Source organism: Sciurus vulgaris, assembly GCF_902686455.1.
Source record: "Sciurus vulgaris genome assembly, chromosome: 9".
NCBI classification, from domain to species: Eukaryota; Metazoa; Chordata; class Mammalia; order Rodentia; family Sciuridae; genus Sciurus; species Sciurus vulgaris.
Window position 1 is genome coordinate 31,585,017 of NC_136469.1, and position 144,179 is coordinate 31,729,195.

The 144,179-nt window shown below is 41.5% G+C and overlaps 4 protein-coding genes across 13 annotated transcripts; 2 read left to right on the plus strand and 2 right to left on the minus strand.

The window, feature by feature from the left end:
- Positions 1 to 226: 226 nt before the first annotated feature.
- TLR2 (toll like receptor 2) lies at positions 227 to 16,612 on the plus strand. Of its 5 annotated transcripts, XM_079153417.1 has the most exons (4): positions 996 to 1,012; positions 4,545 to 4,718; positions 6,289 to 6,413; positions 12,359 to 16,612. In XM_079153417.1, exon 4 carries the CDS (start codon positions 12,375 to 12,377, stop codon positions 14,727 to 14,729), a length of 2,355 nt encoding a protein of 784 aa, XP_079009543.1. In that variant the 5' UTR covers positions 996 to 1,012; positions 4,545 to 4,718; positions 6,289 to 6,413; positions 12,359 to 12,374; the 3' UTR covers positions 14,730 to 16,612. The 5 variants fall into 5 exon arrangements, with proteins under 5 accessions (XP_079009544.1, XP_079009540.1, XP_079009541.1 ...); XM_079153418.1 differs by lacking the exons at positions 996 to 1,012; positions 4,545 to 4,718 and adding an exon at positions 227 to 385; XM_079153415.1 differs by lacking the exon at positions 4,545 to 4,718 and having other exon boundaries at positions 882 to 1,012.
- A 1,940-nt stretch (positions 16,613 to 18,552) lies between these two features.
- On the minus strand, positions 18,553 to 63,435 carry RNF175 (ring finger protein 175). Of its 6 annotated transcripts, XM_079153448.1 has the most exons (10): positions 62,161 to 62,257; positions 58,688 to 58,799; positions 54,057 to 54,094; positions 51,162 to 51,303; positions 40,927 to 41,081; positions 35,960 to 36,067; positions 32,334 to 32,454; positions 26,439 to 26,572; positions 22,707 to 22,808; positions 18,553 to 21,182 (listed from the first exon to the last, which is right to left on the minus strand). In XM_079153448.1, the coding sequence occupies exons 4-10, from the start codon at positions 51,285 to 51,287 to the stop codon at positions 21,062 to 21,064; spliced, it is 867 nt and encodes a 288-aa protein (XP_079009574.1). In that variant the 5' UTR covers positions 51,288 to 51,303; positions 54,057 to 54,094; positions 58,688 to 58,799; positions 62,161 to 62,257; the 3' UTR covers positions 18,553 to 21,061. The 6 variants fall into 6 exon arrangements, with proteins under 6 accessions (XP_079009574.1, XP_079009573.1, XP_079009571.1 ...); XM_079153447.1 differs by lacking the exons at positions 58,688 to 58,799; positions 62,161 to 62,257 and adding an exon at positions 63,405 to 63,435; XM_079153445.1 differs by lacking the exon at positions 58,688 to 58,799 and having other exon boundaries at positions 62,161 to 62,275.
- Positions 62,354 to 66,397, plus strand: LOC306669779 (uncharacterized protein; the record flags this gene model as incomplete). Its single annotated transcript, XM_079153948.1, has 2 exons — positions 62,354 to 63,014; positions 63,492 to 66,397. 2 exons carry the CDS (start codon positions 62,354 to 62,356, stop codon positions 63,563 to 63,565), a joined length of 735 nt encoding a protein of 244 aa, XP_079010074.1. The 3' UTR covers positions 63,566 to 66,397.
- Positions 66,398 to 81,187: 14,790 nt separating this feature from the next.
- Positions 81,188 to 89,679, minus strand: SFRP2 (secreted frizzled related protein 2). The gene is made up of 3 exons (XM_079153101.1): positions 88,842 to 89,679; positions 86,446 to 86,526; positions 81,188 to 82,490 (listed from the first exon to the last, which is right to left on the minus strand). The coding sequence occupies exons 1-3, from the start codon at positions 89,341 to 89,343 to the stop codon at positions 82,186 to 82,188; spliced, it is 888 nt and encodes a 295-aa protein (XP_079009227.1). The 5' UTR covers positions 89,344 to 89,679; the 3' UTR covers positions 81,188 to 82,185.
- Between the last annotated feature and the right edge of the window lie 54,500 nt (positions 89,680 to 144,179).

Here is a 144,179-nt window from a genome sequence, read left to right on the forward strand (position 1 = left end):
GGAAAATAATTGGAAAGACATTTTCTCCAATACCTAAGAAATCATGTGGAAGAGTAGTGGAGATACTGACTTAAGAAAGAAGTCTCTCAGGCAGCTGCAGCTCCTGAATCGCCAGGGGTGGAGACAAATATGCACAATCAGTAAGCGGTATGGCGAATCAGACTTCACAGGATACTGAAGTTCTCCCTATCAATTTAATATTCATGCCTATTGTTTCCCTGATTTCTGAACTGTCACAGATGGGGGTGGATGGAATCTAGGGCTGTCCTTATCCATTTCAGTGGGCACAATGTTGCTGTGCTGACCTGGATGTTAGTTGAACTATTTTAACGCCGGAGGGCACAGATTTCAGCGTGGAGGCAGACCCTTGCAGATAAAGTGGCAGGTAAATAAAGTATTGGAGGGGTTTGGGGTTGAGGCTGAGTGCGGAGAAGCACCTTCACGAGTTTGTATTCTGGCTTCGAAGAATGGAGAAGAATCAGAAATGGGGTTTAAGGAGTGTGTTTCAGGGTGAATGGAGGTTTTGGTTACCCAACCCTTCAAGAAAATACTGGTTGAGCACGCAGCTTTCTCTTTGGTGGCCAAATCAGCCTCTGTACTTGGGGAAATCCCAGGCGGGGCCCTCTAGCATATGGGTTCTCTTTTTCCTGCTCTGCAACCCCACCCTACCAGTGCCCCAGCGCCCTACTCTCATGCCCGCCTGGCACAGGGCAGGGCTTGGGGCAGGATCCGCGGGCTCCGTTGGCTCGCCTGGGGGCTGTGGTCACCGGGTGGAGCTCGTGGGAAAGGTGGCCTCGGCAGGGGGTCTCTGCCACCTGGTGAGCAGAACACTGAAGTCAGGCACCTCCGCTAGCGGCTGCGCGCCCAAAGAGTGGGCGTTCCTGCCGCGGAGTGGGCGTTCCCGCGCCCGGGTAGGAGGGGCGCCGGGCTGCTCGGACCTCCCCTTCACTCACTTCCCAGTGGCGGGCAGCGAGGGCTCCGCGGTTTCGTCCCGGCTCGGCGGGCTCTCCAGGTACTTCAGGCCGTTCCTGCCGGCGCGCGGTCTCTGCACTCCTTCCCGGGTCCGCGGGCAGGGCGGAGGGGACCCAGGGTTCCCACTCGGTGCACCTGTGCCCCCAGCCGGCCGGCTCAGATTGCGGCGTGGAGGGCAGCGGATTCCGGACGCCTGTGCTTCCCGCAACTTGGGTCTCTGTACAGTCTCGCGCCTGAACAGGGAGAGCCGCGACACCAACGAAGGCCAGCCTGCGGGCGGTGCCCGGGAGAAGCAGAGGCCACCCAGAAAGGGAAGCGGGCGAGGCAGAGATACCCCTAGCCACTGCGGAATCTCAGACGCGACCCTGAGCGTTCTGGTGCCCATGACCTCGCTGACTCCCCGGGAGTGATCGCGGGTGGCCTCGGAAGCTACAGTGGGCGGTGATCCTGGTCCTGCCAGTTTTCCGAGGTTCCGTTTTGCCGTTGCGACTGACAGAGTGGCTCCGAGCGAAGGTAACGAGGGCCGGTGAATGCTGTCGCCTAGCTAGTGCGAGTGAACGCCAGCGTCCTCCGGGGGGTGTGTCAGCGGTCGTGGTTACTTAAGATGGGATCTCAGACACCAGGACGCAGCAGTGGGCAAGGTTCCAAGGTTCGTTCCAGGGGGTGGTCCAGGACCCTCCTCTGCTGTTTTAGTCTGCTTTTTAGTCGCTATGACCAAAAGAACGAGCAACAACGTAGAGGAGGAAAGTTTATTTGCTGCTCAAGAGGTGATGCAGAACATCACCGCAGAAGGGTGTGGAGGAGCTCAGGACAGGGCAATCAGGAAGCAGAGAGAACTCCTGCTCACCGGGGACAAAATATAAACCCCAAAAGTACACGCCCAGTGACCTGCTTCAGGTGACCTGCCTCCTCCAGCCACGTGGTATCTGCCTACAGTTAGTCCAGTGCACTGATTAGGTTAAGGCTCTCCTAACCCAATCATTCCACCTCTAAACTTTCTTGCATTGTCTCACACATGAGCTTTGTGGGACACTGCATATGTAAATCATAACACCTCCTAAGAGGGTTTCCCGCCTCAATGCTGTGGGGTGCTTCATGTCCCCTCTGCGTTATTTTATTCTTAGGGTATCTTGAGTTGGGTCTTTGTTTAGAAAGCACCTTAGAACATTTAAACAGTCATTGTTTAAATAAGAATGCTCTGGAGTTCCTCTTACAACTTTCTTCAACTTCTATACATGAAAACAAGCGTTTGCAAGTGTTAGAACTTGCAAACCAGAAAAGTGTTTGGTTGATTTTATTGGTTAAGAAAAGAGAAAGTGTTCTGGCTGTTAACAATTCAATCTGCTGATTCCCCCCAGCCCTTTCTTGTGGAAGGTCTCATCTTTACCAAAGAGCAGCTGATAGGTAGGGTGGCCTGGCTTGAAAGAAGAGTCTATTTTTTAAAAAGGGAACACAAAGATCTTGACTTACTGAAAAATGGCATTCATCAATATTTTAAATTTCTTCCTGTTCCAAGCAAAGAACTTATGAATCTTAAATTTTTTATAACATCCTCATTTTACAAAAGTTGCTAGAAGTTTACAGCATGTTTTGGAAGTTTCTAAGCTATCAGTGATTTTTTTTTTTTTTTTGGTACTATTTTATTTATAAACTAACAGAGGGAAAAATATCTAATGATAAAAATCACCCCCAAATTTACAAGACAAGAAAAGAGACAAGAGAACATAAAGTAGGTGTGACTAGACTGCATAGTACAATCAGTTACATCCCAACAACCCTTTAATTCTATTGAATAAAAGGACCGTATGTTGTAATTATCAGACTAAATGTGAGAATGGACTTAAGAACTACAAGCCAACAGTCATGTCTGTTTATAAGAGACATGTTTTAGAAGGATACTAAAAGGTTTAAAGTGAAAGCATGCAACTAATTACCCGAAGAGAACTATGCTCCTATGGTAATTTCAGATAAAGTAGACATTAAGCCAAAAATTGTTACTAGAAAGAACATTTCACTAGGATAAAAGTTTCACTGAGAAGAGATACAAATTCTGAGTTGATAAGCACCTAACAAGCCATTAAAAAACAGCCAAAGTGACAGAACTAAAAGGAAACAGACAAATCCAGGTATAGTGGGAAGTTTTATTATATCTCTATTGATACAAAAAGCAGACGAAAGGATGAAGAAAATGTGAAAACTGTATGCCAATGGATTGGAAAAGGTGCAAGAAATGGATAAATTTATGCACACATTCATCCTACCTCAAGTGACTAAAGAAGAAAGAGAAAATCTGAACACACCAATATTGAGTAATGAGATTGAATCAGTAAAAAAGCCCTCCATCAAAAAAAAGGCCTAAGATCTGATGACTTCCCTGCTGAATTCTATCAGATACTTAAAGAAGTACTAATACCAGTTCCTTCCAAACTACTCCAAAAAATTGAAGAGGATGTAATTCTTTCAAACTCATTCGAGGAGGCTAGCGTCACCCCACCAAAACCAGACACGGACCAACAAAACAAGAAAACCACCATTCCTCATGAACATAGATACAAAAATTCTCATCCAGATGCTAGCAAACTAAATTCATTACATTAAAAAAGAGAATTCTTTTTAATGATCAAGCGAGATTCATCCCAGGGACTTGAGGATGGTTCAACATATGCAAACCAATAATATAATACATTGCATTAGCAGAAAGAAGACACTAACCATATGATCATTTCCACAGATGCAGAAAAAGCATTTGATAAAAATTCCCTTTATGGTAAAAAAAAAAATGAACAAATTAGAATAGGAGGAGTGGTACCTCAACACAAATAATAAATCATATATGACAAACCACAGGTAATATCATACTAAAATGGGGAATGATTGAAAGTCTTTCCTTAATATCTGGAAGAAGATAAGAATGCCCACCATTCATCACTTCATTCAACATAGTACTAGAAGTCCTAACTAGAGCAGTCAAGAGAAAGAAAGAAAGGTAATCCAAATTACAAAGGAGGAAGTCAAACTTTCTCTGTTTGCAGACAAAATAATCTTATATATAGAAAATCCTAAAGAACCCTAGAAATAATAAATTCAGAAAAGTTGCAGGATATAAAATCAACATGAAAAATTATTAATATTTGCATATGCCAATAGTGAACTATCTGAAAAATCTAGAAAGCAATCCCATTAAAAATAAATATAAAAAAATCTCCAAGAAACATAGTACTATGATTTAGATATTAGGTGTCCCCCCAAAAATCTCTTGTGTTCAAAGGTAAATTATTAGTTTATGAGAGCTGTTACCCATCAGTGGATTAAGGCACTTAATGGATTAGTAATTCGAATGGTAACTGTAGGCAGGTGGTAGGTTGCTGGGGGTGTGCTTTGGCATTATCTTTTGTCCCTGGCTCCTCTCTCTCTTTCCCTCTCTCTCCCCTTCCCTCCCTTCTTCCCTCCTTCCTGGCTCATGAATTGAGGAGCTTTCCTCTGCCATGCTCTTCTGCCTCACCTTAGGTTCAGAGCAATGGGATTGACTGAACGTCTGAAACTGATCCCCAAATAAACTTTTCCTCCTCTAGATTCTTCTCGTCAAGTATTTTGTCATAGCAATGAAAAGCTGGCTGATACAGAAACTGGTACTGAGAAATGATGTCCTTGCTGAGAATAACTTGACCATGTGGTTCAGAAGCCCTTGGAACTTGATTGCAGGAGGAGTTTGGAAAAGTTTGGAAATACAAGCTAGAGAAGCCTTAGTATGTTGTAAGCAGAGCTTAATGGGCAATTCTGACGGGAGCCAAAAGATCAGAATGCCCTTGGAAATACAGCCAGGAAAGATTGTGCGCATTAACTTTCAGAGGGCAATGCGGCCTCAACTGGGAATTGGACTAGAGGCTTTTAATGTTACTTTCTGGAAAAGAATTTGTCTGTATTTTCCTTATGTCTGAGACTTTGTCTGAGGCCACATTTAAAGGTGATGAACTAATTTATGTGACACAGGAAATTTTAAGGCAAAACAGCGTTCAGGCAGTAACATGTGCATTTCTATCATTTTTTAGCCAGGTTTACTGTGATCATTTGAAGCAAAAAACAAAGATTTTTAAAACTTGCAATTTGGCCAGAAAAAAACAGGCCAAGGAAGGTGTGAAGAGATTACCACCACTCAAGAGAAGTACTTTGCATAGAGACAATAGGAAAGATGGATTGAGGGTTGTCCTCAGGAATCAGCAAGACCATACATACCATGGCAGATTCAAGGGTGGAAAAACGAAAACTTGTCTGAGAAGAAAACATGGGGGCACATTGTTCACACAGGGGTGTGTAGGAAATTGTTTCTCACGGGTCAGCTGCCCAGGCACTAAGAGGCTACTGCGACCATGGTCCAAGGGCCCTGGCTGCTGCTCAAGCTGGAGGCAGATGATGGCATCATCCACGTGGTATTGGTTCTGCAGGCATGCAGGATGCTAGTGTTGAGGGGTCATGGAGACTTTCACCAAGATTTTAAAGGAAGGCCTTGGATGCTAGGCAAAGTGTGGCAGGGTTGGAGTCCCTGCAGGCCGCCCCAAAGAAGGTGATGTATGAAGCTGTGAAAAGTCACGCTGAAGCTGGAATAGAGACTGCAATTAAGGGACACCAATATGTGGACCATCTGCCCCGGAAAGCTGGCCTGGCTCTGCTATGTGGGACACAGACGGCAAGGCTTTGGGGTGGGGCTTCCCAAGCCCTTTAGAACACACATCTTGCCACCACGTACCCCAGATGCCAGGCCTGGAGGATAAGACTTACTTGCCTAGATGGGATTTGGTCCCATCCCTTCTTTTTATGCTTCTATTCCTTCATTGTGGAATGGAAATATTTACTCTGTGCCACAATATGTTGGGTATCTGTAACTTGCTTTTATCTTTAAGGGGGGTTCATAGTTTGCCTGTGAATCTAAGATGAGACTCTGGACTTGGACTTTTGGGCAATGATGGAACTGTTAAAACTATGGGGACTCTTGGAGCTGGAATAAATGCATTTTGCATTGTGATATGGACATGAGATTTTGGGGCTAAGAGTGGAATGTTATGGTTTGGATATGAGGTAGATCCAAAAAAATTCATGTGTTAATGCAGGAATATTTAGAGGTGAAATTATGAGATTGTGAGAGTTGTTACCGTGTCAGTGGATTAATCTAGTTGATGGATATATAATTTGAATGGGCTAACTGGGTGGGAACTGTAGGGGTGTGACTGGAGGAAGTAGGTCTCCAGGAGCATGCCTTGGGGGAGTACATTTTGTCTCTGACTCCTTGACTTTTCCCTCCCTCTCCTTCCTGGATGCCAGGTGCTGAACAGCTTTCCTGTGCCATGCCTTTTTGCAATGATGTTCTGCTTCATCTTAGACGCATAGCAATGGAGTCTGCTGATTGTGAACTGAGCCTCTGAAACTGTGAGCCCAGAATATCCTCTGTAAGTTGTTCTCATCTGGTATTTTGATGGATGCACCTAGGAATAATTTTTTAAAACTGAGAAGGAAAAAGATCTCCACAATGAAAGTTATAAAACATAGATGAAATAAGAGGATTGAAAAGGATTCTTCATGAATTAGAAGAATTAATATTGTTAACATGTCCTGATTACCCAAAGTAAGCTGCAGATTTAATGCAATGTGATCCCTATCAAAATACCAACAGCATTCTTCACAGAAATGGAAAAAAAAATCCTAAAATTTTTATGGAACCATGAAAGATCCACAAAAACCAAAGAAATATTTTTTTAAAATTTTTAAAAAAAATTTTGTTGTTGATGGACCTTTTTATTTTATTTTAATTTTTTGTTGTTGTTGTAGATGGACACAATACCTTTATTTGTTTATTTTTATGTGGTGCTGAGGATCGAACCCAGTGCCTCATACATGCTAGGCAAGGCTCTACCACTGGGCCACAACCCCAGCCCAAGCCAAAGAGATCTTGATCAAAAAGAATGAAACTGGAGGTATCATACAGCCTGACTTGGAAGTATACCTCAGAGTTACAGTAACCAAAACAATATGGTATTGGCATAAAAACACACACACAAACTGAAATGGAACCAAATAGGGAATGCAGAAATAAATCCACATAACATCAACTAATTTTTGACAAAAGCACCAAAAACTAACATTCAGGCATAGACTGCCTGTTGAACTAATGGTACTGGGAAAATGGATATCCATATGTGGAGGAATGAAATCTGACCCATCCCCCCATTTAGAAAAATAAGCTCAAAAATGCACTGAAGACTGAATAAGACCCCAAACTGTAAAACTACTAGAAAACATTAAATAAATATTGCTTGACATTGGTATGGGCAAGAATTTTTAAGAATTAAGATAGTAAAAGTAAAAGCAGGGATTACATCAAACTAAAACCTGCAAACTTGGTCTCCTAGAAAAAAAGAGTTCAAAGTGATGACTAGAGGCCAGGAAAGGTTGGGGGGTGGGGCAGAGGGCAGCTGGATACCAGGGACCAAAGGACAGTTGACAGGAAGAATAGGTTCTATTGCTCTGCAGCACCATAGAGTGACTACAGTTTACCATTTATTATTTTTATTTTTATTATTTATTTATTTATTTATTTTTTGGTACTGGGGATTGGACCCAGCGGTGCTTCACCACTGAGCCACATCTCCATCCCTTTTTATGCTTTTTATTTTGAGATAGAATCTTGCCAAGTTGCTTAGGTCCTCACTAAGTTGCTGAGGCTGGCCTTGAACACGGGATTCTCCTGCCTCAGTCTCTCGAGCTGCAGGGATTATAAGCATGCACCACCATGTGTGGCTCTTCTTATGTATTTTATAAAAAACTAGAGGAGAGGAGTTTGTAGGCTCCAAATACTAAGAAATGGTTAATGTTAGATAGATAGAGATGCTAATTACCCTCACTTGATCAATATACATTGCACACATGTATCAAATGTCAACTGTGCCCCAGAAATATGTAAATGGCTTTGTTACAACTAAAAATACATTTTTTAAAAAAGATTCTGTACAACAAAGGAAACAAGAGAGTGAAGAGACAGCCTACAGAATGGGAGAAAATATTTGCAAACTGTGCATATGACAAGGGGTTAATATCCAGAATACATAAGGACTTAAAACAACTCCAAAACAAAACCAAATTATTAAAAAATGGGAAAAAGAATGAGTTGATTTCTCAAAAGATAACATACAAATGACCAACAGATACATGAAAAATTGCTCAGCATCACTGATTGTCAGGGTAATGGAAGTCAAAACCATGGTGAGAGATCATGTCACCCCGGTTAGAAAGGCAGTTATCAAAAGGGCAACAAAAAGCCAGGCACACAATTCCAGAGGCTCAGGAGGCTGAGGCAGGAGGATTGCAAATTCAAGACCAGCCTTGGCAACTTAGTGAGACTTTGTACTGAAATAAAATAAAGAGGGCTGGGGGTGGCTTAGTTGTGGAGGGCCTCTGAGTTCAATCCTCAGAATTACAAAAAAGAAAAATAAAAATGCTGGAGTGGATGTGAGAATGGAAAAACTTATAAACTTATTTTTGTAGAAATGTAAATTAGTACAGCCACTGTACACAACAGTATGGAGATTCCTCAAAATATTAAAAACTTAAGATCTAGCAATCCCACTACTGGGTCTATATCCAAAGAAATTAATTCTGTATATCGGACAGACATCTGCACTTCCATGTTTATTGCAGCACTATTCACCATAGCCAAGATATGAACCAAAGTTCCATTAACAGATGAATAGATAAAGAAAATGGCATATGTACATAATGAAATACTATTTGGCTATATAAAGATGAAATCTTGTCCTTTGTGGCAACATGGATGAACATGGGTGACATTAAGTTAAGAGAAATAAGCCAGGCATAGAAAGGCAGATATTACATGTTATAACTTAATTGTGGAATCTAAAAAAGATGATCTCATAGAAATACAGGGTGGATTAGGTGTTTGCAGAGACTGAGGAGGGTGGGCAGCAGGAGAGGGTGAGGAGGAGAGATTAGTTAGTGGGAATAAAATTACAGTAAGACAGGAGGAATAAGTTCTGTTCAGTAGGGTGACTATAGTTAATTAACAATGTAATACTGTATATTTCAAAATAACTAGAAGAGAGAATTTTGAATATGCTCACCCCAAAGAATGTTGTTTGAAGCAATTAATATCCCAAATATACTGATTTGTTAGTATACATGTGTGGAATATGTTTGCTCGTTAGTGTACACCGTTCCCTGTAAATACATACAATTATGTGTCAGTAGAGAAGAGGAAAAAATATGAACAGCATGATTAATGTAGCTGACTTGATGGACCAGTATAAATATTGTTTCCAACAACTGTTGAAACCACAGAACGTACAACAAACCTAACCCTATCCTGGACCATAGAACAAAGTGCAGTACATTTTAAAGGATTTAAATCATACTTAGTATGTTTTTTCTTGCCATAAAGCAACTAAAGTAGAAAACAATGACAAAGAAACCTAAAAAAGAGAAAAAGAAAAGGAAAATAATCCCACATGTTTGGAAATTACTACCTACATTTCTATATAAACCAGGGGTCATAAAAGAATTAGAGTAGAAATTAGAAAATGTTTTAAAATGAATTTTGAATAAACTACATTAAAAAACATGCAGCAAAACTATTGCTTCAATGAAAATTTCTAACCTTATTAAGTGCATATATTGAAATTGAATAATGTTTTGAAATTGAATAATAGCTTACAGTTAATCACCAAACAAGAAATTAGAAAATGAACAACAAAATAAATCCAGAAAAGGCAAAAGGGAGGAAGTAGTAACAGAACAGTGGAAATTAATGAAATCGAAAGTAGATGATCTGTATAGTCAGAACTGAAAATGCTAATGAAAATGGAAAGACAATCAAGAAAAAAAAAAAAAAAGCAGGCACAAATAACTCATGAAAGAATAAAACAGGACCTCATTTCATTAAATAAAATAAGCTGGAGGCTGTCTCCATACTTTGTGTTCCTGTATGACAAACTGAAAATTAACTTAGTACATCTACAAACCCAAATCTAACTCAGTAGTTTTATTTTGTGGTACCAGGGATTGAATCCAGGGGCGCTTTACCACTGAGCCACATCCACAGCCCTTTCTTATATTTTATTTAGAGATTGGGTCTTGCTCAGTTGCTTAGGGTCTCATTGTGTTGTTGAGGCTGGCTTTGAACTCACGATTCTTCTGCCTCAGCCTCCCAAACCGCTGGGATTATAGGCAACCTTACCGGCTAATAGAGCATTTTTAATAACAAGTAGCTGTGTGTCAGCCACTCACAAACAGCCAAGCTTTAGCCAATCACTGGCAGCTGGATGATTAGACACGCCCATATAAGGCAAATACCTCATCACATCATGTCCATATTAGGAAGAGGCCTAGCTATAGCCACTCCAATCAGATGCTTCCTCTACTTTGTTTCTTTGTTCAGCCTATAAAACCGCTCACAGTACTGCTCATTCTAATCCTACCCTCAACCCTGCTTCCAGGCCCTGCTTGATTCACGAATCATTCTTTGCTTAGATAAATTCTAATTTATCTAAAGTTTTTTTTTTAACACTTTAAATCCTGTAGACTTTACAATAATAAAAACACTGTAAAAAGTTTGAAAATTTAGAAAATAATAGAAATTCCTTGAAAAATACAACTTACCAACACTAAGAGAAAGAAAATCTGAATAGTTCTATAGCTGTTAAATAAATTTACTCTGCTTCACAAAATGAAGCACACAAACAACAACAAAACTACCAGATGGTGACCCCAGTGAATGCAACCAGATGAGAACGTCAACAGAAAGGAATTGACGGGGCAGATTTGTTTCTGCTATCGATGCAAAAATCCTAAACAAAATATTACTAAGTAAAATCCAGTAATATATGAAAAGGACAATACATCTGGACTAACTTGGTTTTGTTTTTTTAAAGTCAATATTGTCTTAATGCTTTAAAATTGATCAGTGCAATCACCACAATTTATTAACGGAACAAAGGGGGGAAATTCTGTTGTCTCAATGGACAACTCAGCAACTTATGGAGAGTGTCTCAAAATAAAAAAATTAAAAAGGTCTGGGGATATAGCTCTGTGGTAGAGTGCCCCAGGGTTCAATCCTAAACTGCAAGGAAATAAAAAAAGTGAAGGAATGTTTGGAAGTGATGGATATGTTTATCACATGTATTGTGGCGATGGTACCATGAGTGTGTACCTGTGTCCAAACTCACCCAATTGTGCACATTAATTATGTGCAGTTTTTTAATACTAATTATACCTCAGTAAAATTGATCAGAAAATGAAAATCCAGAATAAAGATGCATGGTATGACCCATTTATCTAGACAGATGAGGGAATTCAAAGCAATGCTATTGGTGTGGGCATAAAAATTCTGTCTCCAACAGCAATTAAATTCTCAATGGCTGTCAATTGAATAACCCAGGTCCTTATGATGTCTTAGATTCTGTGAAGGTGGAAAGTAAGTTCTTTCCAAAAAAAGTTTTGTCTTTGGGGTTAAATATTTTTTTAAAAAAATGTGTTGAGTTAGTTAAATAAATACAGACAAAGGCACCCAGATGCAAGCAATAGGGGCACTGAAGGAAGCTCGGGAAGGATGTAGGGCCCAGAAGGTGGGCAGAGAGAAAACTTGGATTCCTGGCTGAAAATAAGCCAACAGTTGTGGTGTAAACAGCTTTATTCCTCTGCATTCATTGTAACAACTCACTCAGGCTTGAACGTTGCTTTCTGAACCTCTCTGCAGGAACAGAAGTTTCGGATGGTCGGAGTGTCCCTCCACTCAGCAAGGTACTTTGCTTGGCCTGGGGCTCCCAACATCCATCCTGCCTCCAAAGAGTAGGCACAGGCAGGTGGGGCCCATGAAACCTTTTTCTTTTGATCAGAGCCATGCTATTTCTGGAGCTCCATTCAGTGAATAGTTGTCCATGAGAGTGGTGGTGTGGTTCTGTGAGTTCTTTATGTGCCAAGCGGGCACTGAGGTAGGGAAGAAGCATACTCAAAGAGAAGAGGGTTTCCAGTTCAGGAAAAGGTGATGAAAAGTGCCTACAGTGAAGCCTAGCTCACTTCTTAAACTGCTTGCTTGTTCATGCCTGCAAGGAAATTCATTTGATTGTTCTTTTAACCCATTTTTATTGAGGCCTTCTCCACACTCCTACATGGTTGGGCTTTGAGTCTCTGTGTAGTGTCCAAATACCTGCTTCTTCTGCTGTATGTGTCAGGGAATTCATTTTTCATTCCCATTCATATGTTCCATTTGCCTCTCTGTTATTTCTTGTGTGTGTGTGTGTGTGTGTGTGATGCTTGATAAAGCATTTCTCAAAAATCAGTTGTGTTGTCAAACACAATCACTCACTGGAACCTCTTTTATTTGTAGGTGGAATCACTGGACAATGCCTCGGGCTTTGTGGATGGTGTGGGCCTTGGGGGCCATGATCCTCCTCTCCACAGAAGGTTCTCCAGCTCCGGCTCCTCTGTCTTGTGACCCCACTGGTGTCTGTGATGGCCGCTCCAGGTCTTTCAGCTCCATTCCCTCCGGGCTCACAGCAGCCATGAGAAGCCTTGACCTGTCCGACAACGAGATCACCTACATTGGCCATGCTGATCTGCAGGGGTGTGTCAACCTTCAGGCTTTGATGCTGAAGTCCAATGGGATCAGCACAATTCAGGAAGACGCCTTTTCTTCCCTAAGCCATCTGGAGCATTTGGATTTATCCGATAATCAGTTATCTAATCTGTCATCCTCCTGGTTCAGGCCCCTTTCTTCCTTGAAAAGTTTAAACTTACTGAGAAATCCTTACATAACCCTTGGGGAAACATCTCTTTTTTCTCACCTCACAAATTTGCAAATCCTCAGGGTAGGAAATAGTTACACCTTCACTGAGATTCGGAGAATAGATTTTGCTGGACTCGCCTTTCTGGAGGAACTTGAGATCATTGCATCAGGTCTCCAGAGTTATGAGCCCCAAAGTTTGAAGTCAATTCAGAACATCAGTCATGTGATCCTTCATATGAAGCAGCCTATTTTACTGCTGGAGATTTTTGTAGACCTTTTAAGTTTGGCAGAATATTTGGAACTGAGAGATACAGATTTGGACACGTTCCGCTTTTCAGGGCTATCCATCCGTGAAACCAATCCAGTGATTAAAAAATTCACATTTAGAAATGTGGACATCACTGATCAAAGTTTTAATGAAATTGTGAAACTGTTGAGTTACGCTTCTGGGTTGGTAGAGGTGGAGTTTGATGATTGTACTCTTAATGGAATTGGTGATTTTCCTGAATCTGAGGTAGAGAAAATTAAAATTCCAGATAAAATGGAAACATTCACTATACGGAAGCTGCATATCCCAAAGTTCTACTTATTTTATGATCTGAGAACTGTGTATCCACTCACTGAAAGAATTAAAAGAATCACAGTGGAGAACAGTAAGGTTTTTCTGGTTCCTTGTTTATTTTCACAACATTTAAAATCATTAGAATACTTAGATCTCAGTGAAAATCTGATGGTTGAAGAATACTTGAAAAATTCAGCCTGTGAGGATGGCTGGCCCTCCCTGCAGACCTTAATTTTAAGGCAGAATCATTTGACGTCATTAGAAAAAACTGGAGAGATCTTGCTGACTCTGAAAAACTTGACCAACCTTGACGTCAGTAAGAACAGTTTTCATTCTATGCCTGAAGCTTGTCAGTGGCCCCAAAAGATGAAATACTTGAACTTGTCCAGCACTCGGATACACACTTTAACCAACTGCATTCCCCAGACACTGGAAATTTTAGATGTTAGCAATAATAATCTCAATTCATTTTCTTTAGTTTTGCCTCAACTCAAAGAACTTCATATTTCTAGAAATAAGCTGAAGAGTCTACCAGATGCTTCCTCCTTACCCACATTACTAGTCATGAAAATCAGCAGGAATACAATAAATACTTTCTCTAAGGCGCAACTTGATTCATTTCACAGGCTGAAGGCTCTGGAGGCTGGTGGTAACAACTTCATCTGCTCCTGTGAATTCCTGTCATTCACTCAGCAGCAGCCAGCTCTGGCCCAGGTCCTGGTGGACTGGCCAGATGCCTACCTGTGTGACTCTCCATCCCACGTGCGGGGCCAGCGCATCCTGGACGCCCGGCTCTCCGTCTCCGAGTGCCACAGGGCGGCGCTGGTGTCTGGCGTGTGCTGCGCCCTTTTCCTGCTGATCCTGCTCACTGGGGGCCTGTGCCACCGTTTCCATGGTGTGTGGTACATGAAGATGATGTGGGCCTGGCTGCAGGCAAAAAGGAAGCCCAGGAAAGCGCCCTGCAGGGACATCTGCTATGACGCGTTTGTCTCCTACAGCGAGCGGGACGCCTACTGGGTGGAGGAGCTCATGGTGCGGCAGCTGGAGAACTGGGAGCCCCCCTTCAGGTTGTGTCTTCACAAGCGGGACTTTGTCCCTGGCAAGTGGATCATCGACAACATCATCGACTCCATCGAGAAGAGCCACAAAACCGTGTTTGTGCTTTCTGAGAACTTCGTGAGGAGCGAGTGGTGCAAGTACGAACTGGACTTCTCCCACTTCCGTCTCTTTGATGAGAACAACGACACCGCCATTCTTGTTCTTCTGGAGCCCATTGAGAAAAAGGCCATCCCCCAGCGCTTCTGTAAGCTGCGGAAGATCATGAACACCAAGACCTACTTGGAGTGGCCCCGCGACGAAGCTCAGCAGGAAAGCTTTTGGATGAATTTAAGAACTGCAATAAAATCTTAGGTTCCTGGACCACAGTCCAGTCTCCGCCTCGCTGAGGTCTCTAATTGTTGTAATTAAGTTCATTCTGACCTAACTATATTGCCACTGGAACGTATTGTCATTTGAGGACTTGTTTGCTAAAACTTCGAAATCTGCAAATTTTATCTACAGTGCTGGTTTATAAAAACTGCTACCAGATTAGAAAAAATATTTTTTTTAAAAAAATTCTATACTGTCATCATGATCCGATTCTATTATTGGTATCTGAATGATCCGTGGCAACTGGTTTGGTTCATCAGCAAATAGCATAGAGGCACCAAAGATTTCACACGATTGTCTCAAGTGAGCTGGCTTTCTGTGAAGAGACTCCAGGGTAGCTACAGGGAGCTGCTGCCTCCAGTGCGGCCACACTTGTGAGTTCTGGTTCCAGGGAGGGGCAAAGAGGGTTTAGAAAATAAAGATTCACACAGGCAGATTTTGAAGATGAACAGCTGGGATCAGGTGGAGTGCTGCTCTCTGATGGAGATGCAGAGCTGAAGAGTTAGGACAGCAATCTTCACATATGTCTTATTAACAGGTTAAAGACAATGCAAGCATTATTCTGTGGAAAGTTACAAAAACTAGAACATCTGTGTAACTTTTCTGCAGTTGAAATCCACAGTTGCAAAGTGCCATGTTAGGAACTTCTTGTAGCTCTCATGAAAGTCCATTGTTAAAAGTTACCATAAAGTGGGCAGGAAGGGGAGAAGCAGAGAAGTGGAGCTGGTGAAACATTGTGGTTGTCTAGCATAAGAATTCCTCTGTTCCCAGGAGCTGTGTGCCTGAGATCAGGGTAAGAGCTGATAGGACTCTTGCACAGAGCCTCCTCATGCAGGGCATTGCCACGGCAGCTAAGCATCCTGTGCCCTTGCACAGAAACCTTCCCAGGCACCAGGCATGCCACAGCCATGAGGTCATCGGGGACCCCCAATCTCAGTCACTGCTCTCACAGGGAGCATTTTCTGTTCCATCCACCTCACATCTTTCTGTACAGTTGATCTCAAGAGGAACAAAGAGAAGTCTTTGAGGACACTAGGCCAGACTTGTTGCTATTCCTAGAGAAAGGGCCATGTGTCCCCATTCAATTTTTCAGCATACAGAATATCTGGAGGGTATTTTCATTGTGAACGGGGTCTGACTTCTTGAGTACATAATGGATTTCTCCAGCCATATTTACTTGAAAGTGTGTGTCTAATGCAAGAAACACTAGATTGTGTCTTGCCATTAAAGCAAAACTATTGAGGTAATAAAATACTTAGAGAAAGTTGAAGGAAGTCTCCCACATGGGACCCTGAGCTTCCTCCTGTTAATTTCTAGTCAGCATCTCATAACTCTGGCTCTTCCTTCCCTCACATGCCACATGCTGCCTTTTTTTTTTTTTTTTTCTTTGAAAGTCTTTGTGTTTTTTGTACCAGGGATTGAAACCAGGGGCACTTAATGACTGAGCCATATCAACAGCCTTTATAATTATTTTATTTAGAGACAGGGACTTGATGAGTTGCTTAGGGCCTCACTGCTGAGGCTGGCTTTGAACTTGTGATCCTCCCTTCTCAACCTCCCAAGCTGCTGGGATTACAAATGAGCACCACATCTGTAGAAGCTACACCTGGCTTCTTTGAAAATCTTGTTTCCAATTGGGGGGGTGGGGAAACTTTCCATTTTTTTTTTTTCCTTTTGAAAAATTTTAAACAATCCATGTGAGTGAAATATATTTTTTGAATAAATATATACCTAGAGGTTCTTTATCATGACTCAGAAATAGTTCAGTCAACAATAATTTGAAGATCATTCTGCCATATATTAATTTCTGTAATCAAGATTTAATAACATTAAATTCTGATGAGCATTCTTTGCTAAGAACTCTTTACTGATTTTGTGCAGTTGCTTTTTTGCTGAGAACTATGTTCAAAAGGGAGTGAACCACCTTTGACCCCTGCTCAAATCTCAACCAGAACTAGGTTTATGAGGCTAATTGGGTTCTGGAGTGAGAGAGTAGATGTATAATCCTGGACAAGTAACTTGGCCTGACCCACATGTTTCCTTGTCCTCAAAACAGGGACAGTCACCTCCACCTTCAAGGGTGCCCACGGTACGGGAGGCAGCGACGTGTAATCCACTGAGCGCATGCGCCTGGGTTACTATTCCTTCTGGAAGGGTGGGAAGGGCAGGGTTCCAAGCCTGTGAGAATGGGAACCGTTTTCCGGGTGCAGGGTGGCAAGGACACCTGTTGTGGATGTGAGCTATTGTGATTTTTCAGGAAGTGATACATGTCTTTATGTATTATAGATTGTAAGTGTATATATATATATATATATATATTTTTTTTTAAATCAGTAAAGAGGGATAAAAGGAACCCCGCTGTTCACAAAATTACCCAAAGGAATTAAGTTCATTCAGTGCACATCAGGTGTTAATCTTGGAGAGCTCACACACTGCTTCTCTCTCATACAAAGTCCCAGGAGAGTGTGGAGGAGGAAACACAATCCAGCCTAAGGAAAAACATAGGTAGGTTCAGCAGAAGGAAACCCAACATAGCAGTGAACTTTCTGCGTTACTTTCCTACTGCCTGTATTAAGCACCACATTGATTATTGTGAGAACCAGAGATACATTGACTTGATCTATATATTTAGCTCTAAGAGGAGGGGTGGCACATGCTTGGAATCCCAATGGCATGGAGGCTGAGGCAGGAGGATTGCAAATTTGAGGCCAGCCTCAGTCCTAAGCAACATAATGAGACCCTGCCTTAAAAAAAAAAAAAAAAAAAAAGAATATGAACAGAAATATAAATAGCTTCAAAGTTTATTGATAGGCTTAAGATTTCCTTTAAAAATAATCTTTATTTTTCTCATTACAATGTTGAATATGTTCACGATAGAAATTTTAGAAAAGATTGTCGGGGTCTTCAGGCGTTGGGACCTAGTAGATTGCCGGTGGGTTACGGAAGGTGTGTCCTTGAAGGGGATTTGGGAGTCTGACCCCTCCCTGTCCTCTTTCCTTTTGCTTCCTGCTCACCAGGAGGTGAGTACTTTTCTCTGCTATGTGCTTCCTGCTGTGATTTACTGCCCCATCACAGACCCCAAAGCAATGGGACCAAGTAATGGAAGACTAAAACCTCCAAAACTGTGAGCTAAAATGAACCTTTCCACTTTTTTTAAGTTGCTTATCTCAGATACTCACTGCAATAATGGAATTCTGACTAATTTAGTGATTATCTCACATTTCTGAACTGCAAGGACCATTTTGAATTCCATTGCTTTACTTGCGCAGAGTTTGAAGGGTTCCAGAAGCTACCCCCATGCAGCTGTCCAAAAAGGGCAAGTGGCAAATACATCGGTGATCAGTGTAAGAGCTCCTTTTTTGGAAGAAAAACTAACTTTTAGTGCTTTATTCAAATGTGAGGTCTTTTATTTGTCAATGGACTGTTAAGCTCAAAAAACTTGGTTTATCTCCTTAACCCTTGAATATGCATAGTATAAATATTGAAGCATTGAATTATTGAAATATGTGCTGAGTAAGAAATGAATTATAATTAAATCTAGTAACCTGAACGGTGATGTCCTTGTAATAATGAAGCACTGAACTTTGAAGAAGGAAATTCCCAACAGGTAGAAATCTTCACGTGAGTTATCTTGATTCTTGATGATAAATTTTTTTTTTTTTTTTTTTTTTTTTGGGTAGCAGGAATTGAATCCAAGGGTGCTTAACCACTGAGCCACATCCCCAGCCCTTTTTTGTATTTTATTTAGAGACAGGGTCTCACTGAGTTGCCTAGGGCCTTGATAAGTTTATGAGGATGGCCTCCTGATTCACCCTCCCAAGTCACTGGGATTATAGGCATGCGCCATCATATTACAATTGACACTTAGTAATTGTACATATGTATGGGGTCCAGCATGATATTTCAATATGTGTATATAATGTGCAATGATCAGATCAGCATATAATTGGAATATCCATCACCTCAAATGTTTATTATTTCTTGGCATTAGAGGAATTTAAATCTTCCTTACTATTTTTAAATATACACAAATAAGTGTTGTTAACCATAGTTATCCTACTGTGCTATAGAACACGAGTCATACACCCCTGTACCTGCTAACCATTCTCTCTCCATTCCTTTCTCCTCCACACCCTTCCAGACACTAATCTCTCTGCTTGTAGGAGATCAACTTTTTTTTTTTTTTTTTTTGGTGCTAGGGATTGACCCTAGGGCCTTGCACATGCCAGACAAGCACTCTTCCATCAAGCTATACCCCCAGTTTTAGGAGATCAACTTTTTAGCTTCTCTATATAAGTGAGAACATATGGTATTTGTCTTTTTCTTCCTGACTTACTTTGCTTTTAACATGATATTCTTCAATTCTGTTCATTTTGCTACAAAGGACAGAATTTGATTTTTGTGGCTAAATAGTATTCCATTGTGTGTATGTCTCACTTTTTCTTTATCCATTTATCCATTGATGGATACCTTGGTTGATTCCACATTTTGTCCATTATGAATAGTGCTTCAGTAAACATGGGAGTGCAGTATCTTCAACATACTGATTTTCTTCCCTTTGGCTATATACCCAGTAGTGGGATTGCTGGATCATATGGAAGTTTTATTTCTAGTTTTTTGAGAGGAGACTATCATTTTTAATAGCTGAGTAGTATTCCATTCTATGAGCAGGCAATAATTTAATCAGTTCTATGGCGTTGAAATTTGGGGAAAGGATTAAAATTTTTATGGGAATATTCATACATAATGGTAGAATAGTATAATTCTGCATACACATCAATATAGAACTTTGAATAACACTAAGAACACTGCCAATATTTGGATGAGGAAAATAACAGTTGATGTGTTCCTTCCTCTTTCATGCAAGTGTGATGCATGAGTAGGTGTTCTCAAGTGTCGCAGAGTAGGTGTCTAGTGTTCTGTATGTAGTGTTGACTGTTTAATAAATAACAGTAATGTTAACAATTTTGGGGGTTCAGCCTGTCATTCTTGGGCTAATTCTTTCCGACTGTTGTTCCATGTTCAGTTAATTTTGTTCTCTCCTGTCAAATTGATAGGGAACAAGACATATAAAATTCCCTGCCTTCATGGAGTAGAAGAAAGTAATAAAAGTATGCTGTGATTTCCGGTATGAAAAAAATAACAGTAGGGTACAGAAACAGAATGATGACCTCTGTCTGCTAGGGTTGGATTTGGTGTGTCCCCCAAAAGCTCATGTGTGGAAGACGTGGTCCCCATGCAGTAATGTGCACAGTGGTGCTTTCAGGAAATGACTGGATCATGAAGCCTCTAACTTCATCAGTGGATTATCCACTGGGTGGATTAATAATTTGAATGGACTAGCTGGAGGAGGTAGGCGGGGCATGGTTAGGGGCAGTATGTCACTGCGGGTGTCCCAATCAGGACTGTATCTTATCCCTGGCTCCTTCCTCTCTTTCTCTCTGCTTCCTAATTTCCGTAAGGTGAGTTCCAGGCCATGCCCTTCTACCACGTATTCTGCCTCATCTCGGGCCCATAGCAATGGAGCCAGCCAACCATGGACTGAAACCTCTGAGGCTGTGAGTCACAATAGACCTTAGCTACGCCAGGTTGTTTATGTCAGATATTTTGGTCACAGGAACACATAAGCTAACACAGTGTCCTTGTGTATGTGCACACGTGCGTGTGGGCGAGCACGCAGAGAGTAACACTGAAGCCGAGTGACTCTTTCCCCCGTAGAGCAGCGCTTGGGTGGTTCAGAGCATTTGGCAGCCCCGAGGATCCCAGGGCAGCTGTGGTCCACCGGGGAAGCGTGGCAGCAGGTACGCCAGCTTTGGGAGTCATGCCTTCTGTAAGTGCTCTGTGGGTGCAGAGTTGCCACATGGACAAGCACACAGCAGAGAAGACCGAATCCCTAAGCCACAGGTAACTGAGCAGTTCTAGCTTCTTTGAAGACACTGAACTGATGAGGTGGCACTGACTCTAACTCCATGCTTATGTGACAAGTTCTTTGCAAATGTCTGAAACACTTTACAGGTGAGACTGATATCAACCACAGGCGGGTGTAACCAATGTGTCGCATGCATGGGTTTCTAGAAAACAACTGTAATAGGGAAGATGTGAAAGCACACTTCGTTTGTTCCACCATTAAGCTTCTCTTTAATTCTTTGCACAGAGATAAATTGCTTTAAGGGTAATGCCAAATTTTATTTAGTTTTCTGAACTTTTGGGGTCATCTCTAAAATTAAAAAGGAGTATCAATATTAAATTCAGTACCAAGGATTTTAAAATATTTCAGCCATGCAGTACACTGCTACTGGGGTAAGTCCGCTGCACTATTCCAGTCCTAGTGAATAGTTAATGCCTTGAACTACTCCTATGACCACAGGTTGCCAGGCCACCAAATATCGAAGCCAATCCAGTATTTGTCCATACAAAAAATGTGTGCGTTCCCAGCTGAGACTCTGTTAAGGAGGCTGTTCTATATACAACCAAGTAACAGAAATATTCATAAATATATAATATAATAAGCAAATATAATGAGCATAATGAATGTTTCCTTTCTTGCTAATTCTATGTGCTCAATTAAAAGTTCTTCCTGTGCTGTCATGGTGTTGTGTGCAGACCCAGCTGCTAAGAAGTCTGCGGCAGGAGGATTGCTTGAGCCCAGGGGTTTGGCACCAACTTGGGCAAAATAGTGAGGCAGTGTCTCTTTATTTAATTAATTAATTTCTTTTTTGGTACTGGGGATTGAGCTCCGGAGCACTCCATCACTGAGCCACATTCCCAGCCCTATTTTGTATTAATTTAGAGACAGCATCTCACTGAGTTGCTTAGGGCCTTGCTTTTGCAAGGCTGGCTTTGAACTCGCCATCCTCCTGCCTCAGCCTCTGGAGCTGCTGGGATTATAGGCGTGCACCACTGCGCCCAGCTATCATCACTAATTTTATAACCAAGGTTTGCATATTGCAGTCTTACAAGTTATGAATTGGAAGCTGTTCTGGACTCTCTCCTCATCTACATCAGGGACAGTGGATGGAAAGGAAGGAGGGGACAGGGTCTTGCGCCGTCAGCCCTGAGTTGGCTGCAGCGGCACTGACTTTCAGCTGCAGGCCGGGCCTGTGAGTGGATCAGGTGGCTGCTGAGCTGGTCTCTGTTGCACAGCATGGCCTGAGCTCCAAAGGCCCGGATGCTGCCTCCTGTTCTCATGCCCAACATGGCAGTCTCCACCTTTGCTGTGCCAGGGATGGTGCACTGCTGTCGGCAGCCACCCTGAGACCAGACAGTCAGGGCTGCTGAGGAGGCAGGAGCAAGGAGGCTGCTTCCTTAGCTTGAAAGGGTTAGGCGACAGTTAGTAAGTGTGTCTTGTGGAAAGAGAGTATGCGGCAGAGGCCCTCAGTGCCCTTCTGCATAAGGGGGGACTTGCCATGAGCTGAGTCTGTTTCCTGTCAATGTCATTATCACCAGGGTCTAGCCTAAGAGATTAGGCATGCTAAGGAATCTAAAAAGCTAAAATCCAGGGTGGGGAGAAACCTACTCTTTTCTGGTGGTAATCAAGTTTGGTACACCCTAAAAATATTCCTCTATAGTCTAATTCACATTTGGTGCTTTTAAATTTCCCAGTTTTTCTATTGATAAAGGTGCCCACCTATTCAGCCCAACCATTTAAATATCAGTCCATCTATTCGTCCATCTGTCTGGATTATTCTTCTGTAGAATTTACTTATCTTTTACATTGTCTCATCAGATTTCCATTAAATCCCTTAATGTGGAAAAGATAAACACAAAGAGTAGGATACTGGGGAATATTCCCTCACCAGAATATTAATCATGTAGGCACAGACAAGAAAAGAGATTTTAAATGTTTTGAAATAGGTTGCTAGAGACAACAAAAAGTTTTCTGCTGTAACTCTACAAAGATAATGAAGAGCACATCCCTAGACATTTAAGATACGTGTATAACGCTTTTTAAAAGGATACGGGTTACTGATCATCCTCTTCAAGTCGACTTTCTCTTTGCAGTAAGGGCAGGTCTGCTTCTTACCAACAATACACCAACCTCGGATGCAGAATTCGTGAAAGCTGAAGCCTGTTGTTAGGGAAGCTTCTGGATATTCAGTGGCAACATCTGGCTCAGGGAGATGTGAAAATGATCACCTTTACAGGCCAGTGGTGGAGGACGAGAATGGCTGTCAGTCATGGCTGGATGGTACACAGTGCTTCTGCAGGGCCTTCTCTAGGACAAGGTGACCCCAAGGACGAAGAGCTTGGTGTGGGAGCCACCTTAGCTTTCTGACCCTGAGGAATCTACTCAGGTGCTTGCCTTGCTTGTTCCTGCCTCACTTGATTCTGGTAAGAGTCAGATAAAGGATGTGAGGATGCTTCTTTACAGAGGTGTCTCATGTGAGCCTACTGTATTTCACTACCTTCTTTATTTTCCGTTTCTCATGGGATCACCACAGCATCTCCCAATTCTACTTTGTGTGCCTTACTTGTGGTCTTCTGTGCACCCAGCCTTGTCTTAGACACTTTGGCAAGTTTAAATTATTTGTGGACATAAACTTATAGATATATCTTTTCTTTTCCCCCCTGTTTTGGTGCCAGGGATTGAACGCAGGGCCTCACACGTGCTAGGCATATGCTCTACCACTGAGCCGCACCCCATTTCTAAACTTACATATATTTTTATTGACTTTTAAAGTTTTTCTCAAATTTTTTTAATTACTGATAAGGAGCTAATTATTTTTAATTGAATATAAACTCAATTATCTGAACTTCTCAAACTCTAGCCATTTACAAATTCATCTGCATACATCACCCTTTCCAGAAAGTTGGACCTTTTGCTCTTAAGCTGAGAGTGAACCCTGTGGTTTTGCACAGTGCAGGGACTGATTCCAATGGATCATGACTTTCTGTGTACATACATGTCTCTCTTAGGCCACACCTTACCTGTGGGACTATGACTCACCCATCTCTGTGTCTCCAGCACCTGAAGGTCCGCAAGAAATATTGTCTGAATGAATATCTGAATGGATCATTCAAAATCAATTATTTTTGGAAAAAAAAGCATTTCAAGGTTCCCCACTATTGCAGATTTGAGCAAAATGAGATCCATCCTATTGATTTATTTACTTCTAAAATCACTGTTTCCAGTGTGATTTTCTGAGCCAAGATTACATGGTCTTCTGACCAGGCTGCTACACTCCCATGTTAATAGCAATGATGTAGAAGGTCCCTCCCTAACAAGGGGAGGACCACAGAGGAATAACCCCTTGAGGGTCATGTACACAATTCCTCAATCCTAGATCTCTGTGCAACTCAGAGTTTCCATTACTTTATGTTCTTGAAATTGGGGACATCTTTGCAATATGCTTGGATTAACAAAATGCTTATATTACAACAAAGATTTTAGACCAAAATCCATATAGCTCTTCATTTAAAAGGGATGGAGTAAAGGTCTCATCTTTCAGATGGGTTTGAAGGTCAGGGGTCATAGAGCCAGTACCAAAATATCCACTTCTCTTAACATGCTATTTCATCTTCAAAATCTTCATCCTGAAAAATCTGCTCATGGCAGAACTGGCACAGAGCAATACTTAGATAATCCCTGCTTGTTAATATGACTCACAGTTGCCCACTCCTCACTAATATGACTCATGCTAAAATGGGCCATTAAAAATACTCCCTGTAAGCACATTTAAAGGCGACTACATTTTAGATTACATATACACACATATGTACCACACTCTCTTAGGGCTTTTAAAGGTGGAAAGAGAAAATATTTCCACTTGCAAATGGAAGAAGGGGCTCTGTTCCAACATTTGCAAAGTAAATCATATTTAAAACTAAGGCCAGACTTGGAAAATTTTGACTTAGAATGATAGTTTTTTGGGAAAGGTAGCATACTGAAAAACCACTACAGAATTCCATATGGGATATCTTTGTGTTTCTTCCCTTAAAATTTTAAGGCTTAAATGTGGGAGAAAAGGCTCCTATTACATTTGAGATGCATTTGGACCAGTTTCTGATTCTATTCTCAGGATTGAATAAGTGGAAACCGTCCAAATTAAACAGAATTGAATCACAGGCCCTGCACATCGAAGGCATTAGGTATTAGTGACTGAATTAGGCGGGTGTCAGTGCTAAAGGACAGCTGGTGTAACCATCTCACGATGCCAGAACTTTGATCTGACTGGGTATACAGAGATAATGTTATAAAATTGATACTGTATTATAAAATAAAGATAAATGATGCTTTTTTATTTAGGAACAAATTCAAATATGGACTGTTGGCCAACCCAAACACAACTTAGATATCCATAGTCACATGCTTGGATGGCCCATGCTTCTTTTGGGGGTCTTGATGCCAGTATTTTTCAATGCACTGAGGCCCTTCTCAGGGGTGCCTGGCGTTCCCAGAGAATGCTGGTTTCCAGGTCCAGCTTGCCTGATACCTCCCACATCGAGATTCCTCACTCGGTAGCTGTCTGATGGAGGAGGAAACCATAGGCACAAGAGTCAAATGATTAAAGAGCAAGATGTCACATTTGGTCCTTTCTTTTGCAATCGAAGGTGTCCTGCTGCTTGTGGCATTATTATTTTTAAGACTTCTTCCCAGGAAAGGGCTTGGTTTTCTCCCTTGGCCACCCCTGTGATTCCTGTTTCTACAAGGGTTCCTGGGATTTTCTCTAGGCAAAGCACACTTTAGATTTCTTGATCCATTAAGTTTCAGACAACAGGCTGGGTGTAGTGGCACGCACCTGTAATCCCAGCAGCTCAGGAGGATCGTGAGTTCAAAGCCAGCCTCAGTGACTAAGTGAGGCCCTAAACAACTTTTTTTCAGACCCTGTCTGAAAAAAAATAAAAAATAAAAAATAAAAATAAAAACCGATGGAGATGTGGCTCAATGGTTAAGCAACCCTGGGTTCAATCCATGGTACAAACAAAAAGATTTAAACACTGGTCTCCCCTTGAATAGTCTTGAGTTCTTCCCTTCATCTGACACTTTGCTTGTGTGGTTTTTTTTTTTTGTTTGTTTGTTTGTTTGTTGTTGTTTGGTTTGTTTTGATTTTGGTGCTGGGGATGGAACCCAGGCCTTCATGCATACTAATGGTGCTCTATGCTATACCTCCAACCCCCAACATTTTACTCTTTTTCTCACCCCTTTAACCCCCTTCTTTCCCTGGTCCTTCTTGGCTATGGCTCACTTGGGGCTTCTACCAGCTTCCACAGGCAGCACCCTGCTCAGGACCCTGCAGCCTTTCTGGCCGTGTGGCATTAAGAGTCCTCTTTAAAAAGAAAATTACTGGCCAGGTGTGGTGATGCACATCTGTAATCTAAGTGACCCAGGAGGCTGAGGCCAGAGGATTGCAAGTTCAAGGCCAGCCTCAGCAACTCAGCGAGACTCTGTCAAAATAAAAATAAAAGGGCTAGGGATATAGCTCAGTGGTAAAGCACCCTTGGGTTCAATCCCCAGCACCGTCACCCACCCCCCAAAAAGGAAATTACTGGAGTTCTTTTAATCGGCAGTTCCTTCATCAGCAGAGCTATCAGAAAGTCTCTAAAGACTGGGCTGGAGGACAAAGGTCTGGGATCTGGAGATGGAAGCTAAGCAAGACAGAGGAGACAGAGGAGATGGGGACAGGAGGAGGAGAGGGAGGGAAGACAAAGGCCCGGGGAGGAGGAAGGCTACAGGTCCCTAGGGAAGGATACACGTGATTACATGACAGCTGGTAGGTGTTCTCAATGAGCCCTTCTTCATCAAGCTCCACGATGATCCTCTGCCCACAGACGGCGCAGATGTCATCAGCCAAGCTCCTCGTGGGCATCCCGCTGTCGCTGTAGAACTGGTGGGGGAAAACAGAGCACCGCTGGACAGGAGAGCAGCGGCCACTGGCTACAGGGCAGCCACGCCAGGTGCTGGGACAGGCAGCCCTTGGTGCGTGGCGTCTTCACAGCTTCTAAGTTGTTGAGAACTTGACATCGTTCCCCGAGGGAACCATGCTGCAGAGGAGTGAACGCTGCCAGGTGGAGCCCCGAATCCCAAGTGGGCCCCAAGTGATCATCACCTCTAACCACCCTATGAACCCTGGCATTTTGGGATGCCTTGAAATGAATTGCTTTCATCCAGAGTGGCAGTGCAGAATCCTAAGGGAAGCTTTCAGTTTATCCTTCAATTGGCCCTTCTCTTTATTCTCCTGGAGATTCCCTTGCAGAGATCTGGAGGAAAATCCCAGCACATTTTTCTTTTTTTTCCCTCCCTGATTCCCACATTCTGACTGGGACACACAGACTACTCCCAACTCTAACTTGGAATGCTGTGTCTCCTAGTACTGTGGATGGGAGGTGGTTCTCAGCATTGGCAGCACATTAGCGTTCCTAGGAAGTACTTATTTAAAGAAAGAAAATATTCATTTTATAAAGTTGATTTAAAGAAAACAGCACAAACATAGCACAGACCACCCATGTGCCACACACTCTATTTCCTCTAGTATTATTTCTTTGATTTATTTTAAGGACTTGACCCAGACATTGTGGGGACTGGCGTGTTAGAAACCTGCAGGGAAGGCTAGCGGGCTGGAGACGCTGGTCAGAATTGGTGCTGCTGTCTTGAAGCAGGTTCCTTCTTCTCCAGGAAGCCTCAGGCTTTGCTTTTTAGGCCTTTAATTGATTGGATGAAGTTCGCCCATATTATCAAGGGTAATCTCCTTTGCTTAAGTCAGCTGATGACAGAAGTTAATTATATCCATAGCTTCCCTTCATAGCAACATCTGGACCAGTGTTTAACGAACAACTGAGCACCACAGACCAGGTGAATGGACACATGAAGTTTAACCATCACAACCTCCATGAGGAGCATCAGTTATGTGGAATTATTCCTCCTGGATTTATCTATTCTCCATAAATTTATTTGTTTATTTGGTCACTTATTTATATGAATATGGTCATATGGCTATTTATTTTATACTTGGCTCTGTGGGACTTGGGATCTGGAATGTCCTCCCAAGGCTCATGTGTAGAAGTCTTAGTTCCAATGCAGCAATGTTTAGAGGTAGGACTTTCAGGAAATAATAGGATCATGAGGGTTTTAGCCTCATCAGTGCATTAATCCATTTGATGGATGTTTTAGTCAGTTTTTTTTTTTTTTTTTTTTTTTTTTTTACCTGATGAGAACAATTTCAATGAGGAAGAGTTTCTTTGAGACTCTTGGCTTCAGAGGTTCAGTCCATGACCAGGTAACTTCATAGCTTTGGGACTGAGGCGTGGCAAATCATGATGGAAGAGCAATGGGCGAAAGTGGCTTAGGACATAGAAACTAGGAAGCAAAGGGAGACCTCTGCTCACCAGGGACAAAATTGAATCCCAAAGTCACATCCCCTGTGACTTGCTTCCACCAGTCACACCCTACCTGCCTTTAGTTAATCCATCAGTGAATTGATCCACTGATTAGGGTACAGTTCTCTTAATCTAATCATTTAATCTCTGAAAATTCTTGCATTTGAGCTTTGGGGGATGATTCACATCTAAACCATAACAATGAATTAGTAATTTGAATGCACTATTGGGTGGTGTTGGAAACTGTAGGCAGGATGGGCATAGTTGGAGAAAGTAATTCACTGGAGGTGTGTCCTTGGGGATTATATCTTGTCTGTTGCCCCTTTCCCTCTCTCTCTGTTGCCATGGGCTGAGCAGCTTTCTTCTACACACCTTTCTACCATGGTATTCTGCCTAACTTCAGGCCCAAAGAAATGGAGCCAGCTAACCATGGACTGAAACTTCTGAAACCCTGTGTTAGAATAAACTTGTCCTCCTTTAAGGTGTTTTATTAGGTATTCTTGTCACAGTGATGAAGAGTTCACTAACAGTGTTATAACCCAGCACTGCTACTATTTTGTGGTTCAACTTCCAGCTTTGGCTACAAGGAGCACTTCTGGTTTGCTCCTGTGGCTCTTTGACATCCGCGTCCTTGTGGGGAGTTTTGGTCTTGGTCTTACTTTCTAGTACTACAGGATGCTCCAGGCTCTTGCATATTCCTTGTTCAGATCTATAATGAAGTCATTTCCCCAAGAAGCCCTGGTTCCTTTTATTGTAGAATGGTACTAGAAACCAACACCTGGGTACTAGGTGTGTTACTGGACTGTCATTGCTTCTGGAACCTCTTAGCTGACAGAACAAGGAAATATATCTGTGTGTACCAGCTGTGTATGTACACATACCTATAAATGCTTCTATATGTACGTCCTCTTTAAGCTAAACAGGAATTCACACTAACATCTCTTAATTCATTCTAATTCATTACTATACAGATCATTCTAGCCTCTTCTCTTTGCTTGGCTGGAATCTCTCATTAAGATGGTGAGAAACCTAGCTTCCATTATTAGCCATCCACTTACTGGTTTACTTTCAGAATACATGAATAGTAGTAACAAAATTGTTAATCCATAGCCTTAGGGCAATGGGCAATGACTTTATCAATTAGAGTACAGTGCTTATGCACAATTCCTTTTGCTTTTAGTCTTATAATCTCCATGCATTGCAGTTACTTGGGATATCACATTCTGCCCCCCTTTTCAGTGAGGTAATTTCACTTATTTGTAATGCACGTAGATTCTTTTGTCACACTCTACATTGGGTTTCTCTGACCTCTGATATAATTTTTAAATTTTGCATGCATAAAGGTTCATCTTTTCTGTGACATAGTTTTATGGGTTTTGAAAAATGCATAGTGTCATGTATCCACCATTCTAGTATCAAACAGAAGTTTTCCACTAATATAAAAAAATTCCCTGTGCTTCACCTATTAAACCTTGCTCCTTCCCTAAGGCCCTGGCAACCCCTGATGTGTTTAGCAGTTCTGTGGTTGTGCCTTTTCCAAAATGTCATATAAATGGAATCATACAGCATGGAGCCTTTTTGGACAGGTTCCTCTTCCTCAGCAATATGCATTTAAGATTCATCCCCGTTTTTGGATGGCTTAATAGTTCATTCCTTTTCCTAAGGAGTCTTTTAAAACAAAGCAGATGCACTGGCTTCACTCCCAGAGATTCTGACTTAATTGATCTGTTGTGGGCTCAGGCACTGGTATGGGAAGAGCCCTTGCTCCCCCTTTGCTTCTTTCTTCCCTCAATCCCAGCGCGCGTGCACGTGTGTGCACATACACACATACACACACCATTGGTCTAAGTCATTGGTGGCTGTGCCAATAGCTTGGGGCAGTGACTTTTACAGATCTGGCAAGTGGAATGAAGATGACAGAGGATGACAAGGTGTTGAGGACCAGAGGTGTGAGATCAGGTGAGAAGTCTGCAGAAAGCTGGTGCTTAAACGCTTGGCCGTCTCACCAGGCGAAGTCCTGGAACAGAGCACGCGCGATCCTTCTCGTCCTCTCCTGAACAAGCACAAGAGGCTTTGGGAATTGTCATGGGGGAGTGACTTCTTGCTTTTGCTGGAAATGAGAGTGGAAATGCTCCTCCGGTGCTCACTTTGGACCTGGTAAGAAAGGCAGTCGACCCACAGAGGACACCCGCAGAGGAATTCTGAAGGCCATGAACTGCACCACAGCAGTCGGGTCGCAGACTCCAGAGGAGGGTCTAATTGAGCCTTTGGTGGAGCGGAAGGACGGGTGAAGATGAAGTCGAGGTCATGTCCATTTAGGTTCTGCCCCACAAATGGGAAGAGGACAGTCAAGAAGTCCACTCCTCTCTTGCTATGTACATTAATTTTGTCGCTGCCCGCAGCAACAATCCCACGGATATTTGTTACCGCCTGCAGCAACAATTGCGCGGGTATTTATCGGAGATGGACTGGAAATGAACTACTTCTATTCCTGAGCTGCTTCCTTGCTTGCTTGCTTATTCTCTAGCTTATAGAGGAAGAGAGGCTTGCTTGATTTTAGAGGAAGAGAGGCTTTGAGAGGAAGATAGGCTTTGCTTATAGAGGAAGTTTTAGAGAAAGACAGGCTTCTATGCTTATCAGAGATCTGTTTCTTCTTAGAGTTCTGCTGCTTCTTCTTAGAGGTGCGTCCTGCATCCTGTGAACTAAAGGTTCATACTAGAGGTGCGTGCTAAAGGGGCTGTCTATCTGAGGTGCTTCTTAGTGATGCATCCGCGTACTTCGATCTGTGATCTGCAACCTAGAGGTGTGTTCTCAGTTCTCCGCCCAGTGATCTGCCATCTGCTTTCTGTCTGCTGCCTCCTGCTTGCTGCTTACTGCTGCTGCTTTCTGCTTGCTGCTCCTTCTCTCTGCTAGCTGCTTCTTTTATTTGCTACCTAATGCCCGCTTATATTCCCTCCAGGAGGTGGAGGGTGGGGCCACGCCAGTTGAGATCAGGTGAGGAGCCAGCTGCCCTATCACGGCAAAGGTTAAAATGAGCAGGCACGAGCAGGAGCACTTGGGAACACCTGTGCACGCGTTGTGTGCATGGACTTAATTGAATACGGCCAATGATAAATCACCTGGGTGTGCTTATATTAACCTCCTTACCGCCAATGTGATCAAAACAACTTCTGGCTGGCTGCCAGGCGCCATCTTGGCATAGCCCCCATGGCATAGCCCCCAACAAATTTTTCCATTTTGCATCTGGCTATGTACCCAGAGACATGTAGAGGACACGATGTGGAATACCTGAAACCTGAAGCCCTTTGTTTGGAAGCACATGTGCATGTGCCAGGCACAGATGAATGTTCCTAAGATTTGAACCTGGAACCCATCTAATCAGAAAGTATATCCATTCCAAATTTCAATTTTCAGAGAGTTTGGGAAAAAAACCCACAACTATTTGAGATTTAAAACAAATTCTAGTCACCAACATACAATATACAGTCAGAACACATTTAGCACATTTTTCTATCTTCTATTTCTTCAGATGCTGTGTTATAATAACCAATCTTTATGATAAGTATTACCCTAAGTTATTGTTGAGTGTGAAGTGTTTTATGTAGGATCAAGTGTGGTTTGATTTTCAATGATGGGGATCAAATCCAGGACCTTATGCTTGTTAGGCAAGTGTTCTCCTACTTAGCTATATTCAAGTCTCTCAAATAAGATTTTTATTCGCATTAGGCAGCATATTTTTTCCAGGCAGAGATACAGGGTTTATTTATTTTTTTTTATGACTGATCTTTTTTTCTTTTGTACCAGGACTTGAACCCAGGGTTGCTTAACCACTGAATCACATCCCTAGACCTTCTTTAGCTTTATTTTGAGACAATGTTTCACTAAGTCCTTAGGGCCTCACTAAGTTGCTAAGACTGGTCTCAAATTTGCAATCCTCCTGCCTCAGCCTCCTGAGTTGCAGGAGTTACAGGTGTGCACCACTGCACCTGGCAGGTTGATCGTTTATTAATCCTTTAAATGTTGCCAACTATAGGATGCTAGATATGATGACTCAAATAGCATATTTCAGAAGATGCCTTATTCCCCCACCATTCTGTATATAAAATGTACTTTCCAATTAATTAAAAAAGAATTTTTTGATGCAAGGAGAATCCAGGGAACAATGAGATTAGAATAATCAAAATAGAACCAAAGGAAATTTGGCAGATATGTAAGATGAGATCATTTCTCCTTGTGTCATAAGTGGTTTTAAACAACGAAAGCCATACTTACCCCGATAGTAGAAGCCATGTAATCCGAGCAGATCTCGGCAAAGTCTCTCCCCATTACTCCATAGTAGAGGCCATAGAACAAGGATACAATGCCAAAATCCATGGAATCTCTAGCTTTGATTCTATGGAAAACAGTAAAAGGAAATAATGAAGTGGCCTTGGGGGAACAGAGCAGAGCTGGAGCTTGGAAAATATCTCCTGCCATAGTGTGTAAAATGAGCCCTGTGGATATATACTTTTTTGTTTATTTATTTATTTATTTTTTAAATGAAGGATTTTTAAATTCTCTAAATTCCTTTCCGACTGTACCACTCAGTTTCAATGGACAAAGGAATCCTTGAATAGTCCCCTTTATTCTCAGGTGATATGTTCTGAGATCACCAGCAGATGCATGAAATTGGACCAGTGCTGAACTTTATATGCACTATTTTTTTCCACACACATACTTAAGAGAAAGTTTAATTTATCAATCAGGCACAGTAAGAAGTTAACAATGATAACTGATAATAGAATAAGTGCAACAATCTAGTATAATAAAAGTTTGTGCTTTGAGGTCATTATTAAATAAAAGAAGGATTACTTGAACACAAACGTGGTGATATCATGACAGAAGATCTGGTAACTGAGTTGATTACTAAGTGACTAATGTGAGGGTAGCATATATAGCATGGATACACTACACAAAGGGGTGATTTACATCCTGAGTGGGATGGTACAAGATTTCATTAGGCTACTTAGGACAGTGTGCAATTTAAAATTATTTATTTCAGGAATTTTCCATTTAATATTTAGGATTACAGTAGACTGTAGGTAATTGAAACCAAAGAAGGTAAAACCACAGGTCAAGGGATCCTACCAGAGTTCTTCAGTGTTTCTTAGGTTTTCGGTGTTAGATAAGCCCATTCTAACCAGGAGTCTGAAGGTCGGTTGAATGTAGAAAAGTCTCCATGTCTAGGCCACACACAGCTCAATTACATCAGAATCTCTGGGGATGGGACCTGTCAGCAAGGATTTTTAAAGCTCCTGTACATCAGGTGATGCAAACGGATAGCTAATGTTAAAAAACATTAGAGAGATGCTTTGCACCATGAAACCCAGATTAGAATCGCCTGGGGAAATCTAAAAATATACTGGTGCATGAGTGGCCCATCATGAGGACTCCATCTTAACTGGTCTGGGTGGGGTCTGGACAGTAGTATTTTTCAAGATCCTGCAGGTTACTATCGTACAGGAAGAGTATAGCCCTTAGATTCTAGAGTGCCTTCACATACTTCATATACAAATGTTTTAAATATTATTCTCATGTGAAAACATGCCGACTTAGAGAGAAACATTATTTGCTTCACATGACAGTTGGCCCATAACAAAGCTAGGAATTAAGCTCAGATTTTGAGACCCTTTACTATCTTGCCATTGTTTCTATGCATGAACAACAATGACAAAATTTCCTGCAAGTTGAATTGTATTTCAAATACACTAGGATTCTCTGGGATGATGCCCCTCCTTTTTAAGGGAAAGAGCTCTTTCAACAAGTGAATAATTAGCCTTTATTAATTTAATTGATGAATCTTAATCCTTGCACATTTACTCTGTTAACTTTGTAGGACAATCTCCAGTGCCTGGGTGGCTGGCTGGGACTCACTGACTCAGGAGACAGTGGGGCATGGAGCAGGGTTGGGTGGTCTGTGTCTGGAATCTCTTTTTGATTGCTTTTGTACTCTGTTAATTTAAGGAGAACATGGTAAAGACAGAGAGCTTTGTAGATTAGGAGATGCAGATTTGTGTGTTTGTGTGTGTGTGTGTGTGTGTGTGTGTGTATGTGTGTGTGTGTGATGTGAACCAGGATTTCCAACACAGGCGGTGGTTTATCCTTTCAGGATTTGCCTGGGTGCATTTGTGGATTAGGGCAGTGGAGGGATAAGGACCATCTTCCCTCCACCTGCAGGGCAGTTTGGATTTAAAAGGTCATTGATAAAAAGTATAGTAACAGACCTGTGGCTCATAGAAAAGAATCTTAATACCAGAACAACCATTAGCAGTGAAAAAATAGCTCCCTCCCAGTCTGAAGAGTTCAATTCTTGCTATGCCTTATTGTAGGAGAGTTCACGGATAAGGATCTTAAAAATCTTCTGAAGCTACGGTCTTGGGACAACCTTAGTCCCAAGTGATTTAATGAAAATCTTTAGGAATATTTTTATGTTCACAAAAATAAAGCGTTATAGATATATGCCTTTAAAAAGTGTCTTTCTGAACTGTCTTAAACTATCGTAATAGATCTGGACAATTACTTGCAGTCCTTTTCTTCTACAAATGCTAGGAAGCCCCTTTCAGGAGGTTCCATAAAACACTTGTAAAACCATCTTTAAAAATGGGCTTTTCCGATAGCAATGCAGGGCTGTTTTCCTTTTTTGATTTTATAAGTTGAAGTTTGCTGATTTCTGCTTTAATTTCTGTTATGGTCTCAGATCAGAATAACTTCCATGTGCGAGGCGTTCTGGGGAATTTCATTTGCGCTTCTTTCAGAGCTGTGTGCTATGCAGGTCTCTGCTTCAGAGCACAGGCTGGGCCCACGGCCTCAGCTCTGCGTGTGAGAACATCACAGCACAACCCGGAACTCGGCAAGCCCCTTCCTAACGAAGCACAGATCTGAGTCACAGATGCCATTATCCCAGTTTCCATTATTTCTCGAAAGCTTTTCTCTTCTGTTATTCCTTTACTTCTTTTTCTTTCTAAGTACTCACTTCTTTCTTTTTTCAACTGTTACCAACAAAAGAGATTTCATGATACCAACAACAAAATTCTGGCATATCTCCATTGGAGACCAGTGTTGCCCAGTGGAAATATAGCTACAAACATACACTGCTAATGATATTTCAATTATGGAACCTCATGGCTCCTGGTGGTTCCGCAAGAGTCTATCACCTGGTGACATGGTAGCTGTCTTGTTTGTGTAAATACGCCATGTGAGGGCTGTACGAAGTTGCCTCACAACACTTTTCTCAAAACGTATTCCCATCATTAAAGTGATAGATACATGACTGCAATTTTAAATCTTTGGGTGTCCACATTAAAAAAGTAAAAAGAAATAGGTGAAATTTGTCCCACCTGCATTTAAAGTACTATCATTCCAACATGTATTCAATATGAATTTTTTCATACTGTTTTTGAAATCCAGTGTGTGTTTTACACTTAATGGAGCATTTTATTTCATCTTTAAAAAATGCTTCGTGGTCACATGACTACCATATTGGCCAGGGAAGTTTTAAGGAAGAAGATATGTGGAGGAGGTCTGAACTCCAGAATTTCAGAAGGGAAACTTGTAGTTCAGTCAGGATTACTCTACCACCACCGGAGACCCACATTCTCTAGTAATGTTTTAAATATGTAGATCAAGTATATAGATTATCTTTAAAGATCCTAGTTTAATTTTTTTTTTTTTCTTGTAGAGTGCTCCTTTTCTTGCTGTTCTAGGAATTCTCCTGATAATTAGATGATGTGTGGATATCTACTATAAAAATTCTGTGCATGGAGCATGACAGGGCCAGATGCTTCCAGATGAGAGGACAGAGTCAGGTGACTGTTTCAAGTGTGTTGGAGACAGCTGTGCTCTAAAGTGGAGACACTTACTTGAAAAATAAGTTGAATCCACACATTGTAAACATGATAGCCAAGTAACCCACAACGCCAAATGCATAGCTGAGTTTATAGATTAGAAGAAACCATTTGTAGACCAATCTGTGAAGGAAAAATAGGGAGAAACATGGAACGTGACATATTATAAGTATTTTATCTTTTTCAAACATTGTTACAAATCAATTTTTAGTTTCTAGAATTTGATGTAGTACATACTATACAGACTAAGTATGGAAGTATATACATGTAAATCTATTTGTGTGTGTGTGTGTGTGTGTGTGTACTGAGTTCTAGAATAATCTGCAATTTTAATCTAATAGCAGCAAGTAGATAAATGCTACTATCAGGATCATGTGTTTCTTTGTATAAACATTTTAGTTTCTTATGTCCCTCATTTAAAAAATGAACTTCAGGAAATGATCCTGTGCCTGGGACCCTGGCTTCCCCTCCCCACCCTCTCATGTGGCTAAAGGCTCAGCTTAGAGTGGTTTTGGCAGGAGTGCTTTGAGGCAGGCAAATTATCCTGAGAGAAGTCCAGAGAGGAGAGCTCCCCTCCAGCAGCCCCATCCTCTGGCACGAGCCCTTCCCTTCTTGGCTAGCTCCCCATTGGGGCCCAGGCACCAAAGGCTTAAGCTCTATGATGTCACTGTTGCAAGCTTTCATTGTCATTTTAAAAGATGCTTTGTCTTATCATGTTCCAGTGAGACGGGCCTTTCTGTACCCTTAAGGGTTAATGGGGCTTGCGACCAGCCTGAGAAACGAGTTGTCACCTCCATCACTTCTGCAGTGAAGTGCTTTCTCCTTTTCAAGACACTGACACCTGAGGGCCTCGTGTGCTGGCACGTCCTCCCTGGGTGCTCTCCTGTCCTGCAGGAGTGGCAGGCCATGGTGGACTCTGCAGAGCCAGGCACTTGGCTGCACTGGGTGGGCTTAAGGTGCTGTGAGGTGGGGCAGGCAGGGAGGGCTTTTGGGGTCTGGAGGCCACGGGAACACTTGAACCACAGGTTCTTTTGATTTGCTTGTGTTGTGCAGTTTGGATCACTGCTCAGTGCAGGTGGATCAAGGTGGGGGTTTCCTAAAAGGGGTGATGATGGGGAAGGTCTGAGGGGTCCTCCTGTCTGGTCCCGGCAGCCAGCCGGCACTAGGCTGTGTTCCTTGCACCCACATGTACTGGGCACGCCCTCTTCCTGCCTTGAGGGGCCTCTCTCAAAGTTGTGCTGAAATGCAAGAGGTTCCAGAACTAACAGCTTTTTGAACCGCAAGGTCTGTCTGTGCAGAGTATTTTGTTGATTTAATGAAGCCACCCCCAGCTGCTGGGAGCAGTAGCTTTGCGGTTGAGGCATCTTTGGTTGACCCTGGGCTTGCCCCTCACCGCTTGTGGAGTTTGGTCAACATACGGCATTCTTCCTATGACTGCCTTATTTGTAAAGTAAGGTTGACATACTGCCAGCTCTTGACATCCAAGCGAAGATTATGTGAGATGATGAATTCGTGTTTAAAAGACCTCATATGAACAGAAAATCACAGTATATATACACAATGGAATATTACTCAGCCTTAAAGAAGAATGAAATTATGGCATTTGCCAGTAAATGGATGGAGCTGGAGAATATCATGCTAAGTGAAATAAACCAATCCCAAAAAACCAAAGGCCAAATGTTTTCTCTGATATGCAGATACTAATTCACAATAAGCTAGGTGGGGGGCGGCTAGGGGAGAATAGAGGTACTTTGGATAAGGTAGAGGGGAGTGAAGGGAGGGAAGGGGATTTGGAGGTAGGAAAGATAGTAGAATGAGTTGAACATTAATACCCTATGTGCAGATATGATTACACAACTGATGTGATTCTACATCATGTAAACCAGAATGAGAAATTATACTCCATTTATACATCATGTATTAAAATGCATTCTACTGTCATGTAAGACTAGTTAGAACCTAAATTTTAAAAAACGTTAAAAAAAAAAAAAAAAAAAAAGACCTGGCGAATGCTTGTAATCCCAGTGGCTTGGGAGGCTGAGGCAGGAGGATTGCGAGTTCTAGGCTAGCCTCAGCAACTAAGCGAGGACCTAATCACTTACTGAGACCCTGACTCAAAAGCAAAAATAGAAAGGATTGGAGCTGTGGCTCAGCGGTTAAGCGCCCTGGGTTCTGTCTCTAATAACAACAATAATAAAAAGGCCTAGGACATTAATGCTCAATGTGCTTCATCATTGTTATGGACGTGTTAGATTTTCCACATTCCAGGCTTCATGCTTATTGGAATACAAGTTTCCAAAAATAGTAGAGTCCAGAACTTCCTCTCTACTCAAATGTACACCTCTGAAGCTGTTAAGCAATTGTGTTATTAGAGGCCAAGCAGCATCCAAATGAGAGCTTGACCTCGGGTTACAGCTGATGTGGCCAACCTCAGTTCTTTGTGGCTTGTGTGGCCTGTTTTTTTGAGCCTAAACTTCCTTGCTTGCCAAACAACCCAACTACAACCCAACTAAGTAGAGAGGAAATACACTTCCCCTTCTCTGGTACTCTGTTCCACAGCAGGGGCTTGGTGTGCTCTGGAGGAGGAACAGCTGAGTTTCAAACTCTGTTGGTGCTGGAGACCACTTCTTGGATTTGCCTTTTGCACGAATGTTGATTTGCTTTGCCTGCTTTCCTAACCTGGAAGGAAATCCTCTGCTTCCAAGGGGAAGGCAGCTGAGATCTGAGCCCTAAGATGTGACGCTACGGCCTACTCCCACTTACAGAGAGGGGCTCCTTCATCTTGCTGCTTTTCTGGAATAGGCCCTTGTGAGCCTCTCCCATTTTTGTCTCTTCAATGGTAGCTGGATCTAATGACAGCTCTTGGCTCTCAGATGTTACACTGGTGGGGCAGAGCTGGGCAGGCAGGAAGAAGCTGAGGTGGATGTGCTGTGTGCAGACGGTGTGGCACCTTGGCCATGTGAAATGTCAGCCATGAAGAATGATGAAGCGGCATGTGGTGTTTCTTGTAATGAAGTTGCTCCTCTGCACTGGGTGAGCTGATGTGCCCGGAAACGCTGTGTTTAGCTAGAGTGACCCATTGTACAGCGGGAACACGGGTCTTCTCATTCAAATACAATATAGATCACATTCTGTTCCATGAACATATATAGATGGGTACATCTGGATACATCCAAAGCTCAGAGCACTTTCACAAATCTTAATTAACTTACAGCATATTGTAAGAAGGAGTAAGGTTGCTACGTCTCCATTTTACTGATGGGTGAATGAGGTGGTACAATGGCTGCAAGACCCCGATCTGGCCAGTGTTAGAAGACCTAACACTGCCACAAAGCTCTTCCCAAAGGGGAATTAAAATACTCATCAACCTGAATTGATGCATTTGAATTTCAATTTTTATCCTCATATTTACTTATATGATTTATCTCACTGTATCTTTTTCTCCAAACTGCTATTTTAGAGGATAATAAAACATATCTAAATGGCTAAGTAATCATAAAAGTATTTCACAGAAGCTTATGATTTATTCTCCACAGAAAGTCAGAATTGGACATCATCTTGTTGCAGTTTTATAGACTTTTTCATTTTCTCCTTGTAGTTTCATCTTGGTGATTTGTATCTTGCCCACAGAACAAGAACAAACCTGTAGGTACATTATAAGCTCTTAAGATCTGAGCATGATAAAACAATTCTATCACTCTGAAGAAGGTAACTATGGCAATTAAATGATCTGTATGAGATGGGCACAGTGGCACACACCTGTAATCCCAGTGGCTTAGGGAGGCTGAGGCAGGAGGATTACAAGTTCAAAGCCAGCCTTGGCAACTTAGCAAGGCCCTAAGCAACTCAGTGAGACTCTGTCTCTAAATAAAATATAAAAAGGGCTGGGGATGTGGCTCAGGGGTTAAGTGCCCTGGGTTCAATTCCTGGTACAAAAAAAAAAAAAAAAAAAAAAAAAAAAAAAAAAATCCTTATAAGAGTAATGTTTGCCTCTTAGTTATATATTAGATATTTTCAGGTTGAAGCATAAACTTTCAACTCTTCTCTAGTTGCTGAGCTAAAACTAAACATGCAAAGCGTGCTCTAGAAAATTTTTTAAAAGTTTCACTTCTCTTTCTCCTGGCCTTCATGAGCTAATTTCTGAAGTTATACATTTTACAGACCTGTCTGTATCACCATTAGATAACAAATGTGAATTAACAGTAGTATAGCTAATCTCCAAATAATTTTGATACCAAAAGTAAAAGAAGTTCAGAGAAAGTGTAATGACCCCACCCTTCCTAGGGAAAAGGAAGTCCAATATCGTTGCTGGCTCTTTGCGGTTCCAAAATCCATGGATATTTGTCACCGCCTGCAGCAACAACTTGCACGGGTCTTATGGGTGGTGGAGTGGAAACTGAGGCACTTCTTTCTTTCTCTTTAGTGCACTGCTTTCTTGCTTGTTTATAGAGGATAGAGGAAATGAGGTTTACTTGCTTTGAGAGGAGAGAGAGAGAGACTTTGCTTATCAGAGAGAGAGACTGCTTAAGAGAGAAACTTGCTGTGCCTTAAAGTCCTGCATCCTGTGAACTAAGGGTACGTCCACCCAAGGTGCCCTAGTGATGCGTCTCAGTTCTCCGTTCTGGGATCTGCCTTCCGCAGCTGCCCCTAACTCGCTGCTGTGTTCTTTCTTCTGGCTTTTTTGGTAATGGCTGCTGTTTCTCTGTCTCGCTCCCCCTACGCTTATATCACCTCCAGGAGGCGGAGAGCAGGGCCACGCCTCTCATGCAAAGATTAGGCTAGACGCTCTGAGAACACATGTGCATACATTGTGTGCGTGGACAAGAAAATCACCTGAGTGTGCTTATGTCAATTAACCTCCTCGCTGCTGATGTGATCAGGCGCCATCCTGGCACCGCCAACATGGCACAGCCTCCAACACAATATACCTTTTAAGTTTTAAATAAAGGGGGTTCTGGGGAAGGAATGAATGGAATACATACCGTGGTGTTCTCCCTGAGAGGGGTTTTCGGGTCGCTCTGAAGAGGATATAACTGGTGACAACTGAGAACATTCCCCACATGGATAGAAACCGCCACCAGTAAAGCTTTATCGTGAAATACAAAGGGACGACCCACATCTGCAACAAGGTCACCAGCTGTCAGAGAAACAAATAGAAAATCTCCTTCAGTGACTGAGGATCTGAATGACATCTCCATTATTGCTTTTCTACAGTTGTCTTTTGGTACTGAGGATGGAACCCGGGCCTCTTGCATGCTAAGCACCAGCTCTGCCACCAAGGTAACCCTAACCCCAGCATATCCGTGACACTCAGAATCTGCTGTGGGGGAACTGCGCCATGCAACGGGTTCACCGTTCAACCATGAGCTGCTCCTGGACATGCCAAGCCATGGAGTGAATTGGTGCAACCATCTGACATTCAAATGGGAGACCATTCAGAATACCCATCTTCGGTCACCTCCCTTCATCTCACTATTTCAGGCAAAAGCCATTTGGGGCCTCAACAGTGATATGATTTTGGACATACAGGTCTCATTAGAATTATAAAATTAGGGATACTGATGCCTGTGCCAATCAAAGGAGATCCTGGGCAGGAAACGCAGAGAAGCACGCTGCATTACACAGAGCTCTCATGTGCCCATGTGAAAGTGCACAGCGGTGTCAAAGGAGGAAGTGGCGGTCAGTGACAGAGCAGCTCCAGGACCCGTTCTGCCTGCCGTCCCAGGGTGCTCTGCAGGCTAGCCACCTTGCTTTTGACCACTGGATCTGCATCTCACCAGTTTCCTTTTCTCTCTCTTCTTTAGTTGCTGGAACCTTTTCCAGGCAGCCCAACCTGTGGATTACGCTCTTTTCCTTCTCTGAATAACCCCTTTCTGGCGTTTGTGGACTGTCATTGACCTGAGTTCAAGGAACCTGCAGAGGGTCCTTTAACCTGGCCCCCATCCCAGGCTTAGGAAGCTGATGGGCTGTGTGGGTCACTGACTTGATAAGGTGCCATAGCAATAGTCCTTTTCAGAGAAGGCTAAGACCAGCCAGGCGCCTCTCTTAGGCGAGGCAGGCAGGTTTGGACAATAGCAGTGACCTCTGGTCTTTCATGTGTTACCACATTTAGACTAACTACCAGTTTTTTTTTTTTTTTTCTCAGAAGGAATATAAAGGGAACTGCAAAGAGGTTTTGTCTCCAAGTGTATTAGTTAATTAATTTTTAGTAGTACCCTGCAGTGCTCTGTTGAGGGTTCTGAGTCTGGATCCTAGTTTGGCAGTAAAGAGGCCCAGGACTGGTAAAGGACACCTGCCTGCGATGTGGGAAGGGTGGTTCGCCTTTGAATATCATCCTGAGTATAAAAAAGACCGATGCCATTTTTTTCCTAAAACATCTTAACCTTTGTGGTGAAAGGAGAAGGCTTAGGAGGAAAGTCTGTGTGTATATTTTTGGCTTCTTTAAATAAGGGCTTGACCTTGACTTGTAAGGTCATCAACAGAAACTACTGGACAGGTCTGCAAGATGTGAGCTGAAAAGACAACGTCACGGCCATCTGCTTTCATTGTTAGACAAGATGTTTCCCAGGTTCTTTGTTCTCATTTTGTTGCCCCATCCCTGAAAACTGAAGATCGGGAATCTTCAAATAGCTTTAGTCTTTCAGAGAACACTAAGATTGTTATTAAACATACGCATTTGAACAAATCTGATATGAATATGTGGAGAGTTCAGGGGGGAGAATCCTAAAATCTAATTTTTGTTTTGATTTTGAATTTCAGGAAATATTTTCATGGGAAAGGAAATATTCTTTTACTCTTTTCTGAATTAGTCAGATAATTGCTTTAATTTTCCATCCTATTGGGTGGGTGTGGCCCAAGTTAATGACTGAGTTACACTCTTTATTTATGACACCAAGATAAGTATATTTATACAAGTGGGAGAATTTTTACTCAAGGAAGCAGAATAGTTTTCATGAAGATCTGGAAACACATCTAGATGAGTAGGATTCAAGGTATACTGACCTCACACTCAGCATTAGCAATTCTCTGCTATTGGTAATACAATTTGCAGCCCCTTAGAAAGATCTCATCAGTATTTTTGGTCATTCATTTCATGCAGATGATTACAGAGATAGTTATCTATCTTAAATTATACATTCTCTAACTTTTTAAACTCTATTACTTTTGATATTAAAGGAGATAAGCATGATGAATTTCATCTTTCAAATTGGATCATCTGCCATTTGTATTTTTCATCTAATAACTTGATTCATTTTTATCTTTGCCCCATAAAAATGATGAGTTCTTTGAATAAAAGTTGAGTCAGTTCAATTTAATTCAGCAAAATGACTGTGCTTTTATATTTTATACTTTGGATCATGGGCCAAATTTCATAAGACTATCCATTTCTTCAAATCTATGGAGTTACAACCTATACAATAGTTTGGAGCTACAGTTGGGCTATACTTTTATAAAACAATTTCCCTCCCTGTGGATTGATAAGAATGAACCATTTCTAGAAGATCCCAAATTGCTCTTAGTTGATATCTGGATTTAATTAACAATGAATAACAATGTTCAATGTATAGGCACATTACTTTTTAAAATAGGCTTTGGAGATCAAAATGAAAGCTAAAAATCATTACAATGCATTAAATATGCAAATATTTAATTTCTCAACTATCTTTAAAGTGTATACCCAGCACCATATTTTCTCAACAAGCAAAGGAAAGGGTCAGCAAAGGAAATTTGCATTATGGATTCAATAGTTGTATGACAAGTCATTTTGAAATGAGGGCCATATTTCATAGCAATTGCAATGATTATCAATTTCCAGAGCAGTTAAAACTTCTCATTTTTAATAGTAACTGCCACATATGAAGTGTAGGAATGCTGTGCCTCATAAATAAACACATGAAAATGTGAAATCGAGGCACATACATGCAAAGGAGGAAGCCTGGCATCTGGAACACATTAAAAATGCCAGAGGGGTCACCATCTGGGCATGTGTGTATAAAACACATCTGCATTACTGGCGAAGGGCAGCCTGTGCATCTGGATCATATCACCCACGTTCTCCCCACCCATACATCATACCAGGGGGAATTTCCTGACGAATCAGATGGTGCTCAAAGGTACCATGTTTTTTTCCCTTGTTGCCATGCATGTGCATGTGAAAAGGACCGCAGATCAAGTCAAAATGAAGGTATCTTTCATTTGTCTAATCGTACAGAATGATGAACGCCATGCAATATCAAAAAGGGAAAGGAAGAATTTGTGCAATGCTCATTTCCTCTGCACTGCAAATAGCCAACTATTTGCAACCATTTGTGTGTGTGTGGACGGGGTTCAGGGAGAGCAGGGGGGATGCTCAGGGGTAAGCGGAAAAATATGATGGAAGTACATGACTCCAGGAGACATTGCGGCTATCAGAACAAAGGTAACAGATGAAAGTGTGGACCTAAATTCAGCAAGAAGAACATAAGAAATCTCTGTGCCCTTAGAAATTCAGTTGATCCATACTTCTATCTCCAAACCAATCCCCATAGTTGATTTTGCCATTTAACACTTAAAGAAGATCCTGTAATCTTGTGTACATATATAAGCACATATGTAAGAATGTATATATTTGTGCCTTGTCACATTTAAAAAAGATTTCCTACTGTTTCACGGCTATTAATAGACAGGAAGTTTGATTTAAATAGAGCAATGTTTCAATCTGTGACAAATTATTTGCCTGTGTATTGAGGCAAGTTAATAGTGTGTCTGAAACTGAAATTCTGTGGAGATAATTGTAAGACCTTCTTTTGATTTGAAGAGTAATAGGATTATTTCTTGGCACCTTGCTCCCTGCTTCCTACAAATACGAAAAGTAGGTGCACTTAAGGGAGGGTGGAGAGAGTGGTATTGAAATAAATTTTATTTTTAATTAAATGCTATTAAAAGCATTTGGAAATAATTTAACTTTGAAGCTCTGCCAATGTCTGCACCATATCAAGATTACCAGCTGGAACAAGAAAAATTCAAATATTCAGATGGTTGGTCTACATGGTGCTAAAAATGCAGCTATTTGGAAAAATGCAGGTATTTGGCTGTATCCCAGGCAAAATACAAATTATTCTCCTCCTACTCGCTTTCTATCTGCACTTTTTGGCATCACAAAAGAACAGTTAGTATATTTTTAAACTTTATTTTCTAAGTAAGTCATTTCCTTTGCTTTGGGTATTTATAATAAGCTGCTCTGAATTACATAGCTCCTACAGACCACAGAACATAATCTTTCTGGACAAATTCAGTGATTGCTTTAGAAGGGGGACATATTTGTGAAAAGTTTGTATCTGAAAATGTTCTGAGCTATATGAATTAGTGCCTCTCTTCTTAAGTATGTGGTCTGAATTATGCTTGAAATAATGTGAAAATAATACCTTCAGGTTATAAATAATTTGTACCAGTAGCAATACTGTCAGCATACAGAGATATTCACACGGGTGTGCATTTCTTACCTTTTTTCCTAATTTCCATCCTTGTGTAAATATAAACTCCCACTCTATTGGCAAATAACCTGGCTTCCATTATGTGTCATCTATTTACTTAATTGTTCCATTCCAGTATACACATACAGCTCTGTTAGGACTGCTAAGCCCTTCTCCCTTGGGAAATAACTTTATCAACTAGAGTACAGTGCTTATGTGCAGTTCCCATTGCCTTAAATTTCAGATGGTTCATTTCCAGAGTTACTTAGATCTGTACCCCCACCCTCACTTACCATCCTCTTCATCAAAGTTGTTTCAGACCCTTGTAATGCAGTTAGATTCTTTTGTCACAGTCTGCATTTCTCCCAGAGATTCTCCAACCTCCTGACTGACTTTTTAAATGTCCATACTTTAAGGTCCACTTTTGGCAACATATAGTCTATGGGACTTGACAAATGCATCATGTCTCATTCCACAATTACATTATCAGACAGAATAACTTCACTGCCCTGCTCACACCCCTTCTTCCCTATGAAACACTGGCAACCACGGATCAATTTACTGTATGGTTTTATTTTTCAGAATGTCATATAATTGGAAATGTGCAGTATGTAGCCTTTTCATACTGGTTTGGATTCCTGAGGTTTCTTCATGTCTTTTCATGACCTGACAGCTTCTTTCCTTTTATTGTTGACGAGTATTTCACTGCATGGTTGTACCCTAGTTTCTTGTATATTCAGCTTTTAAAGGACATCTTAGTTGCTTCCGATTTGAGTGACCATGAATAAAGGTGCTGTAAGTATTTGCATGCAGGTTTTTGTGTGCACATACATTCTTCATTTCAATGGGGTAAATATCCACTACAGTGACAGTTGGAACATATGGTAAAACTATGATTAGCTTTGTAGGAGACTATCAAATTTCCTCAAAAATTGCCTTCCTAATTTTTTATTCTCAACAAGAGCTCCTGATGTTCCACATTCTTATTAACATTTGATATTGTCAGGTTCTTGGATTTTAGCCATGTATTTGTATCTCATTGTTTTACTTCGCAATTTCCCATGACATATGCTGATGAGCTTCTTTTCATATACTTACTTGCTATCTGTACATCTTTTTTGATAAGGTGTCTTTTCAGATCTTTTGCCATGTTTTAAATTAGTTGCTTTTTTTAGGTTGAGTTTTAAGTATACTTTGGATATCAACCTGTTATTTAAAATGTTTGATTGCAAATATTTTCTCCCAGTTTGTGGCTTGTTTTTAATTATCAGTATCTTCCACAGAATAGTTTTTAATTTCAATAAAATCCAACTAACCAATTTTCTTTCATGGATTATGCTTTCAATGTCATGTCTAAACACTTGTCACCAAACCCAAGTTCAGCCAGATTTTTTACCTGTCATCTCCTGAAAGTTTTACATTTTACATTGAGATCAAAGATCCATTTTGAGTTAATTTGTGTGAAAAATACTGATTTCATATCAAGATTAATTTTATTTTTTTGCATATGGAAGGTCAATTGTTCCCTCACCATTTGGAAAGACTCTTCTTTGTCTGTGGAAGTATCTCTGATTCTTTGTCATGGAATGAGTTGACCATGTATGGGTCTATCTGTGGGCCCTTCATTTTAGGCCAGCAATCTAATGTCTATTATTTGCCAATACCACACTGATTACTGCTGTACCTGTACAGTAAGTCTGGAAGTTGTTTAGTGTTATTCCTTCCACTTTACTTTTCTTCAGTGCTATATTATCTATTTTGTGTCTTTTACTTTTCTATATAAACTATAGAATCATTTTGCTTTGTTTCATATACACAGACTAGTTTACCAGAATTTTGATTTGGTTCACCTTGAATCTATAGATCAATTTGGGAGGACTTACTAGCTTAACGGTATTGAATCTTCCAATTCATGAATACAGAATATCTTTCCATTTATTTTAGAACTTCTTGGTTTTCTGCATATAGATCCTGTACACATTTTGTTTGAGTTATACTTGAGTATTTCCCTTTTATAGTGTTTTAATACAAATTCCAATTGCTTGTTGCTAGTAAATACGAAATTAGTCGATTTTTGTATATTGATCTTGTGTCTTGTGACTTTGCTATAGTCTCTTCTTAGTTCCAGGAGTTTTTGTTGATTCTTTGGGGTTTTCTATGTAGACAATCATGTAATCTGCAATGAAAGATTTTTTTTTTTCTGCTTCATTCCCAATCTGTATACTTTTTATTTCCTTTTTTTTATTGCACTACCTGTTCCCAGTACAATGTTGAATAGAAGTGGTGAGGAGACAGTCTTCCCTTTGTTTTTCTGTTTGTTTTAGGGGGAAAGCATCTAGTTGTTCACCAGTAAGTATGTTATCGGCAGGTTTTTTGAAGGCATTCTTTATCAAGTTGAGGAAGCTACCCCTATTTACAGTTTGTTGAGAATTTTTATATAAATGAGTGTTGGACCTTGTTCAACACTTTCTCTATGTCTATTGATAAGCAATATGACTTTCTTCTAAAGAATTTCAATATGATTGATTACATACATTGATTTTTAATTGTTGAACTAGCTTTTCATACAGGGGATAAATCTCATTTGGTCAAAGTGTATAATGTTGTTATACATTATTACATTGGATTTGCTCATATTCAGTTGAGGGTTTTTGACTTTATGTTTGTAAGAGATATTGGTTTATACTTTTCCCTTTCTTATAATTTGGTTTTGACAGGAGAGTAATTCTGGCATCAGTGAATGAGTTTGCTTCTAACTCATTCAAGAGAATGTAGAAAACAAGTATTATTTCTTCTTTAAATGTTTAGAAGGATGGCTATAATACTAATTTCTTTAAAAAATTTTAATATATGGTAATTTTATATATTATATAGTGATAACTAATAATTATGAGTATTATTATGCTATATATTAATACATTACTAATAAATTAGCGGGGGCTATAATATCAAATCATGGAAATAAACTTTATTATATGGCCCATCACAGAAAAGAGCCAAAAACTGCATGAATCATAAATGTGTTCAGAGTTCTCGGCAGGGCTGGGAGGTCCCACATAATCTTAGGTGCCAAGAGAAATAATTTAAAAGATGGATGGGCTTTTTAGGCCACATTTGTGGAAATATGTCCACTAAAATCCAGCCCAAAGACACTAAACTGGGTAGTACCTTTGGTCAGGTTTTTAAAAAATACTGTTCATGTGGGGTACAATAAGAAAGCAGTGTCAGGATAAGCTGCCGGTGCTCTGGGAACTGTTTCCAGCTCAAATGGGTGCAGATGTCACTGAGGCTTCCTGAAATGGCTGTGCTCGGATGCCTGGCCCTGGAGGTGAATCTCCAAGAAGGGATGCAAAATGTAAGTTAAAGTCAAGGCTCCATCTTGGGAAAACTTGGCCTCACATACTGGCTCTCAGCTTGAGCAATGAGTATCACAGAGACATGCAGAGGAAAGAGGCTACTCAACTTACTCCTTTGGGACAATGTCAATAATAGATGGGCTCATGGGCAAAGGAGTGGAAAATATTCCAAAGTCTGACCAAGTCTCTAAGCTAATGCAGCAGTGTCCCAGTAGGGCCACCATGAGACCCAAATCTGTCCTTGATTTCTGTGGAAGTACCTCCTGGCTTTGTCAAAGTGCCAGACAACATCATCTCAAGAGAGGCCATGATCACAGTCACTTGGTCATCTCCAGGGTGATCCTTAGGATCACAGAATCCTCTAGGTAGCCACAAAACAGAGGAGCTGTGCAATACTTGGGAGCAAAACAGGGGTGATGGAGGGGGTCTGGGAGGCTGCCAAAAGCAACATCTCTTGGAGACATTCCAGGTGGTACAGCTGGCAAGTGACAAGGGGAAATGACTCACATGCTCCAGAGAACTGTTGTGATCAGGTTCCAAAATGTCAGCCTGGGTCCAGCATAGGCTGAGTCATTAGGATCAGGCCCAATGATAGTCATGTGTCTTCACAGAGGTATTGCCTGCTGGGCACATCTGTCTGTGGTCAGGTGTGAGGCCGGTGTGTGAGGTCTACACTTACCAGTGTAATGACACATCCTTAGAGTTGACACAGGAGCAACTTCTTCAAACACAAGACAAGGACAGAGACCTTTTGTCTGTCCATTCAAATGCCATCAAATAAAGACTGCAGAGGAGTGGTGTGGCACTGTAAGCCAACTGGATCATGTGGCATTGTTTCCTCCCAAGGGTGGGGGTTTCCAAGGCCAAACTCACACCTGTTACCATCGAGGAACTTTTTTCCCATTTCTAATCTAGAGATAATTATCGGTTATAAAGAAAAGAAAGAATATAGCTATGAACTAATTTCTCAGGAATCTGGTTCCTTTTTACATAAGAATTCCAGAAATTGTACCTTAGTTATTTTGCAGATAGGGAAACTATAACGAAGATATATTTAAATAGCTTCTCTTTGATATGAGAATGAATAACTAGCAAGGTTTGATTCTAAGCTCTTTCATTTAAAAATATTAGCCAAGTACAATATGAAGGGTGATTATTTTAATTGACATGACAAAAACAAAATGAAATGAGATTTCTGTTCAATAAAATGTTTAAAATTTCCTAAACTTAAATTTTATACAGTATAGAGAATTATTTTAAACCCTGTACTTCACAGGAAATAATGTTTATCATGGGTAAAAATACACAAAAAATCCTGGTCTCGGCTAAGACTTATTTCACAGGGACGTCTTCTTAATATAGTGATCTGTGTGAGATCCACTGTCATGAAGTGTGTCCTTTGTGAGGTCTCCATTTAGGCCATGCTTGAGTCTATGGTTCTCAAAGAATGGTCCCAGAACCAGCGGCAGCTTCAGCGCCACCTGGGAACTTGTTAGATGTGTAAATTATTGGATCAGAAACTGGGGGTGGACCTAGGAATCTGATTTAACAAGCCCTGCAGGTGATTGTGATGCACCCCAGGATCTGAGAACCACTGCTCTAGACCCTGCAGTGGCAAGGTCTCAAGTCCAAGAAGGACCAGAGCATGACTCAGCCCTGAAGTAGGAAAGTTCCAGTGGTAATGCCGCAGTGGGATGGTTCTGTGACAATGAGATACTTCTTTGTGTTGATGAGGTGTTTGCTGTGGACACATTTCCATGGATATGCGTAAGGACAAGAGACCTGCTAATATTTATTTATGACTACTTATTTATTGCTGATGAAACAACATGAGAGGGCTGGGTCTATAGCTCAGTGGTAGAGTGACTGCCTTGCACGTGTGAAGCACTGGATTCAATCCTCGGCACTGCTTGGAAATAAATGAATAAATAAAGATATTGTGTCCATCTACCACTAAAAAAATATTTTAAAAAAAGGATCAACATGAGACAGCCTCATCAATCTTTCTTTTCCTGAGTCGTTGGCAGAAGGCATTCATACACAAAAGAAAAATTGGTTTCACTCAAAGCAGGCTGTCTCAACTTGCTGCGATTGACGTTTGGGCCAGATAAGTTTTACTCAGGGGAGCTATCCTACATTGTAGGAAGTTGACCAGAATCCTTGGACTCTATCCACCAAATGCCAGTAGCAGTTCCCCTCCTCCACCCTGATCCCCCATCTAAATCATGACCATCGGGAATGTCTCCAGGCACTATCAAATGTCTCTTGGGGGCAAAATTGTTCCTGGTTAAGAACCACTGATTTAAGCCAAAGCAGTCCCTCAGAGTGGTCACAAAGGAGCAATGTGGCAGTGAAAAGACAGTCAGTTGACAAGCTGGGGCAGGCTTCCAGCAGCCAGGGGCGACTCACATTGTAGGACCGGCCATGCCTCTGTCTCCACTGCACCAGCACTACCTGGGCGATGACCAGGGTGCAGAGGAAGATCAGGATCATCTCCACGTGCATGGACTCATGGCCCCGGTGCATCTTGTACATCCTCTCCTGCTGCAGACTGGAACCAGCAAATGAGGTCATCTGAAAAAGCCCTCAACCTTTGCACATTTAGCAAAAGAGAAAATAATAGATTGGGCTCATAGGAAGACGAGGATTTCAAAAGCAGATGGTAAGCTTTGGTTACAATGCCTCTCTCGATTTCTCCCCTTCCCCTTCCCCTTAGGTTTGGGAAAAGGACAGTGGATTCTATCAGCAAAACCAGTTCCTCTCAGCTCTTTGCTTTCCCATGTGATTTTGAGATCAGTTTTTTTTTTTTTTTTTTTTCAAATTAAGTAATGAAGTTGAAAAGCATGATGGGCCCTGGGAAGACAGGTTCTAGTCCCTTATGGGCCACTTCATCGACTCTTATCCTTGGAAAGTCATTTATCCTCAGTTTCCTCATCTGTAAATTTAAGATAATCCCTCTATAGCTCATGGTACTTATGATGTAGGACTGTAAAGCACATGTTATTTATAGCTGCATGAGGAAAAATAAACTTTATTAGGTTGAGTCATATGAAACTGCCATTTTCTGAAAGTCAAAAGCAGTAGAATGTTGGTAATTTCCATCATTTTTTGCTAAAAGGATATTCTGCAGAAGGAGCTGGTGCCTAAATGGGAGCATATTATCCAGGGGGCAACTGAAAGATCCAGAGTGAGCTTGTGTATAAATTATTATACAACTATTATAGGAAGACAGAATAGGGGTAAGCATTTTCTTAGAGTGCACAAACATCCAGCTGATAGCTGGATTTTCAATTTTAAAAATTTTCGAACACTTAATTTTTCACAGTGCTAGAGAAAGTGACTAGAATCATATGGCATCTGGTTTGAAGTCCTAGAACAGAAGTAACTTTGAAGAAAACCTACAGCGGTGGTTCTTGACTTTTACTGTCACTTAAAACCATTAGGGAGTTCTAAACATCCCAGTACCCCGGATCAATCAAGTGATCTTTGCTGGGTGTTATGAGCTGAACTGGGTCCTCCACCTCCAGAACTTATGTGTTAAAGGTTCATCCCTGTGTCACCCTGCCAGTCCAAACTCACCAACGCCTTGATCTTGGGCTTGGAGCCTACAGAACTAAGACAAAATAAATTTCTGTTATTTAAGCCGCCCAATCTGTGCCATATTGTCATGGCAGCCTAGCAGACTAATACAGATGTTCAGGATGGCAACTAGCCATTGGTAATTAATTTTTTAAATTTAAATTTATTTTGAACTGATACATAAGAACATAAAAATGTGGAGAGGAATGGGGAACCATATGATGTTTTGATAGACGTCTGCACAGTGTGATGTTTAAGGCACCAGTGATTTTTAAAGCTTTCCACAGAATTTTAAGGGGCAACCAAGATTGAGAGCCAGCCTCTGGCCTAGAGGAAGAGAGAGGCCCAGATCGAAGGTTAGAGAAAGAGGGAAATTTATGAATAATTCCATTAATAAAGTCCTCTAATTCATAAAGATTCCTATTAATTCCTATTAGTTCATTAAAATTAATCCCATTAATTCATAAACATTCATAAACCTTCTCTCACCAGGAGTGGAGCAGCACCATAGTCACTTAAAAGTGAACCTTTCATTTAGGATTGGTGATAGTGTGCAGTTAGTGTCTCAATCTGAGAACACAGTAAGGGACTATTCTGTGCCAAAAGACTGGTTTTTTTAAAGGCACTTGATAGGTGTGCAGTTGGGTCGCTCCCCTATCAGCATTTCTATGGAGCCTGAAGTAAGGACCCTTCAGAAAAGGGCCCCATGCAAATCCCAGGGGTGCCCCCTGCTGGAGAAGGCGTAGAAATGAACCAGTAAATATTCCTGCTTCACTCCAACTCTTGGACTCTTTGAATGTTACTGCTGGAAGGCATAAATAGGTAGACTGAAAGCCTTTCATTCATCAAGAGAAGAAGCTGGAGTCTAGATCAGGCAATCGACTTGAATAAAATGACATAACTTTTAGTTTCCGTTGAAAGCTGCATTCAGGAGACAGGAATGATTTCTAGAAGCTCACATAAAAAAAGAAAAAATGCATTTGTTCCTCAAAAGAAATGAAAGTGAAAAAAAACGAAAAGGGTGCAAGAGGTTAGTTATGGTTTTTACACACCAGAATCCAAAATAAATATTAATATTCTATGTAATTAATGGACTTCCAATTAGGTCATGTAGATAGAGGAGTGAATTCATCATTGATCTAAAACAGGACTTGCACAGATAGACAACAAAATATGCTTTATGATATTAATTCATTTTTGTGTGTACATGTGTATATGTACATACAAATATACACACATATTAAAAGCACATCAAATGGGTTAACCTATGCAAAAGAACTTTGAGGATCATAAATTAACATGCAAATGTAATAAGTATTTCCTGTTTTGAGTAGGGATACATTCATAATTGATTACTATATTGCAAAAAGGGAAGAAATCATTCCTTTTCTCGCATGTGGTGTTTACAGTGCCCAACAGTCCCAGCACATAAACAAATTCATATGTATCACATGCCTAAAATAAATAGCCCCTCGATATTGCCATATTTTGAAAGAAATGTTAATCCAGCTTTGTGGGACTGCATGGATCACAAAGCAAACACATGAATTCCTTGCAGACTTGGTTTGAAGTACCTTTCTGCTGTAGACACACAGCTGCCTTAGTCCACCTTCTTTATCCCAGGGCATATACAAATGAAATGATGCCTTCATTCAGTTTCTCAAACTGTTAAGATAGGAATCTAATTTATTAATAAAGCAATTATAAAAAATACCAGTCACTTACTTCCACTCATCATCCGCAGAAAGTTTTGTGTGAGAGATCTGAAAAACATTAAAAGCACCCTGGTTAAAAATCTCATTTTTCTCAGCTTTTATTTTATAGCTTATATTTTAAAGCATTATATGAGAAACCCAAACTGTGAAAACCAGCTATATTCCCTAGTACTGGAATAATTTAGGATGAAAATTCTAATAAAATAAAATACATGTTACATTGCACATTGTATCAAAACATCGTATTACCCCGTTAATGTGTACATTTATATTTTATGTATCGGTTCAAAATAAATTTAATTTAAATTTTAAAAAATTACTGAAGGCTAGTTCCCACCTTGGAAATCTGTATTTGTCTGCTAGGCTGCCATGATAATATGGCAGAGACTGGACGGTTTAAATAACATAAATGTATTTTGTTGTAGTTCTGTAGGCTCAAGGATCAAGGATCAAGGCATTAGTGAGTTTGGGCTGGCAGGATGAAGTACTAGGGATGAAGCCTTTAACTTTATCTGGGGGTGTTACAAAACAGAAACAAAACAAACAAATGAATAACAAGAACAAAACACCAGTGATCAAGTCATTGTTGATAAATATTTGGTTCTACTCGTAAGTCGGAGAACAAGATGCAGTTCCACTCCTGCCCTGTGTTCTGGCAGATCACTCACGGTTGTAGAGAGTGGCCTCCCCATAGGTACAGCCACTTTGGTTCCTAGGCTATGATGTATGAATTCAGTATCCGTTAAAAAAAAAAAAAAAATCTGTTTTGTTGATGTCTTAAATAATGCCAGTGAGGGAACATGGCTCCAAGTTCAAGGTTTTAGAGACTGAGCTGACCAAAGGCTTCTGTGTCCTCCTGAAAAATGAGGCATCATTTTGAAGGGGTGACTCTGGCCTTGTGCCCTAGCTGATTGAGCTGGCAGCACCGAGCCATTCCCAGGACAGAGTCCCTCCATGTGCTGCTTTCCTTGGTTACTGCTAACCTACTATATTTGGTTATTTGAAATCCTGGACAGTAGTCACCAGAAAGACACAATCTTACAACTTTCACAGAGAGCACAGACAACCTAGTCCCTAGTCCAGTAGTGTTAAAAGATACTGTTTGAAAGCCCAAATCCCCAAAGATGGCAAAGAAAAGGGAAAGCAAATAAAATACCTGTTAAACGAACCTCATATTAACCAGATTTGTCCCCTATTTTTTCCTTCAAATGGTGTAAGCAATCTGGGAAGAGAGAAAGAAACAAATGCCATCTATGACTCATCTAGGATTTCTCTGATTGGAGCTAAAGGCTCCATGAGAACATCTATGCTTCTGTCAGAGGCATGAAGACAGAACGAGGCTTCAGAGGCTTCAGATGACAGGGTAAGAGTCACAGACAGGCTTAGGACAGACTTGGACAATGCCAGGAAAAGAGGACATAGGTGGTGCTGTGACTGAGGCTGGCAGCTTCTCCGTGGCTCCCTATCCACAGGTGATCCCACAGGTGGGTCTTATTACTCAGATGGAGGTCACAGCAGTGGGGCTCACGTGAGAATTAGTGAGTTAGGACGATGGTGGTGGTGGTGGTGGTGATGGTATTCTTAGAGACAGCTCTTGTCTAGTTATAGTTCCCAGTAGTACAGTATTTTCCCCTTAGGATGGGTTCCAATTTGGGGAAAATATTTTGTGATATATTACTTTTCAAGTCCATTTGAAATCCTATGAGGATTTACGTTGGAAATGAAAAATGACACTCAAGTTCATCTGGAAATATAAGCATATAAGGATAGCCAGGAAAGTTTAGAAGAATAAAGACTAGGGCCTTGGCTTACCAGACTCTGCAATCCAGAATAAAGCCTCGGAAATCAAGTGAAAGCAGAAGATGAGTGAACAGAACACAGAGTCCAGGAACAGACTCAACTGCACATGACAGATAAGTCACTTCAAATCAAAGAAGGAAAATGTACTGTTCAATACACGGCGCTGGGACAACTGGCTAGGCATTTGGGAAAAGACAAAGCTGGATCCGTCTATATCACACTCCTTGTTTCAGAATAAATTTCAGATGGATCAAATATTTAACTGTAAGGAAGAAAATCTTAAGAGCACTAGAAGAAAATATGGGTAAACATTTTTATAATACTGCAGTGGAGAGGCATTTCTAAGTATGATGCAGAGTACAGAAATGATAAAGTAAAAACAATAAACAGATTTTGAGGACATAAAAGTTGAATATGATCATCTCGAAAGACAAACTGGGGAAAACACAACCTATGCAAGAAGAAGAAAGTCAATAAATTAAATATAAAAAGAGCTTTTTACAATATAATAAGAAAAACATTCCAAAGGACAAAGTACTTGAATAAGAAATTTGCAAAAGAAATATAAATAACCAATATATTTATGGAAAGATGTTTAAACTCACTAATAACTATGAATTTAAAAAAAAGCAAGTAAAAACAAGATCTTCTAGTGAAACATGATAAATTTTTATGGTTTAATATAAGGAATCCCCAAAAGCTCCTGTGTTAATGCAGAAATGTTCAGAGGTGAAATGACTGGATTATGAGAGTTGTAACCTAATCAGTGAATCAATAGATTAATAATTTGAATGGAATGCTGGGTGGCAATTGTAGATAGGTAGGGTGCTTGCTAAAAGAAGTAGATCATTGGGGATTATATCTTGTTCCCCTTGCTTCCCTCTCTCTCTCTCTCTCTCTCTCTCTCTCTTTCTTCCTAGTCCCCGTGAGCTGAGCAGCATTCCTCCATATCAAGGCGTCCTGCCTCACCCTGGGCCCAGAGTAATGGAGACTGCTGACCATGAACAGAATCTCTGACACTGAACCAAAATATACTTTTCCTTCTCTAAGTTGTGCTTGTCAGGTATTTTGTTCACAGGGACAAAAATCTAATACAGAAACCACATACATGCATTTACCTCCTTTCCTTCCCCAAACACCACTAGAATGACTGCAAAAGAATAAAAATAACATAAATCAACAAGTACAAGAATAGGTGAAGAGTCTAAGCAATCTCTTTTGGAAACTGGAAAGCGGATGGTCTTGTGGACAGTATCTGCAGAGCAGAGGGCTCTGGCACTTGCTGGCAGCAGGGGGTGCAAAAGAGAGCCAACCATGCCAAGAACTTCAGGAAGGCAGAGGGACAGGGTCCCAGGACTTCTGGAGGTGGGTTCAAGTGGGATTGATAACAAAGTGCATCTGAGAATCAGTTTAAAGTCCCCACACTGGTAGGCATGGGCTCAGAGGTGCCCGGCATGCAAAGAGGGCAGATGGCACCAGAAGTCCTCTGAACAGAGAGAGCCTAGCTCTCTGTGGCACATCATCCCTGATCAGGCTACAGGGTTCTGCCCTGCTTTAGAAGACAAACCCAGAAACACAGAATCATGTGAGTTTCTGTTTATCTTAAGTCTTTTCTGTGTCTTATATTTCAAAAATTTGGTAACTGAGTAGAAATTAGAAATAACAGGGGGATGATACCTCCAAGGGATTTGGGATTGGGGAGGGGAGCTAGCCCCTGCTCTGGAAAATGAGCTGTTGTCTGGGAATAGCTTAGAATTGCCTGGAAATCATGAATCTCACAGTGAATGTGTGGCAGATCCTACCTGCCACTGGTCTCCTGGGAGTCAATGGGGTTTCCAAAATGAAACACTCACCAAGTGCCCAGCACGATGGATGAAAAAAAGCGACATCTTTGTCTTTGCTTTTGAGAAGTCTATAACATTTTAAAAATGATAATGCAGATCCATATTTATTGACATAGAATTCCATGACTCACTGTTATAAGATAATGCAGCCTTCAAAGTAGTTGTACATAGTATGAGCCCATTTATTTAAATGCATAGTTTCATAAAGAGACATCAGAAGACACGCAGAAGACATTACCAAAATGGTACCAGCAATGCTCTATTGGTGGTGATATATATTGAAATATTTACTTTCCTTTTTATGTTTTTCTATGTAAATACATTCTACGTGAACAGTGACGCCTAGACAGAACAGTTCCAAAATGACCTTTTACTCCACCCCCCCTAGTACCTTCTCTTTTCTGATCAGTTGCCAAGTCCTTTCTTCCCAATCTCCATGCCATCATTTGATCTACCTCACCTCTTTCTTTTTATTCAGCCAAATCTCACTTTTGAGCTTACGTGCTTCGTATCTCCTCATGGACGTCCCTCAGATATGTGAATTAATCTGCCTCAAACTGAACACAGTGATTTTCCCCCAAAGTGCACTCCTGATGATGTCTCCAATTTCACTCAGTATTCTCACATCTTGTCTAACAAACAGAAAAACTGGGGCACCATTCTTGTCCTTGTACCCCAACCCATCACCTTTCTGTTGACCCTATCTCTAAATACTACCTCACACACATGTCCACTTCTTTCAGTCCCCTATGGCCTCTACCCATATATATTTTCATTCATTCAACAAATACATATTGGCTGTCTCCTCTGCGCTAGGCACCAGGTTGAGAGGTGGCACGCAATGGTGAGGACAGGTGAGCTTCCTGTTCTCATGAATTCAGCCTGTGTTCTAGAGAAAACAATGGGCGATAAACAAAGAAATTGCCTAATGTAACTTCTGTGAAGAAAATAAACAGAAAGTGTGATAGAAAATAACACAGCAGGCAGAGGGACCGACGTTCTTCAGCTAGGATGACTAGGGAAGGCTTCCTGGGGCCTCAGGGCTGCACACAGTGACATCTCCCTGGGATGTTGCTGCCGTGGTTTGGATGTGAGGTGTCCCCGAGAAACTCATGTATGAGACGGTGAAAGAAGGTTCAGAGGAGAAATAAGTGGGCTGTGAGAATCTTAACCCAATCAGTGAACTAATCCCCTGATGGCATTAACTGACTGGTAATGGAAGTGGTGGGGTGTGGCTGGAGGAGGTGGGCATTGGGGGCGTGGCTTTGGGGTACATATTTTGGGTCTGGTCATTGGAGTCTCTCTGCTTCCTGATCACCATGTGAGCTGCTTCGCTCCTCCATACTCTTCAGCCATGATGTTCCGCCTCCCTTCAAACCCTGAAGAATGGAACCTGCTATCTATGGACTGAGACCTCTGAAACCATGAGGCCCCAAATAAGCTCTTCCTCCTCTATAGTTGTTCTGGTCAGGTGGTTTAGTCACAGCAGCAAAAAAGCTGACTGAACCACTGGCCTTCACTCTTCAAATTGTAAGGGAGACTGCATGAAAGCAAACTAATCCATATTATTACCCTCCTGCGTGAAGTTCTTGTTGTTGACATGACTCTGTTAACAGGGTCCTGTGATTTCTCTCTACTGTCCCTGCACATCTCCTGCTCTAGCCAACCAGAACATTCCTGTCCCCTGGATGCATTTCCTCCAGCCCTAGCTTCTATGTGGGGGCGCCTCACTCCTGCTTATCCTTGGGCCCCACTTCCTCCAGGAAGCCCTTTGGGTTCCGGCCCTCCCATACGTCCATGGCACCCTGAATACTGTTTCCAGACTGTACCTTTGATAATTTATTTACTTATCTGAATCGGCAGGAGGGCAGGCTGGGCCTTCCCCACCACTGAATCCCGATGTCTGGCACGGCACACGCTCAGTGTATTTGTGAAGGTTACCTTGCTGGCACTACCTTTCAATACCTGAGCTGCTATCTCCAGGCTGATTTCCTCACTTTCAACTCTTCCCTCATAAAATCCTTCTGTTAGAAAAACTTTTCTGAAACAAGTGGCAAAGCCAGAACAATGAACTTAGAAACTATTAATGTCCCTGTGCCGTGTGTGTGTGTGTGTGTGTGTGTGTGTGTGTGTGTTGGGGTGGGGGGGAGAGGAGTGCTGTACTCATTGATAAGGAATTCAAGTTACAGGATATGGAACTCAAACAGGTAAAGGCAGATTGAGGCATCCTAAAGTACTAGGTGAAGAGAACATGAAAGACTTGATCCTGTGCAAGCTGCTATAGCCTGCTGTGGACATCCTGGGTTTTCATTTTCATTAGGGTAGAACATTCCAGTCCTATAGATAGCTACCAGGGTCTTTTCCCAAGAATTTCTTTTTTGTTTTCTTTTTGGTGCTAGGGATAGAGCCCTTTTTCCTTCTTCCTTTTCTGAGAACTACTTTATATCTATATCTATATCTGTATCTGTATCTTCTTCTTTTTTCCCCCAATTGCTGGGGATGGAACCCAGGGTCTCAGGCATGCTAGGCAAGTGTTCTTCCCTGAGCTCCACTTCTAGCCCTAGGTGAATTCTTTAAATCACTCAATCCCTTTCTTATAAGACAGCTTGCTATCCTGCCTACACCAATCTAAATTCTTGAAAAATTACTGATATATAATTCCTCTCTCTACTTGTGGAATTTTTGCCTTTAAAACTTGTTTAAAATCTGTAAGACCCCAGAATATATTTCAGCCAGTCTGAAATTTGTTGTCTCTTGAGCTGTGACTCTGATCAGTACAAATAAACTTGTTGTTTCTTAATCAATTTGTGCCTCATTTTCTCTTAAGAAGGTCAAGGTTGCCAACCGACGGACATATTTTACTCCAAGGCAGGGAGCTGATTTTCTCCTTTTGGAGGAAATCAGAGCCTGGAAAGCAGGCCTCAGACAAGTTCCTAAACTCATGTTTTCCATTCTCTTTGAGGAGTCTCAAAGTTACCTAAGGTGTAACAGCTCAGCAGACTGCAGGATGTGTGGCTGAGGAGGGAGGACGGAGAATAGGGAGCTGGTGTCTGAACAGGAAGGTACATTGGGACCTGGGGCACCAGATCATGAGATTGTATGTTACTATTCATTCATTCACCCACTTATTCATTTAATAAATATGTAATTGAGGCCTTGCTATTTATCAGACTAGTTTCTGGGTACAGCAGCTAATAAGATAGAACATGGCCAGCTCTCCTGGAGCTTCCAGGTTGATGAAGGGTCTCAGACAATCAAATGTGCAAGTAGACATCCTTCAGGTAGCATGAAGGGTGGTGAAGGAAAATAAAAGAGAATGAGGTTTAGAGTGATGGAATGTTATTATCTATTGGCGGGTCAGTAATGACCCTGCTTTGCCTTTTATTATCCTTAGCTCTTGTAAAGTCTGGTTGAAACCAGTTCTTCTCAAACTTTAAGTGCACAGTATCATCCTGGGGTCTGGTTAAAATGCAGATTCGGATTCAGTAGGTATAGACTGGGGATTGAGACTGCATTTCTGACAGGTGATACTTTGACTGCTGGTCCCTGGGCCACATTATCTTCCAACATGGAATTATAGGAAAAGCTGTGAGTCCCTTGTGTGGCAGAATTAACGGGGGTGCTCGCTCTCCTAAGCGTTGTGGACGAGGTAGAGATGCCAGCTTTGAGGAAGGGCAAACATCAGCAGCAAAGTTGGCACTTGAGATCCTCTGCCTCTCCTGGGATGCAGAGTTCTCAATTCATAGTCCCTTTGGATGATGCTGGTTTGAAATCAGCAAGAAAGTCATGGAGTTTGTTCAGAGGTTCCCTGATTTTAGAAAAGTAACCCCACACTCACAGTTTGGTACACAAGGCCCTCCATGGCCTGGCTCTTCCCTCGCTGCCGTAAGTCTTCATGAACCCTGGGTTTCTGCCAACATACTGTATGGTTCCTGATTCCCATCTTTTTCTATGGCCAATCCCCCAGCAATTTTTTCCTCCCATTCTCCAAACAATTTAGTACTTCTCTTCCATCCATCTGGAATTCTAATTCCCTCTCAACACCATGTGGCCAGATCCTATTTGTTCTTCAAAGCCAGTTCAAACGACATACCCTCTGCAGCCCTACCCGTGTCTTCCCAGTCAGGAACAATGCCTCACCAATCAGAAATTCTAGAACTCTTTGCCCCAGCCTGTTTTGAGACACTAATGTCTTCCTGTGAGTTAATTTTGTTCTTGTTTTAAGGATGTGAGTTCCTGAACAAAGGCCCACCTCTGGATTGTATATCCCCTTTGTCCACCCCAGCACAGATCCTATATCTGGTCAGAGCCTACGAATTGTCCTATGAATTAAAAATAAAGTAGGAATGGATTTGTAATCACCGGTTGGAGGAAGAAAGGACTAACCTAGTGGTTCTCAAACATCAGCCGCACCCAGAAGCTAATCAGACAAGCTAATTAATGATCAGGATGAAATCCAAAAGTACCTACCAGAAAGCCTAGGGGCAGAGCCCATTAATCTGTCTTTTAAAGAGCCCCAGGGTGATGCTGATGCACACTCAAGTCTGGGAACCCCGGCAGTCCAGTCAAGGCCTGAAGTCCAATCTTCACTCTCTCTCATTTGCCCTCTTTCAATGACCCTTTACTCTAGGTCCCTGGGGGTGAGTCTGGAGCACAGGAATGGATGGGATCATCCTGGAAGCCAAAGGGAGAGGATAGGGGAGAGGGATGGAGAGAAGGAAGGAAAGCAAGCGGGCACCAGGGAGGAGAGGAAGAAAGCGGAGGGGATAGGCAGCCCGGGGTAGCACCTTCCAGAAGGTCATCCATCCCTGTCCAGGGCCGACTCTCACCGGCGGGCGCCGGGGGCTTGGAGACGTGCCCGCGCGCCCCGCCCCGCCCCGTCCCAGCGGCGCCCCGGGACCCTGGCCGCACCTCCCCGGCCGCGCCGGTACCTGCTCGTGCTGCGGAGGCGCCTCCAGCACGGCCGCCTTGCGCGCCGCCATGCCGCCGTGTCCCCGCGCTGCCCCGCGGCGTGCGGCGCACCGAGACCGCCGCGCCCTCGGCCCGGGTGGGGACCCAGTGGGCGGCCCGGCCCCGAGTCGCGCGGGGCGTACGCGGGCGCCGGCGGCCGCCGCCTGGCCCTGGGCTCGCGCAGCGCCTCCTCCGCCGCCGGGCGGCTCACATGGGGCGTCTCAGGAGCCGGGGCGCCCTTTGGGCCTTGCGGCGGAGAAGCTCTCCGGTCAGCCGGGTCTGCAAGGAAACGTCCAGCGACCCGCCCCGGGAGCTTGGCACGAACCAGTGGTTTGGTTATCGGGGGACGCGGCTGGAGGAGGGGTCCGGGACAGGTAGGTAGCAAGAGAAAGTGTTGTAGAGAGAGTGAGAAATAGGAGAGCGGAAGAGGAAGGAGAGGGGGGAGGGGGAGAGAGGAGGGGGGAGGGGGAGAGAGGAGGGGGGAGGGGGACAGGGGAGGGGGAGGGGAGAGAGGAGGGGGAGGGGGACAGAGGAGAGGAGGGAGAGGGAGGAGCAGGAGGCTGGAGAGGGAGAGAAGAGGCCAAGCAAGAGAGAGGGGCGGGGGAGGGGAGGTAGAGAGAAAGGTTTTCGCTGCAGGTCTTCCCCAGAAATGACTTTTAGGAGGCAGGATTTCCCGTGGTTGTCCAAATTCAGAGAATGAATCTCTTCTGCTTCCCCCGCCTGCCTCGTTAAGTTTCTTCAAAGATAATAAAGAGCACACAGACCTCGGTGACCCCCGTGGTGCTCCAGAGCCTGCAGGGCCTCCTGGGGAATGGCTCATAGCTGTCCTTTGCCCTCTTCCTTACACTTAGGCCTAAGCCTGCAGTCAAGGCTGGGGACAAGCTGGAAATATTTAGGTAAGCCTTCGGAAAGACTTGGCTCTTAATGGAGGGAAACAGACAATGAAGGAACACACAGTTAAATCATCTGGTCGACAAAACAAGGCTTTCTCCATTTCAATTTGTGGTGGCTCTTAGTTTTCAGCATCCACAAGGAGCTGCCAGTGAAGGTTAACTGGTCAACAAGCTGCAAGTATCTCTGCTGTTGAGGGACTTACAGTCTAATGGGGTAGAGACAGATAAACATCTAAGGACATATACCGTGGTAAATGAATCAGGTTTCCAGCTCTGTGTGTGCATCAGACTCCCATACAGGACTGTTAAAACTTGGATTGCCCACCCCAGGTTGATGTTGGAGGTCTGGGCTGGAACCTGAGAATATGTGTTTTTTAACAAGCTTCCTGGTGGGATGCTACTGCTGTTGTCCACTTCCAAAGATTACCTTCTAGCGTGATCAGGGTTTTGGGAAGAGTGTTCCAGATGGAGGGAACAGGAGATGCCAAGGCCTCGAGGCTGGAGAAAGCACAGTGAACTGGAAAAACTAAAATAAAAGGACTAGTTGACTGCTAATAGAAAGCTCACTATGTGCCTTGTCTGTTCCAAGCACTTTACATGCATTAACTCATTCAGTTCTCCCAACAACTCCCTAAGGGAGCTGTTGTTAATATCTCCATTTGACACATGGGAACAACTGAAGCAGAGAGGTTCTGAAGTTTGTTCAAGTTTCAACGCTAATAGGCAGTGCCGTGGGAATTTGAATCCAGAGAAGTCTGACTTCATGGTCTGAGCTCTTAATCGCTCAAGAAAGTGACTGTTGGATCCAGAAGGGCTCTGCATATGTTAAACAGATTGGATGGTGGCCTTGGGAGAGTGGGAAGTCCTTACAGAGTTTTAAGCAAGGAAATAACATTATTAGACTTGCCTCAAGGAGGGGGAAGGGGAGACTATGACTGTGACTCAAGACAGAGACCAGTCAGAAAGTCATTGCTGTCGTTCCTCTGAAGATGACCGTGGCCTTGGTGGTGGTATATGAGTGTGTGCAGGGATGGGGTGGAGGAGAGATGGAGAGATATGGATGGAGCCAGGAGATTTAGATGGTAGAATCAATGAGACTTGACTGATCTTCAGTGATGATGCGGGGGCACAGGACTTGAGCGCCATCCCCGAGAAGGGTATGTGCAGATGGCGGCCAATTTGGGGAGAAGAAAGGTAGAGAGTTCATGTGGACAAGCTGCATTCCTACTTCGCTTCTGGTGTACCTTTGTGTGGTGGTAAAATCCAAGGTTTTATCTAGCCCAGGAAGTCCTCACATTTTATCTGTATTCCAATTCAGCCAAAGAAATAATGAAATAAAATATTCCAGGTGGAAATGGCAGTTCCTTTTCCTGTGAAATTCTGGCTCATTAGCACTATAAAAGATCTGTCTTCTTGATAGGAGATACTCTTTCATGGTTGAAGGCTGCCATAAAAACCCACATATGTTACTATAGATACATCCAAACACAAAAGTAGGCATCCATCTTCTGGCTTCAGCTCAACAATCATATCAGACTAAAACTCAAGAAGTCTATTTCCCCCTACCACCAATACGATGGGTTTCTTCTAATCTTTTCCCTTCTCATACCTACTACCTTTTGCAATCAAATTCCAACCAAGCAGAACCAATAGCTCATTTCCCTGTAAGTTAAGTTCTGCTTTATGCAATAGTTCACTGAGTCAAAGTGCTGTGATTTGGTTAAGGTTTCAGCGAGTCCCCAAAAGGGTCATGAGCTGGAAGTTTGGTCTTCAGTGAGGCAGTGTGGAAAGTGGTGGAACCTTTAAGAGGTGGGTAGTGGTTAGGTTCTCTGGGAACCCTGGAAGAGCTTCTAGTTACAAAAAGGAGAGAGTCTGGGCCCTGAATCTCAACATCTGGACACGTTGCATTCCTACCTAGTGTCTGGTCTGCTTTTCTGTGGCAAAGACCAATGTTTTTATCCAGCCCAGGAGGTCCTCAAATTGTTTCTGAATTCTTCCAAGTCAGCCAAATAAGTAATAAAATATTCCAGATGCAATAAAAGTTCCTTTTTCGTAAAATTCTGGTCCTGTCTCACTATTGTGAAGCTGTCCACCATGAGGCCTTCCCCAGAGGCTGAACAGATGGGACTGCTTAATCTTGAATTTTCAGCCTCTAAGACTATGGGCTAAATAGCCACTTTTCTTTATAAAGTACCCAGCCTCAGGTATTTTGTTATAGCAACAGATAATGAACTAATATACAAAGTTAATTAATTTGTAACTTTGCTTCCCAAATCAATTCTAGAATAGATGAACTGTATTCCTTTTGTTTAGTACTAATCTCTTCAGCATATTAGCTGCCACCTGTGCTTCCTTCTGTCGTCTTCTATAGTCCAGAGCTCTGAGGTGATTGCATTAATGTAATGGAAGAAATGGGTAAATGTAGCAGAGGTGTTGGGAAAATGCAGAGGCCAAGAAGAGCTAACCAATTAAATATGGTATATGGTATAGTAATGGACAAATGGATGCATGGAACAGAGTTGAAGATCCCCAGATGGGCATGTGCATTTACGGAAAACAAATTTTTATGAATGAAATGGCTACTTGATAGTGAAAGGATGAGCTTTCCCCTCCCTCTGCCAGTGGTTGGCTTATTCATATGAAAAAAAATTATACCATACCAATTTCAAATAGGAGGCTAGAAAGCAAAAGTTTAAAATGATTGAAAAGAATATGATCTCAAGATAGAAACAGATATGTCAAATGATACTCAAAAAGAACAAGAGTGGGGGATGTAGCTCAGTGGTAAAGCTCTTATCTAGCATATGTGGGACCCTGGGTTTGATCCCTAGTGCTGCAAAACAAACAAACAAACAAACAAAAAACAAGGAAAAAATTAATAACTTAGTTTATGTTAAAACTGAAAATTTCTGTACAACAGAAAGTTACCATTAAAAAGAAGAGAGAGACAAGCCATGCACTACAAGAAAATATTTTCACGTATCTAAATGATGACGGATTAATACTCAGAACAAATATATCCTGCTAGAAATTAATTTTTTAAAAGCATAAGTCAGGGCTGGTAATGTCACTTAGTATTAGAGTGCTTGCCTAGCATGCATAAGGCCATGGGCTCAATCCTCGGCACTGCAAAAATAGAATAAAATAAAAAAGCATAACTCAACAGAAGATGAACAAGGGACATAATCTGATTTGAAGAAGTAAAATTAGGAGATTTTTGTGATTATTTTTGAGTGAATTAATAGTTGCATTTATGTATATGTGCATTAAAGTAGAGAACATTTCTTAGAAATGTGTGTCAGTGATAAACTGTTTATTCCACAGTGACTCAGCCTTCCTGCTCACACCCGCTGCACTTACTTTAGTTTTCTGCTTTTTTTCACTTTCTGGTGCAACCAAACTACTTGGGGCTGATGGTGCCCCCTGATGTTTAGATCTTGCAAATCTAAGATCTTGTTCTACATGACAACTGATTCCCCCCACCCCCAATTTTTCCTTTCCTTTCCTTTCCTTTCCTTTCCTTTCCTTTCCTTTCCGCTCTCTCTCTCTCTCTCTTTCATTTCTTTCTTTCCATATTGACAGACAAAATGTACTTTTGCTTTTCAGCATTAATTAAAATAAGTGGTTCAAAATGTGTCCACCCAGGTGCAGTGCTGGCCACCTTTGGAGTATGGTGGCAGAGGGAGGATCCAGACAAATGACTGGGTGGGGATGGCTCTCCTCTGTAAAGGGGGAGACAAGCAGATTCAGTGTCCGTGGGGACAGGGAGTATCAAACTCAAAACCATCGAGGCAGTGCAAGTATCCAAGCGCTTATCTGATCTTGGAAACTGGTACATAAGAGACTCCCAAAGGTTCTGGACTCTATCCATTCTTGGGGCCAGGGGCAAACTTGCCATTGATGGAATTAATCATCTAAGGGGGCCAGGTCCCACTGAAGTCAGGGCCCAGTGAAGCCAAGTCTCCACCCCACCCCTGCTGCAGACCCCTCTCTGGGCTGGTTGGGTCTTCAGATACAGAATTCGCCTCCAAGTTGGTCTGATCAGCAGTGGTTCTTTCCTGTAGCCCCTCAGGCTACCTGGATAGATATTTCCATCCACCCCTAATTAAATAGTCTATGACTTAAGCCCTAGTTTTCAGCACGGATACTCAACTTTATTTTTATCTCTTTAATTATTGGTATCGTAAACACTGATTTCTACTTTTTTCTTTCTTTTTCAGATAAAATGTACAGGGTTTTGCCATATTATGGTCACATGCTTTTTGTGAGCTGGCCTGTGGCCCTAATTGCCATTTGTAACCTTGCTTCTATGGGAAAATGCATTCTTTCTTCCAAATGCACGTTTGGAACACAATCCGTTTGTAAGCTGGGAACTGTCTGTGTTAACGGTCTCTTGGCCCAGGGCAGCCCTACCACCAAATGACATGTGGTTTAAGGTTCACTTAACAGCCAGTTCATTTAAATAATGTTAGCTAGAGCTCAGCTTTCAGGTTCTTGGGTTTCTGGTTAATTTAGAATAGAGGGGCAGCAGAGTGGCAGTGGTCAGACCACGGCGTGCATGGTGTGCCCCGCTCCCTACGGAGAAATGGCACATTCCTGCCTTTAATGATTTACCCTGCAGGTTTTAGGACTGAGTCTCTTCCGAGGGCAAGCTTTTCATTTCTGTTGAACAATTGATCTTGAGAAAGAAGAACTCCTTTTAAAAAGCAACCATACTTTCAAGCCTGGAAGTTCAGCTCGGGTCATTCTAGTTTATGGAGTGCAGGGGCCCTCTCAGCAGGAGAGAAGACCACATTCAGTCCTTGATGGCGCTTCTCCCTCTCCCCTCCCCTTGATTTCTTTTTGCCAGTGCTTCTTTTAAAAGTTCAAGTCTTTATAAGTTAAAAGCCAGACAGCCCTTACCAGGCATGCCAGTCCCCACTGTCCTAGTTGTAAAAAGAATTCATTTTTATCAAACAGCCGTGTGCCAAGGCATTGGGCTAAACACAAATTATGTGTGATATCATTTAATCCCCAAAGTCGCCCCCAGTGAAGGGTATCACCATGCAATGTACAGAGGAAGACATTTAAATAGAGATTGATTGCTCAATTGAAGAATGTACAGCAGTGCCTGAGGCCGTTCAGCTCCTTAATCTCTAGGTTGCACGCACGCCTGTGTGTGTGTGTGTGTGTGTGTGTGTGTGTGTGTGTGTGAGAGAGAGAGAGAGAGAGAGAGAGAGAGAGATGAGTGAGCACGCTTCACTGGGGAGCCTCTTGGAAACCCCTGGTGTGCTGTCCTGTATTTTTTATTTCTAGTTAAAGCCAAGGATTTGCCAGAATAGTTCTGTACTTCGGATTAATGATCAAGATCATGTTGTATCTCTGTTCCATCAAAGTCCCATTCTTGTGACAGAAAAATGCCAATATTCTCATTTCTCTTGACTTTAGATCTTTGTCCTTCTCAGGGCCTTGGAACAGTTTAGCTATAGAAGCACTAACAAGAGGACACAGTTATCTTTGTCCTCCAGTTGGCACTTTGGGCTTTATTTCTTTATTTCTTCCTACCCATGAAAATAGCTAAAATTTCTTATGGTGCCTATTAATGTCAGGGACTTTACTTGTATTTAATCCTAAAGGCAACATTGTGAGAGATAGGTGTACTCTCATTATTCTCACTTTACAGAGAAGGATGAATAAGGCTTTCTGGACCATCCTCTCTCTGTTTGCAAAGCTCTCTTCCTTTCCTAAGTTGAACTGTGGAGGTTCCCTCCTGCATCCTAGAACCTGCCCAGCTCTGTTCCTTTACCAGGCTTTTTCAGACTCCAGTGACAATATACCTCTCTCAACCCTTTCTCCTCTGGGTGTTTTTGCTTCTGCCTGTATTCCAGACTGCTTGATACTCAAGGTATAAGTATAGTTGTCCCCCCTTATCCTCTAGGGATATGTTTCAAGACCTCGGGTGGATGCTCCAAACCACAGATAATACCAAATCCTATGTACAATCTCTGTAGTACCTCAACAATAGATCTGTTAACTGACATGGCTACTATGGACGTAATGGGGGGAGGGTAGTGTGTACAGTGTGGATACACTGGACCATGGGATGGTTAATATCCCAGGTAGGATGCAGTTTGAGATTTCATCATGCTACTCAGAACAGCCCACAATTACAAACTTATGAAATGTTTACTTCTGGAATTTTCCCCTTTAATATTTTCAGACCACAGTTGACTACAGGTAACTGAAACTAATAGAAGCAAACCATGGCTAAGGGGGTGGGGGTTAACGAATGTCTCTGTCAGTCACCCATTTCAAGCCCCTGGAAAGCAGAAACCCTCTTCCAGTCTTTCATTCCACCACGGCATCTAGCACAATGCCTGCCCTGGGGCTAAATCAATTGAATGGTGCTTCTACCACCCTTTCACTGGCTTGTGGAGGAGGAGTGAGGACAGAGGGTCTCCTCAGCCCATCACCTGCAGTGGGTCCTCCTGGAGGGAGCGGGTAGCTGCACCACGGCCATAGCCTTTCCCAGTCTACCCAGTGTGGAACCACTGAGAACTCTTCACACGTATGACTGCAAATAAGAAGCCTAAAATGTGCCCTTCACCTAATAAAACACAGTTTGGAATAAGTGTATCTTACTTCTTATTTTATGAGCACATACTACTCCTATATATAGCACTTTCTTATTTTATATATTTGTATTTTATAATATTTTATATTCTTATTTCATAATGAGCACATCCTACTGTCATATACCACATGTAATGATATTTTGGTCATCAGTTAACTGCCTGTACAATGGTGGTCCCATAACGTCCCTTACTGACTTCAGAGCTGTCTTAGCTGGTATAAGCACATCCTGTGTTGTTTACAGTGAAATGGCCTTATGATGAATTTCTCAGCACATATTTCTGTTGTGAAATGATTCATGACTGTACTTCTTATTTTGTAAGTATTAATCAGGAAGGGACTTATTTTTCTGGGATGCTCTGAGGTGGTTGGGAAAAGGAAAGCAGAATAAAGGGTGCAGCTCAGGTCACTTACCTTCTGTTTTCTTATCCTTGACTTGAATGGAATATACATTTTTGTGCTCAGCCACAGAACTGCTAAGAAAAAAGTGGCATGAACAGTGTTGGAGACACAGATGCTTTTAAAAAATTATTCTATAAATTACGCAATTAACCTAGCGCATTACACAATAGCTGGAATGGTGTCCATACAGTAATGAAGCACATTTGCATTATTTGGGACTATCAGAGAAAAGAATGTTTGTGGCTAGTTTCACCTTTTCTTTGGAAAGGATTTCAAATACTGCAAGTGACTGAATATTTATAAAAAAATTTTTTGTGCCGAGCATGCTGCCTAATTATGACTTTAAATAATTTTAATATTAAGTATAAAATTACTTATGTATATTTAATTAAATTAATTAATTAATTTAGTTAGTTATTTTGGTACCGGGAGTTGAACCCAGAGGTGTTTAACCATTGAGCCACATCCCCAGCCCTTTTTATATTTTATTTAGAAACAGGGTCTTGCTAAGTTACTTCGGGCCTCACTAAGTTGCTGAGGCTGGCTTTGAATACATGGTCCTCCTGCCTCAGCCTCCTAAGCCACAGGGATTACATGTGGATGCCACCATGCCCAGCCCCGTATATTTAATTTTTAGAGTAAATATTTTGGTGGGTTTCAAACAAAGGAAAACTTTAGAAGCTATCCTGGATATGATGGTGGGTGGGAGATTTAAGGACTAGTGAGGTTTCACAGGGTTGAGACTTCCCTGAAGATTGCATGACTGTCCTTTAAAGTAGCCATAGTTTGGGAAATGACTTTATGTGAGCATCTCAAAGAAATCTTCATCTTGTTCTAAGTGTGTGAGAACACTGTGTGCGCATGCCTCCCCTACCCTCTCTCTGCACTGTTTTAGAGGCAGGGTCTCTGTTTTTTCCCTTTGGTCCATATAGTGTGCATATTCTAAGTATATATTTAAGGAATTATTAGTAATGAACTGAAATAGAAAAATCTCATGTCAGCTGAGGAAAGAATCTCCAAAGAAAATGGTCAGAGCTGGTTGCCTGAGCATGGAAAATTGGATCATTGACTGAACTTGGGGTAGATTAGTTATCTTTGCTCTCTCTGGGGCCTGAGAACCGGGAAGGACACCAACCAGGGAGTAGTAATTACCAATAAGAATGTTCCTAAGTGGAGGTGTCTGTTTGGAGGGTGAAGCTAGGTTTCGTTTAATAAGTCTTCATTTTGTGGCATCCCAGGCCAGACAGGCAGAGTTGCCCACTCTTAGAAGACAGACAGATACTCAGAGTCTGAAATAGGGAGAGATTTGGTGTTTGATGGTGGTTAAACGATAACGTTGCCCAGGAAGTCTCTAATGTGAAAAAGGCAGGTCACAGAGAATAGTTGGTAGTCAAGACAGTGGGATTTACAGTCAAACAAACTTGGTTCTGAGTCTCAGTTACCATCTGCTCGTCTTGGGACTTCTGGCCTTGAACCAGGTGAGGTGGTGCTCACCTGTAATCCTGGTGGCTCTGGAGGCTGAGGTAAGAGGATTGTGAGTTCAAAGTCAGCCTCAGCAACATAGTGAGGCCCTAAGCAACAGGGTCAGAGAGACGCATGCCTGGGTTCAATCCCTGGTACCAAAATGAATGAATAAATAAATAAATAAATAAATAAATAAATAAATAAATAATAGACTTGAGATATAATTCACATACCATATGATTCACCCTTCTCAAGTTTATGATTCTGTGGTTTTTAGTGTATTTACAAACTGGAGCATCCATCACCACTACCTAATTTCAGAACACTTTCATCATCCCCAAAAGAAATCTCATATGTGTTAGCAGTCATACCCTATTTCCCTCTTCCTCTATCTCCTGGTAGTCACTAATCTGCTTTCTGTCTCTGTGGTTTGTCCATTATAGATATTATATATAAATGGAATCCTATAATATGTGACCTTTGTGTCCAGCTTCTTAGCATCATACTTTCAAATTCAACCATGTTTTATTATGCATTAATACTTCGGCCCTTTCTATGGCCAAATAATATTCCATTATGGGAACATACGACATTCTATCTGTGTACTCATCAATTGATGGAAGCTTGGGTTTTGTCCACTTTTAGACTATGATACATTATGCTTCTATGAAAAATTTTATGCAATTTTTTTGACTACATATTTTCAATTCTTTTGAGTGAATATCTGAAAGTGCCTAGATATCAAAACACAGTTCAAGATTCATGTTGGAGATCTAGCTCTGGTAGGCAGGTTTGGGAATGATTTTTTTGATATAACTTTCCTTTTCTGTCCTTACATTGCTGTAAGCTGGTGCACATGTTCTAATCCTCTGTGGAATAAGAATTTAACGGAGCTGGGCTGGGAAATGTGATGGGGACCAGGCAGCACTCAAGACCTCTCCCCTTTCACTTTCAGCAGTGAGTGTTAAGATTTTTAGAAGTTTAAAACACTCAAAATATTATTATGATCTCACCATACCACCCTATATTTTTATTCTGAATGCAAAAAGACTTGTAACTTTTTTAAAAGTAAAAGTAAGTGTACCATAATCTGGTTTCTCCCATGATGCTCTAACAAAATTAAAATTTAAAACATATGCTTTCTTCCCTTTATGTTTTTGAAACCTCTGCTTAGCATGCTAAATAAAGTCCTTTGTCCATCATTGAATTAAACACTATAAGAAAGCCTCCTTTGTGCTATTGGACTTGGGTGACAAGTGTCTGGGACATGGCTGTCATCCCCTCCTCCCCTTCCCTTGGCAGACACCATCAAGACCTTGTCTAACCAGGGTCTGGAGGTGTAGTTCAGTGACAGAGCATATTGCTCTGGGTTCAATCCCCACCATCCCCTACCAAAAAAGACCATGTTTATTCTTGCCTGCAAAATATCTATTTATGCCTTTTGCCCATTTTCTAAGTGCATTGCTTGATTTTTTTTTGGTTGAGTTTTGAGAGGTCTTTGTATACTAGACACAAGTCCTTTGACAGATATATGGTATGCAAATATTCTCTAATCATTTTTTTTTTTTTTTTGTCTTCTTACCAGCAATTTTTCTAGAAAACTCCTAACTTCCTAGCTTTACATTTTGCATTTAAGTTTATGGATCATTTCGAGTTAATATTTATATGTAGTGTGAGGTTTGGTTTTTTAATTTTGTTTTTGCCTATTGAATATCTAATTGCTGCAGCACCATTTGATGAAAAGATTATCCCCACTCCATTGAATTGCTTTCACATCTTTGTCAAAAAATAACTGTTTATATTTGTGTGAGCCCACTTTTGGATTCTCTGTTCTGTTCCATTGGCCTATGTGTCTATTCTTCCATACTGTCTTGATTACTGTAAAGCTATATTATGAGTCTTAACATTGGGAAAAATGATTTATCCCATCATTCTCTTTCAAGATATTTTTGGCTATTCTGTGTTAACTTTTTAGAATAAAGTTGTCCGTGTTTGTAAAAAAGCTTACTGAGATCTTGTTAGCAATTGCATTAAGCCTATAGATTAGTTTGGGAAGATTAACATCTTCATCATGTTGAGTCTTCCAATCTATGAACATAGCATGTCTCTCCAATTATTTGGGTCTTCTTTGCTGTCTCTCACCAGGATTTGCAATTTTTGGTGTATGAGGCCTATACATGCATTGTTAGATTTATACTTAAGTATTTTGTTTTTATTGGAGTACTTGTAATGGTGTGGTGCTTTTTATTTCAGTTTTCACTTGCTAGTTGTTTGTATACTTAATACAATCGCTTTTTTGTGTGAATCTTAATTTCTGGTTACCTTGCTGAACTCACTTCAGTATGGGAGTGGTTTTTTATTTGTTTTTTGTTTTTGTTTTTGTTTTGGTAGCTTCCTTGGAATTGTATGTAGATAAGCATATCTGTAAATAGATAATATTGTATTTCTTTTGATATAATCTGTAGCCATCATTTTCTTATTCTTGTTTTATTTACCTGTCTAGATCTGCTAATATGGTATTGAATAAGAGTGGAAAGAGTTGATATCCTTTTCTTGTTTCTGATCTTAGGGAGAATAAGCTCAGTTCCTTACCATTAAGTGTGATGTTAATTATAGGAGTTTTGGTTGATATTCTTTGAATTCTTTGAAATTCCCTTCCATTTCTTGCATATTGAAGTATTTTATCATTAACTGAGTATTACATTTTGTCAAAAATGTTTGAGTCAATTGATATGATCATATAATTTTTCTTTGGTTGGTTGATATGGTGAGTTACATTAATTAACTTTTAAATATTGAAACAGTTACACATGCTTTCAATAAATCCAGCATGGTTGTAGTATAATATTCTTTTTAATACATTGCTAGATTTAATTTGCTAATATTTTATTGAGGATTTTTGTCATGAGAGATTCATTTTCTTTTTTGTGCTGTCTTTGTTTAAGTATTAGTCTCTTAAAGTAAGTTGGAAAGTATCTTGTCCTTTACTGTTTTTTGGACAAGATGTATAATATGGTATTAATTATTCTATAAATGTTTGATAAAATTCTCCAGTGAAACTTTGGGGCTTGGAGATTTGGATTTTTAATATTTTAAACAGGTGAAAGATATAATTTGAATCAGAGGGTTCTCCCAAAGCCCATGTGTTGCCAGGCTTGATCCCCAGCCTGTGTTGCTTTTGGGAGGTGGTAGAACATTTAGAAGATGGGTCCTAGTGGAAGGAAGTTAGGTCACTGGGAGACATTCCCTTGAAGGGGATACTGAGACTTCAGCCCCTTCTTGTCTCTCTATTTTGCTTTCTGACCACCTTGACGTGAACTGGCCTCCTCTGTCATACAGTCTCACTGAAGCAACAAAGCCGTATGTCTGTGGACTGAAGCTTCAGAAACTATAAGCCAGAATAAAGTTTTCCTCCTTTTAAGTTGATTATCTCGGGCATTTTGTCACAGTTATGGAAAACTGACTTATATGGTGAACTTATTTGTATCTTTAAGAATTAATGGAGCAATCCATGTGCAACAGAATGAAACTAAACCCCTATCTCTCACCCTGCACAAAAATCAACTCACAATGGATCAAGGACCTTGAAATCAGACCAGAGACCTTGCATCTTATAGAAGAAAAAGTAGGTCCACATCTTCAATTTGTTGGCTTAGGATCAGACTTCCTTAACAGGACTCCCATAGCACAAGAAATAAAAGCAAGAATCAATAACTAGGACAGATTCAAACTAAATAGCTTTCTCTCAGCAAAGGAAACTATCAGCAATGCGAAGAGAGAGCCTACAGAGTGGGAGAATATCTTTGCCACTCATACTTCAGATAGAGCACTAATCTCCAGAATATATAAAGAACTGAAAAAACTCTACACGAAGAATACAAATAACCCAATCAACAAATGGGCTAAGGATATGAACAGACACTTCACAGAAGATCTACAAGCAATCAACAAACATATGAAAAAATGTTCACCATCTTTAGTAATAAGAGAAATGCAAATCCAAACTACACTAAGATTCCGTCTCACCCCAATTAGAATGGCGATTATCAAGAATACAAGCAACAATAGGTGTTGGAGAGGATGTGGGGAAAAAGGTACACTCATACATTGCTGGTGGGGCTGCAAATTAATGCAGCCACTCTGGAAAGCAGTGTGGAGATTCCTTAGAAAACTTGGAATGGACCTACTATTTGACCCAGCTATCCCACTCCTCGGCCTATACCCAAACGACTTAAAATCAGCATACTACAGAGATACCTCCACATCAATGTTCATAGCTGCTCAATTCACAATAGCCAGACTGTGGAACCAACCTAGATGTCCTTCAATTGATGAATGGATAAAGAAACTGTGGTGTATATATATATATATACACACAATGGAATATTACTCAGCTATAAAGAATAATAAAATTATGGCATTTGCAGGTAAGTGGATGAAATTGGAGAATATCATGCTAAGTGAGATAAGCCAATCTCAAAAATCCAAAGGACAAATGATCTCACTGATAAGCGGATGATGATACATAATGGGGGGTGGGAGGGGGCAAGAATGGAGGAAAGAGGGAATGTATAGAGGGAAAAGAGGGGTGGGAGGGGTGGGGGGAAGGAAAAAATAAGAGAATGAATCAAACCTCATTACCCTATGTAAAGTATGATTATGCAAATGGTATGCTGTTACTCCATGTATAAACAGAAACAACATGTATCCCATTTGTTTACAATAAAATTTAAAAAAAAAAAGAATTAATGGGGCAGAGGAAGACCATGTTCAGGATGGTCTGAAGAAATGTGAATCTTGGTCACTGTGGTCTTTTCCTTGTGTATGTGTCATTTTAGACCATGAGTTTCTTGAGGGTAGCCATGGTCTTTAGTCATCATTGGACCCCCAGCACCTAGGACAGTGCCTGGCTCACAGTGGAAATGCCTACCAAGTGTAAGGTTGCTGAGTAAGTTGATTCTCTGTACTCTCACTCCTGCAGACTGAAATCCTGGTGCTGCTTAGCAAGCCCAGTGAGAAGAGGGCAGCGCAGAGCACAGCCTGAGTTCTCTTTGGGGTGGGAAAATCTCCTTGGAAGAAGGGAGGAGCAGATAGTCTCTGTGGTCCCTTTTCTTCCCCTTATCAGCCCCTAATTGACCAAACAACCTTAAGCAACCCCATTGTGCTTAGTAGCTGAACTGAGTTGGGAGCTGGTGATGGTGGGAGTAGACCAATGGCAGACTGGTGTTCTTTCCTACTGTGGGTGTATCTTCAGACACAGAAACAAACCTGAGAATCACACTTCAAAACAGGATGGGAAGGAGAGGAGGTGAGAATGCGTTGAGCTTGGGTAAGACTTGCTGAGTAATGATTCTTAATTGTTTAAAGATGAGCAGATTCAGGCTTGTGGGAAACATGGGCTTGCCTGGTCTCTGAGTTTCAAAAGTGACACCAAGGTGCTTGCTACTTTTACTGCAGTTTCTAATGTGCTAAGTTATACAGTTGTACCTTAAGTTATATGGTTTATATGGGTTACATTTGTGTGTAGATGCACATAAGTGCATGAGAAATTGCATGGATTATCAGGTGTATTTCTACTGGGATGGACCCAGTTACTGAAATTAAATTTTCATGTTTTTCTAGCTTGATTATACAATGGAAAAAGTTGATGACTCTATTATTCTGTACTAGAACATCTTGAGTCAGTTAAATCCTTTGATTTGTCTTCCTAACACTATGTGCATTAACTGATGTCTTTATTAACTTAATTTTTAAGCATTTACCTATCTGTATCACTCTCTGAACAGTTATGGACTACGTTTAAAAATATTTTGTTTCATTATGTTTATTTACTGTTTTTTCTGATCTCTATGTTAGTTTGTAATTTGAGAATTTTTAAATAGTACTGAGTATTATAAAAGCTATAGGCCTGATGCTAGATTTATTTGTAGTATTAGAACAGAAGAACAGTATCTTCAGGATGCCAGTTGCACATTCTCATTGTTGCTGTGAATATGTAAAACTGATGATAAATAAGTTTTAAGACTCTGTCTTAATAGAAAATATTCTGGTACAATCCATTGAAAACTTTTCTTGTAAGTACCCTTACCTGATCCTAAACTCAACCTGAACCAAACATTGTATTTTCTATGCAAGTTGACCACTCTCTCCTCTGGGTCATGTACACACTCCCTGTTAACATAGAGTGTTGGGATGATCTGTTTGCAAGTCTTTCTCCTGTATTAGATTATGATTGGATTATACGTTCCTTTTGGAAAAGCTCTAACCCCTATATCACCAGAGCCTAGCACAATTCCTTATTCTAGAATAAGACCAAAGGAAGGCAAGTAATTGTATTGCCCACCTATAATAGCACCTGATTTGTGGATAAGCTCTTAGTGCATATTAATTGAATTAATAAGCCAGAGTCAATGATTGGTGCTTAGTAAACATGTGCTGAGCTAATGAATTCCTCTGTACTGTGCAGCGTGTTTCATAGGCGAAAACCATACTGTTCAAATCCAGATGCAGAGACTCCATAAGGGTTCACTGCCTAGATTTGCTTTTCAAGGTAATCCTGCCCTCCAACTGAAGAACACTGAAAACCTGATAAAAAACAACAATGAAAGTTAAAACATACGAGATTAAAAAATAGAAGGCACTTTTTTGATAAAACATTATTATTATTATTATTTTGGTACCAGGGATTAAACCCAGGGGTGCTTAACCACAAAGCCACATTCCCAGACCTTTTTTTTTGATTTTATTTAGAGACAGGATCTCACTGAGCTGCTTAGGGCCTTGCTAAGTTGCCGAAGCTGGCTTTGGACTCTAGATCCTCCTGCCTCAGCCTCCCGAGCTGCTGAGATTATAGGCATGTTCCACTGTGCCTGGCCAAAACCGATTATTTTTAATCCTGTAAGTTTCAATATACTGTTTTGTGCATGTAGACTGTGCTTTATCTTTTGTGCAGTTAGGAATGTTACTCAAAAACCTCTTATAAATTTATTATTGTAGAACAATATGTAGTTTTCATATTGTTTAACTTTTCTGTTTAGGCTGTTTCCCTATTTGGTGCATTTTAACTTTATTAATAGATCACAAATTATTTTAGTGAATTCAGAAACCTATTATGAGGTCCTATTACTTGCTTTCTTTGTGCAATAATGGATGGGCATTCATGTTTTTATCTGCCTACAAAAAAAATTGATAGTTGAAAAAGTAATTAATAATACAATCACGATTATTTCAAGAATCAATGAGCCATGTTTATTTGAACCATCATGGAAAACAAAACCAGAAAATAAAATAAAAATAAAACAATAACTTACCTGTGCTGCCTCATGCATGCAGTATATTGGCTTGTACTCTTGGCCAAGATGGGAGCAAGAGGTGTGGGGCCTCAGTTGAGAAGTCCACATACCTTGCAAGAAGCAGATGTTGGCGTGGTGCCAGAGCTGCTAACTCCTCAGAACATGACGGTAGGAGGCCTGTCTGGCTGTAACTTGTTCTCCAGGGCTGAAGTTTTTGCATCCTATTATGTAAGCTCATATCATTTGCCTTGTTTGGAGAGGGAGCATTCAGATAGGTCACTTCCAAATGGTTTCTTGCTTTTTGCCCATTGCATGATTTTCCCCTTTCTGATTCCTTATCCTTTTTCATGAAAATGACGTTTTTTGTTGTTGTTTTTTGGTTTTGTGGTGCGGGGATTGAACCCAGAGCCTTGTGCATGTGAGGCAAGTACTCTACCAACTGAGCTATATTCCCAGCTCGTAATTCCTTATCTTTGATAAGGTGAATTCTTGATTTACTGTCCCCTTTCTTTTATCTTTTCTCTTTTTTTCCTACCTTTCCCAGGATCCCTCATTTCCCCTTTCAAATGTTCAACAGGAGCGTTGACCTTCATCCATGAGCTCCTCCCTCTTCTAGTCTGGTGCACAGGAGCTCCATGGGACAGAGTGTGCCCTGCCTTTGTGGAATCAGATAAGAAGCAAGAGTCAAGTGGCAACTCAGACCTGGGACCCCTCCCCAACTGCAGCCTGGGTAGTGAATTAGTTAATTTGGGGTACCAGATAAACTTGAAGTGCTATAGAGACATGATCATGAATGTAGTTAGGAAACTTTGTTTAGGAAACTTTTAAGCTAAATTTAAAAATGCCATCAAGTGAAGACTTCATATAACTTATCAGTTACATGTGGCTATTTTTAAAATTTTCCTTCACTCCCTTACATGAGCTATAACAACAAAATGCTACTAAGTGCTTCCCAGCACTTAGAACAGGGGTGGCACATTGCTCAATAAATATTTGCTCAGTAAATATGTTAAATAGATGAGTGACTTCATGCTTCTATAACCCTCTCAAGTTGAAGGGAAGGCAGAATTTGTCATCTGACAGGTCTGATTTGCAATCCTGGCCCTATCTCTTACAATGCCTAAACTTTCTGAGCCTGTCACCTCATGTGTCTAATAGAATTTCTGTGAAGTCTTCATAGTAAAGTAAGAGTTTGGATGGACTCTGCTATGGTCTGAGTGTGTATGTCCCTCTAAACTTCTATTAAAATCTACTCCCCATGACTTATCATTAGGAGGTGGGGCCTTGAGGATGTCACTAGGCCATAACAGCAGAGCTCTTGTGAATGGGATTAATGCTTTCACAAGAGGCCCCACGGAGTTGTTCACTCCCTTCCACATGTGAGGACAGTGAGAAAGCACCATCTCTGAAACAGAGCCCTTCCCCATGCCCAATCTGCTGGCAACTTGACCTTGAATTTCTCAGCTCCCAGAACTATGAGCAATAAATTTCTGTTGTTTATAAATCATCCAGCCTAAGATATTTTGTTGTAGTAGTCCACAGGGACTAAAGCAAACCTTTTGTGGCTGTCTGTCTGTCTCCTCCTTATCTTAATGCTAGTGTTTGACCGTACTCTCCCAATTCCTTCAGCTGTGACCTTCTTTACATGAGGGGCAGAGCTGACGTAGGGGAGGAATTACCACTTTTTGCCATGGTCATTCTTTTTCATTATAAAAATCTCAGGAAATGAAAAGCTCGAATGTACAGCTCATGGATCTTAAGTTTAGAGTAGCATTGTCCAGTAGCTGCAGCTGAACTGCTGAGAAGGGACAAAAGAAGCCTTCAAGCCTCTGCTTCCCACAGGGTCAGCAGTGGTGAAATGTGTGAGATGTGAGGCACAAGGTGGGAGGGTGGGGGCATGTAGGGGGAGACACTGGAGAAGCAGATAACTTCCAACGAACGGTCCCCCTGAGAAGGAAGTGACCACTCATGCGTGGCCCCCTTCCAGCTCCTTGTACTGAAAAGACAAGACAGAAGACAATAGGTACAACAGGATGTCAAGTTTATATACAAGAATATAATGTTTATCTGAAATATTTACAGTGTTGGTTAAAGCAATATTTTTACAACTTTTTTCAGGTAAACTACTATGTATATTACAGTTAAGCTACAATGGTTTAATCTGCAAAAATTAAGTAAAATAACGTTTTACACACAGCTGAAAGTACTCAAGTCAATAATAAAATTTATTTACTTTGCCCTTTATTTGAAAAGATCATGCTATGAAGAACGGTTAATGTGCTTTTTATAAATGGAAGTTCTGCAGCTGGAATGTGATACATGCAACAGTCTCAAGTTCCCACTGAGGGTGTAAAATGACAAATGAAATGTTATAAGACTTAGATGCCGAGTCTCAGGCTGGAGCCGAGGAAGATGTTGAGATAACAGCCAGCTTTATCTCAACAGAGTGTGAACCACAAGTTTGGGCCACACGGAAAAATGAAGCAGCTCGCATGCTATGGCAACATCTGTGGAAAGTAAAAAAAAATCAACCGACTCCCACCAAATAGGTGGAAACAAACCAGACCCAAGTCACCGTTGTACCTATTCAAAAACTAGCCTTAAACTGAACTATTTTAAAACTTCATAAAGATATCCACAATTTTATTAGTTTGAACATTTCCACATGATTTGGGTGGGTTTTACTTTATGTGAAAACATCTATCCACTGCCGAGGCCTCCCAGGGCCTTGTAACTCAGGTATGCTGGGGATGCAAACGTGCAAAAGGCAGCTGGGGCTGGAGCGCGGGACTGTGCTTGGGAGACCGGAAGTGACATCCCAGAGCGGAGGTGGTCAGCTGAGCCCTGGAGCTGACCAGTCGGGAGCCATGCGGAGACCAGAACTAGCACTGCAGCTTTCGGATGCTGCGCGAGATGCGCTTGAACTCTCTCTGCCCCTTCTGCCACCGCTTCACCGAGGTGATCACCAGCTCCCCGCCCTGTTTCTGTCCCATGACGAGATAGGGCGCATTGATGTCGTTCATCTCCTCACAGGTGCACTGCAAGCTGTCTTTGAGCCACAGCACGGATTTCTTCAGGTCCCTCTCGGACACACCGTTCAGCTTGTAAATGGTCTTGCTCTTGGTCTCCAGGATGATCTTGGTATCTCTGTTGATGTAGGTTATCTCCTTCACTTTTATTTTCAGCGCTGTGAAGATGAGAGGGGCAGAAAGAATCCCATCAGTTACGCTGAGACCATATAGTATAGGTTGGGAGCTTTGGACACTCTATCCAGCTGCCTGTGTGTGCCTAGGCCTGTGGGAGGGAAGAGGAGCTTTCTAGAACTAATGAGACTGTCAGGGGTTGCAGGTAGGGGGTTGGGAGCTGGGGGCAGCAGGTGGCTCCATTTCTAAAGCCTCAAAGCGTTTGCCAGGCACTTTGTTTCAAATCAGCCACCCTTTCAAAATGGGCTTTCTCTTTGCAGGACTCAATTAACTTTTCTTCTGGTTTCCTCGCCCTTGTGTTTGTAAGTAGGTTGCATGTGGTTCCTGCTCTCCCCAACAAATGACTTCCCCTATTGGAAACTTCAGCATGAAAGAAATGCCTGACTCTTAGGTGAAACATGATCCTTCTGTGGCCGTAAACTTTAAACTCAATTTATTATGTCGGAGAGGTTTTTGGACAAACCTGTAAGGAAATTGTATCACACAATCATTGTTTTCTAAAGAACAGATTACAGGGAAGGAGAATTGATCTTGCAGCTGCATTTGATTTGGTAAAGTAACTAGGAGAAAAAATATGCAAGGCTCTTTTTAAGAGCACAACATGTTTAGCCATAAAAGTGTTTTTCTGAAGACCTCATCCTCATATGCTCTCATTTGTCTGTCCAAGGCCAAGGCGTTTACAGATCATATATGTACTGTTTCCAAAATGTATATGTAGACTCATTAGAATGTTAAGACCTAACGTAAGTGGTTTACTATAAAAGACACATTTTATAGTCATGAACAGTATGCCTTGGGAAAGAAAACCCTACAAACATACATGCTGGATTTAAATTTCAAGACTCCATGAAGGCAGGAAAAGAACAGAACTTTAAGGTTGGAAGGGGTCATCCCATTAGAATCTCTTGTTAGTACATGAAAAATCTGAAATTCAAAGTCGTTTAGTGAGCGGCTCCAGGTTGCCCAGTTAGACTGTGTCCCCCTGTAGTCTAGTTCTCAGAACTCTTGTCCCCAAAACTCCTTCCAAAACATCACTGTGTTCTTTTGAGGGAAGGTCAAATTCCCCATCCTGGTTAGAGAGCACTGACACTGATTTGCCCAAGTCCAGTGTGTCCTAAGACCCTTGGTGCCACTGATAGTTGTTCTGTATAGAGGACATGCAGGTGTGACTTCCTGACTTTGATGGGGTTTAATGCATTGTTTAAATTAGTAATAAAGGAAGAGTTTTCTGAGTGTTTCTAACTATTTGAGGGTTTCTCTTTCTTTTTTAAAAATCTCAGGGAATTCGACTGAGTATGGCTTCCCAGCCAATCAGAAATGAGCAGCTCAACCTCGATCAAATCCTGGATGTTGGACATGCCTTTGAAATAGCACTGGGTTCTCAGACTTTGTGTTACTAAAGTCATGGAAATATTACATGTGGCCTCTCTGTAAAGTCGGTGGGGTGCTGGAAGACCCTACCATGAACTGATTACACATTATCTAGGAGCTGGTCTCTAGCAAGGATGGAGTGTGTGCAAGACTTTACCTGGTCAAATAAAACATTCTTGAGCTGGGAGATCAGAAAAATCATCACTTTTAACCAGGAGGAGATTTATTACTCATCTTCCTCTAGCTATATAATAATCAACTTGGCAAACATGTATCATGAGAAAACATTAGGGGTTTCCTCTTTGCATTTTCAGCTGAGACCAAACATAGGGAATTAAAGCTCCAAAATAACTGTTCCTGCCCTGGAAGATGTGACCGGGGATGTAGGCTGTGGTAGGAGGCAGAGGTGATGATACCATCGTGCCTAATGATGATATATTCATATAGATCAGAAGGCAGTTCTGAAGTAAGGAGGTGTTCCATATTTTCCCCATGTTTAAGGAGTGCAGTGGGGAAAAGTTTATGCCTCCCCAGATGATTCAAGTTCAGTAAATCACATTGCTATGCTTGATCCTTCTGCCCTTAACTCCCCAAAGAACAGAGCAATATGGAACACTGCTTGTGAACTAAAGGTACATGATGCCCTTCCTGAAACTCCTCTTCATTATCCCTTAATGGGTCAAAAGGAGAGTGGGGAGATAGGAAACAAAGTTCATGAGGTACCTGCATGTGTGATACCCCAAGTGTGATGACTTCCATGGTGTTTTGAAAGGATTTCTCTAAGGAGACAGACTGCAGGGCACAGACTACAGAACTTGATAGGACATCCTTAGAAGGGGATCTTCTGTTAAGTTCAGTATGTGGAAGCAAGCAAATCGTATGTGTGTGTCCCCTACACTCAACTGTTGTAGACTCCCATGAAAGTCAGGAGAGGGATCTTATATGCAGTGCAAAGGACAAAAGACTGCCAGGAGAAAATGATATTTTATAGAATTTTTAATGTTTTACTAAGTAGTTATCTATCTTGTCTTTAATCAAGTCTTAGCAGCATGGAAACTAAGAACTGTGTTTTGGTAAGGCTCTGGTGGTTCAGAATTACCTGCAACTAACGTGCCTGACCCTTAGAAAGTTTGCAATTTGTAGATGTTTGAATGCAGATGTCTGAAATCCTATCAGCCCCACCACTTGAACTACCTTCTTTCTCTTCTCTTCCTCAATGCTGGGGGCCATGGTTGTTCTGGGACAAGCAAGTTACACACAGGCTACTTCCTGGAAGAGAGAGCTGGAGCTGATGAAGGGCGGTGATTGGATTGTTTTCATAATGAGGCAGCTGGCTGGGTCCGAGGTTTTGGGAATGGCAAGGGAAGCAGAGTGGAAGGCTATCAAAAGCAGGAGCTGGAATGGTATCCCTCAGTCTCAAGAATCTGTTGAATCGGTGGAAGTGCTAATACAGATCTGTTGGAGCCCATTATTGATTGATAGCACAGAGACTTTACCTGTTTACCAGTAAAGTCAGGCTTCTGCCTGAATTCTTTCAGGGGAGCCAGTTCCTCTAACACAAAAGGTGCCTGCTCTTGGAATAGGACTAAAACCTTGGGAGTCTGGGTGAAGTTCTTGGTCACTTCCAACTGATTTTGCACTGCGTCTGTGTCTAGCTGGGCTCCCCGCTCAGCGGGAGTTCTTTGCAGAGACAGCCTCCCACTTTCTTTCCTCTTCTAATACTCTCTTAAGGGGAGTGACTTAGACTTTGTGGAACTTGGGCAACATATCACATATGTTTTTTATTGGCCTTAAGCACCATGTCATCATGGCATCTTTCATGTATCTTGCTAAAGTAAATTTCTAAGCTTTCTTCTTCTCTGCCTCCCCCCCCCAACTATTTGCATAAAAGTGTGGCAAATGTGTCTAGACTTACTCATAAAAACTTTACCAAAATTTTATTTTAAAAAAGGAATTTAAGATGGTAATTGGAGATTGTGCAAAAGCCCATGTTAGGTGTCTTCTCAGGAAGCCATTTTTCTTTTTAAATTTAAGGAACTTCTCCCCCACAAATTATCAATCAATGCCTTGGATATATTCACTAATGGTGGAACATAGAGGAACAAATCACTATGGTTATAAATAAAAGTATTTTTTATTCAATGTCAGGGTAAATGCTTATTTGTGGCCAATTTAATGCCTTGAATATTCTTTGCTGAGGATAATATTTGCATTCCTATCCCTGGAACATAGGCCAAGGGAGGAGAATATGGTTGAGATTATGTTGGTTGGCACAAAAAAGTCAAAGTGTGATTAAAAAATGTACCACCGATCATTGATAATGTCATTTTCAATATTTGGCTATTGCTTAAGGAAATTGAGAATCTCTCACTAAAAAAATGTAATTCAGTACATAATAGTAAAATACCAAGGAAACTAAGAGTAACTTAAAAATGGCTTTAGGAAACACGAGCTATGATTGTATTTTACCCAGTCTTTAGCAGCATCTTAAGGATTGTACTTTTAAGTCTGACTGGTAAATAAAACTTCTGAAGTGAAATCTGTTGCTGCTGGTAGTGTATTACTTACCAAAATCGTTTTTACAAAGCGTTTCCATGATGTCGTTGTCATCCTCAGTTTTACTTTTGCAGGCTTCACATACCTTTGGAGCTAGAAATGTGAAAAACAGTCTTCAGTAAGTTTGCCTTAAAAGGGAACAGCAGGTGGCGTTTGTAAACAACCCAAAGGGCCTATCCAGGCAAGAGCAGCAATTGTCCTAGATGACCCCTGCTTCTGCCTCCTCTATAAAAGTTGGATCACTCATTCCTAAGAAAGCCTCCTTTACTCCTCATTTTTGGTTGGACAATATGAGAATGCACAATATGTTGAATTTAATCAACAATAACTCCCAAATAAAAAGTTGTGGGCAGAGTGTGCACAGGTGTGTGCAACTAGTTAACTTGGACAGGTTGTAGCTTTTCAGCTTGTCCTTCCCACCCCTGGGACAAATTTGGTCTACAAAAGTTATTCCCAAAGTCTAAGAAGAAAGCACCCAAAGAGTCAAAGACCCTTGAGGGACTTGGAAAACATGGTAACCATAAAATACAGTCCAAAGATCTTTCTTAGCTTGAGGACACCAGGGTAGCTCATTCTAGTCAGCACGACTCAGCATCCCAGGGAACCACTGCGTGGTATTTTCAAGCCTGTGCCAGAAGGGGCAGCTAGTGCTGTGCTGTAAGGACCACGTGTTGGGCTGTTTTCCCCCTGGGAAACACACCTCTCTCATTATAACAGCCTGCTCTTCCTGGGTCTGTCTCACATTGTGCTTTCTGCTGTTTGTGCTTGAAGTTAGGCAGCATTTATTTCATAATTATCTGTGAGGTTTCTTGGTGCAGGTTCTTCTTGCCCTTCTTTGTCTGTTTCAAACTCCCCAAAACCAAATCTGTTCCTGAAGCCAGTCAAAGATGAGGCAAACCTGTATGGGGCAGGGGGGGGGGGCGGTCTAACAAACCTAGGAATTTTGTGTTTGCACAATTATCAAAAAGTCTAGAAGGCTCTTCTAAAACAGTTGGATTTCTGGAGAAAAGAGAAAACCTAAAACATTCTCTTTCTCCCATTTATAAATATGCTAATGTTCACTTGAAAGTTTAGGTAAAATTAAATTTTCACTAAGGTGGAATGGAAAGAAAGCTTTATGTGATTTCATAATAGAAGACATTTATCAATCCCCCCCCCCAAAAAAAAAAATCACAAAGAGTGAATTTCAGAGCATAAACTTTTATTTTGAAGTAGGAAAGTAACTTTTTGGAGAAATGTACAGTGTATAATGTTAGTACTGATTGATAGTGGGGGAAAACAAAACCCAAACCAACCCATAAGAAACTAACGCCCCCTCACCCAACCAAAATGAAATATTTCCAATTAGGAGCTCTCAGAATGTATATAAAATGTTACTAACCTGTATTGGTTAATCTATGGTATATGTTGGACAAATGTTTGAAAAATGCCAAACATTTGCAATAAATTAGAAATCTAACCAATAAGATGATTGCAAACTCATGGTGCCTGCCAGGAAAGATTGCTAAACAACTTTGCATTTTCTTTAACTAATGATGTCTGTAGGAAAACAATTAGAGACTGAAAGGGAGACACTGCTGAAGTCCTGAAAGGGATTAGGAAGCCCCCTTTCTATCCCAGGGGGACCTAAATCAGCCCAGACACATTGTATACGTTTTCCTTTCAGGAAGAATATCAAGAGCCCATGAGGTTTTCATTGCTTTGATGGTTTTTGCCCAGGAACTCCCCCTCTGTTTTCTAAAAACTTGGGAAAGTCGTTTGCATGATTTTCTCCAGTTAATTAAAACCACTCCTAAGATAAAAGCTGATAGTGATAGAAAGATGATTCCTGGAGATTCCTTTTATGCCCCCTTTCTCAAACACCTGGGCAATTAAAACCAATACTCAGTTTTCCAAATGCTCCCAGTCAGTCCTGGTTTTCTCTCCAAAACCTAAACTGGCAAAGGACAAAAGGTAGCTTAAAGGGTCATACGTTTGTGCATTTTGGTTATCCTGACTGTATGGGAAATGTTCCTGAGACTAGTATCCTGCCCAGAGGTAAGAACCTGAGGAATAAGGATGGTCAAGGAACCTTGGCTCCCCACCAACCAATTCCTCCACACAAGACCACTCCCAAGGCCCTCAGAAGGGCGCCCTAGTGCTAGCATCTTCAATAAGAATTGTGGATCTATAAAGAAAAGTTGCCTTTGTTTTCTTTCTTTTTCTCTGCCCTTAATTGTAACTGGTATAATTCGCGGGTGGGGATGTCTCAAATCTGATAGTCTTGTTGCAACCTAGGAGGGCAAGGAGAGCGCCTGCCCTTCGCAGGACTGGCACCTCCCGCGGGACAAACCCGGTGGCTGCTGCGGGATCCTACGGGAGGGTCTTAGGCCAGTTGGGAGGAGGATGAATTAAGAGGGAAGGCTTACCTTCCTCAGTGGCCGGCAGGAGGTGGTCGCTACTAGCGAGCGGAATGCAGAGGTCGTTGTCCTGTGGGAAACGATCGCACTCGAGCATGTCGGGCCAGGGGAAGCCGAAGGCAGACATCACCGGAGCGCAGCGGTCCTTCACCTGCACGCAGAGTGAGTGGCACGGTTGAATGGTCTCGTCTAGGTCGTCGAGGCAGACAGGAGCGAAAAGCGAGCAGAGGAACTTCTTGGTGTCCGGGTGGCACTGCTTCATGACCAGCGGGATCCAGGCTCCCGCCTGCTCCAGAACCTCCTTCATGGTCTCATGGCCCAGCAGGTTGGGCAGCCGCATGTTCTGGTACTCGATGCCGTGGCACAGCTGCAGGTTGGCCGGGATGGGTTTGCAATTGCTGCGCTTATAGGAGAAGTCGGGCTGGCCGAAGAGGAAGAGCCCTCGCGCCGAGCCAAGGCAGCAGTGTGAGGCGAGGACCAGCAGCAGCAGCGAACCAGGACCCTGCGGCATCGTGGGCGCGCGACCCCCTCGGGGCGGAGAGAGCTGAGCCGGGGAAGCGCTAGGCAACCGGAGCTCGAGCTCGACCCGGGCCCGCTCGCTCAGCTAGGTGCGGCTCGTGGGCTTGGAAAACCCGCTTCGGTGGTCTGAGCGCGCGAAGCCGGGAACTGGGAAGACCGCGCGGGCGAGGCGCTGCAAGCCCGCGCGCAGCTCCGGGGGGTTCCGACCCGGGGGAGCAGAGTGAGCCGCTGCTGGGGCACAGCCAGAGTTTTCTTGGCCTTTTTTATGCAAATCTGGAGGTGGGGGGAGCAAGGGAGGAGCCAGTGGAGGGTAATCTGAGGAGGGCTGGTCACTATTTTCTTGGTTTGGTTTTCGGTTGAGAATGGCCCTCACGCGCTCGTTGGAAGTAAATTCTGGCGGTGCCCCCTCCCCAGATGCTGCTGCTGCGCGCGCGCTCTACGACTGCAACAACAATCAGACAGGCCTGGCCGCTGCGTCCCGCAGGGAGCGAGCGAGGCGCAGGCTGCGGGAGTTAGGGACCAGCGCGGTGCAAAGCGAGCGGCCTCGCAGCCAGGTCCAGGCCAGAACGCACTCCGCCTCTGGTGCGTCCCTGGCCGGAGTGCATTGTGCCACAACCCGACGTTTCTGTTCGTGCTGTGGCACTGCGCGGCGGACGGCGTCCCAGGGAGCCACCAACCAGCAGCTGCCTGGCTGTTTGTGCTCCAGGACCTGAGCGCCCGAGGTCGCCTCGACGAACTTCGTTTGTTACCAAAACTCTAGCTGAAGTTCTGTAGCCTGGTCTATGCGGCGTGCTTCCCTCTGTCCCTAGAAAAACCATCAGAATTATAAATTAAGCAAAACTTTACATGGAAAACGAAATAATAACACAGTGCTGGATTATTTGTTGAGGCGTCTAAATGATTTTGCCCTTGTAGAAATGCCTCTATAGAGTCTCGTCTGCATCATACAAAATTGCCCACCATTTCTCCTTTTTGGAGGCGAGATTTTCTTCACAAGTAAATGGGATGACTCAATACCGGTCCTAGCACAGACCGGCCCTTACAGCAGGGGGCTCAGGAGAGCTGCAACCTGGGGCTTTCCTGAGCACAATCGGGGAAAAATTTCTGTCCAGCACAAGAGATTGGCAGATTGAGAAAGAGAAGGGATGCAGAGCAAAGAGCCCAGCCAAGAGACCGGGAAGGGCCAGTCGTGACCTTGGCAGTATTGGCTCACTCACATTATAGGTACAGGGCGTACCAAGCTGGGCAGAGGTGAACAAACAGGTCAGCCTCTGCTCACGTGGTTCTAGGGATTTAGAGTCTTTGAGGATTGCAAATTGTAAATTCACAGCTGCAAACCGGGTATAGGGTGCCAGGCAAGGGAAGGGTGTGCGTGTGCGTGTGCGTGTGTGAGTGTCCTATCCCCTCCTTTCCCTCCACCCGCGCCAGTGCAAGCGGCAATCACCTCCCCCGGCCCCTTTCCCTCATCCTCCCTGTGTGAAGGTGCACATTCATAGAGATCATCCCCTGAGAGCGAGGTTCTTTCATATGTAAGATGGGCGCATTGTTATTACTTTCCGGTCACTGAGAACCATCAACAGGCTCAGACCTGCCCCATATCCTCTTTCCGGGAGATGCTTTGGCCTTGGAGTCTCCCCCTGGCTCAGCAGCCGGACACCCTTTGTGGTCTTGCAGCTTAGAGGAGAGGGTTAACGAGTGGCGGAAGCACATTGAGTATTATCTTTTATTCATTCCTGGAAACGCGCCACGCGGTGGGAGCGCACCTTTCGAACTCGGAGAACCGGGATCTTTAAAAGCTCAGCTTTCATCTTTCTCTGGTGACACGGGTGCTCTGCCCCGGAAAGGCTGGGGGCGGCAGTAAATAGTCGCTTTCCCCGATTTTGTCACAGGCCTCTCGGTTCCTAACTTAAAGCACCAACAACCTTAATGGCCCTCTCCCAGACACACACTACTTGAAAATCAACCCCGTAGGAAACGCAAGCACATCCAATCAAACAGCTAGTCAGTGCCTGAGCTCGGAGAGATGCTAGGACTTGGGTGGGGGAACGCGAGGGATGAGAGCCCTCTCGCCTCCACTGCCCCCATCCCCGACGCGCTCCCCTGGGGTACCCTCTGCTCAACAGAGCCCCTTGCTGGGGGCTCAAGAAGTCCGAAGCCGGTCGGTGTGGCACGCCTGGAGTGGTGTGCGTGTGTGTGTGTGTGTGTGGGTGGGTGGGTGGGGGGTGGGGCGGCCCAGGCGCCCGGGCGGCAGGAGGCATTGTTTCGGGAGACCGCGTGGCCCAGTTCGCCGCCAGGGGGCGCCCGGAATCGTGCTGGAGTCACCGGCCCGGAGGTTCGCACTGTCTGACTCCAGCCCGCCTGGTTGCCCAGCCAGCGGCTCCCACGGCATCTGTCACGTCTTCTCCTTGCATCCAAGTCCCTCGGCCTCTACCCAACCCTGCACGGGCTGCGTCTTCCTTCCCCACCTCGTGTCTCGTTCCCCTCCCTTTTGCTCTTTCCTTGTCTACGACCCGCCGAGCGCGCGTCGGTGTGACAGACGCGCCGGCAGGAGCAGCAGATTTCTAGGCAACATGCGAATAACCTCCGGCTGAGGCTGGTACCCGAGGGGGGCCGCTGTCTGTGTAGAAAGCACAGCACCGGGACACTTGGTGGCGTACCTTCCCAGCTCGGGTCCCGGAGTTAGCGCAACCAGTCACCCTGAGCCAGTTGAGATATGTGTACATGTGGTGCTGCACCCCACAGGCATCTTAGATAATAACATGGCCCTCTAGTTCACAGGTTTCCTCTGATCCTTGTAATTCATCCAAAGCAGCCAAAGGCTTTTGTTTGGGACAAAAATAACACAACAAACAAAAACAAACGCCAAACAGAAAACAACCCACCCACCAAAAACCTGCTAACCCTCTTCTCCGCCGGATTAGTGCGATTTAGTGCCTGTTTTAGGAACGGAAATTTTGGGATTCCAAGTACCAAGCCCGCATCTTGCTTAAAGAGGTCTGCCCATGGGTCTCTGGGGATGGGGTTTGATTCCCCCTCAGCCCCCTCCCCCAGCACACAGTGAATAACTTCCTGCCCACTGGTTACAGGTCTAAAGAAAAGCCTCCATCAACTGATGTTCTGGATTTGGTCCTGCTTCTTTGTTTGAGTGTTTTCTGTTGCCAGGACCCCTCAATCACTCCAGAACAATTCAGCCACTTGGTTAAATCTGTGTTGCTGCAAGAGATTCTGGGCAGGTAGGATCCTCGTTCTCAGTCTCAGAGATTCTGTCCTGCTCCAGGGCCCAAGCTTGCATTCCCGAAGTGCTGGGGAATGTGACCCTCCCATACCCACTAGTGGAATAATCTCATGAAAGTGTACAAATGCTTATTTCTTAGGAGTGAAAGCAAGAAGGAGAATAGTATGTATACTATGCTGTTTTCTTAATTCTCATGTTCTAGCATCAGCGACAGAAAGGGAGCTTCAAGTTGGAAACTAGTTTCTTTGCCCCCTAACGTCCAAACCGTGACTTGTTCACGTAGATTGGAAAGTTTGGGGTGTTTATGCTGCATATTAAAATGCACAGTCTCCTGGGAAGCGTTAAGGGATTGCGGCAATTCCCAAACCCAGATTAACTCAGGTACTTGGGGAAAGGCCATGAGCAACGCAGAGTAGGGCAATCCACTGCTAAGAAGCTGCACTAACCGTCTGATCGAGGGCCATCCTGTCTTGTGACATCCTCAATGCCACCCGTCATTATTATCCTTTTGCACATCACTAGCCACGAGGGAACTGAGTGCGGAGAGATTGAACCAGGTCACGTAATAGTTGCTGGCTTCATAGGTATTTTGGTGAAATTATTCCTGGGTCAATTTTGGGGACCCATCCTGATCTATTGGGTGTATTCAACAGCTTTGTGGCTTGGCTTTCACCCACGCGCTGGCCAGTCGGTGGGTGACCTCTCGTGCTCGTGGTCCTGGTGCTGTGCTGGCGCTGATCCTTCCCTCCCCCTCCCCCTCCTCCTCCTCCTCCTCCTGCCGGCTCTGCCTGGGGCCACGTCGCTTTCAAGTTTCCATTCTCAAGAGCATCTCTTCTGGGATTCGAAGCAGCCATCTGGGGGCGCCATTTCCCAAACCAGAGATTGTCCCTCTAATATTGCAAGTCGGCTTCTTTCCTTCTCGCTATCGAGGCTCTCAGATTCTTGACTTTTTTTTTTTTTTTAACAAATTGGGCGCGAGGATGCCTTTTGGGGGGTTGAGGGTCGTTTTCTTTGTCTTCGGCTCTCCCTCCACTGGGCTTCACAGCCAGGACCGATCGCCACTCTTCGGGAAGCTTCCCGAAGCTCGTGCAGGGAGGACAGGTGCCAACGCTCGGTCGCTGCGCATCTCAGGTGCACTCGGACCCCATGGTTCCGACCCAGACCCGGGCTTGCTACCGGCGGCCTCGGCCTCTCGTTTTAAAAAGAGTCAAGTCTGAGGACGGCCAATTTGCCAACTCCTAACCCGAGTCCTGCGCCTATCTTTGTACTTAGGATTCCAAGGGCTCAAAGATCGTTCTGGGAAGACCAACGGAGGGAGCAGGGAGGCCGGGCTCTGCCCTTCCCCGCGGCCCCCTCCCGAGCGGAGCCCGACGCAGGGCTGCTGTCGCCAGAAGGCGCGGCGGAGACGCAGACTGGCTGGCTGGGGAGGGGTGGCGGTTCCTTCGGGGACCAGCGGAAGCCGGCCCCAGGTCTTACCCGCGGGTCCCCTTATCGCGGAGGATCCAGTGCCGAGGGAGGTGTCCTTGCCGGGTCTGTGTGAGCTCATGGTTGGTGTGAAGCAAGCCCCCCAATTCCCGAGCCCTCTTTTTCCCAAGCACTGCGAACTTGCTCATTGAGAAAGACTCTGAAGTCAATGAATGGATAGTTTTGGAGCTCCATAAAAATGATTAAAACCCAGTCTCTCCAATATCATACAAATAATTACTCTAGGATCACTTTCTTGCTCTTCCCCTGGCCACACGGATGATTTAGTGAACTGGGGATGGACCGAGGAAGTTGTTTTGTAATATGCTTCTCTCAGAAAAAGATCGCAGAACATCGTAGAGGCAGCCTGGGATTGGCGCCTTTGGAGGGATCAATTTCCATTTTTTCTATTGTTCCTTCAACGAGAAAATGGCCCTAGAAATTTTGGAAGAAGGGACAGGGCTAGAGCATGGCATGCCTTATTTGCATCCCGGGGCTACTTCTGGTTAAAAAGCAAAACAAAGCAAAATGTCTCCGGTGGCAGTTAGCAATATCCACCTCTGGGAAGGAAATTCCATTCCATTTAACCCCTCCAAATAAAAACTCCTTTTTATTTACAGCCTAAATAAAATTTGCTGGACCATTATTAATTCCTTGGTCTTGGGTTCAAAAATTTGAAGTTCGTGTCAACTGTGTGCACCCAGTTCATTTTGCACTCTTTAATTACTGAAAGATTTATTAACACTTTCTCTTTTCTCTCCCCTGACCCCTTTCCCCCAACTTTCCTTGTCTTTTTCTGGAATCCCAGGAGTTTATTGATCGCTGTTGTGTTGCAACTGCTGATGAGACTCTTGAAATGAAGTATCTCCTAATTGCTCACATTAGGAAATCCAAATGGAAACAGCAAAACCCCAAGCTATTCATAGAGGGCAGTCCACAAACCAGTCTCTGGGAAGAAAGACCTGCTCCATTGTCTGAAGTGAACAGCAGGGGTCACTGGCTAAGCTGGTGCTTCACTCTGGTGGGAATTTATTGCCATCAGATAAGAGCACAAAGTCAATACAATAAAGCCTGTTGGCTCTAAAGCAACAGATGGAATCTGAGTTCCTGCACACATGTACGATATTTCCAGAGACAAATCCCTGAATAAAAAGCCTTTTGTCATTCTTAGTGAACTGACTTTTAGGGATGCTTTTCCATACTCCATGTTTGCCTGCCTGTTTGGATCTTTCTCTATCAAGGTAGATTTTTATGCAGCCCAAAGTAAGACATTTGTCGAATTCATTAAAGTGATTCATCACGTTATGATACATTCAACTTTAGTAATTATGATGTTTTCAACTTTAGTAAGTAACAGGATTCATAGTGGTGGTTAAAACTAAATTAAAAGAGCTTTTTTAATTGTTGTTGATCTAGGGCTAAGAGTATAATCTGTAATTTCAAACTACAGTGTCTAGCATATGCTGATTTAGCAGTTCTGGCTGAAGTCACTGGTACTCACTATTAACAAAGTTTCATTAGTAAGCCCAATGTTTCTTAATAGTTTGTAAATCTCCAGTGATACAAAGGGGAGTGAAATATTACATAGAAATAACATTTCCAAATGTTAAATGGAATTCCTGGTAGGTGGCCAGTTTGTGAAGTGTCTAGTGATCATCTTGGCCATGTTGTGCAAGCTTTGCTGTTTTCCCTTAGTTTCCTTGAAATCTTAATTAACCAAAGAAGTTCATGACAAGTTCTTCCCTAGAAGAAAATAAGGATGGAAAGAACACTTTTATGAGTACAGTTAATTTATTACTCTTTGTAGTAGTTCAGAAACCCTTTCTGTTCGCTTGCCTGCATTAAAGCTTCAAGATGAGCAAGTTTATCTGAGGTTTTTTTACTATCAATTCTTCTGTGGAACAAATGCAGAAAACATGTCTTTAACTCCTTCCTGTTCGGTTGAGGGAGTTGAAACCTTTGACATGTGCTAGTTCTAGTGACATCCTGAGAAGCTGGGAATATAAAAGAGGGAAGGAGAAGAGAGGGCCAGTTTTGCTTGTGCCCAGCTTCAAAATCAGATTTTTTTCATTTTGAATTTTTTTTTTTTGAAAATGATATGTTATTCCCTATGATATTCCTGCTATCTATGGACTTTCAAAGTAGTTACTGGAATGATTTCCATGAGATGCCACTATGTCACCACAGGCAGGGCAAATATTCTGCCCTATTCTTCTTTTATAGATGATATAATTAGCAGCCTAATACCTTAAAGAGGAAATTCCTCAAGATCCTTAGCATTTAATTCTGTCCATCCAATCAAAAGACTATTGAGTGTCTACCTTGCACTGAAGAGTAAAAAAGGGACTTCACCTCTAGGGTTCTTTTATTTTTTTTTGGCTTAGTAGTAAAATCAAAACTTTGCTGTTTTGCATTTAGCTTAAAGATGGCACACACTTCTGATAATAAAGAATTTTTCTGACTGCACATGGATTAAGGGTTAAGATTCTCAAAGTGTGTTATTCCTTTGTCAAGCAAAGGATAACAATTCATTTGTTGGTCATGTTTGAGAACCTTAGCTGTTTTTGAGTAAGTTTTTGTGATAAGTTTATGAGAAAGCAGACAATCAGAAAAACCTTCTGTAAAAGATCTTGAGAGATCTGTTCCTTGTCCTCACATAGGATCAGCTTAAACAAAGAAAGATTATATTTTGTCCAGTTTATAAATTTACTTTGAAAAAAGAATATTCACATCTTAAAAATCCTAAATTGTTTCGAATGTCCCTAACACAAAGAAATGATAAATGTTTAGGGTCATAAATATACCAATTACACTGATCTGATTATTACACATAGTTTACATGTATCAAAATGTCAAACTGTACCGCATATATTTGTGTCAATTAAAAATGAAAATATATTTCAAACCCTAAATTGTAATAAATACATGGGAAAGTTATGGCCCACTAAATAAATGCTGTCTCCTAAGCAATTTTGCATTTCTCCAACAACCACTTGCTGGATAAAAGACAGTAGGGAATAAATGCAAAATTAAATAAATTTGATACAAAAGTTTCCACTCACAATTTCGTTCCCCTCCAAAAAAAATGCTCCCTTTTTGTTTATAAATGCAATACATATTCCATACAAAATATTCAGATAACACGAGAAGATAGTAGAAATATTTTTGATTTCCCTACCCAGATCTACAAAGCAAATAAATATGCATATAATACAAAAAGTAAAAATAGTTATATTCTTTTAACTTAAGAATAAGTGAACATATGAAAGTCTTATATAGATGCAAGCAAATGATAGTACTATTTGTAACAACTTTCTATGTGTCAAAATGAAGACTGAGGTCATAATGAATCACCTTTGAATACAGTGTTTAAGCCATATCCATTTTGGGAGGGTCTGTCCCTTTGTTGAGGTAGCTCTCCCTTTTTTAGCAGTTCACAAGTGTTGCTGTCATTGTAGTGACCAAGCACGTGTATTGTGATTTGGACGGCTTACGGTAAGCAACCCATTCTTCAGATTTCTCCCAATACAGAAGTTTGATCATAATATCGTCTGGCATTTCCACAGGTTAGCCAAAACTCAGTATTTTTCTTATTTTTCTCAATATGATATTCCCCATATCAACTTGGTTAAAAAGAGGAATTTTTGATTTGCAAAGAAAATAAAAAGCCAATAGAGCTTTTCTCTTAACCTCAAAAATGGCGTGGTTAGAATTTGAGAAGGGTTAGTCCTTATTTTTCTGAATCATTTTTCCCATTCATGTATTTCAAGTATCCCTTTGTGCAGAGAAGAATGTACTTGGGGAACCAGAACTTTCTGGTTCCTGGAGAATATAATTGGAAAGCCCCGCTTTGCCTACCATCGGGATGATGGGCAGGGAAGGTAGGGTGAGGTGAGGTTGAGTTTGTCTAGTTATAAATACAGCTTTGAAAAGGGACAACATCAGAATAGATATGACCCAAGACATGGGTGGTGTTCCTTTTATTCACAAAATGTGTGTCCACAGGCCCTCTAATAAGGATCTTCATTGCTGGCATGAAATAGCTGGAAACTATTTTATATGTTGTGTCTATTGACATTCTACTTTTAGAAGTAATTTGGTTAGTGTGGGTTTTTGATTTACAAGATATAATGGATTGTCCTTTATGTCCAGGGATGGTCCTTTTGATCGCCCTTATTAGGATGTGTGCCATCACTTGCTTCCATAGAAGAAAAGAAAGTGTACACTGATTTATGCAGATTACCTTTCCCAATTCTCCTTATAATCACACATTGGTACTCATTTTCAAGGTGGTAGGGTTAGAATGGCATTTGGCCATTGATAGAGGAAGTTGGCTTCTTTACTCAAGAATTGCACATATGAGCTTGGCAAGGTGGCTCACGCCTGTGATCCTAGCAACTCAGGAGGCTAAGGTAGGGAGGATCCTGAGTTCAAAGTTAGCCTCAGTAACTTATCAAGGCCCTAAGCAACTCAGTGATACCCTCTCTCTAAACAAAAATAGAAAAAAAGGGCTAAGGATGTGGTGATGTGGTTCAGTGTTTGAGTGCCCCTGGGTTCAATACCCAGTACCAAAAAAAAACAAACAAACAAAAAAAAAACCAAACAAACAAACAAACAAAAAAACCCCGAAAAAACCATGTATGGCACTGGGCTTTAGTGTGATGCAAATCATGGATCTCATGCAATATAGTATTAGTCAGGATGGGCAATGTTGTACTGCTGTAACAATTACCACCAAACAATAGAAGTGTGCTTTGGGTCAGGAGACCTTCCAGAGCAGTTGTTTTCACAGCTTAGCATACTCAGCTGCTTTATGTTATGATACTACTGTATTGAGATACACTCCCACAATTCCTGGACTAGGAAAGAGAAGACTGGTGAGTCCATCTCTGGAAGTTAAATAATTCCATTTGGAAGTGACACATGCTACTTTTGTTCACATTCTATTGGAAAAATCAGAAGAATGCCACCCCTAACTTCAGAGGGATGGATGAAATCTTGCCTTGTGACTCTTAATGAAAGAAACTGGATATTGGAGACCAGTATCAATGCCTACATATAAATATACACATTTCATCATATCTATTGCTTTGAACAGTGCTTAAGATACTATTGTTGGTTAATAACCATCAAGTAATGAATAAATACTGTCAAGATTTACAGACTGACATTCTTTAAAGGTGGAGCTAGTGAACAAATTGATACTACAAAGAATTACATGAGCCTTTTCCTATGGTTTTAGATCAGAGCAGAATCTATAGGTCATGATCTGATTCCACTGCATTTTTAGTGAGCAATGTTGACCAACATGAAGAAATAAAAACAGGAAGGTCAGATAGATATAAAGCTGTTTCCTAGAACCAAGACACCTAATTTGGTGGACCTATGAAAGTTCTACTTTTCTAATTGGCAATCTTAATGAACTCACATAGGAGTTTCTCATAGGGGTGCTTATAGGAAATAGAGCATTACTAAGTGGACATAGCAAAGGAAATGTGCTTTTAAAACATGTTCATATTATATACGTGAGAAAGAGAGTAGTTATAAAAACATAACTTGGGAGAGTAAAATGCTTTTTAAGAAAGTATTTTCTGAATTAACTTAAAGAAAACTTGAGGCAACTGAAATATGTTGGGATTATAGCTAGGAATACATATTTATGATATATTTGTATAACATTATTCCCAGTCCTCATGGATTGTGTGTAATATTTGTATTTGAGGTGATCCAGCTATGAAAATATGTTCAATGAAAGATGAATTGCCAAAAACTTTGATGAAGACTATAGATTGAGGGAAGAAGGATAAAGGAACCCTCCAAGCTGTTTTGGTGCTCTTATTTTCCATGGAACAAGATAAGGTAAAGGGAGGAAGAATATGCTTCAACATTCTCTGGTAAAGAGACAGAGTCTTCTTGTGAGAAGGGGAAATGAGGAATGCAGATGTTTTCTTAGATTCTCTTCGTCAGCATGGTTGCTATTAAAGAAAGCAAATTCAGTGGTTTAATTAGAGATGAACATATGGGACTTGGAGAGATCAGCATCTCCCAGGCTGATATCTGGGACAGCTGATGGTAAGTATTCACTCGGTTCAAGTCTGACTTTACTGCTTTTGAGCTATGATATTCTGTGCCTAAACTTTCAGCAACTCAGTTTCTTCATAGGTAAAATGGGATAATGACAGCATTGTGCTAGCTTTCTGTTACTATAACAAGTAACAACTTTATAAGTTGAGATAAATCAACTTTAAAAGGGAAAGTTTCATTTTGGCTACAGTTTTGGATATTTCAGTCCACGACTGATCTGTTCCATGGCTTGGGCCTGCAGAGGTGCAGAACATCAATCATAGTGGGAGTCCATGGTAGAGGAAGCCTGTTCCCCTTGTGTCCAGGGAGCAAAAAAGAAAGAAAGTGGAAGAAACTGGGATCCCACTACCTCCCTCAGGTGCACATCCCCAAGACCTAACTTCCTCCCACGAGGCTCCACCTCCTAAAGGTTCCATCATCTCCCAATAATACCACAGGCCGGGAACCAAGTCTTTAACACATGGGCCTGTGGCAAGCAGCTGGTGGGCTATGGAGGAAAACACTTTGGAAGACACAGTAGGTGCTTCATGTCCCTGCTATTTATCATTTTTATTCTGCTAACTAGTCAGTAGTGCCTCCCAGCAGACAACTCCACCCACACAGGCTTCCTCTGGAAATTGATCATATGTATATAATGAGCTGCTAGGAGATTTACTCGTTGCACAAATGAAGGCCCAGATCACTTGTAGTGCTGGAGAGTTATTCGCTTGTTAAGGACTGGGCCAGGAATGAACTCCACACCATCATCTCAGTCAGGGAAAAACAAATTTGACTTACACTTTGTTGCACATTCAAAAAGAAAATTAGGGCCACTAAATTAGAAATAGATCTAATTATTTTAAAAATGTTGTTCCTGTCATTGGAAGTTGAAATGTAAGTCAAAATTATATTACAAAAGAGATGACAAGTAGTTGAAATATTATCCAAGGGAAACAATTTTGGCACTCCAAGAAGAACTCTTGTAATTAATCTTCACTGGTAATCTCTTCAGGGTAACCATTTCTAATTAGGAACATATTTTATCAACCCATCCAGATTCTAAGCCTGGTGATGGCAAGAGTATATTTTTTGGTACCATCATAGCCCCAAGACTGAGGGGCATGCTTTGCATACAGCAAGTGTATAATTAATGTAGTTTGTTACTACTCTGTAATGAGGGCTAAGCATAAAATCATATACTTAAGGCAAACATAGAAGTTTTTTCCTGGAATGGATCCATTTTCTTTTCCAGTCAAAATCCAAGTGGAAAGAGTGAATTGGGTTCTCAGAGCGTGAGCCACAACATCTGGAGTCTGGCCCTCCACCCTGGGCCTTGACCTTCCCCTTCAGAAATGGCAGATAAATAGCTCATAGAAAAATGATTCAAACAGCAAAGGAGTGCAAACCTGTAGAATCCACTAGGGCACTGGATGATTGTTTTGTAGATATGTTCATAGAATCGTTCTTAGGCATAAAGACATTTCCCTCTCTTTGTGTACAGATGACTTACTTTTAAACCCCTCATTCCCCCCTCCCCTGATGCTGACTCCCAACAAGGTTCTCTTAATTATTATCTACTTTCCTAGAAGGATAACATGCTTTTAGGTGTCATCTTATGTGACTAAATCTTTGAATGACTCTTTTTTATTGTGGTAAAATAGGCATAACATAAAATTTACCATTTAAGCCATTTTTAAGTGCACAGTTCAATGGGAACTAAATACTTTTTTATATCAAAATACAATTTATGTTTTAAGGCATTTATGATTCATTAGCAGTTTTACTAAAGGAAAACCTGGGACAGAAAAACAGGGACACTCTTATCATATAATAGATTCTCTCAGCAGCAATTTTTGTAAATAATTTGGTGGAGTAGAAAATAGAATTTATTGCCCCAAATGAAAATCTGAGGTTAGCAATCATCATTATTCTGGCTATTCTCTTCTCTTGACAGAATTGGTTAGAGTTGCTCATAGCTTAGTGCAAATCATGGTTTCTTAAGTTGAGTGATTCTTTAGAACCAAAAAGCATGGAACAGATCTGCTGACTCTAGCCTGGCAGAGGATTCTGGAATACTGTTCTTTTGTGGTAACTGAAGCTATTCGAAGACTATCCCTCTCTATCACCCTGAAAACAGTGCTGGAACACTGCTCTTCTTACCTGGAAAGACACCTCTACTTATTATTATTTTTTTTTCCATTTGGTAGGATCCTATCTTCCTTTCAAGGCTTGCTTTAAGTCCTCATGTCCAAAAAGTGGAAAAAAAAGATGGTAGCAGCAGTTAGAAACTCTGGATCTGAGAAATCAAGGGAACAACCAGAAGGAATCAAGTGCTTGACATGTGATTTTGTTTTAGCTTTCATCTCTAGGTAGCAGAGGCCAAGTATATCTGAGGATGGATGAGACAATTCTTCTATGGAGAAATTGAAGTTCATAGAAGAAAATGGTAGAATCTAATGCTGGAAAGGCCACTGGCGTCCAACTGGTCTGTTCCCCTACTGCAGTGCCCCTGACGTGAAATCCGCATTCTCCTTCAACACACACAGGGGTGGGGCACTCCCTTGAGAGCTATTTCTCAAGCTCAGCCAACTCCCTTCACTCTCTCTTGTGTTCATCAAGCAATTCTCAGGGATAGATGCTCAACTCGTTCATTAGGATTGCTGTAACAAAGTGCCGAGACTTGGTGACTTCCACATCAGAGGGGGACATGTTTCCACTGATAACAGATGCTCTGAATGGAGTCATGCCAGGAGTCACCAGCAAGTCACAAAAATCCTACAGATGTGCTGAGATATGGATTCCTTTAGTCTTTGGGGTAATTGTGGAGGCTGGGGGGCCTCTGGGCCTCAGAGCAGCTGCCTTATTTTACTCCAGTGAGTCTTTATTTTTCTATTTATGTCCTGATGTGAAAAATGCCATGAAGTACAGGTTGAGGACCTGGATATTCCAGGCACTAGAACAGTTATGCTTATCATTCTAGATTAATATATTGTCTTGCAAAGTGGGCATGAACACTCGCCACCACCAGTACCAACGTGAAAGAGGATTTATTGCAGGGAGAACACTGAAAGAAGGGGAATCAAGTAGCAGAGTGTACAGGAACATACTTAGACTGGGCCCAACTGGAGAGGAGGCATAGGGCATCCAGAGGAGGACCCACCCCTGCAATATTCCATACCAGTGCTGCTCCCAGCAGGCTCCATTGACTGATCCTCTCCAGTTCATATGGACATACGGAGATGGAACCAGAATATAAATCTACAACATCCCTAACCACAATACTTAGTTATCATTTTTTAAAAATAGACTTTCTCAGGGAGAGAGTACGGGGTCGATGTACAGTGTTGTGTAACCTCCACATCAGCATCAAACAGTTCCAGACTGACCTTTGAGCAGCACGTGGGACATGTGGACAGAGGACACCTATACCTATATATTCAGTAACAGCTGTCCTGGTGGAGGAATGGGCCTCACTAGGAAGGAGCTCTCTGAGGCCCAGCATCAGGGATCAGCCTGTGATTCCTCAAAGCTAAGTCAGACTTGCTGAATCAGCTTGTTCGTAAGCGACCAAAAGGTGGAAGAAACTCCAAGCTCATCCAGTTTTGTCTCTCCTGATTTATTTCAGGTACATTTCACTGGAGAGAATTTATGATTCAAAATTAGAAATAACCTGTCATAGTAATAGAAAGTCTTTACATAATGCTCACAACCTGAGGGTCTTTTGTATCTGTTTCCTTATATCTCATGCTACTGTATGATAGGTGCTGTTATCTCCATTTTATAAGTCAAGAAGAGAGACACAGAGATATTATGAACTTGCCCGAGGTCACACAGCCAACAGATGCTGCTTGGCTCTGGAGTTTGTGTTCTTAGAACTTGTATCTTTTGGGACAGATTTGACTGTCACAAGTAATGTGAAATGTAAAAGCCCACTGGTGCTTTTGGAGCAGATGTCTTCTTAGAGCTGAATCTATTCACAAGTAGCAAATAAGGTAATACTTAAACTACGTATTTAAACCAGGCAGGATTTAGTTAGGCAGAGGTTAAGAATATTTTGTGATCCCAAGCAGAATTCTACATTTTAGATTATGACTTTACGCAAGTAAACCAAATGTCAAATCATGAAAAAATCTAAATTCTAACATAAGAACAGCAGTAACACTTCTCAGGGGTATAGATGTTTATATGATGCAGCCTCTGAAAAGAAAAAAAAAAACCATCATAAGATCATGTGTTTTATTAGTAAGTACCCATGTCTTTATAGAAAACAAAGCTGGGGCTCAGAAGAGTTGAAAGCCTCAATTAAGATTCACTAGTGTTAGTGGGAGAGTTCCTGGTCCATGTTGGAAGATCCACACTGCTTCAGGCAGCCATGTTTCATTGTCTGGTCTGGGGTCCATTAACACAGTGAAAGTCTACTCTGATCGCCCACATTAATTAGGTTGACTGAATAGTTACCAAAGCTCCACTTGACCATAAATTGTATACACAAAGGTGTGGAACTGTCATAATGCCAGTCAGAAAGACAGAATCAAAGTTAAAAGGAGAGAAATCGAAAGAAAATAACAGAGGACTGAAGTTGCAGGAAACTTCTGACCTCTCTGTCCCCTCTAGAGTGGACACAATTTTCTTCCAGGGGGGAAAAATAATAAGGGAGAAAATATATGAATCGTGATCTCTTCTTTTGTATACACAAAGTAAGTACTCAATCTCCAAATGAACCCCAGTGAAATGAACTTAAATGCATCTCTTTATCCGTGGGGATCATCTTCGGGAAGCTAAAGCAGCATTCGATCAAAGAAGACCAAAAAAGTTCAACGTGAGATATCAGCCTCAGGATGATGCGTGGGCACATCGTTACTTTCGCTACTTCGAATTGAGACGAGCCAGTGAGTTTCCATGCGCGTGAACAGATGATCACGTGGGGATGTCCCAAACATAGGACGGTCTTGGAGGATGTCAAGCTTATCAGTAATGCAGGGAGTTTTCATTGCAACTGAAAGGCAGTCCTATTGGAATAGCTGCCAACTGTGGTGTGATGATTCCTCATTTTCAACTAGCTAGGGGCAGATAATTGCATTTATTTGCAAAAAGCCAACATGGCTCAATGAACTGCTCTTTCTGTTTTGTGTAGACAAATGTTACCATGGCTTATTTATGACCTATGAGCAGGTAATTACACTCTAGATTACTTATATTCAATGAGGCATATTCTTTCATTGTTACTACTATTTCTTTGCTCTTCTCATTTAATGATATCTGCAAACTCTTGGGTGCAATAGGCTCTTATTTAACAGCAGAAGGATTGTCTTGCTTTGACTAACAATGCGTGGCTTGGTTTCACCCATCATAGATTGCTCATGTGGTGGAGCCTGCATCTGGCTTTTCTGTGTCTCATATGTACCCTTCTTTCCAATGTCACTGTTGTCCTTGTGTGGTGGGCACATACATTTTTTTTTTTATTTGAATCTGTTTCAGATCCTGTGTTCCTTCCCACTTTTCACATCACTAGTAATTTTGAAAGGTCAATTGCTAAAACTACTTCTGCTTTCATGAAATGGATATTTCATGGATAAGTTATTTTCATGTTCACTATGAATTGTTTTTCTTTTTTCTTTCTTTCTTTTCTTTTCTTTTTTTTTTTGTACCAGGGGTTAGGCCCAAGGGTGCTTAATCACTGAGCCACATCCCCAGTACTTTTTATTTTTTTATTTTGAGACAGGGTCTCCCTAGGTTGCTTAATCCTCACTAAATTGCTGAGGCTGGCCTTGAACCTCTGGTCCTCCTGCCTCTGCCTCCCAATCTCTGGGATTATGGGCAGGAGCTGCTGCTCCTGGCCATTAGTTGTTTTTCATTTGGCTCAACTTAAGTGAATACCTAGGCTGAAAATTGTCTTTTCTGGGCAAAGTATAGTGGTGAGTACAATCCTTGGCCTTCAAGTGTCTCACACCCAAGAATAAAGAAGAAGACTTCTAAGACTGAGAATAAGGCATAAAGTTCAAACACTGCACTCTTAATTTAAGCCAGAGGAAATTATATCGATGACCTGAAGAAAGGTTGGCATTTAAGGGAAAACTTCACCTGTTACTTCTGCAGCTGTTATAGGGTGGATTTGTGTCCTATCTCATATGGTCTATGATTCATGGATCAGTCTGCTTGATCTCTGGAAGCACAAGGGACATATGTGTAACTACTGATCATTTCCTACTGAAAGCTCACAGGCAAATGGATGACTTGTTGATGAAAAGATCCTCACACAAATAGCAAGCAGATCTTATTCTGATGTAGAGAAAACCTGATGTTCGGGTTATCCTCAAACTATGTTAATTTCTATAAACACTTTATGATATCAAAATATGAGATAAGCCTCACATTGAATGTGATAAAATAGGATAAAATAATAATGAAAAACAAAAATAATAATCTCACAACAGTGAGATTCTTTTAGCAAAGGTATAGAAAGGCCTCTAGAAAAATATGTCAACAGTATTACTTAGGGGAATAAATAGTTAATGATGATCAAAGTTTTATTCAGCATAATAAAGCTAAATAGGACTAAATAGGATTAAAATAGGACTAAGTAGGATTAAAATAGTAATTTAAAATTATATCTCCATGTGAAACTAACTTGACTGTCAGATCCAGAAGATACTCTGAACAACACCTTGCTAATGTTCTTGCATACCTTTGTGTATTTCTGACTTCTTATACCTTTGCCTACTCTTGAGTGCACAAAATACGAGTACAGAAGTGTACTTTCTTTTTTTTTTTTGGAGATAGAGAACTGGTAAGATAGTAGTTTTCATGAGAAAAGTGGTTATTTCAGTTTTGCAAGACTGAGACCCAGTTGCATTCAGAGATGAAACCTCTTACTCAGGATGAGGTATGTTATGTGGTATGTTCTGTGGCTGGCAGGTGGGGAGGATGTCATCAAGAGAAGGAGCAGACACTTTCTTTCCTACAATCTCCTTCCTAAATCTTGTTTTTTTTTTGTTTTTTTTTAAATATGACTGAGTCATATTTTAAACATTGACATTCAACCCTTGTGTTCTTGAGACCCTGGCTGTTGATTAACAGACTACTTAAGGGGTTTTCTGGGTGGCTCTGTTCTTTGCTGTTGTAAAATGACAGCAGCAACAATGGCCACTGAGACACCACTGGGTCCACTGTAACTCAGCAGTAATTTTGTGTGTGTGTGTGTATGTATGTGTGTTTACATCTGTGAGAAACTTGTGGTGCCCCCTGGTGGATTTGGTGAACAGGCACCCCCACTCTGTCATAAGGTGATGACTTGGGGACATTTTCAAAGGGGATAGGCTGCCAAGATCAGGCCTCTCAGAGCATTACCTCACTCTTGAGAAATTTCAGCAAGTTATTAAGCAATTTTATTTTTTTACAAGGAAAATTTCAATTTTCCATTCCTGGGCTGTTTTACACATGTTACTTGGGAACATAATTTTTCATTTAGACCACTGCACTCATGACAGACTGAACTGAGCGACAGCCTGGAATGAAAATACACAGAAAGGTCCAACGAAACATGGCTTCCAGGTCTTCAAAACATATCATTGACACTGACTCCAAGTGAAGTAGGTACTCCCATTAATTTAATATCCAAAAAGATTTGTGTATCATCTTCTAATGACCTTTAGGTGGGTGTTGGAGATTGGGAAGGTGACCCAGGTGGTCATGTGGCATAGAACATTTATGTTCTTCCTTGAGGACCAAGCTGCCTCTGGGCTCCTGGGAGCAGTTTCCAATGGAATGGAGAGCAGAGAGAATCATAATTATGTCTCAGCCCTGGTTCATCACCCAATAGGGACTTGTATTTCTACATATGCCCTTATAAATCTTTTAGCTAAATCAGGGTCTCAAATGTAAAATTCAGTTCCCAAGGGACCTTTTCAATATAAACCAAAGTCTGGTTTAGGTTAGTTTTTTTTTTTTTTTTTTTTTTTACTTTGTGAGATATATTTACTTATGATAATTGCAGATTTAGGACAAAGTCTAGTCTAATTTATTTTATGTGGCACTAAAAAGAAAAACAAAACCTCAAATGCACAAAAGTTAGAAACACACCTCAAATACCTTATGATATACATAGATGAAATCCCATTTAAATTTATAGCTATAAAAATACAACTTAGAAGCTGGTAGCATATTCAGAGGAAGCATGATATTTTGGGGCAATGTTGCCATCATTATTTTGCTTGGTTTTGCTTTCTAACTGAATAATGTGTTTACCTATGAAGGGAGAAAGCAATGGAAATACGGCAACTTGTCCATCTGGTTCTTCTTGTGTCCTTTGACAGTCATGAAACTTGATAATCAGTTAACCAGTTGATTCAATTGGGTTTAGTGCTGGTTAAATCCTGAGTAGGTGGCATTCTGTAATAAATCTCATAAGCAGCTCTATCTAATGTCCTGATTATCCTCAAAGAAGGGATTCTGTCTGCTCAGCACTCTGGGAGCCAAAGGCTCTTAAAATCTGAATTGTCTGATAAATCTGTCAAAATCCAGACAGTGATAAATTGCTCATAAATAAAAAGAGAGGAAATTATTATAGTAATGGTGGCAGGCTGTGATCTTGATAATTCCAGTTCTCTAGCTGCTCTTTTAGCTACAGATCTTTTTTAAAAATATTAAACAGTTGATTCCCAATTTGAACCTCTGAATTTGACTAGCAGAATAAGTTACTGGAAGGTGTTAGCAAAAACTGAGCTGTCTCCAAGAGATCCTTGGGCTCTCTAAAATCTTACAAAGGAATAATAGAAAACCCAGGAACCACCAAATGGCATGCAAACTGAAGAAAAAATGTAGTTTGTATTTTCTAAAGGAAAGGTGACTATGTATATTTATTTAATACTTTCAATTATGAGTTGGCTTATTTGCTGTAAACCTTAGAAGTCATAAGGCTAATAGGAACCTTTCTAGTGACACATATGTCAAACTAAGGGAATAAGGTCACAATTTGCAGAATTCAAGATTTATTGGGATTTGCTGGGATAAATATCTTTCTTATGTTAGAGTCTTTGTAGGGTACAGTGGCTTCTGGCACTCACTCTCTTGGCTTTGTATTCTTTTGTCTGTATCAAATGCTGCAAATGTTCCTTAAACTGGTGGAAACTATTTAAACCTTAAGGCATGTCCCCTCCTCTCAGCACCATGGAAACAATAAAGGTCTATAATCCATTCACCTAATTAGTAAGGGCCTCAGCAGACAAGTTTGTAGTATTAGTGATATGTTTTTATATTTTAGTGCACCACTTATGATGGACGGATTTTTGTTAATTCACTTGGAATTTCTAACTTCTAATTCGATTTAGCTCCAAATTTATTTATTTATTTATTTATTTACGGTTCTGGGGATTGAACCCGGGCCTCGCGCTTGCGAGGCAAGTACTCTACCAACTGAGCTATACTCCCAGCCCTTATTTATTTATTTATTTTAGTATATGCTAGGAACTGTATGCAAAAGGTTATCAAGAATATTTTATATGAAGCTGCTTGCAGTGGCATTCACCTGTAATCCCAGTGGCTCCGGAGGCTGAGGCAGGAGGATCTCAAGTTCAAAGACAGTGTCAGCAATTTAGCAAGGCCCTAAGCAGCTTAGTGATACCCTGCCTCAAAGTAAAAAAGGGCAGGGGATGTGTTTAGTGGTTAAGTGCCCCTGGGTTCAATCCCTGGTACCAAAAACAAAACAAAACAACAACAACAACAACAAAAAAAAAACAACCCAGGTTTTCTATACATGAGTAAGAAGAAACATAAACAAAGAATTAGCATGTGAAACATTTCAAACTCAGGAGTAATCAAATGCATGTTAAAGTGAGGTTTTTTTTTTTTTTTCTTACCACATTATCTAAGATTAAAAGAAAAAATTATTAGCAAGACTCTGACACTTGGGGACAATTTATTGTACTGCTGTTGGAGTGAGTGTCACAAGAGACTTACAAATCAGAATCTCTGGAGCAAGAATCAAAACTGGAAACAGCAGGAAAAACTCCCAGAGGTATTAATGCTTCAGGAAGGAGTTAAAGGGAAGGGATGAATTTAAACAGATGGAGGGTAGAAAGCACAGAGCTTGGTCAAGAGTGGCAAGTCTTTATTATGCTGTGTTTGGAGATTGATTCCTATGGGCACTTGAGCTCCATCTCATTCATTAAAATTTTTGTATAGTATTCCGTTGGATGTATATGTAATAATTTATTTATATATTCTCCTTATGGACAGTTAGATTGCTTCTAAATTTTTGTTATTATGAACCAAGCTACTGTGAATGACTTTGTATACCTTCTTACTTAAGCACATTTGAGAGACGTTTTCCAGGATGAGGGCTGAGGAACAGAATTGCTGAGTCATGGGTTTATCCTAGATGGTCCAGACTGTCCTCCCACATTAGAGATATTTGAGAATTCTTATTTTCCCATATTCTTACACTTTAGTATTGACAAAAGTATATATATATATATATATACATATATATATATTGTTTTTTTACCAATTTGATGGGTGTGAATAATTTGATCTCTTCATTTTCCTGATTACAAGAGAGGTTCATAATAGTTTTTGTGTATTTATGGCCCATTTGATTTGTTCTTGAGCAAGTGGCCTGTTCTCCTATATTTTCTTTCTTTTTTTTGTTTGTGTGTGTGACTGAGAGTCCATCTTCCTTCCTTCCTCCTTCCCTCCCTCCTCCTCCTCCTCTCGTCGTGGTCGTCTTCTTCTTCTTCTTCTCTCTCTCTCTCTCTCTCTCTCTCTCTCTCTCTCTCTCTCTCGGTACTGGTGTTGAACCCAGGGGTGCTCTATCATTGAACTACATCCTCTTCCCTTTTGAAATAGGGTCTCCCTAGTTTTCCAAGACTACCTTGAACTTGCAAACCTCCTGCCTTAGTCTCCAGAGTTGCTGGGATTCCAGGCATGCTGCTACCACTCCCAGCAGTGGTTTTCTTCATTATAGATTTTTATATACTAGAAGACATGTTTTTAAAAATTAATGAAATGAATTGCAAGTATCTTCACTCCCTCTGGTTTTTTTTTTTTCTTAAATATTTTTTAGTTGTCAATGGATCTTTACTTATTTATATGTGGTGCTGAGAATCCAACCCAGTGTAGGTCTTGTTTTTAAAGCTTTACTTTTTATCATATATATATATATATATATATATATATATATATATATATTCAGTTGTTGATGGACTTTTATTTTCTTTATTTATTTAGATGTGGTGCTAAGTATCAAACCCAGTGCCTCACACATGCCGGGCAAGTACTTCACCACTGAGCCACAACTTCAGTCCTAAAGCTTTATTTCAGTCTCTTCTTTCATCCAGAAATAGTTATGATTTAGATGAAATTAACATTGTTTTTCTTTATAGTTTCAGCTTTCTTAAGGAACTCCTTTCTAATATGTGTTTCATATACTATTCTAACATCCTTTCTAGAATTTTTGCTTTGAGATATTTAAATCTTTAATTGACCTGGTTTTTGTGTGTGGTGTGAGGTGGGGGTGTAATATTTTTTTCAACATTACACAAATAATTATTTTTCTCTTTTATTTTTGTGTATTTATCACATGCCAAGCAAATTTATACAGACTTTAGACTTTGGTTTACACAGAGCAAATACTATGGAATTCTCCCAATGGTGAAGTATGTGTGTATATCTCTGTTGTCATGGGAGCTCTGGAAGCAGCTAAAGATGATGGGTATAGACAACGGAGTTTGAATTCCTTTTCTCTTGTTCACAAACAAAGCAAGATAAAAATTGCTAGCCAAATGAATCAATTTGCAAAAGTTGGTACTGAAATGAATATCATTGGATAGAATTTTGAAATAAAAATATGAGCAGTTCATCTCAATTTCAGATGGTTGAAAGGACTGGAATTCAAGGTCCTCCCCTGGGTTCTGAAAATACAAGAATGAAATGAACATGACCATTAGTAACACGAACCCCAAGGACCTAAATAAATTGAACAAAACAAAACAGTACCAGAGAAGTGCGAAGTATGTCTGCATTTGGCACCAACACTTGACTTACTCAATTCCATTCCCAGCCCTGTTTCCCCTTGCCTTCCCTTTAGGGAGGCAAAGAGTTAAACCCTCACTTTTCTTTGACAACTTGTGCCTTTGGTGGCTGTGGCTCAGCCCTGGTAGTGATGCAAGTGGACAACATTCCTTCCCATGCAAAAAGACAAAGCTGCCAGGAGCTTCCTTATCTTCTTCCTTCCTGGAAATTGAATGTGGGATTGAAGTGCAAATGCTATCTTGAAATTCTGAAGACCGAGGCTTGTGGAATTCTGGGTACTCTGGCAGCCCTCGTGTTCCCACAGTTAGACTTTTTGTTGCCAGACACAACATTAACTCATATCTGTTTAAGTCTTTGTGGTTAAGGCTCTTATTTTTTTTTTTAAAGTTCATTTATAGCTAAACAGATGTCGACTTGATACAGCTTTGATACCTCGTTTCTTCATTCATTCCATGTTGGTTATCACTGAAAACATGTATAGCAATTGGTGTGTGTTAGTGAAGTTCATGAGGGTTGAAGAGAGGAAGGGGAAGGAGAAGATGGCATGTGTATCCAGAATTTAATTTATTGTAGGAGAAATAAAATGCAACCACTGTTGGAGTCAATTATGATAAGTACCCCAAGCTTTCATCAGATGATCTTTTACAAGCATGTAGGATTTGCTGTGGTAGTTTGAATATTGCAGGGACATCTTCTTGTATCACTTTGTTCTGACAGCACATCTTATGTACTCTTAAGTCACATCAGGACTATTTTGTACGATAAGATGTTAATGGCATATTTTCAAAAAATCCATAGAAAATTCTTTTTGGAGCTATAAGTAATTCTACTCAAGAGACACAGCAATCAATCCACCTGTTGTAGACACAGAATGGTTTCTCTCTGTCGGTGAGACTTTGAAAGAAACAAGCAACCTACTGTCATTTTGTGCTACCATCCTGTGTGGTCAATGCACCAGAGACAAGAAAGCAGGGTCAGGTGAGCATGCAAATTCCTGGGATCTTACATTTCATCCTGATATCCCTCAATTTCTTGCTTTTACATTTTAGGATCTCAGAAAATGATTGCTCTTTGCTGTGTTCTGAATGTGTCCCCCAATATTCTTATGTTGAAAGTTATTTACCAATGTGACGGTATCAAGGGTGAAGCCTTTAGGTGGTGATTAAGTTTGAGCCTTCATGGGTGGGATTAGGGCTTGAAGGAGTGGATTTGTTCCCATTCATCCTTGCTTCTATGTGAGGACACAGCGTTTGTCTCTCAGAAGGATACAGCAACAAAATGCCATCCTGGAGGCAAAGGACAGCCCTAACTAGACACCAAACCTGCCAGTGCCTTCACCTTGGACTTCCCAGACTCCCTGAAATGTGAAAAATTGTGAAGAGTGGTGAATCAAATCATGGCTTCTGACTCTTTCATGGCTATGTTTGCATTGGGAGCTGCCTGTGCGAAGTGCAGGTCAAAGATGCCCCAGCTGCTATGGTGATGCTGGCCTGAGACAGCTCCTTGCAAAAGTGCAGAACTATTATCAGTAGAGGCCTTGTGTTCAGACACCAATTCCCAGGGATAGAGAATTCTGAGCAAAACAAGATGACCCTAATGTCTCGCTAGTCCTGTGTCCTTCAGATTGTTTGCTTTGCTGAAACTTTCCCACAAAAATCCTTTTGATGAAATCTATATAATAAATGTGCTGAGCTAGCTCTGGAGTCAGTCAAGCCTCACCAGGGCTTGGCTGAACCACCTGGCCCCACCTTTTACTCTCTGTGTGTGTGCGTTTATCTTTTCTTCAACCCCCATCACCTCTTGTCTGGTTTCTGAAGTTAACAGCCCAGGCATGAGTACGTGGCAAGAAATAAATTTCTATTTTTAAGAATCACCTAGTCTGTAGTGTTTGTAGTCCATGAATAGACTAAGACAATGTTTTTGCTTATATATAGTTTTATTTCCTGATTATTATTTGATCTGAGATAATCTGACTTCTTGCATTACTGAAAAGTCCTAGATTTTTATTTATTTATTTATTTTGCTGTATTTGGGGTAGAACTCAGGTCTTGAGCATACTAGGCAAGTGTTTTACCTCTGAGCTTCACCCTCGATCCTGCGAAGATCTAGATTTAAATTCAGCAGTGAACACTATCCAGTTTCTATTTCCCTGAGCCAGATGAACAAATTCTACAGCAAGGATGTGCGCCATGACAGCCATCTTCTCACCAAGTGTCCTTTGGTTCTGGTCAAGTGCAGTAGACAGGGAGCAGAGGGGATGGAGGAAACAAGACAAAGGCATGACCTTGCAGGAGTCCCACCCTTCAGCATCTTTGGCCTAAAGAACCCCCAGGAGGATGGGCTGGGAGACATTTAGCATTCTCAGTTCTCCTCGGATTTCGTCAGTGTTCCTGAGAGCCTATTATCAAGGGTTTTGCAGTGATCCTGCTCTTGGCCCTGAATGTGTGGTTTGTGACTCAGGCTGTCCCATGCTCTATCCCTGGCACTTTTAGTCTGACCAGACTTGGGCTGAGACTGTAGAAGAGGCAATCGAAAGTGTCAGGGTGCAGGCTGAGGTTGGGGGAAGCTTGCCAACTCATTACTATGGTACTGAAATATCTTCCCTTTGAAAAGCCCTCTGACTAAGCTGTCCATGCCATACTTTGCTGAGTTCCTTAACCAAGATTGTTCACCATATGGAAATAGGGTACCTTAGGTCTTTAAACTTTGATCTCTAGCTCATCAAAATGCATTATGGGATCATGTGGTTTTAGCCTGGTTTCTCTTTCCCACTTTTCTGGAATGTCGTCTCTTGATTAAAAAGTTCCATGCTAAGAGATCAAACGTTTTTTGATAACGATTTTTACTCCACGAAAAGCCATTTAAAATGTTTTTGTTTGTTTCAGAGATTTAGTCCTTCTGTGATTACCTCAGTTCAGTTTTCCTTGATATAAACAGAGGGCTTTAAAAAATTCGATGAATCCCAGTGTTGGTTAGCATTTGTATTGGCTCATACTGAGAGTCATATTGACCTCAGAGTGGAAGTTTATCTTTTGAGGTTGTTTTGACTTTGAGAAGGATAGATATTGGAACTTTCCATGGAGAGTATTGCTTGGTTGACTTGTTTTTCTTCTCCATGATGTTAGAAGGAAAATCTCCCTGACCAGAAGGTTCACTTCTCCAACTGCAATGGTGGTCCATTTGCAGTATTGCTGGCTCTATTGAGGAAAGAATCTGAATTCATCCAGGACCAGCTCTAAGATGAGCTTTGATGTTTTGCAGGTGAGGTATCTAAGGTCCCCAAAGAGTCCAAGAGCTTGGTCAAATCACTAGAAAACAATGCTAATGGTGGAAGGGAGATGCAGCAGATGTAGAGGAATTTAGGAAGAATGAGACTAAGGCCTAAGGATTATTAATTTCCAATTCATGTTTAAAAATCTATGTTGCAAAGCTGGCTTATGTTAACTTTTTGAGTGCTTTGATGCTGATCTGTTAGGACTGAGACTGAGGACCAGGATGCACGGTTAAGGGGAAAAAGCTGGTTTTCTACTTGATAGAACTTGGACCCAGAATATCCACCAAAGCCCACATGTTAAAGGCTTGATTCCTAGTCTGTGGTACTGTTGGAAGACAGTGGAACCATTAAGAGGTGGGGCCTAGTGGGAGGAAATTAGATCATTGCTGGTATTCCCTTAAAGGAGATATTGGGATTCTGGTCATTTCTCTCTCTCACTTCCTATCTACCATGAGGTGAGCCCCTTCCTCTGCCATGCATACGCCCCACCATGATATAATTCTCTTTTACAGGCCCCAGTGGCAGCAGGGCCACATGACCACAGACTGAAACCTCTGAAATCATGAGCCAATATAAACCTTTCCTCTTTATAAGTTGATTATCTCAGGTATTTTGTTATAGTAAGGCAAAACTGACTAACATACTGCTCTCTCCCATTTGATAATTGTTTACTATCCCTTGTTTTAAAAATATCTTTATTAAATTATGAAAAAATTATTCTTTCCTCCAGTACTAGAGTCAGATCTCTGTGATGACTTTTTCACAGGCCTTATTCCTTTAGGAATTGCCTTTCTTTACTGAATTCCCTGTCTTTTCTTTCACAACAGATCTTCCCTACTGTTTATAAACATGTTCAAGTTTTCTTTATGTTAAGGTAACCAAGAGTAACATGCCCACCCCACGATCTCTGTTTGCATTCCTCATTATTCTTTTATTCATCCTCAGTTCAGCTTCTTGAAGAAATGGACTACATTTACTTTCTCCACTTCTGCATCACTAATTCACAACTAACCCAGTGCAATGCTGGTCTTGAATGTTTCACTTAGCAGTTCTGTCAAAGGTTGCTGTAATATTTTAATTATTCACTTGAATAGACTCAGTTTGGAGATTTTTTATTTGACTTCTCTATGGCATTTAATAGTTTATCACCCAACTTCTAGGAAGATTTCTTTCCTTCCTTCCTTCCTTCCTTCCTTCCTTCCTTCCTTCCTTCCTTCCTTCCTTCCTTCCTTCCTTCCTTCCTTCCTTCCTTCCTTCCTTCCTCCCTTTTCAGTACTGAGAATTGAGCCCAGAACCTCCTCCACCAGCCTCTTTAGTGGTGGGGTTTCCAGGCTCCTGTGTTGGGACTCTTTGCTTTTCCATTGTTCCCCCCATTGTTTATGGATGGTCCACTCCCAGGGCTTCAGCCTTAGCTCACTGCTGTGCCTGAGTGCTTCCTACATTGCAGATCTATCCCTGGGCCCCAGACGCATGGATGCTCTTTGCTTAAATGTCTCCATGCTGAGAGGTGGGCAATGCTCCAGAGAGAAGGACCTCCATTTCTGGGCGCTGCTTCTCCTCCTATGGAAGTAAAACACCTGTGAGCAGTGAGGTTTTTCTGCTTTACTTCCTCTAGGCAGGATTTCTCAACCTCAGCTTGATGAATTTGTGGGCCACAAAAGTTGTTATTGTTGCTGTTGTTGTCAGGGTCTATGTTGTGCATTGTGGACGTTTGGTTGCATGACTGGCCTCTATCCACTAGATGCCTTTAGAACCTTCTCCCTCCACCTGGATCCCAGGTTGTGCCAAACAGAAATGTCTTCAGACATTGCCAAATATCCCCTAGTGCACCCCACCCTCTGCCCTGTGGAGAAACACTGCCCGAACATGATGTGCTTGCTGTTGCTCTGGGTCTTTGGTGGTGGAGGTGTCTGGCCACCTGAGGAGCCTCTACTTACCTGTAAGATGTGGGTCTTTCCTCATCTCCCTGGCAAAGTCTCCTCTCAGGTCCTCCCCATTCTGTTTCCTAAAGAAATGCCTCTTTTTTTGTGCCTCACTGTCCTCCCACAAGGGCAATGTGCCTGGCCCTGAATAGGTGCTCCAGACATACTAGAATGAATGACTGATCTGGGGAAAGAATGACCTTGGGCTTGACAACAGCACCAATAGCAACAACAGCTAATGTTAGTTGAAAGGGCTTCCCTAGGTATCGCTCTCACTTAATAATCACCAAAAACATGCTAAAAAGTATTTTTTCTATCTTAAAGAAAACTGAGGAAGCTTAAGGACTCATACTTCATGATAAGTATATTATAAATTTTGGGCCTTGGGTTATAACTTGTCCTTACAGACAGATTTTGGGAGATCAGTAAATATTTCAGTGGCATATGAAGTGAATGAGATAATATGTTTTTTATTTATGTGTATAAGCATTTTGGTATTGATAAAAGGGCACTGGAATGGATAATAACTGCCCATGGTCCTTTACCAGCTGATTATTGCCTCACATTGTCTTTCATTTGAATTCTAGGGAACAGTGAGACAGAGTCAATATAGGGTCTTATAAGTCCAGTTGATGCTAATTTCCAATGGGAGAACATTTTGGTGTTTTAAGAATAAAATCTTTTCTCTGTACAATCTTACAAGAAGGTGACTGGCAACCTGAACACACAAACACACACACACATACACACACATATACACACACACACAAAGTGTGGTTCTTAAGCTTTTGTGGTTCACAGAGTCATTTGGGAGACAAAGGCTAATATGGACCCCTTAATCCCACTAGAAGCATGGAGGTCACAGCCTTTACTCCCTCCCTCGAACTTGGAAGTAATGGACAGAAGGAATTCACATGCCCGAGTGCCTATTGTGGGTAAGTTAATAATAGATTCCTGAGATTAAGTAGAGGTGTGAGTACCATATGAACTTGAATGCTATGGGAGACAAATGGACATGCTTTAGCAGAACATTGGCATTGCCAGGCTGCAGCTAGATGTCACCGACTAATCACCCCAGATTTTTTACTTGGAAATGATGATGGCCTGAATTTTGAAAATATAGACATAGGAAAGAGAAGGGAGATTGGAAGTCTGCACTAATCCCCTTTAGAAGAGGCAGTAGAGTTGGGAATTGGGAATTGAGAATAGATCCCTCACAGAGTGGACATTTATTATTGGCTAGTAATACTCTTTGTATTGTCCTGAAAGTTCAAGGAAAGTATTCAACAGTTATATGCTAAATAAAATGGAAATTCCATCTTATTATATGAATGTCCAACCAGAGAAAAGTTTTCCCTGGTCAAGATGTAATACAAAGCTGCTCCCTGCCCTTTCCATTGTATCACAACCTAGCTTGTCAGTCTGAAAGCTGCTCTCCCCGCCCTTTCCGCTGCAGCCATTTCCCCGCCTCCCAACTACTTGTCAATCTGTGAACATCCTAGCTGCTATTGGTTCATCAGTCAGCTTACAAGTATCCTTCTCCGTTATTGGTCCCCTATTAGACCTGCGGAATTCAACTGCTTAAGGGTAGCTACCCCGCCATCTTTTCTCTTGCTTTTCTCTCTCCTGCTCACTTGCTTTCTCTCTCCTCCTTGCTTTTCACACTCTTTCTTGTGTGTGCCCTTTCTCTTTCCCTTTCTTTTCCTCTCATTTTCTCTCTTACCCTGCAGGGAGACACTCTGTTTGCTTAACGAACTCCCTTATATGATTTCCCGTGTCCAGAGTGGTTTTTGTGGGTTTTCTTACACAAGAAACTAGCCTCTATTTCAGGTAGCATTTGCTGGGGTGTTTGGAGACTTATCCTATGATGACACTCAGGGTTGGACCATGTCCTGTCATTTTAAGTCTGACATAAAAAAGATGGTTTCAAAGGGCATGTGGGAAGATATATGGAATTCCTTTAGAATATTCTTGGTGGGGTGCATAAAGACAATTTCTTAATGATGTTTGACCTACTTTTGGTACAAATGCAAAGACTGAAGATAAATGTGGGTGAAAGGAAGCAATACTAACAATAATAATAAGCATGTATGAGGTATCAATCTTTGCATTACTGATCACTGATTGATTTCCTGGTGAGATCTTTATCAAAGGATACCCTCATGGTCCAAAATTATAGCATTGAGAAAATGAATCTCAACAGATGACAGTGGGTGCAGATTTGCTTGGTGTGAATGTGTGTGTATGTTACATGAAGATATTTCACTTAATTCAGCAAGGAACTATTTCTAGTTCTTTTTTTTTTTTTTTTTTGGAACTGGGGTTGAACCCAGGGGCACTTAACTACTCAGTCACATCCCCAGTCCTTTTCGTATTTTATTTAGAGACAGGATCTTGCTGAGTTGCTAAGTGCCTGGCTAAAATGCTGAGGCTGGCTTTGAACTGGTGATCCTCCTGCCTCAGGCTCCTGGGTCACTAGGATTACAGGAGTGTGCCACTGCACCCGGCCACTATTTCTGGTTCTTGAGTCAAAACTAAAATGAAAACTCAAGTGAATTTCTCTTAAGCCAGAGAGCATTTTGTCTTTTCTGACCTTTATATTTATACTTTTGGCCACCCATCAGCAAAGTCAGAGATAAAGTCCATAGATTGGAAACCAGAGTGAATGTGTATACATTTCAGTTTAAAGGATCCTTTTCAGGGGAATTAACACTGCAATGTTGGAACATGTTCTTTCATTCACAGAGCATTTGCAAGATGTATTATGTGTGAGAATAATCACATGTAAATATTTTGTAGAAGTAAAGCAAATTTGCTCCCTGCAGAAGGGACCCATCGGTGGGAACCAACCCAACGAGAAGAGGCTGTTTTCCTTTTCTGAGCATCACCAACAGAGCTGCTTATTCTCTGAGTCTGGAAGAGATCCAGTGGGATTTAGTTTTATGAGGTTTAATGTAAAGGTGTTGTATTTCATGAGATGAAATCATAACACAGTGGGTTGCAAGAATTTTGAGAGATTATTTTTTTCAGAGTGTTGGCAAGCACCATCCTCAGGAGAATTTTGTGTCTAAAAAAGAAATATAGATCTCCTTTCATAGAACTGAAATGATAACTAATCCTTAATCCTCTCTAGACAACCGGGGTTTGACTGGTTAGGCCGATTTGGAATGCACATAGCCCGTTTGACCTTCCCGTTGGACTTTTTTGAATCCATTACTTCCACAGTGTCCTGAAATGTCAGGGTAAATGGACAATGCATTTTGGAGGGCCCCCACTCCTAAGCCATGGTTATGGATCTTTTTAGTTATTTATAGATCATGCTTCACCTTTAGGCTAAATGCATAGTTTGATTCTCTATGAATTTTGACAGTCCAAATGAACATTTGGCCAAGACAAGAGAATGCTATCAAGCTCCGTCTCGGGTTTCTTTCCTCTGCTGCTTTTGTTATGTTTTCAGCTGAGAAATGTTCTATGTCTCTGTTGCAGAGAAAGCTGAGCCATTCCCTAGACTTAGGTTTGTGCTTTTCCACTTTGTTCTGGAACTCACATAACTGTCCTTAGGTTAAACAATTCTCTGCTTTTGTGACCATTTCATCTCTAATTTCCCTGCAATGCCACATCTTGGACCAAGTTTCTTGTGAATAGCAGGAGAGAAACAAGACCCTGTGGGGGAAATCTGGCGCCTTTTCTGATTTCAAAGTGTATGGAAGGGGTTTGTGTTCTCTGTAGCTCAGATTCTTCTTGAAACGTGGTTCAGGCAAGAATGTTTTGGAAGTGCAATTAATTCAGCATGGGAGTCTAGCAAAGCGAATGTATGCCCCATTGTATGTAGCTCTTTTCCCAGGGAGATTTGTTCCTCCTTCGCTTCAGAAATAATAGAAGAAATCTTACGACTTTGAAAAAGTTCTGCAGCAGCGGACATATCATCTCTAATGATAAAAAGATGTGCACATCAGCACAGATGTGTTTGTATCAAATTGTGTGCATGATCTATCTCATGGGGAGATAGATCATGCCATGAGTGAATTCTCATGGCAATCCTGATGAAATTAGTGTTACAGAGGAAGGGAAGGGGGAGTTATGAGTTATGACCATCAAGTAACAAATGTTACATTCCTTATCTTCTGAGATGTTCTCTTGCAAATACTTGTCAGAACAAGCTGTCCTCTGAGAGAGTCTTGGCTTCAGGATGTTGGGAGAGGTCACACTGAGGGAGGTTAAAGAACTAGGGTATAATCAACCAGAGGAACAAGTTTATTTGCAACTGAAGACTATCACTGTTTCCCACACATGCCTGCTCACCTGGGAAGTGTGCAAGATATGGAGAGTCTTCAGACTTACCAAATCAGAATCTCCAGGAAAGGGACTGGGGAAATGGATTTTCTGACAAGCAGACCAGTTGGTTGGTATGATTAGACATGTCTGGGAGTCACTTGCCTTGTCCAATCAGGATGGGCACTGGGGAGTGTGATAAGTTGGGGGTGTGGATGGATGATCAGTAATAGAGTTAAAGGGACTGTTCCTCCTCTGCATTCACTGAGAAGCTGCTGGAAGCAGGTCGTACTCAAGTTTCTCAATGCCCTCTGTGTGGTGACCCCCATCTTCAGGATATTTCTCTCAAAGGTGTTTTAAGAAGGACCTTTGTCTTTCCCAAGAAACTTGCCTGTTTTCTTCTGTGAGAAATTTGGTCACTTCCTATACTCCCTCTTTGCCTCAGTTGCCAGGAAATGTGACATCAGGTTTGAGGCTCCACAACAGTTACCACATCTTCGGTTATGGCTTGTTGGCTTTTCTCTCGCTACCATTGGGTTATCTTCTTTTAAATCCCCATTTTGATGAATTTTATGTTATGTGTTTTATACTTGACTTCCAACCTTTCCACCCCCACATAGTTGCAGGGTATAAATACATTACATTCAACTCCCTGGGAATGGTGGCACATGCTTGTAATCCTAGTGGTTTAAGAGGCTGAGACAGGAGGATTATGAGTTCAAAGCCAGCCTCAGCAATGATGAGGTGCTAAGCAACTCAGTGAGACCCTGTCTCTAAATAAAATACAAAAATAGGGCTGGGGATGTGGCTCAGTGGTCAAGTGCTCCTGAGTTCAATCTCCAGTTACCCCCCAAACCCCCCAAAATTCAACTCAATCTATAGTTGTTGATGAAGGGAAAATAAGGTGACGATTTAAATGGTAACTAAATTAAATCACTTCTATTTGGATTTGGAGTGCAGCGGTACCCATACCACACATCGGCACAGTTTATCCTTGTTCTTGCCAATGACCTTATGCAGGTAAGGGAGAGAACCAAAGAGGCCTAGGTCATTTTTTTTTTTTTTTTTGGATTGAACCCAGGGGTGCTTAACTACTGAGTCACATCCCCAGCCCTTTTTAATATTTTATTTAGAGGCAGGGTCTGGCTGAATTGCTAAATGCCTTGCTAAGTTGCTGAGACTGGCTTTGAACTGGTGACCTCCTGCTTCGGGCTCCTGAGTCGCTGGATTACAGGTGGGGGCCACCATGCCCAGTGGGCTAGGCCTATGGATAGTTGTGAAAGTGCATAATCTGAAGTTAATTAACGTGACTTGCCTCTGTAAATGGTAGTTTTATAGAGGAAGGATCATTACCCCCCTTCATAATGCACAGTTGAATTTGATTAGAGAGATGGTAGGTAGCACTTCCTTTAAACATTTAAACAAAAATATATCAAAGGAACATGTGAACAAGAAACACAAAGTAGATAGAAAGACTTACAATGAAAATCAAGCCCTCCTAATCCCTTCTAATAAGAGCATCTTTCAGAGGCAGTCACTGAAAATTATTCTAGTTCTTACTTCTGTCAGTGGCCACCGTAATAATTCCAGATAGTATGCATATAACATTGTCTTTGAATTTACCTTCATTTGCTCTTTGCTATTCTAAAATTTCATGAGACTGAGTCCAAGCAGTCTCATGAAAAATTTCTGTGCAGTATACCCCATGGCCCTATCCAATCAGAAGACTCACTTTCTTCACGTCTGGGAAAAATTGAACATTATTTCTCTAATAATTTATTATAGTTATCTATTTTCCATTTTCTCTTTTAGGAAATCTATTGGATCATTTTTCCTAGAGTTTTCCTTTTTTTCTACTGTCTAGAAATAATTTATTTTCCTTCCTATTAGTGGAACATTGGCTTATCTAATGCTCTATGAGCAGGGTAACTGGTCCAACTTTTCCATGGACAGACATCCAACCAATTCTTGTTTTCAGTTCCATTTCTCACATGCAGCCCCCTTCTTGATGTCATTTGTAGGTTTCTTCTGGGAAGGTCATTTCCCACCTCTACTGTATCCTGCACTTATTGGGGCCACATCTGTCTCTGCTGTGTCCATCATTGAATTGCGTCTCATCTTTGTCTCTTTCAAAATGTGTTTATGAGTTTATGTCCATGTGGGTTTCTGTACTTTACTAGGGTCTTGGTAGATTAGTCCGAGTAGGTGAGACTATGCTGCAGTAACAAACAAACCTGTAATAATGCTAGAGTAACAAACAAACCCTGTAATATTGGTAGCTTAATACACTAAAAGTATATCTCTGTCTCACACAAAGTTTAATCTGACGTTCCTGACTGGGAACTCTTCTGGTCAGTTCTCCTTGAAGCTATAAGTCCTTCTCTTCCAGTATTGCAGGCAGGGGAGAGATAGAGATAGAGGAAGATAGGGGTAGATTGAGAAAGAATAAGAGGGAGAGATGGAAACAAGTTCATAGAAAGAACTTGAAGTGCATTATATCAAATCTGCCTCCATTTGTTGACTGGACTCTTCAAGAGAAACTGAAAAAGAGAGGAGAACTGGAGACAGGTGTTCCAAAACAGTTTCTGCTACATTTCATTAGTGGGGAAGGCAGATTGGATGTGTTCAATTCATCATCTTGTACTTGAATGACTTATTATCCTTTAAGTTGGTGTTTGGGGTTGGGCATGTAGCTCAGTGGTAGAGTGCTTACTTAGCATGTGTGAGACCTTGGACTTGATCTCCAACACCCCCACCCCAACCAAAAGGACTTGCCTACCCAGTGAGAACCAGAAAGACAATAAGAAGCAGCTGGGGTTGAATCTAGGCGAACCTCTCTAGACTTTTTGCATTTAAAGGCTATTAGTTTCACCAAATCACTCTCCAAATGTATCTTTCATTGCACGCTTCCACACTTTCAATATTATTGCTTTTTCTCTATTTTTGTACTTGGAAAATGTTCACTTCATTGAAGCTTTACTTATGTGTGGGGGAAGATTTCCCCATTTTTGAAACCAATTACGTTTCTTCTTTTTATATTGTTTCTTCATGTAACTTTAATATTTTCCTGTTGGAAATTACCAATTTTAAAAATGAGCTCTTCATATGTTAACCCTTTTGGCTAACTAATTTTATCGTATGCTACAGGCTTGTACAAAAACACCCAGACTTGGTTTGAATGGACCAAGAATCAACAGATACTTCATCTTTTCTCCTTTGCTTTTTTCAGTGATGAAGGAATAAACTATGAACTCACTTTGGAGAACCTAGCTTTTCTTCTCTCTCAAGAGGTCATGGACAAGAGCTTTCAACCATTTTACTTAAAGTTGGAGGAGTGGGTGGAGAGTACAATTTATTGGGAACAGGTGAAGCAATGTTTTAGGAGTGGGAGACAATGATTTGGGGGCAAGTATAGTAACTGGCAGAAAATAAAAGGTGAAGTTGGTTAGATATTAAAAAGATGGGTGGGGCAGGTGGGGGAGGGGTGTGATGGGTTCAATCTTGAGGCTGGGAAAATGGTTACAGAGACTGAGAGTGTATTGTAGATAGAGGCTGGCAGACGTCTGCATAGTCAGACACCTTTAGCTAAAGGCAAACAGGGGCGTCATGATCATTAGAATCATTAGGGAAAAGTAAGACCTGTCAGTCCCTTACACTTCAGTCTTAATGCGTCGATGACTTCGCTGAGAACGCACTTTGATAGGAGGAGGGAACAAATAAACCTAAAGCCCTTGGGACCTGCAGACTAGGAGACGACATTGAGAATGCAGAGGCAGAGAATGGGAGAGGAGGAAGATTCAGACACATTCCCGCCATTTGGTTGGAGGTGACAGTTTGGACAATGGCTTGGGGACCATCAGGGAAGGGCCGAATGGGAAGGACAGGTAATGTGTGGAGGCTGTTAGCTGAGGACGTGTTGGTGCACACACCAAAAGCTAGTGGTTTCTGAGGCAGGTAGGGTGCAGAAACATGGCAGGCAGAACCAGCTGCCATTTGAATTGCCTCTGTGAGCAACAGTATCTCAGCATCGCCTGGAGAGCCTTTGTAGAACAGAAAGTTGGGGCATATATCCACAGTGTGATTGCCTCTGCTCCTGATTCATCCATGTCAAAACTTGCCAACTCTGCAACAAGATATAGCTGATTTATTGTGTCTAGGTTCACAGTGGAGGGTTATATAAAATATCATTCAATAACAGAGAAAGAGCCAAAAATATGACAATAGGGATTAAACGTCAAACCAGATGAATCTTCTGTGAGAATTTCTGGATAATGCAAAATAGCCCACTATCTTTAGTTTGGAAGCATGTTAATTTATTTGGAATTTTTTTACTTGAGAGGTAAGCTCCAATGTTGAGGATCCCGTTAAAAGTGGGTAATGGGGCTGGGGGTATAGCTCAGCGCATGATATGTGCTTAGCAGGTAAAAGATCCTGGACTTGATCCTGAGCATCAAAGAGGAGAAATAAAAAAAGAAAAGAAAATTTAATTCAACAACTAGACTTTATGCAGAGTGACAGGATTTTGTTTTAAACTTTAATGTGGAAGGACAAAGAGTAGTATTTTTCAATTAGTTTCCTGACTTTTAATTTCTGGCAAGAATGTGAATTTCCCAGGGGCCAACTGGACATGAGCAGGGAGTGCAGGCAGGTGTCATTTTTCTGGAATATTCCTAAGAGGGTAAGCTTCAGGTCTGAGGTACAGAAGACCCTTAAGAAAGATTTAAGGTACTTTTTTTGGGGGGGGGGGCACTGGGGATTGAACCCAAAGACACTCAACCACTGAGACACATTCCCAGCCCGTTTTTGTATTTTTTTTAGAAACAGGGTCTCACTGAGTTGCTTAGTGCCTTGCTAAGTTGCCGAGGCTGTTTGAATTTGTGATCCTCCTGCATCAGCCTTCTGAGCCACTGGGGTTACAGGTGTGCACCATTGCACCCAGCAAGAATTAAATCTTATCCACAACCGATGTTCAGAACCATCCTGATATGTATGATTCTGTGACAGTTTCTCCTCCTCTCCTCCAGGGAAGCCTGGTTTAGGGAAGATAGAGAACAGGGCCCCCGGAAGCAAATCACCATTAATGAACATGGAGTTGGAAAGAATGAGTCAGACCAAGTGTGCAAGTGATGTCAGGAGGGCACTGAGGATCCAGGACAGAGAGCAGGAGCCCTCCTTTCCACACCGTGAAGAAGGGTTATGCATGAGAAAGAAGTAAAATAAGGAGCCCTTGACCCTACAACCAAAAGAACCCTCCACTTTTCTGAATGAAGTGAACATTGAAAGAGATGTTTCGTACATCAGCTGGAGAGGGGTGGCATTGATCAGCCGAAGTGGAGGCCACGTGGATAGTCTGAGGCTGGTAGTGTAGAGGGCAGAAGCCTGTGGCCAAGAGCTGGGCCAGGCAGGCAGTGGTGGCACAAGGCCAGGCGGGTCGGACCATTGCTCATCTCTGAACCTGGATAAGAATCCTACCATATCTGCCTTCTTGAAGCCTCTTAGAAACCTCAGAGGTCAGAGGGAATTGATATGCCGGGCTACTGATTCAGCCAACCTAGATATTGAAGTGGTCTTCCAGGACCCTCCAGCTGGTTGGAGACTTGGGAATCCCTAGGTTATGCTGCAAGTTTGAGTGTATGAAGAACTCAAATGTATGAAGAACTTAATGTGGAGCAATCTCCTATTGAGTAGAAAAAAAAGATAAGCTGTCCACCCCCATGCTTTGAGGCATTGCTTGTTTACTGGAGGAAGTTTCTCGGCAAGCGAAATTCTTCATAGAAACCTTGAAATGCTGCAACTGTCAGTTTTATTTGGAAAGAAAAGGCATCAGTGCATATCAGAGACCTCTCCCTTCCCATGAGATAGGTTTCCTAGATGACTGTGAGATCAACACGCCTTCTTCCATCTGTGCCCCCGGGTATCGTAACCCAAAGAGAAACATGAAATGACTTCTTTGTCCAGGAGAATTTCAGTGGCCGAGTTCTCCATGACCCTCTAACCTCCCAATCCCTTTCCTCTATGTCCCCCTTTTCCTCCTGCCTTGTTTTGTGGAGGGATTTCCTTTTGTCTTCTGATTCTGCTTCATTTGGCCAGCTCTCTGCGGGCCTTTGGCACCTGGGAAGGTCTGAATGTGGCCTTTGTGTTTGCTGAAGTGCACTGTGCTCAGCCAGGCAGCGAAGATCACTAAGCCTTTCTATAGCTTCATAACTGCAAATTGCTCAGCCATTTGTCACTTAATCCTCACCAGCCCTTTGTCCCGGAGGCAGCGCAGCTTTGTCATCAACCTTCATTTTCCAGTTGAGAAGGCGACACTATGTGCCTGGTTCAAGGACACAGGTTGAGTTGAGAATCTGTCTGCTGGGGCCCAGGGAGATCCGTAAGTGAAGACAATAGCAGGGAAGCTCAGCGGGGAGAGTGGGTTGAACTGGGGTGGGGCTGAGCTGGGCAGGCTTTGGAAGCAATTCTGAAACCCTAGATTAAACCTGGGAAGGACTTTCTGGTTGGAGACTTCTGGGGGTTCAGAATCATGCTACAAACAGGAGCTCAGATTATTTCTGGGTGACAGCACTTAGAAAGTGATCATTTTAAGTCTGGTGATGTCTGGGTCCCTGGATTATTTCAAGTGGCCTCTCTAGGCAGCAAGGAGTCAATACGAGTCAATATGTGGTCTGCAGCTCCAACTCCAACTCTGCCCTACCGCAGGCTTACCGCCTGTCTTCTGGGTTCTGCTCTTACCCCACCTCCTGAATGAAGGTACCCTTGTTTTCTGCTTTGCTTAGAAAATCTGGACCATCACGCTTTCAGGTGCCCTTTTTTTCCACCTTTCCACGCTTTCTGAGGTGTCCAATTAATCCTACCCACTTTCCTTCTGTGTCCAAGAAAAAGCTCATGTGTCCTTTTGGGGGACAATCCTCCTCTTTGATTGCATTTTGACCTGTGTTCTTATGACCTTCTCACTCTCCCCGGGACCTGCTTCTTCTCTGACATGGAAAATCTCTTTGATAAAACACTAACTCTTAGGCGTGTGTGTGTTCTTGGTTCTCCTGCCCCTTGGTTCAGTTGACCCCGATGCTCTTTCCAGCTGTCTGTTTCCCTCTTTCCTTCATGGCAGACTGTCTGAGCCAGGGGGATCTGCTTCCTCTCTCCCCTTTCTTGCTTCCCATCCTCTACTGACTGTGGTTTGCTTTCACATCACAGTGAATGGGTGCCATTCATTGCTCCTTTCTTAATTTTCGGTCGTCAATGAATTATACTTGGCAGCACCTAGGTTTTTATTTTCTGCCTTCCCATGTGGTTGTTTTGTGACACTCTTGCTATTATAGATTGTCCCATGCCTTTGGAACCTTTTTCTCCTTGGTGTAACACAGGCAGTCCTTCCCCCTGTCTGGGTTTGATTGATCTCTGACTTTTCCACAGGCCCCTCAAGCATAGACTGAGGTGCTTCCTAGTCTTTTTTATGTCCCCCAGAGAACTCACTTATGACCCTCTCTAATGGCCCGAGATCATGGCAGCACAAGGGCCAAGTCTCTTCTTCAGCCTCGAAATGCTCTGCCGTGCTCCAATTTCTGACTTCAGACCTGTCACCGGACATTTCCCAGTTGATGACATGACGGCGACTAAAGCTGAATGTATGTGAAATGGAATTCAGCACGTGCCCTCTGGAACCTGATTCTTCCTCCCCATTTCCCATCCAGTGTGAAATCTCAAGGCCAGCTTTGATCTCTTTCTTCCTGTGTCTTCCTCTGTCCAATTAAATCCTGTCACTGCCCCCATCTCGGTGCGCCTGGGATCTCTTCCGCCCTCTGCCACAGTCCCAGCGCTGCCCCCATCTCTGCCTTCCCCAGCTCCATCACTGCTTAGTGGGCATCACTGCCCCCTCTCTGCAGGCATTTCCCGGTCAATCCAAGCAAAATTTTCTCTGAAGAAATTTTCCTACATTTCCAGTTGCAGAGTGACTGTTACACGGAGCACCGCACTGCCCGGCTCAGAAATCACCAGTAACTTCTTGATTCTGAAATCTGCTCTAAACTTAAGTGTCTCCAGACCCCCTGTCTCTGGACCCGCCTCACAGTTTAAATTACATCGCCCCTCCTGTTGCACAAGACCTATCTCCTTTCAAGTTTAAAATCCCTGACATGCTCCTGCTTCTTTTTCCCATCCTTGCCTTGGTTTATGTCATTTCCTCCTCTTCTGATGCGCTTTCTCTGGTTTCTACTTCCAGTGTTTCAAAACTTTCTATTCTTCATGGTTGAGTCTAGATACTACCTAATGCAAGGGGTCTAGTCCATGAAAGGAAGGAAGACAGTTGGTCTCCCCATACCAGTGGCTATTGCCTCGACCCCCTCACCCCCCCCCGCCCCCCGACGTACACACATGTCCCTCCTGGGTTCTCCTAGAGCAGTGTCTCAGCCTCAGCTGCACAATAGCCACCTGGGAAGATCTTAAAAAATACCCAGGCTGCATCCCAGACCAATTAAATCAAAATCTCCAGGCTGTGACCCAGTTATTAGTAATTTTTAAAGCTTGTCAAGTGATTCCAATATGTGGCCAAGTATTTATGTCTACTAATATGTGACATTTTAGTAGATTGTTTTTAGTGATACTGCATTTTTGTTTTTGTCCAAATCTTGGTTCTTGGTGGAATATATTTTTTTTTTTTGTAAACTCTGTGATGTCTATTACTGTTTCTTATACTCAGCAGACCTTCAGAGAGAACAAAAAGTTTCAAATGTAAGAATGGGAAATACATAAAAGGAGTCAATTTTTAAAAAGGAGGAATGTAAGTCAACTCAGGGGCTATCCCATATTGGAAATGATGAATTGAGAGTCTCTTATGTTAAACAACCTGTTTCAGGTATTTGATAGAATCCATCTGTATACAATTAGTTAGTATGCTAATTAAGTATTTATTAACATCTAGTGAGACCATTCCTTGCTCATGTTACTGTAGCCATTAATACAATGCTGTAGACAACTCAACATGAATGAGTGAGTACCTGTTCTACTACCTGGGTTGTTATCAAGATTAAATGGGTAAAACTTCTGATGAAAATAAAAAGCTTCAAAAAGCATAGTTAACATATTATTTTTAACACAGCTGCATTTTTTTTAAAGAAATGATGCTTAAAGATTCATTCTCCCTTCTGTGAACACCATTGACTATATTAAGTCAAATTAAAAACTAGCATTATCTTGGTCATATATGTTTATTCTGTATACCATGTTTCTGATAATAATCTGTGAATGTTGCAGAGTTTATTTCAGTCTGTGGGAGTGAACTTGAGTTCATTTTTACTTGAATTTTTACTGTAGTCAGGTGAGGTGGTCTTTTTACGGAAAAGCAAAAAAAGGAAGCAAAGAAGAAACACAGTCAATCAATTTTTCTTTTCTGATTCATGAAAGCACAGGATGTCTTGGGGAAGGTCATTTGATGGTCTCTGAAGCCAAGCAGATCTGAGTTCAAAATCTGAATCAGGAGCCAGATGTAGTGGCATGAACCTGAAATCCCCGGGACTTGGGAGGCCAAGGCAGGAGGATCAAGGTCAGCTTGGGCAACAGAGTGAGACTCTGTCTCAAAAACAAAACAAACACAAACAAATCAAAAAACCAGACTCAGTTTACTAACTGGATTGACCCTGGACAAAGTGCTTGGTCTTGCTGAGCCTTACTGTCCTCAGCTGGGAAACAGGGAGTAACAGGTAGGTCTCAATACACAGAGGGGATGAGCCATAGAATATATTAAGATAGCTGCCACTTAGTAGGACCTAATGAAAAGTCCTTTTTCTTTAAGGTACCGTGGTTGTCAGTGATTCTTTGTTTCCCCCGCTGATTTTAGTAGACTTCCTTTTAAGGGTTTTCAGAATAAGCATTTTATCAGTGTGTTTGTGAATAAAAAAAGTTTTTTTCAAATTATTTATTTAAAAAGATTTTTTACAGACTGCATTTTGATTCATTGTACACAAATGGGGTACATCATTTTATTTCTATGGTTGTACACAATGTAGATTCATACCATTCATATAATCATACACATACATAGGGTGATGATGTCTGTCTCATTCCACCACTTTTCATACCCCCTCCCTCTCATTTCCTTCCACATAATCTGAAGTTCCTCCATTCTTCTCTCACTCCCCACCCCATTATATATCATCATCCACTTATCAGGGAAAACATTCGCCTTTGGTTTTTTGGGATTGGCTTTATTTTGAGTCTGAGAGTTTTTCATTCTTCTTGGAAGTATATACAATTTTTCTTTTCTTCTTCTCCTGTAGATTTCATTGAATGTGTGAATTCCTTTGAAGTATCTTTGCTATAAATTCTACCACGATATATAAGTTAAGTCAGGTAGGAGAAATGTAATGGTATAATACAGTTATCCTTGTTAGGAGAGTGTCGGACAGTATATTGATTGACTTCCAAGGGGTTCACATTGCCATTTGAAAAAAATTCTAAACTGATTCACATTTGCAGAAGTTTCTGGAAATTTGGATTGAGTCTGCATGCTTTGGTGGGCTTCTATTTAATTTATTGCCTTGTATATAGATTGCTTGAACTAGTCACAATAAGGTTTTTTTTTTTTTGTTTGTTTGTTTTTGTTTTTTTTAAATCAGAAACAAGAGTTTCTCATTCCTTATATGTTCAACACCATGGGTCAAATCTTACCAAAACCCATTTTAGAAATCTTGAAAAAAAAACGTGATGTTTTCTTAAAACGACTGGTCAGTACATTTCTCCTGTTCATCCCTCCACATTTCCTTTCTCTGTCCACAAGAAAGCACAATTTGTCTGTGCTGTTTTCTTCATTTTTTTCCTTACTGAAATTAATTTTTTTTTAAAAGCACAGAACAGGACATTTTGCTGCCCCATGCAGAGAGACTTTGCAAGTTCATCTGGGATAAAACTGAAGCGCTAAGTTGATGCCAAAGTCTACTTTAAGTAAAATAAAATTAAATTTATGAATTGGAGAAGGAAACTTAATTTTTAGGTGCCTCTTCTTTAAAAGCCAGCTAAACTCTAGAGGGAAAACTGTCTGAGCCAATGTGAGTGGACCCAACCCTTCTCATTTCCTCCGACTGGTTTGTTCATTACATAGCGGGCGAAAAGCAGAGACTAGTGAAGGATTAAGAATGATAAAGTGAACCTCTAATGTTAAGTTGTAAATGTGTTAGCATATTTTATACCTGATTCAGATTGCTTGGTCTTTCAAAACCTGATTTTTAGAGAAGAAACAGATAAAATATATCTTCTCTGCACCCCAATTTAAATTCTATGAATTTCTACTCAGGGTTCAGTATTTCCAATTCCTGAGTAACTCATTAGGCTTTTCATTATTTCTTTTTCTAGCTTCTTCTGTTACAGAGCTGTGTGTCCCCAGGGACTGCCACATCTTTGGGTTTCCAGTACCCCTGAGTTTGTGCCCCAGGTCCAGGGCTAAGGAGCCAATTTGCATTCCATTCCTGTCCCAAAGTCCTCTCCGATTCTGCATACCCCATCTTGTCTAAATTTATCAAGGGGGGAAAGGAATGTATTACTTTGGCCTGAAAAAATCCTTGCGGAGTCCCTATTCCATTAGAAAACATAATATTTGAAAGAAATTGGCCCATCACAATTCTGAGGCCTGAACAGATCAGATGGTTTTGGAGTGAATCTTTGTGATTGTTGCTGTTCACATAGCAACTGGAAGTCGAGTTTACCTGCACACCCTTGTCTTAGATGGCATTATTTTGTAGGATCAGCAGTCATGCTCAATTGAATTTTCCCCATCCTTACCTATTAGGTAAAGGAGTCAGTGTGGATGATGTGCTTGGACAGGTTTTTCTAACTACTAACCCAGACTGAGAGCACTATCTGAGCACCTAATAGCTCTTGTAGTTTACCCTTTAATCCTGATAGGTTTGCCCATAACTCTACTTAAAAATATTTTATTTTATTCTTGATTAACAGCATTGATGGTAAATATCAGGGGGTTCGTGTGGTATTTCAACTTATACACAAAGTGTACACTGACAAATCCAGTCTTCCTTTATCCTCCACCCTTCCCAAACTCTACTTATCAATGTTATACATGTGACTCTTTTTAGCTTCCACTTTTGAGAGAGAACACATGGTACTTGTCTCTCTGTGTCTGATTTATTTCACTTAACATAATATGCTTCAGTTCCATCTATTTGGCTGCAAATGACAGGATTTCATTCTCTTTTGTGGTTGAATAATATTCCACTGTGTATGCATACCAGACTTTCTTTATCTATTAATCCAATGATGGACACTTAAGCTGATTCTACATCTTAGCTATTATAAATAGTGACACAACGAACATGGGTGTGACATTATCTCTTTGGAGTGATGATTTCATTTACTTTGGCTGTATACCTAGAAGTCAGATAACTGGACCGTATATGGTCCAGTTCAATCCCCGCCCCCCCCTTTTTTAGGAATCTCTATGTCATTCTCCTTAATGACTGTGCTAATTGACATTCTTACCAACAGTGTATGGGAGTTACTTTTGCTCCACATCCTTACCAGCGTTTGCTATTTTTTTTTATAATAGTCATCCTAACTAGGATGAGATAATAAATAATATCTCACTTATGTTTTGATTTGCATTTCCCTGATGGATAATGATAGTATTCATTTTAAATTTATATATATTTTATGGTCTAATTCTGTAAAGTAGTAATAGAATTTCAGAATTAGGAGGAATTTTAGGAGCATGTAATTACATACCCTCTTCCATATTTTGCACATGAGAAAATGGAGTTTGGATGGGATGTCAGAAAAGGATGAATTGAGGTTTTAATTTAAGAATTTTATCTTAATATTTTCTCAATTGGACCAACCACATTTTTCCTGTCCTTGACATTGTCATTTCTTCTTGATCAAAAGGGTGAACCAAAATTCGGTAATGGGAGACAAAATTTCATTTAATTTAAAGTTTGACACAAGGACTTATCCTAAAGGGAGGCAAAAGTGAAACATTTCTGTGGCATTCAAGGTGCTCTTGATAAATACTGAATGTGTCCTTCCCAGAACTGTTTCTTGAAAAGTGATCAGTTAGTGTAAACATGCCCAGCCTCCCGCCACTGAAAATGGTTTCCCTCTATTTTCTTTTCTCCTTTTATCCATATAAACAAGTACAGAAAAGATAGCTAATTTATAGGAGGCCATCAAATTAAAAAGCTTTTACATAGCAAAGGAAATGATTAAGAGTGTGAAAGAGCACTTATAGAACAGGATAAAATCCTATCCGCTACTCCTCTGCAGGGGATTAATATCTAGGACATATAAAAAATTTAAAAAAACTTAACCTGAAGAACAATCAATAAGTGGCCAGAGAATTAAACTGAGACTTCTCAAAAGAGGAAACACAAATAGCCAACTGATGTATGAAAAAATAAATGTTCAACATCTCTAGCAATCAGGGAAATGCAAAGCTACACTAAGATTTCATATCACTCCAGTCTGAATGGCAATTATTAAGAACACAAATAATTATAAATGCCAGTGTGGATGTGGGGAAAACGGTGCACTCATACGTTGTTGGTGGTACTGCAGACTAGTACAACAAAGTTTGGAAAGCAGTACGGAGATTCCTCATAAAACTAGGAATGGAACCACCATATGACCCAGTTATCCCTCTCCTTGATATTTATCCTAAAGAACTAAAATCAGCATATTACAGTGATACAGCCATCTCAATGTTTATAGCAGCTCAATTCACAATAGCAAATTATGGAATCAGCACAGATGCCTGTCAATAGATGAATGAATTAAGAAATTGTGGCATATATAACACAATGAAATTTTACTCAGTCATAAAGAAGAATGGAATTATGGTATTTGGTGGTAATGGATGGAAATGTGCTAAGTGAAATAAGCCAGACTCAGAAAAATCAAGGGTCAAGTATTTTCTCTCATATGAACTGGAACAAAATGAAGGAAAGAGGGAGGGGAAGGTTGGATATTGTGAAGATAGAGGGAAGATTAGTAGAGTGGAAGAAGGAGATTGAGGAGAGAGGAGGAATGGGAAAGAGGAAGAAATGTGGAATGAATTCTTAAAAATCATGTTATATGCATATGTAAATATACTACATGGAATTTCACCATTATGTACAAGTAGAAAGAACCAATAAAAAATAAATTGAAATCAAGTTCCATGCATGAAGGATTTTGTAGGGATGTACCCAACTACTGCTTATAACTATGATGCTCTAAAAAAAGAGACAGCTACTTTAATGATATTTTTGTAACACCTTTGTCCCAAATATAAATCACATCCCAAATGATCCACTCATTTAAAGTGTATAGTTCAATGATTTTTAGTATATCTACACAGATGTGCAATCATTACCACAGTTAATTTTAGAACATTTTTATTACTTCCAAAAGATATCCTATGCCCTTTAACCAGAATCTCCCACCCCTTGGTCTCCCTACTCCTCCAACCACTAATCTACCTTTCTGATTTTATAGGTTTAACTTTTATACATATGTCATATAAAATGAATCATATGATGTATGGTCTTTTATGACTGACTTTTTTGATTTTACTTAGCATAAACTTTTGCATTTATCCATGTTGCACATTTATCAATACTCATTCTTTTTTTATAGTGACATAATATTCCACTGTATGGACTGTATGGTTATACCACATTTTGTTTACCCATTTGTCGGTTGATGGACATTTATTTTCACCATTTAACTACACAATACTGCTAAGAATATTTGTGTATAAGTTTTTGTTATTGTTCGTTGTGGATATTTATATTTCTTTTGGGCATCGACCTAGGAGTTGCATTGCTGAGTCAAATGATAACTGAATACTTAACTTTTTTTCGTGGTACTGGGGATTGGACCCAGATGCTTAACCACTGAGCCACATCCCTAGCCCTGAATGTGTAACTTTCTGAGGTACTATTGTACTTAGTTTTCCAAAGTAATGGCACCATTTTTTATTCCCACCAGGAGTATGTGAGAGTTTCAAGTTCTTTACATTCTTGTTGATACTTTTTATTATCTTTCTTTTTGATTAAAGTCATCCGAGAGGATGTGAGGTGGTATTGTCTTATAGTTTTGTTTAGCATTTCCCTGATTTGCATTACTAAAAATGTTTGGTGCCTTTTAATGTGCTTACTAGCCATTTGCATATCTTCTTTAATGAAATCCTATTCAGATAGTATCTTTAGGAAAAAAATGCATATCATTGGTAAGTCAGGTAGAGAAAGGTTTGGAGAAAGAATTGTTAATAGGAGATTAGCATTTTATTAGAGAAATCCAAGGAAAAGATTTCATTCTATGTGATTATTATAACTTTTGCATATTGAAAAAAATTAGAGGAAACAAGAATATAGGCATATTCCTATATGCATATGTATATACACACACCTAAAATTACCTATCTGATTTTTTTTTTTGTTGTTGTTGTTGTTTTGGTTCCAGGGATTGAATCCAGGGATACTCAACCCCTGAGCCACATCCCCAGCCTTTTAAAAAATCTTCTGTTTTGATATAGGGTCTCATTAAATTGCTTAAGACCTCACCAAGTTGCTGAGGCTGTCTTTGAACTTGACATCCTCCTGCCCAACTATATGTATATATAGTTATTATTGCCTACTTTTGACTTAAAGAAATAAAAGAGGATTGTAAATCCATTCATCTGGTCAATCAGTACCTGGCTTGGGTAAAGGCCTCATGCTCATTTCATAGGATGTATAAAATGAAAAAGACAGGGTAAATAACTTTTAGGAAAGTAATCAGAAACATCATATAGCATAGCTGTTACCTTGTCATCTCTTTATTGTGGTCATAGACTCTTTAAGGAGACAGAATGATCTCGAGTTTCCAGTTTTATTCAGCCCACAGAATGGGTTTTAAGGAAGTCTTACTGATCATTTTTCCAAATATGATTTCATTTTTACTACTATAACCCTAGATTAGGCATTTATTACTTTTCCTTGTATTATTGCTTTAGTTGGCTACAGTACCCTGGTTTCTGAACTTCATTTTATTCCGAAAACCCAATAAGACTCATAAAACAAACCAGAACAATAAAAACCTCAGCTTTGATCATTTTGTCCTGTTGCTCAAAAACTTCTATGACTCCCTCTTTCTTATTTCAGAAAGTCTAAATGCTCTGCTAGGTTTAAAATTTTCTGTCACCTCACTTCTCCTTGCCTCCATAAATCTATTAATCAGTTTATTCAATGCATATTTTTGGGCGCCTGCTTTATGTGGAGCACTAGGCTGTGGCTGAGAATGTTATATGGAACCAGGTTTCTGCCCACGTGGAGACTGCCATCCAGTGAGAAGTCTGGAAAGCCAGCTATGGACTAGACAACAGGGGAGCTTAGAGCACGGGGAGGTGAGCAGAGGACAGGCACATGCTCTCACTGAGAGCTGGCGAAAGAGTCCGTGGAGGAAGTGGCAGAATGTGACCCCAGACACACAGACACACACACACACACAGAAATAAGAAGGATGTGCCAAATGTTTGGATCTAGAATGTCCCTTGGTCTCACAGCCCACAGGTTAAAGATTTGACCACCTGAATGTGGCCTATAGAGAGGTGGTGGAACCTTTAAAAGGTGGGGCCTAGGAGAAGGAAGTGAGGTCATTGGAGGTGTGCCCTTGAAGGGGATATTGGGAGCTCAGACCTCTCTTCTTCCACTGTTTCCTTCCTGGCCATTATGAGATTGGCTGCTTTGCTCCAATACCTGCTCCTGTCATGATATGCTGCCTCGCCATGGACCCAAAAGCAATGGGTCTGAAACCTCCAAAACTATGAGTCAAATAAAGATTTTCTCTTTTAAAGTTTATTATATCAGGTATTTTGTTATAGGGATGGAAAGCTGACGAACACAGTCTGTGTGGAAGACATTGCCTGGCTCAGAAAAACTTCATTATTTCCTTAGTTGCAGCTTAGGTAAACAAACTAAAATATGTTGTTATCAGCAGTTAGTCATCACAGAGCCCTGCCTGGTTATAAAAGGCTGGGAAATGTGAGGAACATTTCATAAGTCATAATTGACTCTGTTTTCAGTAAGACATGGCTTAGGAAGTTAAGTTTCTGGAAGTGAACTCCCTTAAAGTCTGTCGCAGAAGGAATAAAAGTTATCTCCAGACTCAAACATTTAAGGATCCATGTGAAGCCTTCTATTTCTCTCCTTCACTGTTCTAGTAATTTGGAAAGTGTTCAGATTGGAGCATCTGTCATCCTTGGTCCTTAAGTCACTGTGTGGAGAAGATCTTCCCTTCCCTTTCCTACTCTTCAAACATGAATGAGAAATTAACCCATGCTATCTTTTTTTTGGGGGGGTACTGGGGATTGAACTCAGGGGCACTCCATCACTGAGCCACATTCCCAGCCCTATTTTGTATTTTATTTAGAGACAGGGTCTCACTGAGTTGCTTAGCACCTCGCTTTTGCTGAGGCTGGCTTTGAACTCATGATCCTCCTGCCTCAGCCTCCCAAACCACTAGGATTACAGGTGTGTGCCTCTGTGCCCCATTTACCTATGCTATCTTAAACTTCTGCAGTCTCAGGATCCATCTGTTAATGCCTGTCTTGATGAATCCACTATCAGACTGTACCTTCATTGAGGGCTGAAAATGGAAGTGAGTAGACTTCTAAAACCTTTGTGTCGGGGGCACCTCTTACAGTGTTCAACCTGTGATAAATGCTTATTTATACATGAAAAAAGTCTGAATGAATTTATATTTGACCAAACGAGGTATTCACACATTGAATAAAATTCATCTATCTCCGCGGGATCAATTCTCCCTGAATTCTTTCATGCCCCTTGTCCACAGTCCCCCTCCTGGACTTATAACCATCTATCAGAGTGCAGGATGCTAACTGACTTACGTGGCATTCTGGGGAGGAAAAACAAAGAAAAGTCTTGATATTTGATTTTTTTTGTTACACTTGCAGGCTACTCTCTCATCCTGTTATTTTTTTTTCTTAATTATAATTTTCTATTTTATTAGTTTTCTTTTTAAATTCATTTTTATTGTGAACAAATGGGATACATCTTGTTTCCCTGTACATGAAATAGAAGCATACCATTTGTGTAATTAGACATTTACACAGGGTAATAGTTTTTGATTCATTCTGTTATTTCATTTTTGTTTTTATAGTTCTGCCTCTGAAGTGTGATTGAGACTATTCTACTAGTATTTAATACTTTCCTTTGCCTGAAAAAAATAAAAACAAATTAAAATTTTGGCAGCTGGATTCTTACCTTGTGCTGTACACTGTGATAAGTACTTCACCTGAATCACGCCTTCTAATTTCACTATATTCTATACTATTATAACCCTTGTGTGGAGGAGGGCATGGAGGCACCTGAGACTGGCATTCTTAAGTGCCACAGAGAGTGTGGGTAGAGTAGCAGAGCTGGAATCCCTGTCAAGGTCTCTCTGAGGTCAAGGCTGATACCCTCAACTCTGAGCTCTGTGTCCCTACTTGTAACCTTTCCTAAACTTCCCGGAGTGGGCCCATCTCTGAGCCGCGCACCTCTAGCCATCTGACCCCAGTCACTCCATGGCTACACAGCTCACAGGCCCCCGTCCTCTGTCTCCTTTATCCGGGCGATTCTTCTACACAATTCTCGAAGATAGGGGACTAACTGCCCTGCCACCTGCTCTGTCTTCGGGATTTCTTTGACTGAGAAGTCTACCTGGTTCTCTGGTGAGATCATCCCCTCCCTGGCGATCTTCCCCAGATGTCTCAACCGTCTCCAGGCAGTCGGCAAAATCCTGAAGGACCTTGTGGTGAGGCAGAATTTCTGACTTCCCTTTCAGCTGCGTGCACTGCTCTCTTAGGCCACCTTGTGCATTTGTGTAAGATGGGATGCTGGCCAAAAAAGGGATGAGACCACGGGCATCTAAACAAAGCTTTATTGGGATCAGCTCTCTGGCGAGATTGACCTTGGAGGCTAGGTAAAGGTCCAGGGAAGTCGGGCTCCGACGGGGCGCTGCTTTTGTAACCTGGAGTAGGTGCGGGGCAGGCTCAGGGGTGGCTGTGTCTTCCAGGTTGGCTGGAGACCCTGCTGGGACCATGTCCTTCTGGGATTGGCTGGGGATCCCGCTGAGTGACAGGCGAGATGCCATTAGGGCTGCCTGATGCCCTGCCCCCATTCAGTCACTTCGACCGCCCCAACAATTTCATGGGGAGCCACTAGATCCCACGGGCTGGCCTGGCTCCCCCGTGATACTGTTCTCCTTCCTAGGCTTGTGCGTTTCATGGGGCAAACTGAATATTCATGAGATTTACAAACTTCCTTGGCAGACACGCACTCACAGTTAGCTCTTCGAGTCTGTGGGTTCTGCATCCTTGGAGTCAAACAACTGTGGACAGAAAGTATTTGAAAAAAAAAAAATTTGAGTTTGTACTGAACAAGTACAGACTTCTTTTTCTTGTCATTATTCCCTAAACAATACAGTATTGTGACTCTTCATAGCACTTGCTTCGTATTAGGTATTATTGGTAAAGGAGAGAGAATTTAAAGTATATAGGAGTGTGTGCTGTAAGTTATATGCAAATAACATCTCATTTTGCATAAGGGCTTTGAACATTCTCAGATTTGGGTATCTGTAGGGAGTTCTGAAACCAATTCCTTTTGAGTGCTAAAGGGCTGTCCTGGGTGCTGAGCATACTTCTTTCAATGTTAAAGTCAAGAGAAATCCAAGGTAAATTCTTCCATTTATTATTTTCTGGACACTCCACATCAAAGTATTCTTAATTTTTTATATATGAATACTTTGATGTAGCGTGTACCTTGCACACATCTTCAGGCATGGTTTTCAGTAAGACCTGCTTTAGGAATTGGAGTTTCTAGAAGTGAATTCCCTTAAAATCTCCCTGAGTCCCTGGACTTACGTATCTCCAGAGGTCCTGTTAGAGATGTCTCAAAAGGCAGGTCCTTTCCTCCTCTTGAATTTATACAACATTTATTGAATGCCTTTTCTGTTTTCTTTTTCTATCTTTAAAGTAATGCATGCTCTTTGTAGAAAATACAGGCAGTTCCATAGAGCTCTTTGTCATGTCCAACTTTTAGTGGGTTCTTTCTGAAATTTTTGACTAAGTTCCTGCATGTAAATCTCTGCCCCTCGTTTAAATCAGTAGACACTAAACTGACATTTAAAGTCAGGCCACTAGGCTGCGGGTGCCAGGCAGCAACCAAGGGGCCCTGCTTGGGTTGAATTATGCAGTGTAAGCTATTTAGAAGAAGGTCAAAAGTGCGGCTAAGAGCTAAGAGCCCCAAAAGGCAGAGAGGCCCCCACAGGAGTGTGATCCTGCTGCCCCAAATCACTCTCCCCGTGAGCAACACCATCTCCAGAAATAACATGTGTGGCTTAAAGTAATAAACAGCACTCAGATCTGGAATTCCAGACAGCCGCAAACATATCAACCTAAATGTAAAGTGGCACTGCAAACAGTACATCTATAATTACATCTTATTTTATTAGTTGCAAAGGGTAATTGCATCCAGAAAACTCCCAATGCAAATATATGCTACAGAGATAATGTATATGCTACTCTGAGAAAACAACGCAGTAGAGAAGTTTCAATAATACTAAGTGATTTTCTAGCACTCATCACCAATTAAGCACCATCTGGCCTGTAGGAAAACAGGGCAAGAGGAACTGCCAGAAGTCAGGATGTCGGAATCCTCTCTGGACTCTCAAATCTTTTAATCTCTCAACTCTCTGCCCCTTAAGTGTCTTAAGGGAGGAGAATGGTTTTGGAAAACACTAGGCAATCGGGACTGCATGCTCAGGCAGCTGATTTTGGTAGAGCTGAGGTTTAAGTCAGCTGTGGTACAGGCACCATTGGCAAAGTGACAGTCATAATGTGCCCTTTCAAGACAATCTGCTCAACGCTGATGGGACATTGAATGCCAGACCATTCTTTACCTAAACTATGTGAATTCAAAACTAAGGATTAATATAATTGTTATAAGCACTGACCTTTAGGAGCTGAGATATTGGAGATCAAACTCCATGTCTGTGAACACTAGAATTTTCTTTACTAGGACTGAGTTGTCCTTATTATTATGGTGGCTATCAAATGGAAAACAGAGGGGACAGTGTTTTACATGGAGATCCTCAGAAAATGTCAGTTATTGTCAAATACAATCATCAAAATACTCATATCTTTAGTAGAAAGATCACAAACTGCTTCCAAATGTTTTTCACATGAAATAGAAATTTTAGTTATCATTCTTTCTGTTATTTATTTTGCCTCACGAGAGATCTTTTTGAAAGATAGATCATCAGTCTTAAAAGCTATCATAAATTTGAGAAATATTCTTAAAGCTAATGAGATAGTAATTTGAAAAATTTGAAATTAAGCTTTTAAATATATCTAATAACAACTGCCTGATTACTACATGACGTGTGTGTCCATTGATCAATGAAATAGTTTTAGTTTCTAGCACTGTCATTTTGGAAAGTTGCCTCAGGATACATGAGGCAAGGCCCTTGGGTTGGGAGAAAGGCAGGCACGGAATCGATATTTTTCCTTTTCACTGTTTGTTGGAGATGCATGAGTTCTCTGGTTCTAGATTTAGTTGTACCATATTTAGTCTTACTATAAAGTTGTCTGGTCTTACTATTTTCAGTCAATTGACAGTGAAAGGAAGAAGGAAAGAGGGTGTGGGGCGTGGAGAGAAGAGAAAGGCAGGAGAGTGGAAGTGGGTGTAAGTGAGGTCCCCTTCACCAAGGCAGCCAGAATGTAGACACTCCTCGCCACTGGATGCCTTTTTTTTATTCATTGGAAAGGGGCTTTGTGAAGGACCTAGAGATTCTCATGGGTCTAAGATTAATACACACAGTCAATTCAGACATTTCTAGATACACAGGAGGGATGTAGGGATGAGCCTGTCTTAGGAGTCTAGAAGCTTACTGGAAAATAAAAATGCTTGAATGTTTTGGGGTAGGCAGCTCGTTCCACCACCAAGGGTGTTCAGCCATTACAAGGCATTGGAATTTTATCTTGGTGACCCAAATTCCAGGAGCTACCAGAATAACAGGAGATAGCAAGTGAGAGCTTCCTGGTACCATCTTCTTTTTTCTTTCTTTTTCATACCAGGGATTGAATCCAGGGGCACTTAACTACTGAGCCACATCCTCAGGCCCCACACCCACTGTCTTATATTTTATTTAGAGACAGGGTCTTGCTAAGTTGCTAAGGCTGGCATTGGACTCATGATCCACCATCTTCAGCCTCCCCAGCTGCTGGGATTACAGGTGTGCTTCCCAGGGCCATCTTTGAATTCAGACTTAAGAGCGATGTCCATGTGTTGGAATTCCTGCAGGGAAATCTTCCTGATTAAATCATGGCTTCTCTGTATGGGAACCACGTGTATGACTATGTATGTGACGAATGGGGTGTGGGATGGCTGTGATGTGTGAATGGCCAGGTGGGAGGGCAGTCTTCTTCCAGGGTGAGATGACTGCAAGTTCTCACTTTCTTATCCTGCCGCCAAGACTGATTTCCTCCCCAAGTCCCTTCTTCTTGCCAACACAGATACTGTCATACATGGGACCAATGCCCTCAACCCTCA

What these genes read in the sequence shown, in the direction of transcription:
- TLR2 (XM_079153414.1), top strand. Translation starts at nt 693, where the DNA reads ATGCCCGCCTGGCACAGGGCAGGGCTTGGGGCAGGATCCGCGGGCTCC. An exon ending in CGGCTCGGCGGGCTCTCCAG is followed by an intron (nt 1,013 to 12,358) that starts GTACTTCAGGCC and finishes TTTTATTTGTAG; the next exon opens with GTGGAATCACTGGACAATGC.
- RNF175 (XM_079153447.1), bottom strand. Translation starts at nt 51,287, where the DNA reads ATGTACAAGATGCACCGGGGCCATGAGTCCATGCACGTGGAGATGATC. An exon ending in GGATTCAACTTATTTTTCAA is followed by an intron (nt 32,455 to 35,959) that starts GTAAGTGTCTCC and finishes TGTTTTCCATAG; the next exon opens with AATCAAAGCTAGAGATTCCA. An exon ending in CAGCTGTCATGTAATCACGT is followed by an intron (nt 22,809 to 26,438) that starts GTATCCTTCCCT and finishes AACAGGCTTCAG; the next exon opens with CTTTCACGAATTCTGCATCC.
- SFRP2 (XM_079153101.1), bottom strand. Translation starts at nt 89,343, where the DNA reads ATGCCGCAGGGTCCTGGTTCGCTGCTGCTGCTGGTCCTCGCCTCACAC. An exon ending in CCTGCCGGCCACTGAGGAAG is followed by an intron (nt 86,527 to 88,841) that starts GTAAGCCTTCCC and finishes TCACATTTCTAG; the next exon opens with CTCCAAAGGTATGTGAAGCC. An exon ending in GCTTTGTAAAAACGATTTTG is followed by an intron (nt 82,491 to 86,445) that starts GTAAGTAATACA and finishes TCATCTTCACAG; the next exon opens with CGCTGAAAATAAAAGTGAAG.